General features: G+C 48.4%; 1 protein-coding gene across 2 annotated transcripts; it reads right to left on the reverse strand.

The window, feature by feature from the left end:
• On the reverse strand, positions 21113 to 87925 carry SYT6 (synaptotagmin 6). 2 transcript variants are annotated; one of them, XM_018045941.1, is made up of 8 exons: positions 87250 to 87925; positions 74812 to 75077; positions 72902 to 73457; positions 34765 to 34885; positions 29776 to 29947; positions 28472 to 28601; positions 24608 to 24676; positions 21113 to 22673 (listed from the first exon to the last, which is right to left on the reverse strand). In XM_018045941.1, the coding sequence occupies exons 2-7, from the start codon at positions 75066 to 75068 to the stop codon at positions 24659 to 24661; spliced, it is 1254 nt and encodes a 417-aa protein (XP_017901430.1). In that variant the 5' UTR covers positions 75069 to 75077; positions 87250 to 87925; the 3' UTR covers positions 21113 to 22673; positions 24608 to 24658. The 2 variants fall into 2 exon arrangements, with proteins under 2 accessions (XP_017901430.1, XP_017901429.1); XM_018045940.1 differs by having other exon boundaries at positions 28451 to 28601.

The raw sequence follows: 143745 nt of genomic DNA on the forward strand, positions 1-143745 counted from the left end.
GCGTGCCACTGAAAGGCTTTAAGAGTGGTGCGACCAGATTTGTCTAAAAGCCATCTGCAGAATATTTTGGAAAAAGAGAAGACTGAATGAGAAAGATCAGTTAATAGGCTACAAGGAAAAGCTAGCTAAGAGATTATAACAGCACTATCTAAGACAATGCTGGAAGGCTGAAAAGAAGTAGGTGGATTCAAGAGATCTTTGGGAGGTAAAAGTCAGTAAAATTTGATGCTGAATTAGATATGAGGATTAGAATAGAAGAGATAGTAAAGGGTAGCACCTTTATTTCTAGCTTGAAGAGCTGTATGGATGGTGGTGCCATTCACTCAGGTCAAGATCATAGAAGGAGGACAGCCATATAGAAAAATTATAATTTCAGTTTGGGCTGTGACTCACTTTCAGGGTCTTTGGAGTCCATGTAGAGACAGACATAGTATTTGCATGTTCTGATATGATGCTTGGCTGCTTCTAACTCCAGGAAAGGACAGAATTACAGAGTACATGGTACTTAAATGACTGCTGATGCTGGCTTGACACAAGATTTAGCAAAGACTACACCGGCTGATCCCCGGGAGGAGGAAATGGCAATCCATTCCAGTATTCTTGCCTAGAAAATCCTATGGACAGGAGAGTCTGGCAGGCTACAGCCCATGGGGTCTCAAAGAGTCGGACATGACTGAGCAACTGAGCAGGCATGCGTGCACACTGGCTGACCAGCAGCTCTATGTGTGTGGTCTGGCTCAAACAAATGAGTTATGCCAATCAGATTTTGTCTCTGGAGAGTTTCAACCAAGCCACTGAGCACATAAGGTCAGGAATGGACATTGGTGTTCGAAGGTCTTATGGAATCAGGGGCTATGGTAGCAGCCATGTAAGTTGCTAAGAGGGAAGTGAATTAGCCTCCCATTGGCTTCCTGAAAGGCCTGAAAAGAGAGGATAGAACAGACACAGATTGATGAAAACCTGGGTGTCATGTCACCACCCCTGAGATAGAAATACAGAGACAGAGAAAGAGAAGGTGCCTAGTTTATTTTCTAATTTTTACTTCTAGTTCCCTTGAGCCTGGCTGTCCTTGCACTTTTGCTCCTTTAGTTTCTCTCTTTCTCTGCACACACACACACACACACATGTATATGTATACACGCATGTACACATATATGTACACACATATATGCACACATATACATATATATGATTGTGTTAAATAAACATAGCATGTCCATTGAGTTGGTGATGCTATCTAATCATATCATCCTCTGTCTTCCCCTTCTCCTGCCCTCAACCTTTCCTAGCATCAGAGTCTTTTCCAGTGAGTCGGCTCTTTGCATCAGGTGGCTAAAGTATTGGAACTTCAGCTTCAGTATCAGTCCTTCCATATCCTTGCAGTCCAAGGGACTCTCAAGAGTCTTCTCCAGCACCACAGTTCAAAAGTATCACTTTTTTGGTGCTCAGCTTTCTTTATGGTCCAATTCTCACAGCCATACATGACTACTGGAAAAACCGTACCTGTGATTATATGGACCCTTGTGAACAAAGTGATGTCTCTGCTTTTTAATATGCTGTCTAGGTTTGTCATAGCTTTCCTTCCAAGGAGCAAGTGTTTTTTAATTTCAGAGTGAAGGACAGAGAAGCCTGGTGTGCTGCAGTCCATGGGGTCACAAAAAGTTGGACATGACTTAGTGACTGAACAACAAACAACAAAACAGATTTAAACTTTTTGCTTTAGTTCTTTTAAAAGTGCACAACCAAAAAAGTTGTAATTAGAATGGAAATTGGTACCAGGAATGGCATTTCAAAGTGCTAGAACCTTAAGGCTTAAGGTTTGAAACCAGCTATGGTATCACTGGAATGAGATATAATACACAATTTTTTTTTTTTCATTCAGGATAGGAAGTTTGCAGTCTGTGATTTTTTTTGGTGGAAAAACAGCTAATTAAGTTGTCACCTACTATCGCTTGAGACCCAGACCACGGACACACCAAAGATGAAGTTGGGAGGCTTGATGCCTGAATGTAAGGATAATGAAGCAAATTGTTTACTGTTTGTCACCTTAGATAAGGGCCAGCAGCAAAGAGGTTTATGTCCAGAATGTCTGTCTATGAGCAAACAAGAAAGCAGGGTGATTATGTAATGCTGGTGCAGGGAGCCCATTTTGCCTGTAGCTGGAGCTGTCTGATTACTTAGAGTCAAGTCCAGAATCTAATGGGCCCTGCCAGACTTTGGTCTGGTCCTAATTTTCTGTCTCATTGAGTTTCTAGTGCCAAAGTTAAAAGCTCTGATTGACAAAGATGGATGTTCAGGCCATCGGGGAAGAATTATTTGGGAGGAGAAGGAGTTGCTGGGGAAGATGACACCCTCACAATGCCTCCCCCTAGGCATTTCCCACTCTGCCTTCCCTAGGAAGAACCCTTCCACTAAGAGGCCAGTCTCACAGCCAGAGTTGGAATTTAGCTTAGAAAAGACGTATCTTGTGTTTTTCAGCTACATCCCTTCATGTACCATGTGACATCAGCCATTAAAAGAAGGACGGTCAGACTGAAGAACTAACAACCCCGGGTTCTAAAGAATAGAAGATGTGTGAGCCTGGTCCTTGGGATATTAAGTATAGGCAGAGTCTCGAGGACATTGGCCTTACTGTGCCAGCTACAGGTCCCCGTTGCTTTGGAATCTGATAGGATTTAATATATGCTTGGGTTTCCCAGGTGACTCAGTGGGTGAAGCATCTGCCTGCAGCGCAGAAGATTCAGGAGACACATGTTCAATCCCAGGGTAGGGAAGACCCCCTGGAAGAGAGCATGGCAACCCACTCCAGTATTCTTGCCTGGAGAATCCCATGGACAGAGGAGCCCGGTGGGCTGCAGTCAACAGGGCTGCAAAGACTCAGACGTGACTGAAGCAACCGAGAGCGCACCCACGCGCAGGCACATGTGCTTAGCCCAGGAGTCACAGTGTGATTCTTGCCCTAGAGATTGCTTTCTTCCTGTTTTGCTAAGGGAATAATTCCTTCCCCCGGCTGTCATCCTGTGTTTGCCCCTTTGTTGCATATTAGGGAAATGGCAGAGGTTGCATGTACCATTTAGTTCACGGACTGTGAGAAAGTGAGCAGTCTTATTTGGACATGATCTCACAGAAAAAGAAGAGGAACAGACAGAAGCTGAACATTATAGATTCTAGGGTAAGCAAGCAGTCTTTGAGACAGCCTACTGATACTCACGGACTCTGGATGAGGAGCAGAGAGTGACTTCACCTTGTTTCTGATGAGGAGATGTATGATTTGTAGCCGTAAATGCGATCAAGTTAGATGACAGCAGCTTTGAAACTGTTTGAATAGGGGAAAGATTCTGTGTGCCAGGCAGGCAAGCATGAGGATGAAATTGACAGGCCTTTGTTATTTGTCCTGTCCAGTGATGCTGGAAGGGACAGCTCTATCTGTCCCATGATCTCCTCTCTCTATAGTGTCTCAGCTCCTGGCCCTGTGAGGGACACCTAACCTCGGGCAGCCAGTCCTATGACACGGGATTGAGTGGATACGCTTATTCAACCAGACTCTCCTAACACTTGAACAAGGATTCATGGACTCTATTGCCCTCCAGCATGGGCTCTGGAGTTGGGTCCTGCACTCTTAGGGGTTAATGAGTGGGCAGAGAAAGGTGAGGGGGTATCAGATGATAACAGAATAGACCCTGGAGAGCGGGAGACAGAATTGCTGCTTCTGTTCCTAATGGGTTCCTCCTGACTTCAATTCCAGATCTTCACATTTCTGACAATGTTTTATTTTCTATCATGGGAATTCACTGGCTTTCTGCTTCCTTAAAGTAAATTCTAAACTGTAACAGAAATCTAGAGTTTGGGAGACAGATCTGGGTGGAGATGTGATTTTCAAGCCCTCCACATTTCTGCGGAACCAAGACTTGGTGAGAGATGAAACCATCTAAGAAAGGTATAGAGGGAAACAGAAAATGTTGCTATTTGGATCATTTTAAATACTTTACTTGCTGTTAAAGACACTAGCGCAGAGGTCAAGAATCTCCCTGCCAGTGCAGGAGACGTGAGAGACTCGGGTTCAGGCCCTGGGTTGGGAAGATTCCCTGGAGAAGGGCGTGGCAACCCAGTCCAGTATTTTTGCCTGGAGAATCCCATGGACAGAGGAGCCTGGCAGGCTACAGTCCATGGAGCTGCAAAGAGTTGGACATGACTTTGAGACTGAGCAGGTACACACGCAAGTGCTTGTGTCTATTGCTTTACTTTCTCTTCTAAACAATTCTGAGATAGCTATTAGTATTAACCTAGTTTTGCAAATAAGGAAAGGTGATAATAAGGGTTGAATCACTTTGCCCAGGTCACACAGCCTATAGCAATAGCAGCGGTGGGCCCTGTCTTCTGACTGATCTGATTTTAATCCCCCATTAGGATCAGATAGGGATCCACAGAGCCAAGCTATTTGGTCTGGGCTGGAATCCAGGGGAGTCATTCTCCCTTGAGGTGGGTACCACTGTTCACCTGCTCTTTGCAGAAAAGCTGCTAAGACAGTAAATGAAATAAGGGACGTTTGTCGCTGGAGCCCCTCGTTTCCCTTTGTAGGTTTCCTCCTCCCTGGTCCCCATGAGCAGCCTGCTGCTCTCTAGGGCCTTTGAGGAAGACCACTGATGCCCCATCGTAGCAGGAGGGAGGGGCCTGTGCTCCAAAGTTATCCCTCCCTGGGACCAAAGCCGAGTCTCTGGTGTCTTCTGCACTGGCAGGGAGATTCTTGACCTCTGCGCTAGTGTCTTTAACAGCAAGTAAAGTATTTAAAATGATCCAAATAGCAACATTTTCTGTTTCCCTCTATACCTTTCTTAGTTGCTTAGGACTCCACCCTTTCACTTCAGGGGGTGCAGGTTGGATCCCTGGTTAGGGAACTAAAATCCCACTTGCCCCACAGCCAAAAAAACAAACAAACCCCCCAAACCCAACAAACTTATCCTTCCCAAGGTCAATTCCCAGTCTCTCGGAGCTGTGTTTAATGCCCTCACATTTTACTAGTTGGGGGTAGGTAGTGGGGAGAGGTAGAAAATGGTGTTTTTTGGACAAAGGGTTAGTTTGGGAAATCCTGAGTTAAATAGACACATGGAGATTTCTTAACCACACTTCTCAGAGTGTCAAATGTGTTAATGTGCATCTCCCCAAGGGGCATATTACGGGAAGAATTTCCTAAACCTACTTGACCGCAGAACACTCCAGAAAGTGGTTGTTTTCTAGTGGGAGAGGAGAGAAAGATACTGTGGAGGAATGTGTGTGCTGCGCTCAGTCGATTAGTCATATCCGACTCTTTGCGACCCCATAGACTGCAGCAGGCCAGGCTCCTCTGTCCATGGGATTCTCCAGGCAAGGATACTGGAGTGGATTGCCATTTCCTCCTCCAGGGGATCTTCCTGACCCGGGGATAGAACCCAAGTCTCCTGCATTGGCAGGCAGATTCTTTACCACTGAGCCATGTGGAGAGGGGACACCTCAAATTCTCCTCCAAGGTAAGCAAGCACCGGTCTCTATTTGCAAACTACTGGCCTTGACCAGCAATCTCCCGACTGCAGTGTGGATTTGTGTCTGTACACTCATGCAGGCAGGCAGAATTCCTGATTATCAGCTCAAAGGCAGGAACCGGATTGATTTTTATCGCTTAGCTCTTAAGGTCTTCCATCCCCTAATATTTGCTTGGGTCCCCTTGAGGACTCGGTGTGGACTCTCTATTAAATAAGCCAAAGCCTGCTTCACAGGGTGTGGGTGTGAGCGGTTCTGGCTGGTTGGATTGGAGCAGGGCGGGGCAGAAGGTCTTTTCATTCTAAAAAGGCCTGGAAGGAGACCAGGCAAGGTAAGAGGACACCTTGAGCCTTGCCGCTGGCCCTGACCCCTTGGGGGTCCTTTCTTCGGTCTGCCCTACCTACTGAGGATGAGTCAGGAGGAGCCTTGCAGGAAACTGCTCTCAAACTGACACCCTCTGTTTATTTTTGCACCCCTAATTACCCTTTCAACTTGCTCTGGTTTATTTTTAGAGGTTTCCCATCCACCTCATTAACAGTTGGTAAAAGCTCCTGTCTCATATTTCTACCGTTTATACCCTTAATTAAACACCGTGGCCTTTGTTATCTCTGAATACCGGCCTTGTTAGAATTTAAATGGGATGACTCCTAGCTATGGCCTTACTGATTTTAAGCATTCTCTCCCCTTCCTACAACCCTTTTGTGTGCCCCCTGGGGTTGTCTAGAGCCCTGTCTCCCCAGGGTTCTCTCTGTTCCCTTTGGTTATTCTTTTTCATAATCAAGGACTGACCTTGTAAAAGCAGAAGGCTTGAGATTCTGGATGCTCTGTTTTGTGTTTTCCTTTTGTTAATTTTTTTGTGGGGGCATCCTTAGGCTCCTTCTTCCACCCTCATCTAAATTATGAGGAAAGAGGTTGGTTGGGATTTTTTCAAGCTTTGCCATCCAGTGTGTAAACGAAACAGCCGATGCTTAATTAAATGCACACCAGGACTCAGACCCCTGATCTTACACCTGCTGATCCTCTCATCTCATCAGAAAAGTGCTGCCTAATTACCTTCTCCTGCGGCCTAGTTTACATTCAGACCTTAGTGGGACAGGCCAAAGTATTAAATGCATCTATCATCAGAGGCAGGGCTTCCCAGGTGGTACTAGTGGTTAAGCATCCACCTGCAGGAGACTTCAGAGATGTGGGTTCAATCCCTGGCTGGGGAAGATCCCCTGGAGAAAGAAATGGCAATCCACTGCAGTAATCTTGCCTGGAGAATCCCATGGAAAGAGGGAGCCTGGTGGGCTACAGTCCATGGGGTCACAAAGAGTTGGACACGACTGAAGTGACTCAGCACACACACACTTCATCAGAGGAATCAACCCCAGGGATCACTTTGCAGAGGAAAGAAGGCTGGTGTGGGGCAGAAGGAGCACTTTCAGTCTGGTGGTGGCACGGGTCCAGGTTTCCAGGGAGGAAAGGAAGATGCTTCCTGGGAGGTGCCGGGGGGCCTGTCGAGGAGCTGCACTTTGGGTAGGGCAAGCAGTCGGTAGTCCGTCTTCCATGGCTTAGGCCCAGTTTGCCTTGTGGACCTCACAGCCTCCCCAGCAAGAGATAAACCCGTCATCTGTGTTGAAGGTTCAGGGGTATAGGCTGTGGTGGCCCCCCATTCGCTAGAAGCAGGAGAGAACAGTTAGGGTCAGACTTGTCCAGGTTTTATTTTTATTTTTCTGTTTTTCTGGCTGTGCCGTGTGACATGCAGGATCTTAATTCCTTGACCAGGGTTCGAACCAGCGCCCCCTGCAGTGGAAGTGCAGCATCTTAATCTGGGACCACCAGAGAAGTCCCTTTTCCAGGTTTTATCCTCAGTTACCCTTGGCCTTGGGCAAGTGACTTGACTTCTCTTGTTTCCTCATCTGTATAGAGAGGTAATACTAATAATACCTACCTCATCAGATTGATATAAGATTTAATCAGGAAATGCATGTAAAGTAACTGGCTTGATGACTCATCCATCATAATCAATTAACAGGTAATAACTGCCAGTGTTTGGCCATATGGTCCTAATTGGCCACTCTGGACCATAGGGGTAGTAGGAACACTTAGAGAACCTTCCAAAGATATATTCTCTTTAGCCTGTTTCTCCCAGAGAAGACCCTGTGTTCTGTTGATGGTGTAGAATAATTCTGGGGCATGTTGATGATGCTGATTTCAGTCTGAGGAGAAGTCATCTACTCGTTCACTCACATCCCAACTTTTCCAAGAGACATTTATCAAGCATCTACTATGCAAAGTACAGTGAAGACATCAGCTCTAAAGCAGCCTCTGCTCTGACGGGAAGACCCTAACTATGACGTACATCAGAATGAAATGTGATCTAGGAAGGAGATACACTGGCCTTAGAGGAACAGGAAAAAGGAACTGTTCATTTTGATCTGGGAGGTACAGAACTCAGGGAATATGGGGGAGAGACCTTTGAACAACAACATAAGGGACAAGAAAGGTTTCAAGACAAAGGAAGAATGGAAGAAGACTCCAGGATGAGGGAATAGCATTAACAAAGTCATGGAGAAGTGGAGATCCATGGCGTGCATGGAGAGAGGGGTACACGGTGCTAGACTTGAATGCCCAGGAAGGGAGTCTGAAGGATCAGCGTGGGGGTGTGCAGACAAACAGAAATGACTGTGACAGAATGTGACATTTATTTCGGCGAGATGGCTAGCTGGGTCTGTGTGACAATAGCTTGGGTCCCAGTATTTCACCACCAGGAAACCCCTTTCATTAATTTACCTCCGTATATCTAACAGTTTGATTTCAGCCACTTACCAAATTATATTTATTAATAGTTCATGAGGCTGTATTGAGATAAGTGTGCAGTTTCTAGTAGTTCCTTTAAATACTGAAGACCCATAGATAATCTGAAAGTGCCAGGTTGGGAACCAAGGGCATCAAGAGAGTTCAGAGAACAGAGATCTGCAGACCCCCTGGTAAAGGTCTGCAGTCTCCTGGGCCAGTGTCAGGGCAGGGGGGGCCTGAGCTAAGGCAGGCCTGCAGAAAGATGGCACAGGTGGGAGGCAGTCTGTGGGTACAGTGAACAGGGCGTGTGAGTAATTGGGGCCGAGGGGAGGGAGGAATATAAATTCAGACATTAGAGGCCTGGGCATGAGACTATCAGTGGTGTATTAATCAAGGGAGTGGGCCCAGGAGCCCTAGAGGCTGGGAGGGAGGAGGGTCAGTGGAGAGAGGGAAGCAGACTGTAGGTTCCTAAGTCATCCACATGGAGTTCTCCAGCAGGAAGTTGGGAGCTTGGGAGATATTGCAAGACTTTTTCTCATGGGCAGAAAAACTGGGGCTCTATTGCCCTCCCATCCTCAGGCTCAACGCACAGTACTAGGGGGTGGGACTAGCGCCCTCCTGGACAGACCTCCACCTCATCTCTTGCCGTCTGCTCCAATCAGTCCCTGATCACAGAGTCTACTCCCCCAAATTCTCCTGCATCGTCCCTTGGCATCTGGACCATGCTGCTGACTGTGTGAGTGCGTGCTAAGGCGCTTCAGTCATGTCCAACTCTTTGCTACCCCATGGACTGTAGCCCTCCAGGCTCCTCTGTCCATGGGATTCTCCAGGCAAGAACACTAGAGTAGGTTGCCACGCCCTCCTCCAGGGGATCTTCCTGATCCAGGGATCGAACCTGCATCTCATGTCTCCTGCATTGGCAGGTGGATTCTTTACCACTAGCACCACCTGTGAAACCCATGTTGTTGACTATCAGAAGGCCAAGACTGGGTTAGGAAGCGAGGTGGATGGAGGAGCTCTGGACAGCACTCTGCCACCACTTCTTGTGTCCATGCCCAGCTTGCAGTCAGCCTAGTCTAGTTCTCAGTCATGTCCAGCCTCTGCTTTTGCTCTGCGGTGACAGAGCCGGGGTGTGAAATGGGAAGAGGATAGTTTGCCCTCAGTAGTTATGCCTGAGCTGCAGTATTGGTGGTGGTGGGGATGGTTGGGGGGTGACCTTCAGGGCACAGGGCAGTTTCCAGAGTGGGTGCCTTTGCTGCTAATACCCCTTCCTGGTCAGGTAGCAGTGTGCTGCCCATGGGACTGCCAGATAGATCCTGGGTTGGGGGGGCATAATCCCACCCCAAGACTGTCCATGAACTCAGCGCTCTGTGACTACCTGCCAGGAATCCAGGAATTCAGAGCACAGCCACCCTATGAGCTGCGTCTGGGTCAGGGTTTCCTTGATTAGGAACAACTGTCTGACTTCAGGTAAAGCCAATCTCTAATTCTGAGACCAAATGGTCCTCCAGGCATGGGCCTGGACTTCACTGGCATCAGACCCATCTGCCAGCTTGTTGAAAAACAGATTCCTAGGCTCCACCCCAGGCCTAGTGCATCAGAATCCCTGTGGTAGTGATTTACATTTTAAACAAAGTTTCCAGGTGGCTTGAATGCACAGTAAAGTTTGAGGGTTGTTGCTGGAGACTGTCCTCATTACCATGACTCTTGATTTTTCATAGACCTTTCCTGAAGCACAGGCTTGTGTTCTGATATGGGTACTCGACTCTAGCCTTGGCTCATAAGCCCTCTCGCTCTGGCAGTAGGTGTTTCCTATCTGGCAGGCCTACCATGATGGGGCACCGGGGCATGCCGGGGAGCAGGGGAAGCTGTAGTGACCGCCCTGGTCACCGATGGAGGGAGAGTTGGGAGCCAAGGATTAAACCAATGGGCCAATGCTAGAGTTCACGGAAAGCCAAGGGAGAAGTTTGTTTTGGGAAATACTGGGTTTAGGCTGCAGCTGGACGTCAAAGGCCTTGTCTCTGGCAGGCGGCAGCTTGGGCCTGGTGGGTGTTGGCAGCTGAGACCACCACCCACATCTGCACAGAGACAGTAGGTGGCGTGGAGGTGGTGATGGGTGAAATCGTCCAGGGAGAGGGCAGAGAGCTGGAGAGAGGCCAAGCGCTGGGCCTGGGGGCATTCTTAGTTCTAGGGGTGTAGGTATGGGTCGGGATGGATGCAAAACAGCATCCCGTGAAGGAGACCAGAGTCAGGCAAGGAGAGAACCTCCTCTAGAAGGGAGGGCTGATTACGCAGGAAACACTCCATCCGGGAGCCACAGAGATGGAGTGGGAACATTTACTTTAATAAGCCATTGGCTTTGCGTCCTGGCGAGGAGACAGTGGAGGCGAGTGTTCGTGAGCTTTGGCTCTGCTCTGGGTGGGGGTACGCCTGGGCGGTGGAGCACCTGTGCGTTTGGCTCTCCTTAGGGGCTGGCATGGACTCTCCCACTGCCCGGCTGCAAACTGGATGGTAGCCCCTCCTCTGGCATGTCCCCGTGTTCTCCCTGCGTAGCTGGGCTTGGTCAGGCCCGAGCTGTTCCCCCATGATCATCCTGTGCTGGCTCCCCCTGCCCTGCCCCACAGGAGGCCTAGAACAGCCTGGCCCTTCTCTGCTCTTCCAGCCAGAAGCTGCACTGTGCTAAATGAGCTGGAGTTGCTGGAACTTTCCAGGACTGCCTAGGCCACTTAAACTTCCAGGTAGCTTGAAGACCAGCCAATTTTCCACTTGGATTTGAGTTGCCCCTCCTCCTGCACCTAGGTGCCTGGGGAGGCTGAAGAGACTGGCCACTCAGCTGTGGCTGAAAGCAAGAAGGCTCACTCCAGGGGGCAGGCTTGGAGGTGGGGAGGAAAACCGATCGGTGCAGCTTGGTTTCACGTTTTTTCTCCCCAAAGTGAAAATCCAGCTGGCTCATTCCCCTCCGTTTGCCTCTGAAGCTGTATCTGGTATTTATAGAGGACTGAACCAAGGGCCAATCAGCTCGGAATGGAAATTCCTGAGCCTGGAGTTCTCTGGAGCAAGCGGGCTCTTGGCTTTCTCTCTTCTTGGAGTTCAGCTAAGGTTTTCTCTTGAAAACTTTGAAGTTTGAGAAGTTTGAGGAGGTACGGATGGGGGATGGACATGAAAACACACACTGACTGTCTTTCTCTGGGTGTGGATGCCTGGTGTGTGTTTTTGGAGTTGATTGCCCAAAGGTGGGTGAAGGGCCAGGGGAACAGAGAGTGGATTACTGGGGGCCCCCAGGGAAGCAGCTGTGGCACCTGGCTCTCTGGGGGGTGATGGGCATTGTCTTCTGTTTCAGCCTCTTGAATCTCCCACTTCTGACATTACCTGCCCCTGCGGACCTACTACTGGTCATCAACCAGAATTGGTTGTTGTAAGCATGAGCCTTCTAGAAGCAAGGAAAAAAAAAAAAAAACTGTGAGAGATTTGACATTTAAAAAGACAGCTGGAATGAGTGAGATATTGACTGACACATTCATTAAATGTCACCACTTTTGTTTCTTTTCAACATTCAGTGCTTAACGTATTCTAAATTAATTACATAGCTACTTGATTTATTCCTTACCTCCCCCCTCCCTGCTCCCTCTGACCCTCTCCAGGCTGAAGAGCCACACAGAGGCTTAGGCCTTTTGTTCTCAAGTCACCCAGTTGTGAAAGAAACAGGCCTTCACTGCAATAAGCTCTACTGCCATAAGCTCTTAGGGTGCAGATTTGAGGCCGAGCCTGACCACTGCCATCAAAGCAACTATGCCCAGTTGTATAAATGAGGGAAATGAGGCTCAGAGAGGTTCTGTGATCCACTCAGGGTTGACTGGGGAAGTTTAAGAAGCTTAATACAGGACAATGCAGATCTTTTGCTTCTAGGCTCTTAGGTTTTCCAGATGTATTGGAGTCATAGATGAATCCATCCTCACTTGGCAACTCTGGCAGGAAACAGGTAGCTGCTGGGATTAAAAGACTGGAGAATGTAGTTCTACCCCCACCCCGATTTCATTGCTGGGGAGAGAGCCCCTGGGAGCATCAGGGCCGCTCCAGGTTTGAGACCAGAGGTTACGGGAAGAACTTCTCTGCATAGTAAGTCACTCATATTTGGATCATCTGGGAAAGAAAGTTCCTGGTAATTGAAGGAAGGCAGTGTCTGAAGCTCGTCTGGCTTTTTGATTTCACGGTCCATTTTAACTGCAGTGTGTCATTGTCAGTAATTTCTCCATGGAGATGAAAGACCATGGCACAAAGGGCCATAGCCCTTTCAACCATGATTAGCAAGTCCTCTGTCATCTCAGGGACTCACATTTCTAAAAACACTTAGAATTTCTAGCCACGGGTTTTCTTCCCTTATTGCTCCACAGCTGAAAGTGTCCCCACAAACCTGACTCAGGCACAGACTGCAAGGTGAAGTCACAGAGAAAAGAATCGCTACATGTCTCAGGATGCCTGAGGCTCCTGCCCACACTGGCGTGCTGTGTCTCTCTGGATAATCCCTGATGCATCACCAAACCTCCCCAATCTGTGCAGAAAAAAAGAGGCACCTCAGGGGAAAGAGTCACAGAGCTCCCCACCCCTCCCTCCCCAGTACTAATTTACCGCAAGCTAGTCATCCTCAGCTGAGATCCCTACAGGAGGAGGCTCACTGCTCTGGTTCTGAAAGGAAAGAGATGCCAGAGGACATCTCGCATGCCTGAGTCTGCAGGCTTCCTCTGAATTCTTCATCCTGTAACATGCAGTTCATCATCAGTTTCCCTTTTCATCATTTAATGGCGCGGGCTTTGTTGGGAGCGGCACAGCATAGTGATGAGCCCTTTCCAGCAGAGCTGCTGAAGTACAGCCTTCACTCTTCCTTACATTGTCCTACCTGGAATATGTTTATGGGCTGCCTGGCTGGAGCTGGGTGTGATGGGCAGACTCCCCAGGTCTTTGGCTGTCTCTGGAGGAGTAACTGATATAGGGAATCAGATTAGTATGTGTGACTGGGGGTGCACGAAGAGGCTATTGTAGGGCTCTCTCCAGAGAGGATGAGGCTGAAGTCTCAAAGGGTACATTCTGGGGTGCATCATGAAGGGGATATGCACAAATGGCTGGGTTAGGCAATCCTTCTCTGTCGCTGTTCAGTCACTACGTTGTGTCCGATTCTTCACGACCCCATGGACTGCAGCACGCCAGGCGTCCCTGTCCCTCACCATCTCCCGATCTCTGGTTTATCTCTAGCATTGCCTTGACCAAATGGTAATTTTCTGTCTATCTGTGTCCTCCTCTGAATTGTGAGCTCCTTGAAGAGCTATGTTAGAATGCAGCTTGGCATGATGTTTAAGCATGTGAACTCTGGAATTTAGATATCTTGGTTCAGTTGTGTGACCTTGGGCTAGTTTCTTTTTTTTTTTTAATTTATTTATTTTTTATTGAAGAATAATTGCTTTACAGAATTTTGTTGTTTTCTGTCAAACCTCAACATGAATCAGCCATAGGAATACATATATCCCCTCCCTTTTGAACCTCCCTCCCATCTCAAGTTTCTTAATCGCTTAGGGCTAGAGGAAAGATTAAGTGATATAATGGATATAAAGCCCTTAGAACAGTGTCTGGCATATAGGAAATGCTTCGTGCTTGTTAGCTATTATTAATTGTGTGCCTTCAGCCCTAGTGAGTTACCTGATACATTCTATGTACTCAACATGTGTTCATTGAGCGAATACCTATGTTCATGCAGAAAGAGATGAGTCTTCATTCATGGGAATGAGTCCAGCTGAAGCTCTTGTGTCTTCAGGGACTAAAAAGGGCAGGAAGGAGAAAATTGGGCTATAGGGCTGAAGTGGGTCGGCATGTTGAGAGTTGGGTCAGGGCATTGAGAGTTATGGGAGATGACTTCTACAGAAACTCGTCAAGAATTGAGTTTAGTGTAAAAGGTCTAGTTAGCTGATTTGACCTCCATAACTTGGTCCAGCACCAAGTAGCACAACAGTACCACTTATCACAACTACTGCTTATCAGTTGAAACCCCAGTTGTAAGGATGAATTTGTGGACAGATTGTCAGCAAATGGCACTTGTGGGTGATTATAGTGTCCTTAAGAGTTGGATCCATATCAATACTACTCTAAGCACTCTACAGAGTCAATCAATGTGTAACCCCCATCAAGGTCCCAATGATTTGTTGTTGTTGTTGTTGTTTTCAGAAATAGATTCACCCTAAAATTCATATAGAATCACAAGGGACCCCAAAGAGCTAACAGAATATTAAAAAAAGAACAAACTTGGAGAATTTATACTTCCCGACTTTAAAACTTAGTACTTTAAGCTATAGTAATCAAAATGATGTGATACTGCCTAAAAGACAGAAATAAAGGCCAGTGAAGCAGAACAGAGAGCCCTGAAATAAACCATTACACGTACAGTCAAATGGTCAAGGTTGCCAAGATCATTCAATAGGGAGAAGACAGTCTCGGCAAACAAGGTAAGAAAAACAGGATATTCACACGGCAAAAGAATAAAGTTGGGCCCTTACCTCACAGCCTACACAAGATTTAACTCAAAATGGGTCAAAGACCTAAGAATAAGAACTAAAACTCTAAGACTCTTAGAAGAAAACACTGGAGGAAATCATAGTGGTATTAGATTTGGCAGTGATTTCTTGAATACGACCCCAGAAGCACAGGTAACAGAAGAAAAAATAGACAAGTTGGACATCAAAATTAAAACCTTTTGTTCATCAAAAGGACATGATCAACAGAGTAAAAAGACAGCCCACAGAATGGGAGACAATATTTGCAAATCATAAGCCTGATAAGGGATTAATATATTGAATACATAAAGAACTCTTAAAACTTAGCAATAACAACAGCAAAAATTCAAAAGTAACCAAAGGACTTGAATAGACATTTTTCCAATGAAGAAATACAGCCAGCCAATAAGCACTTGAAAAGACACTCAACATCACTAATCATTAGGAAAATGCAAATCAAAACCACAAGATACCGCTTCATATCTATTAGGATGCCTAACGTCAAAAAAAAAAAATCAAAAGATAACAAGTACTGGTGATGATATAGAGAAATTGGAATCTTTGTGGTTGTATAAAATGGTACAGCTGCTATGGAAAACATTATGATGGTTCCTCAAAATATTAAAAATAGAATTTATCAAGGTTCAGCAATTCCACTTCTGGGTATATGCCTCCTCAAAATTGAAATCATGAAGAGATACTTGTGTACCTGTACTAGCAGCAGCATTATTCCAAGAGCAAATGGTGAAAAGTCCACTATGGATGAATGGAAAACAGAATGTGGTACATACACACAATGGAATATTAGCCTTAAAAAGGAAGGAAATTCTGACACGTAACATGGATGAACCTTCAAGACATTATGCTAAGTGAAATAATCCAGACACAAAAGAATAAACATCATACAGTTCCACTCTTATGAGGTGCCTAGAGTAGTCAAATTTACAAACAGAAATCAGAATTATGACTGCCAGGGGCTGGAGAGAGGAGGAAATGGGGGCTGCTGAATAACGGGTAAAGAGTTTCAGTTTTGCAAGATGAAAAATTTCTATGGGTGGATGCTAGCGATACTGCACAAAAATGTGAATTTCTTTAAAGCCACTAAGATGCATGCTTAAATATGGTTAAAATGGTAAATTTTATGATATGTATATTTTCAGTTCAGTTCAGTCGCTCAGTCGTGTCCGACTCTTTGTGACCCCATGAATCGCAGCACGCCAGGCCTCTCTGTCCATCACCAACTCCCAGAGTTTACCCAAACTCATGTGCATCGAGTCAGTGATGCCATCCAGCCATCTCATCCTCTGTTGTCCCCTTCTCCTCCTGCCCCCAATCCCTCCCAGCATCAGGGTCTTTTCTAATGAGTCAGCATCAGGTGGCCAAAGTATTGGAGTTTCAGCCTCAGCATCAGTCCTTCCAATGAACACCCAGGACTGACTTCACTACAATTTTTTTAAAAAGGCAAGAGCATAGCTGAGGTGGGGAAAAAGGATAGGGTGAAAATAGATGGGTGTCAAGTTACATTAAAGCATTTTGGATTAATTTGTTGTGAAGAATCATTTTATGAAGCCCTTGATTGATGTTTTTGTTCATTAACATTTTCATTGATCAGCTTAGCTTGGGCACACCTCCATTATTATTCACATCTCTTCATTCTCCTTGACCTCTAAATGTTAATGGGTCCTGAAGAACCTCTCTATAAGACTCTCCTTTGCTGCTTGTATCGGTACGGCAGCGTCAGCCTTCTGTTTTCACATCTCATTTTGGTGTGTAAGCTTTCTATAACATCCATGCCTGACCTCTCTGCCAAGCTACATGTTGACTGAAGCTGTCTGCTAGACAGTCCTCCAGCATCTCAAACGCAGGTGGGCTCAAACTGGACTCATCAGTTTATCCCTTGTTCTGCTGAGTTTCTGGTTTCCATGGAAGGCGCCATCATTTTTCTGGTGCCTCAAGTGTAAGACCAACAACTTTGAATCCCGTGTCCCTCTCCCTTCTTTCAGATCTGCTCAGCTATCAGCACCATGGTGTTTTCTATCTGTGAGCATCACATCCTGCACAGGTGCCCTTGTTTCCCTGCACCGCCTATGCTAGCCCAGCCCTAGGCCCACTCGGGAGTCTCTCCCTGTGGGCCTGCCACATCCGTGCTGGCGGTGCAGCCGTGACCTAGCCAGAGGAAAGCCAGGGAGAGGCCAGTCTTGTTCCCTCAGTACAAGATCAGACACTTGGATAGGGCTTACTCCAAACAGGAGCGGAGCAGGACACGGGACAAATTGTGAAGTCCCAAGTGGCTTGTTGGAGAAGGAAACGGCAACTCACTCCAATATTCTTGCCTGGGAAATCGCATGGACAGAAGAGCCTGGTGGGCTATAGTCGGTGGGGTTGCAAAGAGCTGGACATGACTGAGTGACTAAGCTGCATGGCTTGTGGCTGAGTAATAACCTTAGGAGGTGAGGCTGGGGAAGTGGATGAGGTGTGACAGTTAGATGAGGTGAGACAGTTGGATCAAGTCTCAGATTCAGGCGAGTCTTAAAGTTCCAGGTGATCAGCCCTTTTGGGAGCAGAAGTCAAGCCTGAAATGGAGAGGGGAGGGGCAGCAGGTCCATTTCCCAGGGGAGGCGGCTGGCAAGAACTAGGCAAGGGCCAGGGCAGGGGAAAGAAGTACTCCTTGGGAGAGCAGTCTAGCATCCTGCCTGGGCAGACAATGCAAGCAAGGCAGGCGTTGTGTTCGGGGGCTCCTTGTCTCCCCTAGATGCAGGCTGTGTGGCAGTCCTGGGAATTCCACTGCTCTGGGTCTTTACCTGTATAGACCCCTGAGTCTGGAACATGCCTCCTCCTCACAACTTCCACATCTGCCGGTCCTACCCTTCCTAGGTCAAGGGCACCTCATTCCTTGAGCTGTCACTCAATCTGCAGAGCTATGTTATTCCTTTTTGTACTTCCGTAGTCTTTTATTTCACCTCCCTTCCTGTGCTGACCGCTTTCTACTTTGGACTAAGAGTTACTTATGTTATCAACTTACTGGACTAGAAATTTTTTTGTGGGGAAGATTTAAGTCTGAGGCTAGCACAGTTGTGTGGCCCAACATACCTCTGCAAGACTCGAGGTACAGTTCTTGATTTCATGCAAAAATGAATAGACTACAGTTTCCCTTTATTAGTGTCTCTGAATCAGTCCTTCAGTAGCTGTCACCCTTCATGGGTCTGTGAAGTTCACTGTGGTCTTCCCACGTGCTGATGATCAAATATTTCTACTTCCTCTTCCTCTGGTTGCTTGAACCCCTTATGTTTTGGAGGCCACACGAATAGTTCTGGGCAATGAACTGTGAAGGAAAGTGGTGTGTTCCTTTTAAGCCAGAGCACTGAACCCAGGATGAGACCCTTCCGCACGCTCTTTACCCTAAGCCGTGGCATCTGGCACTGTCTAAGGCATTGGCTGCTTTGTTACCCTGAGTTCCCCTGAATCAATCCCATGAACAGAACCTCTGTGATGAACATTAAGCTCGAATGAGAAACAAGCCTTTGTTGTTTGCAGTCGCTGAAATATGAAGGCTGTTCCTATTGCATAACCCAGCCCAGCCAGCCCAACCGGTTTCCCCTGATGGTTGATTTGCTCTAGATGTGACTAGCACATCATCAGATGCCGGTGGCTGGCGGGTGATCTGATGGGGAGGCAGAAGCAAGAGGAAGCTGCCTCTTTGGGCAGCAGAGTGCTTCTCTCAGCAGTTCAGCTCCCTTGGTGGCATCTCACTGTGGAGTGCCAGTAATTTAGATGCAGATGTGCAGGAAGGGAGAGAACTTTCCACTCTATGGGCTGCTTTCTAAATTAATTAAAAGCTGGGGGTGAGCAGAGAGGCTATTCCATTAAGTTTTTTTTTTTTTTTTTTAATTTTGAGTCTGCAACAGGATTTTCTCATCAAGTATTGCCAAGTAGACAAAAGCATCACACTTTCCCCACATGAGTGTGTGATCCACTTCCCTGGAGAAGCTTCAGCATCTGGAGGGGCTGCTTGTTGAGCCAAAGAGCTGAGGAAACAGCAGAGCCCCGTGTACCAAATGCTCTGTGAGCTACAAGTCTGACAGAACTCCAGGTGGATTCCAGCCTTCCGGGGCATGCAGGTATTCCTCGGGCAGAATAAAAAACAAACAAGTCCTTTGCTGTACCTTGATTGAAGGGAAGTGGGTTACCTATGTGAAACAGAGATTAAAAGTAAAAGCTTTGCAGTATCCTGTATGTGTGCTGACTACTAAACCTCAGGAATGTACAATGACAAGAGAAATGGGCAAGAGAGAGAGAGATTTAATTGAGTAAAAACTCCAGGCTGTGACAGGGGTGGGAAGACACAAAGCAGTAATTAACAATAATTTTTTAAATGACGATGCAATTAATTAACATCCTGAGGATAAGGGGAGAGGAGGGGAGAGGCATTCTTCAGCCTGGAAATACTGCTCAATAAAAGGAACTTTGCATTTAAAGGGCTTCCCTGATAGCTCAGTTGGTAAAGAATCTGCTTGCAATGCAGGAGACCCCAGATCGATTCCTGGGTCAGGAAGATCCCCTGGAGAAGGGATAGGCTACCCACTCCAGTGTTCTTCGGCTTCCTTTGTGGCTCAACTGGTAAAGAATTCACCTGCAACTCGGGAGACCTGGATTTGATCCCTAGGTTGGGAAGATCTCCTGGAGAAGGGAAAGGCTACCCACTCCAGTATTCTGGCCTGGAGAATTCCATGGACTGTATAGTTCATGGGGTAAAGAGTCGGACATAACTGACTTTCACTTTCACTTTTGCATTAAAAAAAAATACTGATATGCAAAAGGCCCTGGTTATCGTGACTTTGGGGCTTCCCAGGTAGCACTAGTGGTAAAGAACTGCCTGCCAACGCAGGAGATGAGGGTTCAATCCCTGGGTTGGGAAGATTCCTGGAGGAGGGCATGACAACCCATTCCAGTATTCTTGCCTGATTCACACTGATCACACTCCCTTCTCCAAGAAGGAACTGCTCTAAGGCAGCATCCTCATCTGCCTCCACAGTTGCATGTGCATTTTGAGCTCACTTCTAGAAGGACCCCCTCACATAAATTTCTGGGCTCCTGACCTAGGCAGCCCACTGCCCCCTTCATAGTTGCAGAACTTGCAGCATCTGCCTAATGATTGAAATGGCCATCTTGATGGGATCATTCTAGAGTCAAGAATGATCCCATGGACAGAGGAGCCTGGTGGGCTACAGTCCATGGGGTTGCAAAAGAGCTGGACATGACTGAAGTGACTGAGCATGCGTGCATGCATGCACGCACGTGTCGTGACTTCAGCAAAGCTCACATCACCAACCCAAGAAAGACGTTTCTCCTAGCAGAGGCAGCTGACAAATGAATCAACCTTGTATTTCATGTCATTCTGCAACTTGTAATCATTGTATTCTCATCTGTGAGGGAGAAAGATCAGAGTAGACAGTGAAATTGGCATAAATTCACACTGTGGGTTGAGTACTGGTCTCCCTCGAGGATGCTGGGGATGGAGTTTCAGAGCTGAGAGCCTCCCTGGGGTGGGATTCCCAGCCTACAGACATTTACCAAGACTGCCGGAGCAGGAGTGGTAGCAGCTGGTCAGGGTGGTGTGGAGGCTGACCATAAGCTGCTCAGGGAGCAGCTCCAAAGGCACTGGGAGGCTCACTCATGTGAGACAGTTGCTTGGACATAAAAGGAACATCTAAGAGCAGTAACTCTTCCCTGATTCACACTGATCACACTCCCTTCTTCAAGAAGCAACCACTCTAAGGCAGCATCCTCATCTGCCTTCAGGTTTGAAGGTGATGGATAGTTGCACGTGCATTTCAAGTTCACTTCTAGAAGGACCCCTTCACATTAATTTCTGAAGCCTGCTGCCCCCTTCATTGTTTCAGGACTTGTAGCATCTGCCTAATGATTGAAATGGCCATCTTGATGGGATCATTCTAGAGTCAAGAATGAACCTCATGTTGGAAGTCTTTTCATGACTTTGAGTTTTTCCTCACTGTCAAGAGAATCCAGCCGCAAGATGACTTGACTGAGAAGGCCTATCAATCACAAGACATTTGAGGAGAAAACTTGTCTTTAAATCAGTGCCACATTGGCCCCAGCCTAAAGCTCAGTACAGGGTGAATTCTGGGTTTATCTACATTTTTAAAGCTGAAAACCTCTTTTGCCACAATATCTTGTTACCTCCTGCCCAATTTGGTCATCTTGAGGATTAGAAGACACTACTCAAAGTTATATCAACACAGAAATCCGATAACTTGACTTAAAACAAGGGTAGCTTTATTGAGTTGCTGCTCCTAAAGCATGTGCCACATATAAAGAGTAAGACACAAGGTGTGTGAACAGTTTTTACATTCTTGACCTTCCATGGTTGAAAGAAGCACTTCTTCAGCAGACCTGCCTCTTGCAAGTTACACACACGGCTCTAGAAACTGGCATTTCTGAGCTCTACACAGAAGTGAAGACCCACCCGCGCATTTACCAGACTGATGGAGCAAATCAACCTAGTTCTAGGGGGTTGGTGGGAAGGCCACTAATTAACTCAACAGAAATGTACGATTACAATACAGAATAGTTCAAACATACTTTTTTCCTAAACTGAATTTTACCTACAGTAGAGATTTAAAGAAAAAAAAAAAATCCTTCACTACCACTGAAACAAACAAACAAACACTGAAATACTTAATAATTTCTAGAACTAAAGTTTAAGATGAACATTGTCCCAGAGTCAAGGCGGCTGAAATAGACTTAAGCTGACTTGGTTTCAATCAAGAAGGTACTCTTCATAGAAAGATACACTCCACCTATCACTTGGATTTCAAAACTCCCCATTCAGAAAAGAACATTTTATGTAGGTTTTTCTTTGACCTGTTTAGGCATTTTAAACAGCTGCTTGATATTTCATGGAATTAGAAAGCTATGTATAACGCAGAAATCATTCCACAACATATGTGCTTCCTCTTTTTTTTTTTTTTAACAACAAAGGTTATTTTTGAGAACAAAGATTCTGTTTTCAAACAAATGTGGTCATTAACTGTGGTGCGCCAGAAAACATATGGCATGTTTTGTTTCCGCAGAACCGTTCCTAATGAAAGCGACTCAGCTCCCATGAGGGATCAAGTCATGTTCAATTCAGGAGGAAAGTTCACAAGGACGGGGAGCCAGGAGCCCTGCACGACCAGCCAGTCGAAGGCTCACAGACAGCTCTGAGTGCTCGCGATTTCAACATGGGACCAGGAGTCTGCACCTTGGTTTATGTCACATCAGCAAAGAGCTTCTAAGAGTCATAAGTCACTTTTGTAAAGGCTCTTGGCCAGATCTGCAGCTTCCTGTGGGCCACTGAACAAAGCAGCCATTGCTCATCCTTCTCCTCTGGGGTTATGGAGCTCAGTGGAGACACAAAATTTCAGAAATTCAGACCACCCTCCCACCAAAGACGACTATTTTACATTGTATTTAACAGAACCAACACCTGGGCTCTCCCCTCTTTGTTTTTCTCTTCTTTTCTTCCTGACAGCAGATCCATAAAAAGTGAAAGAACCATGAAAACATCACCTCGAGAGACAGAAAAGACTAAGACAGCTCTGACCACACAAGTGTCTCGGCCTTGACTGACACGGGGCAGCTAAGACTCTGAAGTGAGAGGCGTGCTGCCCCCGCTGCCACTGAGGCACAACACTGTGTTTAGACTGCTGAACAAGTGCAAAAAGAACGCTGCTGAGTCTTGTTTGTGTCGCCTGGCCACCACTGTGCAGCTCATGGTGTCGGAGGTGGTTTCGGAGACGGGCACGAACTCTCGCTGTCGAAGCTGGCGGCTCGGCCTTGCCACTGCGAAGAGGGGGAAAAAGCACTTAGCCAATGCCAAGGGAATGTGCATCTCAACTTGCCAAACTCCTCTGGCCCATGCACTGAATCCACTTTTCTCCAGCTTTTTGTAAGCTTTTGTGAATTTTGCTGTTAGCCATGCAGAAACAAGGAAAACAGCTTTAGGTCAGGGGGATGAATTGGGAGATTGGGATTGACATATACACACTATTGATATTATGTATAAAACAGACAAATAATGAGAACCTATTGTATAGCTCAGGGAACTCTACTGAGTCTTCTGTGGTGACCTAAATGGGAAGGAAATCCAAAAAAGAGATTGTGTATACGTATTGCTGATTCACTCTTCTGTACTTAATACAAAAAGCTACTATACCTCAATTAAAAAAAAAAAGAAAGAAAACGGCCTGGAAGACCTGATTTTTAAAAAGACTTGTTGTAGAGATAATGAAAGCTTTCTTTAGCGTGTGGAGTGTGTGTGTGTGTGTGTGTGTGTGTTTAATGAGGTGCTATGATGGGACCATTTCTGAATGCTTCAGCCATTTCTCACACTGAAAATCAGATTTTGTTAGCAGCAGAAGAGGCCGTCTGCAGAGTGTGCCCTTACTGCCAAGAAGCCGCAATCATGAATTATTAGCAATTTGTCTGGGAGCTGTTAGTACAGCTAAAACTCTGATCTTGTTCAGCGCCGGCCTCTCCTCGTCAGCCTCCGTGCTTCCTGGGGGGCTTTACACTCGACTTGTGAAGGGAGGCAGGAGGAGATGGCGGCTCCCGCCCCTTTCGGGTACCCCCACGTTTTCCCCTCTTACTGTCCTGTCTCACAGGCTGCCGTCCCTCAGCCCAATTCTCACCCCTCTGTGAAGACGGTGATATAATGAGGCGTAATGGAGGGAAGAGAGAACTGAGAGTGGATGACCCACACTCGGTCACTGAACCCTTCTTCACACTTCAAAGCCAGGCAGAGCTGGAGCAATGCTTTCTGGGCGAGGATCTGACCCTGTGAATATTCTAGACCTGCTGCATAACTTCAAAGTGAGTCAGTGTCCACTGCATACTCCATCCTTTCTGGGAGTAGAGGAGACACAGGACAAGGCTCCAGGGAGAGAAGTTAGGCAGGTGGGTGAGATGGGTTTCTGTCTTTCTTTTCTTTCCAGCTGTACCATGTGGCATGCAAGATCTTAGTTCCCTGACTGGGGATTGAACCTGTGGCCCCTGCAGTGGGAGATCAAAGTCTTTAGCACTGGACCACCTGGGAAGTCCTGAGAGGGCCTTTCTGAACCTGAAGCTCAGCCCCTTCTGCTTCTCTCGGGCTTTCTGGGTCTCCATGAGGAGTAACAGGGCTGAGAAGTGGACTATGCCTTTGTGCAGTGTGTAGGGGTGGAATGGAGAAGGACAAGGTCCCGCCTCCAACCCCCACCTCACAACACAGCCTTTCTAGACAGAGTTGAGCCACTTGAGAATCAGACCATCCCAGCCAGCATCTCCCGTGGGAGCCCACAACACGGAGTTGAGACCCAGGCCTATTGATCACCTTCATGTTCCCAGATTGAAGGAAGTCCCCAGGCTCAGTTCTTCATGGTCCTTTGTACCCCTGGACAGGCCAATCTGCAGATCTTTACAACTAACCAAAAAAGGCTGGTCTGGAGGTATTGACGACCACCATTACGTGACCTGAGCCCGAGCTATCTTAGCATGCGGGACCCGGAGACCGGCTGGGAGATGGCCCTGGCTCTATTGTTCTTGCAGATAAGAAAACAAAGATGCAGAGGAAGCTAGCAGAGCCAGTCAGGAGCAGAGCTGGGGTCTGAAATCAGGGCTACACTCAGTGTTCCCTCCACTCCATCCTGCAGCCGCCTTCCCAGCTGGACACACCAGGAGAAGGAGACACACGATGGAATAAGAAGCCTAACCTCTTTCGGTCCACACCAGGTACTTACTCCTAACTCCAGGTGGCAGTCTCTCTGCTTGCAGCATCCACGTGAATGAAATCACAACCGAGGGTTTCCCTGGTGAAATATTTTAGATAAATAAATGCCTGGTTGTTGAGCCCACTGTGACTTCTGACTCAAGAATTCTTAACCAGAAGGTGCCAAAAGATGGTTACCAATGCTTTCATTGAATAGACCTTCATTTTAGAAGTTCTACTTTTTTCTGTTACAACCTTTAACGTCACTTTTAACGTCAGTGAAAGGTACACTGCAATTACTGGCTTCTCCCCTGGGTAAGCATGCCACTTAAACAACCTGACGGATAGGCCAGTCCACAGGAGAAAAAACGAAATGGCCACATAGAGTATTTCTTTTTCCCTTTACATAATAGCTCAAAGAGAAGTCACACAGAGCATAATTGTTTATCCAGAGCAAATGAAGAAGGCACACTGGCTCCCCTGCCAGCCTCTGATTTTTCCTATGAAGATAAACAGGGAGGAGATGGGGTTCACGGACAATGGAAAGGTGAATGATTCCTGGCAGGCTTATTGTGGCGGCTCTGAAATAGCAGAGAACTGGTCCCCAGCACACCAAGGAAGGTGATTAGTCCACGGTGGCTGTGGTCCAGTGAGATCTTTTATTGTTCTGAAATGGGTCAGGTTCCAACAGAGAGGTCCCATCCCTGGCAGGCGGTTTGGATTTGTCCCTTCATAGTAAAACGCCTTGGAGAAGATGGCTGGCCAACCTGGGCTCTGTATGTGGTGACAGCGATGACACGCAGCATTGGGCAGGAGTGCAGCGAGCGGCCACAGTCACTGCAGGGGAAAGGTTGTTCGTTGCGGCTTAATCAATTTTTATTCATGAAAAATAATCCCAGCAGGGAAAAATACCTTTTCAGTTAATTTGTTCCCTCAACCTGATTATAAAACCCCAAACAAGTAAGTAGGGTGCCCTCTGTTCTCGTTAATAAAAAAAGTAATGATCACAGAGCTTGAAACCCCTCTAAGAATGGTGCAATATAAATACAGCGCTTTCTAGATATGATGCCATTCATCTTCCTGGGGGTGGGAGAATAAGATTTTGTGGTTTTTTTTTTTTAATGTATGACACAAACAGGAGAAACAAGTTCCAGGAGCCAGGTTCTTGCTCAACGTCCAGAACAGGACCAAAAAGGAGACAGGATGTAAACTCTAAGGATGATTGAGATGATAAATATTCAAGTACAACGCATCACATGAACACAAAAAAGGCTTGCTTTGTATTATCCTGGTGGGCTTTTAGATGCATCTTTATAAAGGGACTTCAACTATGGGGGCTAAAAGCACAGGCACGCATTTTTATACATTTGTACTGAAGAAATCCTAAGTTGCCAAGATGAATGCCATTCTCAGCTTCTTCATACAGAGACATGATCAGCTGAGCAGAAAACGGAAGGCTGGGGAATTGGGGAGGGGCAGTCTCGGGAACCTGGTGTGTGAGGTCAATGAAAAATTAAACCCAAAGGATATGAATCAATTTATTCTCTTCGTTTTCCATATACTGTTGCTTTCCCTTTGCTGTCTCATCAAATATTCATTTTCAAGGGCTTGGTTCTACTTTATCTTTCTTTTGTAGTCTGGACCAGGGAGTCAGAGTTCTCAAAGAAACAGGACTTGGAATCAATTATTTGGCTTAATTAGGTTGTATTCATTATGGAAAATGATTCTGGGGCTGAGTCCCAGCCCCACTGTACTACTCTGCACCCCAGTTCCAACTCCAGCCACCACTGGCTGGTTATTCCAGTTCGTGTGGACAGACTAACCCAGTAACAGCAGTGGTTTGTTGCATCTTCAAGGTTAGAAACGTGATACAAAATGTGGGTTCACGCTTTGCCCAGTCATTTTAGGTCAGAGTTTCTTAGAAAAGCTGAGATGGGAAAAGCTCACCTCTTCATTTTACCAACCAGGAAACTGAAGACCAGGTGGGGCCGTGAGGTGCCTGAGACCTCTCAGCTCCCGTTCCTTACCCCTGCCTCTATGCCTTCCTGAGCATTTTAGTGTACCTATTCTATCATTAAATATCTCCAAGGGATTTCAAAGGGGGAGGACAGTTGCCACGCTCCCTCCCTAGACTGAATAAGCACTGCAGTCAGTGAGGTGCTGGCTTCCCACTGGAGGCTCACGTGTAGGTGGAGGCTGATTGTGGGTACCTTACCCACACTTTGTAGAGAGGGCCTTCTGGGAAAGCAGGAGGGCCCAAGAGCTGGCCTCCCTCAATAAAGCTCCAGAGCTGTGGTAAGATCCAGGCAACCAGGAGACAGAAATGTGAGGTTTCATGCTGCTGGAGCACCGAAGAATTGAGGCTTTTGAATTGTGGTGCTGGAGAAGACTCTTGAGAGTCCCTTGGAGAGCAATGAGATCAAACTAGTCAATTCTAAAGGAAATCAACCCTGAATATTCATTGGAAGGACTGATGCTGAACCTCTAATACTTTGGCCACCTGATGGAAAGAGCCGACTCATTGGAAAAGACCCTGATGCTGGGAAAGGTTGAGGGCAGGAGCAGAAGGGGTGACAGAGGATGAGATGGTTGGATGGCATCACCGATTCAATGGACATGGGTTTGGGTAGATTCCGGGAGATGGTGAGGGACAGGTAGGCCTGCAGCCCATGGGGTCGAAAAGAGTTGGGCACGACTTGACGACGGAACAACAAGTGCTGCTGGAAGCAGGCTTGACCACCCTGAGCAGGAAAGGGAGCTGGTAGCGTCTCCGGGTTTTCTGCCCACACCTTTTCTGGGTCACAGAACATGCGGAAGGAGTTACTCTGTTTTTAAGGAGACTCTGCTTTTAAGCGGAGGGGCCATGCGGTTTATTTTTTTATTAGTAGATTTTCCAGTTTTTATACAACTCTTGAGACTTCCTGGCTTGAAACCTATCGCTATTTTTTAAAATGAGTGAATGATCACCTAGCTTTCTAGGCTATGGACTCGAGCCTGGAAGACTCAAAATGAGGTTTAAAACTCTCCTCAAAGTTTTAAACTCCTGCCCAGAGGCTTTGGCCACCCCAACCCATGTCCCAGCCCATTTAAGAAAAAAAAAGGCCAAGGGATCATCGAGGTGATAAATGGCAGGATCTTAAACTGGTGGAGTTTGGTGGAGGTGGGGCAGATTGTAGGTGTCACTGGAAGGAATGTTTTCTTTGCAGTCGAGAAAGAAATAACTAGCTCAGGATTATGCAGCAAGTGGAAAAGGGCCAGGCCTGGAGCCCGTTTGGGGACTTTCAGGCAGTGCTATGTCCATTACGTCTCTGTTAGGACCTGGCTGGAAAGTGGGTCCTTGAAGCCTCACTCTCTTCTCCGGCAGTGGGGAGAACCCACATTCATGAGAGCGGAATCCTCTCTCTGGCCAGCTCCATCCACACAGTGAAAACCGCTGCAGGACAGCCTGGCTAGAGCCTCAGGGAACTTACTGCTTGGATGGGGTTGGGATTTTCTGCCAGGTTCTGATCTCACTCTCTTGGGGCTCTCTCCGAAAGGGCTGACTTGGCTCAGGGGCTCTGTGAAAGCATTCCTGGCCTGGCATGGTGAGCAGCTGGCCAGGCTTCCTCCAAGTTTTTATTTTCCATTTAGAACTCAGGGTCACTTTCAATATACTCCACACCAAAGCTTCTTGTCAAGCAGGTTCCCACCGTCTTCCTTCACTTCCTTCTTGCCTGTTATACCCTGGGTGAAAAGCATGTGCCCCCCCACACCCAGCTGCCTCCACCCCCACCAAGGACCCACAAAGGCGAGGTCTCGCAGCAGCCGACTGCCATTCTCCAGCCCGCGCTGCCATGCAGCAAACATGCCAAGGGCCAAGCGCGACCTCACCCACCTCTTTGAAGGATTTCTTTACCTCCACCAAGGAGTGCCAGTGTGCGATGGGCTTCCGTGGGTATGCCAGCATCTCGTTCCAGTGGTCCCTTCCCAGGCCTTCGGCGTTGATCCCCACACGACAGACTCCAATGATCTCGTTGTGACCCACTCTAAGGGAGAAATAGAGGGCCTGGCATCGGTGACCAGACATGCTCTCAGAAAGGGAGGTCCCGCAGTCTGGGCCTCAACCCCGCTGGTCTAATTCAGAGTGCTGAGCTCTTTAAACAGATGCTTGGCAGGGCCTCAGGGTGCCAGCTGTGGTGAGACATTCCCCGGCCTCCTTGGATGGACTTTGGACACAGACAGATGAGCAAAAAGTTCTAACCTTGTTTGGAATCTCAGGAATGGTGGGCAGATGGCTTGACTTTGGGGAGTGGGAGTTTAAGGCTCTTCCTTTATTAGACTCAGCGAGTGCTTGAGACATCAGTGCTACTTGGAAATAAATCAACCTGCTCTGAGTACCATTTCTCCACACCCAGCGGCTATGATATGATTTATTCACTCAGCAAGAGCATCAGTCATCACTCACTTTTGTTCACCAAGCACCTACTATGCCTTGAGAGCTTGTGCTAAGGATCCTGGATTTAGGTTTACTGCATTTTTTTTTTTTTCCTCCTTCAAGCAAAAGTGACAACTGGAGAGAAGGAGGCACAGTGGCTGGAATAGTTGGAGAATCTGTTTGAGCCAGCCTTGACAGGAGAGCAGGATTTGAAAAGTGGAAGAGAAAAAACTCATACCAGGTGAGTGAAGTCAAGTTGGATGGATACCCTGGGTCCCGATCTGGAAGCTCTTGAGAGTTCAGGGGAAGAGCTTAGACAACAAGAGCCACTGATGGTTCTTGAGACGGGCAGGCCCAGGAACAAAGTGATCTTTTAGGAAGGTGTGGCTGGGTTGAGGCAGGGAGTGATGACGGCAGGGGTCAGTTCGGAGGCTGCATAGACACCCCCAAGCGGGAGTGGAAGCAGCATGGGAATGGAGAGGAGAGGGAGGGGTTCTCAAGAACAGATGCCAGAAGGAGGAACAGGAAGAGTCAGGAGTGAATGCAGGGAAACTGATGGGTGGGGAAGCCCCTGATGGCAATGAGCCTGCTGGGAAGTGAAGCTTGAGCTTCTCTGCAAATCCATGATCTTCCTCAAACTCCTGTACCTCCCTGGGTGGAGCCAGATTTGAGGCCATTGAGTGCCTGAGCCACATGAACCACAAGGTCCAAGGTCAAAGAGCCCTGTGCTGTACTGGGGTGGGAGTGAGGGGCAGGGAATCATGGCCCCCTAGGACCTTACCTACCGATCATAATCCATAACGGAGATGAGCAGGCTGACTTGGTCCATGTTCTCCGGGGGAATGTCAAAGATGATGGCCTCGTTGTAGACAGGGTTGAGGGTGTTCTTCTTTATGGTGGTTTTCTTTTTCTTCAGCCTCCGCCCGTCACAGAGCAGAGACACTTTGACATATGGATCTGTGCCCATGGGGGCCGCAGGAAGGGAAGGGAGCATGTTAAGCAGATGTCCTCAAGCACCACATGTGGCAGAGGGCTGGGAGCCCCAGACCTACTGTTGTTCTCAGATGGTATCAGTGGGATGTTAAAATAATTAAACCACCTTGTATTTATGTCGCACACCTGTCTCTGCAGACACTCTTGTGCTTCGTAAACAAAGAGTCTTTAGCGACCTCAGGCTTTCTAGGAGAGTGCTTAATGGACTTTTGCTAATGAGGAAGCTGGCCCCAAATCAGACAGGAAACCTGCCCATGGGTACACAGTTCACGACCCTAAATCTCAGCTCCATGGTGGCTGGCTGGCTCCAAAGGGTGCTGAAGCTGAACAAAGGCACTCTCCTCCTTTCACCTACTTGCAGGCTTTTCTCTAAGGGGTTCTTGTCAGAATTAGTAACCAGAGGATAAAGTGGGTAAAAATAGAATTGATGACACCCAAGGAGTAGCCACAAGACAGAATAAATGAACAGCGACAGTCACAATGCTTGTGGGGTCCTCCCAGCCTGACAACAGGATTAAGGGTCTCATTGCTCCTTCCGGCTCATTTCTACCCGGCGTCCGGGAGGGGAGGAGTGACCCTGCTCTTGGCCTCCCTGGAAACTGTTTCCTGCCCACTCTTGGCAGTGGAGGAGGAGGGGGCCATGGCCGGGGGACTGAGTGCCTCAGCCTTCTGGGACTCGGGGTGGCCGGCTGCCATTTCCTTTCTCAGTGTGATCTTGAAATCTCTCCAGCCCTCAAAGAGATGTCTTTTTACTGACCTGCCGTGCACCTCCCATCCTTGTCTCTTCTTTAGTTTTCTGAATGGGTATTTCACGGTCAGCTTCCTACCCTGAAATTTTCTACTCATCCAAGTGAAGTGACACCTATTGTATCTCACAGTGCAGGTGTCTCGGTCACCATCATAATTGTTATTTATGCCTCACAGCTCAAGACACAGGAGGGCAACTCACAGGTAATAACAGCTTTTGAGACACTGATGTGCTGAGACAACTTCTTGCCCAGAAGCCAGGGCTCATGCGACTCTGCCAGGAGGTGCAGGCCCAGAAGCCTGCTCCCTGGCTCCTCATTCACAGGCATGTGACTCTAACTCCTGGGCACCCAAGAACCCACGGGGACCTTATGCTCCCTGGGGAATTGTTCAGGTGGTGGAAGAGGTGCACAGCTTTGGGGGAGCTACAGAGCACCCTGACACCTGATCAGAAACTCAAGCCTTAAAGGCAGTTCCACAGTCGCCCAGGTGTGCCGCTGACTAACCAACACGATGACAGCAGCTATGCCTTAGCCACGGGGGTGCTTGGGTTTATGGGGGACCTGGGGAGACCATCAGGTGTTTAGCCACCCTGCTGTGTCTGACAACCCATTGGCAAGGTTTCTCTCAGGAGGATGTTCAGTAAAAAGGAAGGAGGAGTTCCTAGAACTACCGTGAAACAGCTTTCTCCTGTCCTCAGGCTCTGTTCTCTATCGATATGCCCTGGACAGTGTTCAGGTCCAAGCAGACAAGTGGGAAAGTTACTTCCAAGACCTGTTGTTGACATGGCAACCTCTGCACTCCTCAAGTGTGAACGTTGCCTTGGAGAGTGTCTTCAGGCTTGAGGCTGCCAAGGACCGCTCATCCCCTCCCATGCCTATGTCTATACACGCCCACAGCAGAGCAAATGCCCATGTGGCCAGACTTAGAAATGTTTGACAAAGCTACCTGTCCCTGGTGCTGCCAAGTCACTTCAGTTGTGTCCTACTCTTGCAACCCCTATGGACTATAGTCTGCCAGGCTCCTCTGTCCATGGGATTCTCCAGGCAAGAATACTGGAGCAGGTTGCCATTTCCTTCTCCAGGGGATCTTCCTGACCCAGAGATAGAATCCTGTCCCCTGGGCCACTAGGCAAATGCCTGATGACTAACTGGGAGATGCTCAGCTTCCTTCCCCACCTCTATTCACTCCTATGAGGCATATCTAATTTATAAAATTCCATGGGTATTTCCCTTGATGGAGAAGGCAATGGCACCCCACTCCAGTACTCTTGCCTGGAGAATCCCGTGGACGGAGGAGCCTGGTGGGCTGCAGTCCATGGGGTTGTGAAGAGTGGTACACGACTGAGCGACTTTATTTTCACTTTCATGCGTTGGAGAAGGGAACACATAATCTCACTGTCGTCCAAGAGGCTAAACAGAGACAAGACTATCCCCTGCGTGATTTGCACTGGGGCAGAAGCTTGAGCTTCCAGCAGAATGCTGGCTCCAAATGACCTTGAGGTCCTTTCCTCTCCAGTAACCTAAGATACAACTGAGGGAGGGGCACAAAGACCAGCAGTGTGTTTCAGCCTCCTTGTCATGAGAGCCATCATAATTCGGCATTTATTATATGCCAGGCGTTGTGCTGAGAGATTTATGTATATCATGTCATTTAAAATGTCAATCCTATAAAATATTTATGATTATCCCCCTTTTATAGATAGAGAATTTGAGATTTGAGAGATTAAGGAACTTGCCTAAGATTTCAATTTAGGTCTGACTCCAAAGTTTACATTTGTAACCACTAGATTCAAAGTAGTGCAGACTAGGTGTGGCAGAGACGGGTGGGTGTACTCACTCACCATCCTTTTTGGGGATACTGATCCTTATGATTATTTTGTACTGTTCTTTATGGTCACGGTTCCAGTGGATAGGCTTAGGGAATTGATCATGACTAGTTTAGATCAAGGAGAACAGAAAAAACCTTGGTTTTGGAGGGCAATGTCATATAAGTCAAGAACAGGCAATTAATGAGCTCCGTGCACCCCTGAGTTTAGTCCAACAGCAAAGCAATCTAGGTTGAAGGCAAACTCAGACTTATCCTCCAAAACAGGAGATCGAGTTTGAGAGTCCCCTGGCATGACTGTCCCAGGTGCATCACCCTTTGACAAAGTTACCCATTCATTCATCATTCAATACATATTTAATGCTTATGATGTTCCATGAACTGTCCCAGACACTTGCTTACATCAGTGAATAGGATGGAAATTCCTAGCGAAAAGAGGACCCCTGAATCTTCTGAATCAAGCTGAGATGTAATACCAGATTCCAAATGAAAACAAACAAAATACCCAGGTCCAAACCCAGGTAGAAAAGAGAGGCAATCGTGAGAGAGAGGTTGGAACTTGGCATGAGAAAAATCTCTCACCCCTAACCCTCTGATGTGCAACAACCCACATGATTATCTTGGTGGCTTCGCTGTAAGCACTCTCTCTAGCACATCAATTTAATTACACCAGAGAAGACAGAGTGGGGACTTGGGCAGCAAAATCCTATTTCCTTCAGCAGTTTTGAGAGGCCTCAGTGAATTTCTGTCCCTGCACACATTTATTTTGTTATTAAAGTGAAATCTATACTGGTTGCATTTTTGGAGGAAGCCAGCTTGCTGATGCCTAAGAGCCTTGTACATGTTGGAAGAGGTTCTTTAAGCTCCCTACCATGTTCTGATGTGTGGTGGTAGCTTCTGTGGAAGGAAAAGCATCAGGGCAGGTGCTTTCCGGGGCAGCTTTCAGCCTGGAAGGCGTGAGTGATGCACAGAGATGTGGGGGCGGCAGTAGTGGGGAGCTCTGGGAGCAGAGGCATTCAAAGCCGCCTCAAATGCACCTGACTTCAGCGTTTCTTGACCACCCTTCCCTGAAACCTCATTTTCCAAAGCCTAATATCTCCTCTTCTTCCAGCTGCACCAGGTTGGGTCTGGGCCCAGATGTGTTCATCTGGATCACCACCTCTTTGCAGCAACTGTGATTATACTAAGGAAATAAAGAATGAAAGGGAAAATCTTCCACATACTCCCAGCCAAGTTCAGAGGCACCTCTGGAGTAGATTTATGTTTGTAATCAGTATCTGGAGAAGAGCCTCTCAGGAGGGAGTTTTAGGGAAACAAACCAAGCATTTGCATCTGAGTGCAGCCCAGACTATTCTACATGCCTGCTCCTTGGAATGCTCCACACGCTTCCACTTCTTGGGCTAATTCGAGTCAACTCGGGGCAGAAGGTTCCTGAGACTCTGCTGTTCTATTACAACCCCAAACCCTGCACAATGACAACAACTTGCAGAATCATGGGAAAGGATCAAACCTCTGACACTGTGTCCAGCCTGCAGGCTCTGAGGCTGCCTCCAAACAAGTATCTCCTCAGTTTCTAGAACAGCACTTGTCTCTCCTGTGGTACCTAGCGGCTCTCCTGGTGCTGAGACAGAGAGGCCCAGAGCCCTGCAGGAAAACCTCAAATACAAACGCACTTTGCTTTTCAGTGACTCTGTTCCTCTGACTCACTACAGGACTGCTGCAGGGCTTCGTGGATCAACAAACACTTAAGACATTCAAACTTGACATAACCCTTGGAAGTCCTGAGGCCTCACACCAACTAGAAAGATTTTTCCTTCTTAGTTTTTCCTCCCATTTATTTGCTTCTTATCCTCTCCATCCTCCAAGAGAAATAATGATTGTAATAGCTAACATCTCCTGACTGCTCCGTCGCAGACTTGGACACGACTGAGCAACTGAACAACAACTGACTGCTTATTAGGTGTCTGGCTCATTTCTAAGCATTTACATGAATTAACTTGTTTATTCTTAAAGCAACCTGTGTAAGGTTTTGTTTTTTTTTCTGTTCAGATCAGGAAACCAAAACATTACACAGCAAGGAAATGGCAGAACCGGTATTCAAAGCCAGGCCATTTGCCTGCAGGTCTGTGCTCCAATTGAAGAATACCAGCAATTCCTCTCGGGACCGTGGGGAGGCCACGTGGCAAGCAGCTGGGTAGGAGAGGTACCTGAGTAGCCTGTGATGTCCATTGCCTTGAGGTTCCGGCATTTGATCACGGTGAGGGTGAGCCTGCCTGCTGTGGGCAGGTAGCAGAGGGAGAACATGATCTCGCCCAAATCCACACTTTCCTGCAAAGAAGCAGACAGGAGGGCAGGTGAGGGCCACTCCGGGGCCCAGGAGAAGCTCTCTGAGGCAGAGTGCTCTAAGGCCAGATGGTCTGGCTTCTGTCCTGGGAGTAACTGGGTATAAAAGGCAGTGATAATGACGCTGGCTCTTCAGCAGACCCTGTCCTCTTCAACTTTCCTCCTCAGCTCTGATCAGACTCTGGTCCTGGTCCTCTCCCTCCTGCTTTGGCCTCACCTGCCCTACCTGTGCCCTTTGGCTGCAGCCCCTCCAGGCCTCCAAGCCCTTGGGGGCCCAACCCTATTTTCCAGTTTACCTTTCTTGGTCACGTGAGCCCTTGACTCCCCACCCTGGGGCCTGTGGTCTTGATAGTATTCTCTACAAGACCCACTCTGGCCAGCAGGGGTCCCCTCTCCCAGCATATCTGATTCTAGCTCTCAGCTCAGTCGATCTTCACGAGGCCCTCTGCCTTGGAAGCGTGTGTGCTAAGCCGCTTCAGTTGTGTCCGGCTCTTTGTGACCCCATGGACTATAGCCCTCCAGGCTCCTCTGTCCGTGGGATTCTCCAGGCAAGAATACTGGAGTGGGCTGCCATGCCCTCCTGCAGGGGATCATCCCGACCCAGGGACTGAACCCTCCTCTCTTGAGTCTCCTGCACTAGCAGGCAGGTTCTTTACGGCTAGGGCCACCTGGGAAGCTCTGGCAGTTTCCTTGCCTCTCCTGAAACACACCTAGCACTTCAACTTCCAGGCTTGCGCGTGAAAGCACTAGGAATCAGGACCTGCTCAGGACATGGTACCGACCACTTGCCATTCCATGTTTGTGCCAGGTCTTGGATCCACTTTGTCCATATGTGTGGTCATGCTTCAGCTATGAACCCAGCCTGGAGCATACACCCTGCTGCCTCTTCTGACCCCAGAAGTATCATGACCAGGGATCCCAGGAAGTTTCTGAGCAACAGGGAATAGGAAAACTTCAAAGACGGTAAGCATGTCCGACTGCTGAATTAAACAGCACTCTGCTGGACTGCCTCCTCTTCCTGTTCCCCAGCTGACAGAGGAGGGTGCTATCACTGCAAAATCTCAGGCTCTGAGGCTGACGTGGGGCTCCAGGATGTAGAGATGTTTCCTTCCTTAAAGCCCCCAGATCCAGGGTGGAAGAGGAAGAGGTCATGCTTTGGGATGGCTCTGATTTCAGGCTGGCTGGGGAGGCCTTCTGGAGGAGGTGACTTCAGAGAAACAGAGCAGGCAAAGATCGCACCAAGGTTTTTGTCTCTTCACAAAGAACCACCTTCTACTGGGGACTCTGGGAGACTCCTGACACTTGGCCCCTCCTGTGGAATAATTCCTCCACCCTTTCCAGAGTACGTGGTCCCAATGCTCTCCTCTAGGTGGCACTATACCCACCCTTTCTCTAGCCCTAGATTTGCCCTTTTTCAACTTGCTCCCAAATCAAATCCCAGGAATAGCAGGTGAATCCACCCAGCTCCCTGGACAAGAGGCAGGTGGGGGTATTGTGGGCGGGGTGAGGGGTGGAAGGGTGGTGTCTGGCTGGGGCAGAGCTGGACACAGTGTAGAGAGAGCTCCCCCCTCCCCAGCCACCCGCCTCCCCCCCCCCCGCAACACCCTAGTACATGGAGCCCAGACCAAAACCCACGAACTGTGCCCTGTGAAGCTCTTCTGTGATGGGCATTTCCACCTTTGAGGCTCACAGTGACTGTGCAAGGCAGAGGGTATTGCCATTATTCCCTCCATCTCACAGACAAGAACTCAGTGGTTAAACTCAGGTGTAATGTCCTGACCAGGCTTGTGCAGCTGGTGGGAGGCACAGCTGGACTCTGACCCTCAGGATAGCAGCCCGCCTAGGGAACATCTCGAGGTAACCCTGGCTCCTCTAGACCTTAGACCACAGCTTCACCTGCTCTTTCCATTTGGATTTGCTGAGATCCTGTTAGAGGCTCCATGTTTTGTGGAGAGTGTGCTGTCCCCCTCGACACGCATGCAGCCTAGAGGGGTGTAACCAGTTAAAGGAAGGTGCCAAGAGGATTTCCTTGGTGGTCCAGTGGCTAAGACTCTGTGCTCCCAATGCAGGGAACCTGGGTTTGATCCCTGGCTGGGAAACTAGATCCCACATGCTGCCACTAAAGATCCCAAATGGCAGAACTAAGACCTGGTGCAGAGGAAGGAAAGGAGGGAGGGAGAGAGAAAAGGAGGAGGGAGAGAAGGGAGGGAGAGGGAAAAGGAGCCAGGATCTCCATCTCGCTCAGGCGCATCTCCTGTCTCCCTCCAGAGTCCCCTAGTCCAGGGAGAGAGAAATAGGAAGTGGCCCATGGCAAGGGGCACAGGGGAGCGTGACTCTCCCCTCAGGCAGCAGGGGTCAGGTCAGCAGTGCACCTGGCTGAACGTTCCATCTCTAGAGGAGGCACCGAGCTACAAGGAGGCCCCCAACTCCCCTGACTTCCTTATAACCCTCCAAGGTGCAATCCTGTCCAGTGTTCAAGAAACCCGTTCAGCCTCAACAATAGCAAGAAGAACCAAGGTTATTGCATGCGTACCATGTGCCAAGTCCTTTGCTAACTTGCCTCCGTGAGTCTCACCGCAGCGCTGAGGGATGGGTGATCTTAGTACCCCCACCATAAGCAGGAGGAAATGACTGGTGAAGTTAAGTGACTTGCTGAGGTCAAATGAGTGCTCTGGGGCCAGACTTTTATAGGCCAGGGCTGCTGCCCGAATGTTCTTGGTAGCGCCCCCTGCATGGCTTCCAGAATCAAGACCCATCCTCCTAGCTTGCATCCCGGACTCTTCACTATTAGTCCTGCCCTACCACCTCACCTGATTATTTTTCTGTATCCCTCCTCGCCAACCCTCTGCTCCAACTGGCCAGAGTATCTTTGGTCCCTTTGGCCAACATGTTTCCTCCTCTTGTCTTTGGATGACAATCCCACGAATCTTGGAGGGCCCAGGGCCACGCCCTTCACAGGGACCCTCACCCAGGGTCCAGCCCATACTGAGCATGTGTCCCCACGTCCCTGCTGCACTTTCTGCCCCTGAGGTGCTCAGAGGGGTGCACGAGTCCCTGCTTTGCTACAGCCAAGCCCTCCTATAGCGTCCAGGGACTAGAGGCCGCTTTGGGGCAGGGCCTTCGCTTTACACCTATCGTGCCTCAGAGATGCTTGATAGCCCAAGAGGAGCCACACAGACGGCTACACTTGAGGCAGAAGAACCCTCGAAAGGAATGGTTCTCCATATCAATGCTACCGTCAGGTTAGGGCCCTGGTGAGCAGTCTAGAAGTTCCCAGGGTCCCTGCGAGCGTGTGCTCAGTCGCTCAGTCGTGTGTGGCTCTTTCCTGCGAGAGGAGTGAGCAGGAGGCTGCTGTCACCTTTGCCCACTCAGCCACCTGGCAGATGCAGAGTGAAGCCTTCAAAGGCAGCCTTTTCGCAGGAGTCTAAGCTGGTTTGTGTGTGAGCTTGGGAGACTTGCCTGGGGCTGTGGGAGAGCCCTCAGGGTGAGCGGAATCCCCTGGGGCTCTGTAGGCCGCCCTCAGAGATGGCTCCCTCCAGGGACAGCACAGAGTCAGCGGGCCCCTCCTTCCTCGGTAGAGCCGCCAGCTGGGGGCACACGAGGCGCTGAGTCCGCAGCCAGATTTGGAACTCCCCACCCCCCTTCTGGTTCCTGCATCCAACAGTGAGCTCCACCCTCCATCACTGGGCCCCAACAGGCAAAGCAAGTGGGTCAAGAGTCCACTACGACTTGGGGGCAGAGAGGAAACTGGGGCCAAGTGGCCCAAAGTTCGATCTTGGACCTTCTGCTCTGGGTGATTGGGCCTGATGGCAAAACAGCTACTCTTGGCTCAGTGGGTCAAAGCGAATATTAATCCCCCTGCACATGTAGACAGCAGTGTGCGATCAGTCGCTTCAGTCACATCCAACTCTTGTGACACCGTGGGCTGTTGCCTGCCAGGCTCCTCTGTCCATGGGGATTCTCCAGGCATGAATGTTGGAGTGGATTGCCATGCCCTCCTCCAGGGGAGCTCCTCTACCCAGGGATCAAACATCTCATGTCTGTTGCATTGACAGGGGGGTTCTTTACCACTAGAGCCCGTGGGAAGCCCTTGTAGACAGCAGAGGACCAGGTTACTTGATAAAGGCAGATAAATAGTTTACTTTTGAGTACATAGACGGGGCTAAGCAGACAGAAAGTCAGCATCTCCTGGAGGCACCTTCCTTTCTGGAAAGCCAGGCCCAGCTTGGCCCCATGGGCAGCCTTGCCGAGTCCTCTCAGCACCACCTGCTTTCTCAGGAGGTTTCAGCCCCAGATCCTGCACACTTGCCAGCCTTTTATCCTCACTGAGGATGTTTGTGGCTTTGGCTTTAATATAACCAGGGGTGACCAGAACAGCCAGCACATTATTGCTTCCATCTTCACCTTCTGTCAAGAGAGGCCACCATAGGGCCCCGGACTGGCAGTGAGCTCCCTGGGGCAGAAGAGGTCACTACTGCCCAGAAAGCAGCAGACTCCAACTTAGCCCTCTGGACTGCTGACCCAAGGGGCTGATAGGGTGGGTCTGAGCCCAGCAGCGGCTGGTGAAAATCTTGGCTATTGCTTGGAGGAGGGCAGGCCTGCAGCCAGGATATTGGCGCTTGGAGAATCCTGTCTTTAATTGCATGAAGCCTGTCTACCTACGTCGTTGCCCATTCTAGTAGCAATCTCCCCTGGCTGCTGCGCCCAGATGTCTGGGCAGTTAAGATTTGTAAAGGCCCATCCACTGCACCGCACTGCCCTTGCTGGTTCCCCAGGAGTCCATCTGCAACAGTTTATTAAAGCACTTTTCTCTCCTTGATGCACTCACCCAGCCCTAGGTGTAGAAAAAAAAATTTCCTACCCATGGACTGCCCAGGAAAGAGAGGGACTTTATTTAGTCCCTCCACCATTAAGTACTCAGGCTTGTCATTTCACGTCTCTGGGCTTTGGTCTATAAAATGAGAGCATTACCCCAGATGCTGTAGCCTTAAGGTCCCTGCCAGCCATAAAAACCAAGCATTCAAACTGGAAAAATTCACCATCAGCCATCACCAATTAAGATGGTCCAAGGATGCCTAAGGGCTTCACTGGTGGCTCAGAGGGTAAAGAATCTGCCTGCAGTCAGGAGACTGGGGTTGGATCCCTGGGTAGGGAAGATGCCTGGAGAAGGAAATGGCAATCCACTCCAGTATTCTTTCCTGGAGAATTCCATGGATAGAGGAGACTGGTGGGCCACAGTCCATGAGGTTGCAGAGAGTCAGACACGACTGAGCGATTAGCACTTTCACTTTCACACTTTCAAGGATGCTTAACTGGTATCGGTCTGTTTACCCACCTCAAGGTATCCAGGAACTTTGTTTTGAATTTCATATGCTCTCATTCCTTCTGTTCCCACTGCCCCCCACCTGTTTTGTTCTTCTCCAGGGCTGGGCTTCTTCCTCTTAAATAGGCAACGAGTGGCGTCAATGCCTCTGCGTCCGTCTGGGGAATCCAGGCTGAGTGAAGCAAGAACGATGCTTCCCCACCTCTTAGAGAACACTTCTAGTCTCTTAATCATTAAGTGGCTTGTCTGAATCACTCAGCATCAGCAGAGAAGTATCCGCTACACTTTCAGAAAAGTCACAAGAGAGTAAAACGATCTTTGAAGCACTGGGCAGGAAGTGCTGTTAGCCTGGGGCTGGGGGGCTGGAAGAGAGATAGGGTGGAAGCCAACTTGGCTTCAACGGGTAAAGAAAGAGCCAGTGAGCAATCCCTCTGTGTAGGCCTGGGGCTTGGAATTGGGGGTAGAGATGAGTCAGATGTGGAGGCTGGATGCCGGGACTGATGTCTACCCCCACGGCCCCCCGGACCTCTTCAGAGCCCACGCCACGACCATAGCTTCTATTTGATTGTGGGGATTTTATGATGAATGCAGTGTTCTCATTAGATGGGGGGGCTCTGAGGGAGCAGGGATATAGACTGGTTTTACTCATCAGTCCCCCATGTCTAGCCCAGGGCCCGATTCACAGTAAGAGCTCAGGAAATAGTGGCTGATGAAGGAATGGTTGAGCCTGTGGACTTGAGGTCGGGCAACTCTGGGCCCAGGGTCCAGCTCCGTTTATGAGGAGTGTGACTTAACTTTAATCCTTTTCTAGTCTTGGTTTTCTAATCTGTGAAATGGGGCTAATAACAGTATCTACCTCCTAAGGTTGTTAAATAAAGATTAAATGAGGTAATTTGTGCCAAGTGCTTAGCACAGTGCCTGGCACACAGTAAGCACTCAGAAAGCATTAGCGGCTATTATAATTTGTTATGACTATCACAACTACTATTATCGAGAGCTCACAGTCTTGGGATAAGGTAGGAGAGAGAAAGGCACATAGGTAAGCAGCAGTGTCTGGCTTGATTAGTGCTGTAAGAGAGCTATGGACAAGATGCGGGCCCTAGAGGAGGAAAGAAGCTCTGCCAGGAATCTTAGGGTAGGCTTCCCAGAGAGGGTGATACTAGGTAGGATGTAGCAAGGTGAATGAAAAGAGCTTACAGGAGAAGAAATAAGCAAGCAGTGCCCAGGCAGGTGTCACTGGGTGCATAAAGACTCAGAGCAGAGGCCTGGAGGTCCAGCGAGGCTCGAGGGCAATGTGGACCACAGGGCAGGCTGAGAGCAGCCCAGACCAGGCTGGCGTGTCTGCCTCAGGGCCCACACCTCACAGTTTGCCCTCGACTCAGCGGGTGACCGAGACCTCTCTACACCTGCTCTTCCATCCCTATGTCCCTCTCATCCACAGCATCACCTTTCACCTAGACACCCACACCAGAGAACGTCTTCGCCTGCGTCATTCATTCGCTGCTGCCTACAAAATGTTTCCAAATACAGGGAGACAGTAGTAATGAGACAGAGTCCCAGCCTTCCGGGAGCTTGTGCTCTGGAGGAGGGAGACAAACTCACGTAAGCAAGAGAGTACTGCAGGGTGCTGAGTGAACGTGGGCAGGGGCAGAGGGAAAAGAGTGCCGGGCAGGGTGGAGGCTGTTTAGACAGAGCGGTCAGGAGGCCAGTCAGACCTGAGAGAGGGGGGAGGTGGACTGCCATGAGGGGACAGCAAGTGATGCCCGCGGCCTGCGGGGAGGGGCGAGGTGGTTGCTGTGCTGGGGAGCAGTGGGAAGGGAGGCAGGGCCAGGTCTCTGAGGTCCTGAGGGTTGTTTGGATTTTCTCCTCTGTGGAAAGCAGGATTTCAGCAGAATTGCAAGAAACAATGGGTGGCCAGGGAAGAGTGGATCCCCGGGTCGGGAAGATCCCTTGGAGGAAGAACTGACAACCCACTCTAGTCCTCTTGCCTGGGAAATCTCATGGACAGTGGAGCCTGGTGGGCTATAGTCCATAGGGTCACAAAGAGTCAGACATGACTGAAGCGACTTAGCACACACGCACGGGGAAGAGAAGTCGATAGGATCCCAGCTTCCTAGCCCTCCTGCGGTCTCCATACCCACTCATTTCCCAGCCAGGCTGTCCTGCCCCGTAAGAGTCTGCAGACTCTGAGGCCTGCTCCTCCCCTCCCCTCCGCACTACCTTAGCTCTGACCCGCACCAGGACCTCCCAGTTTTCTGACTCCCTACTCCAACCCCCTGGTGGCTCACATGGTAAAGACTCTGCCTGCAATGAGGGAGACCTGGGTTCGATCCCTGGGTTGGGAAGATCCCTTGGAGGAGGAAATAGCAACCCACTCCAGTATTCTTGCCTATGGACAGAGGAGCCTGGCAGGCTACAGTCCATAGGGTTGCAAAATGTCAGACACAACTGAGCGACTAAGCATTAAGTACAGCCCCCAGCCCCTTGGATCGCTCCTCCTCACTGTAATCAGAGGGTTCTCTTGCTCCAAACCGTTCAGTGACCCCCATTCCAAACTAGTTCTGTAGCTGGAAAACTCTTCTTCAAATGAAATATACACAATGGATGAAAAGTAGCTTAGAAATGAGGCAACCCTGAATATTCGTTAGAAGGACCGACACTGAAGCTGAAGCTGAAGCTCCAATATTTTGACCACCTGATATGAACAGCTGATTCATTGGAAAAGACCCTGATGCTGGGAAAGATTGAGGGCAGGAGGAGAAGGGGAAAATAGAGAATGAGATCAGTTCAGTTGAGTTGCTCAGACATGTTTGACTCTTTGTGACCCCATGGACTGCAGCATGCCAGGCTTCCCTGTCCATCACCAACTCCTGGAGCTTGCTCAAACTCATGTGCATTGAGTCGGTGATTCCATCCAACCATCTCATCCTCTGTTGTCTCCTTCTCCTGCCTTCAATCTTTCCCAGCATCAGGGTATTTTCCAGTGAGTCAACTCTTTGCATCAGGTGGCCAAAGTATTGGAGCTTCAGCTTCAGCATCAGTCCTTCCAATCAACATTCAGGACTGATTTCCTTTAGGATTGACTAGCTGGATCTCCTTGCAGTCCAAGGGACTCTCAAGAGTCTTCTCCAACACCACAGTTCAAAAGCATCAATTTTTCAGCACTCAGCTTTCTTATAGCAACTCTATCCATACATGACTACTGGAAAAACCATAGCCTTGACTAGACAGACTTTTGTGGCAAAGTAATGTCTCTGCTTTTTAATATGCTGTCTAGGTTGGTCATAGCTTTTCTTCCAAGGAGCAAGCATCTTTTAATTTCATGGCTGCAGTCACCATCTGCAGTGATTTTGAAGCCAAAAAAATAAAAGTCTGTCATTGTTTCCATTGTTTCCCTATCTATCTGGCATGAAGTGATGGGACCGGATGCCATAATCTTAGTTTTCTGAATGTTGAGTTTTAAGCCAACTTTTTCACTCTCCTCTTTCACTTTCATCAAGAGCCTCTTTAGTTCCTTTTCGCTTTCTGCCATAAGGGTGCTCTCATAAGGGTGAGGTTATTGATGTTTCTCCCGGCAACCTTGATTCCAACTTGTGCTTCATCCAGCCTGGCATTTTGCATGATGCTCTCTGCATATAAGTTTAAGCAGGGTGATGATATACAGCCTTGACAAACTCCTTTCTCAATTTGGAACCAGTCTGTTGTTCCATGTTCAGTTCTAACTGTTGCTTCTTGACCTGCATACAGACTTCTCAGGAGGCAGGTCAGGTGGTCTGGTGTTCTCATCTCGTTAAGAATTTTCCACAGTTTGTTTTTATCTACAGTTTGTTGTGATCTCTCTGTGTCGAGGATGAGATGGTTGGATAAAATCACTGACTCGATGGACACAAGTTTGAGCAAACTCTGGGAGATAGTGGAGGACAAGAAAGCCTGGCATGCTGCAGTTCACGGGGTCGCAGAGTGGGGCAAGACTTAACATCTGAACACCACCACCCAGAGTTAACTGTCACCAAGAGCTGGACACAACTACACCACTACCACCACCCAGAATTCCTGCCTTCAATCTCTCAGCCTACTTCCTTGGAGCGTCTAGGAGTCGGCGTGAAAATCACTCACCCACAGCATCCAGCGCACTCAGGCTTCTTCATGATTTGGCCCTTGCCTTTCTTGCCAATCATTCCAGTCCAGGTGCCCATCATGGGCCATCCTGTCCTAAGTGCTCATACATGCCGAGTCATATAAATTTCACAGAAGCCTCATGAGACAGATGCTATGATTATCTGCATTTTCTTCACGGGGACCCTGACGTACCTCGAGGCTGTTCCTCCAGCCCAGCACACAGCTACTCCGTGGCAGAGCTGGGATGTGATCCCAGGCAGCCAGGTTCGAGAGCCCACAGTTTCGGCTACTGCAACATCCTGTCTCTCTACAGCTCCCCCCCCCCCCCCCCGCCAAACCCCAGGTTCTTCCGTACCCTCACACCTTGGCCCTGCTCTTTCCACTGCCTGAAATAACCTCTCCTCCCTCCTGACTGTCCTGGACAACACTTGTCTTGCCAGTCCAGCTGTCCTGATCTCTCCTCTTGGGTCCCTTCTCACTCCTCTGGTTAGGCTTGGGGTGTCTCTCATGGCCTGGGGACAGGGGTTACAAAGGCCTTGAAACAAGGCAAGGCACATCTGAGACACAATCAGCAGGATCTGGTGACCCACTAGACGAGGGGGCTGCAGTGGAGGAGGGCAGAAACCAACATTCCATCCACCCCGTACATCCCCCAAGGCTGGATCAGCTCTCTGCTGGGGGAGAGGAGCCGAGAGGGTGGGTGCTTCTCCTGGAGTGCCGCGAGAGGGGCTCCTGCTGTGAGCACCAGGCTGGCTGATGTGGGCTGTTCCCTGCTCCTCTGGGGGCCTGGGCTTGCAGGGCTGGGGAGAACACCACATGCTGGGGGTGGCCTGGGTGGAAAGGCGGGCTGTGTCTGTTGCGTTGCTCGGGCTCCCTGCTGGGAGCCGGGGCCGCTTCTGTTTGTTCTGACTTTCATGCCTGCTTTTTCTCTCAAGTGCTCTCTGCCCCAAGGGCTTTGCAGCGTTATGAATAAATGATCTAGCAAAATGGAGGCGCCTTAAACGAACTCCATACGCTCTGGCTGCAGCCCATGTCGTGGACACAGAGAGCCTGGGACCGGCCGATGGAGAAGAGAGAGACCCTCAGGCTCTCAGAGGGCGGGGAGGGGAGAGAGGAAGTGGGTGAGATCCTCGAGGTGGGCCCGGTCCCGGGGACACCTCCAGACAAGACAGCACATCAGTGGGTGGCAAGTGCTTCTCTATCTGAGCATCTTCAGGGAAACAGCTGGTTTTATTTAGGAAACTTTTCCACAGCCTCTCCTCCAGGAACCTGCCCTTGAAAAGAGGTTTAGCGTTTGGCATGCACCATTACTTTTGGGCAAATATCCATGAGTCAGAATCACACTGGGAGGTACAGATCTCTTCCTAATGACTTTTTAAAAGGTGGGCGGAGAGGGAGAGGGGCTACGAGGGGGCAGAAGGAGTTTGAGGAGAGCAGAGTTTGGGGAAGTTCCGGAAGAGATAGAGGCCATGCCTGGTCAAGCTGGAGAGTCTGCACCACTCGGGCCTGTCTGGAGAGGCCAGGGCCAAGGACCTCACCTCCGCTCTGGTCCATCCACAGGCATTTTCACTAATGACAGAGAGGAGTAAATGGCACATAAATGAACTTAATGATGAGCATCTGTCTTCATTTCTTGCCTCAAATGGTCCTCCCGCGTGGCTGTCAAACAGCTGTCAGTTTCCCCCAGAGGGGGCGGGTGGCTCAGCAGTGAGTGAGCTGCTCTTTGCCTGGGCAGGGCGGCAGCAGCAGGGCTCTCAGAGGAGGGAAGATAGATGCCTTGGTCCTGGCAGGATGGTCTCCTGGGGCAACGGAGAAATGTTTCTGCAAACAGGTGTCCTGGGGATGCCAATGGGCAGGGGTTCCAGACAAGGGCTCCAGCTTGAACCACGAGTGATGGGGGCTCTAGCTTCTCTATCTCTTTGCTGATCTGAAGGTTTAGGTTTTTACCTGTCTCCTGTTCCAGACGCTTTGACCTCTGGGCCTTGCTGCAATGAGGCTGCTCTCTGAAGATCCTCTTCGCAGCCTTGCGTGGAGGTGCCCAGGCTGTTCTGGAAGCATTCTCTTCTTTCAGTTATTCCCCCACCTCCGCAGCTATTCCTTCCAATTCCTGCTGGACCATCCTTCTGTCCCTGCCTCTAAGCAGTGGATTCTAAACAGTCATTCTCTCCTCACTCACCCGTAATGTCAACGCCCACCTCCATGCGCATGACCCCCGAATTTACGGTGCCTTCACAGACTCTGCCTCTAGACTCTGCACTCATATGTTCCAACATGACATCTCAACCTGGACATCTCACAGAAACTTGAGAAACTCAAACTTGAGATTCTCGGGGAGAACTCCGAGCTTCTGCTTGCATTTTCCTCTTGTTTTCTTCAACTCGGGAAACGGCCCCTCTTGCCTTCCTCTCTCCTCTGCATTCAGTTCATCATGAAGCCCTGTCAGTTCTCATCACTGAGTCCTGTTGATTCTGGTTTCAAATCCAATCTTGAGTCTACCCACCTGTCTCTACCTCCAGTGCCACAGAGAGGACAACATCGCCTTTCACCTGTGCGTGCCGCACCTCCTAAGGGACCCCTTGCTTCCCTTTGTTTTCCTGCTCCACTTTCCACACAGCAGGCAGAAAGGGCTTCCAAGACTGTAAGATGTACCATGTCACTCCTCTATTTAAAACCCTTCGGTGACTTCCTCCTAAAAGCCAAAACCCTACCAAGACCTACAGGGCCCTAGGCGATCAGGGCCCATCCCTCCCTCCACTCGCCCAGGCATCACCACCTTGCGTTAGCCTCAGGCGCTGTCAGCCCCTCAAATGTGCCCCACCCTCCCCCTGCACATTGCGTCCCCTCTGAGTGATCATTCTTTCCCCAGCTCTGCACACACAGCAGGTGTCCTCTCATTGTTCGGGCACTTCCTCCAGAGTCACACCTCCTGCTCTAGACTGCGTGTTCCCAAAGGACAGGGCCGAGCAAACCAGGGGCCCAGGGTACAAAGGCAAAGTTGGTGGAGGCCCTTACTCAGCTTCACTCATAAGTGCCTCGAACATGAATGCCTCCTGAATCCCGCCCCCTTGGTGCCTTCTTACCCTGTTCTCCCTCCCATCCCGTAGTTTACTCACCATTGTATTCCCAGGACTGAGCACAGTGCCTGGTCTGTAACACAGGCTCACCAACATGTGGGGGCTTCCCAGGGGGCGCTAGTGGTAAAGGACCCTCCTGCCAGTGCAGGTAGGTGTAAGAGATGTGGGTTTGATCCCTGGGTTGGGAAGATCCCCTGGAGGAGGGCCTGGCCCCCCATTCCAGGATTCTTGCCTGGAGTATCCCACGGACAGAAGAGCCTGGTGGGCTACTGTCTATAGGGTCACAAAGAGTCAGCCATGACTGAAGCGACTTAGCAATCATGCATGCACCGATATTGGTTGAATTAATGAGCAGCTCGGCTTCATGGAGTAGACCTAGTTAGAAGGTGATGAAAAGGACAGGTGTGGGCCCCTGCCCCTGCTTAACCTCAGCCTCAGGTCTGTCCAGCCTTGTCTCTGTGGCTAACAAGATGTGGCTAACAGCGCAGGGTGGTGCCTCATAAGGTGCTGTCCAGGAAGTGGTCTGGAGCTCTCCTGTTCTGGATTCCCTTGGGAGGTGGGGACTTGACTCCTGAGTTGCATCCCAGGTCTGTGGAGTCAGGATCTCTGAGGCTGGAGCCTGCATGAGTCCATCTGACAGGCTTCCCCAGAGACTCATGTATCCTTCTTTTGCAACATAACACAAACAGATTCCAAGGCTGCCCTGGACAAGACCCTTAGTAGAGTCTCTGTGACCACGAGCAAAGTGATTCAGGATCAGTGCTGCCAAGCAAAAGTTAGCATCACAGAAGGGCCTCTTCTCCTTTGTTAGGTGCAAACAAGGTTGGAATGGATCAAAGTCATGTCAATTCCCCTGGATGGCTTGCTCACTCTTGCCTTCCACCTTTTCCCTTTGCACCTCAGGCACACTGCTTAGCTGAATTTTAGTAAGAAGGTGCCTCACCCAAATTTAGATGGTTTAAGAAAACTGGATAGTGCTTTAAAAACGCATGACACCATTTTGTAAATATTCCTGATCGTGGTAGTTCTCCAAGTGTGGTTCCCTGACTACCACCAGCAGCAGCACTTAGAGCTTGCCAGAAATGCAAATTATTGGGCCCACCCTCATCAGGTGTGGGGTCCAGCACTCCACGTTTTAACAAGTGCTCTTCCTGAAGAATCCCATGGATAGAAGAGCCTGGCAGGTTACAGTCCATAGGGTTGTAAAGAGTCAGACACAACTGAAGTGACTTAGCATGCACTCAGGGAAGGTCTCAGGGGCTGAGAACTTTTGCCACGTGGAGTTAGAAGAAGCAATTGAGCACACATACTCTGATCAGGATTCTGACGTTTCTTCCACTTCATCTGCTTATTTTGGTGATCAAAGCCAAAGTCAAGGGAGAAGGGGACTGAGACATGCAGCAAAAGCTTGTGTGTAGAGACCATGCAACACTGTGGACTTAATTCATTTTGTTCAAACGGCATTCCTGCGAGGACTGATCACTGCCATACTGAGGGTCACAGAGGTTAAGTGATCGCCTAGGGTCTCAGAGTGATCCACCAAGTCTGGAAGTGGACCCCCAACTGCTGACTCTGAGGCCTTGCTCTTCTCCTCCACACCATCCAGCCTCCTTTGGAATTGTGCTCCATGCCACAAATACACAGTAACCTTCAGCCCCTGGTTAATGAGGCTCAGGTGAGCTAAGAACCCGTGTGGGTTTTGAAAGTGAAATTTCTTGGTGTTCCAAAAGCAAGAAGCACTAAAGAGGAAGCCCCTGAGATTGAAAGTTGTGGCTTCCCTCTGCCTGCTCCTGTCTGCTTCCTCTTGAAGGGGAACTAGTACGATATGTAGGGCTCCATCTCCTGCTCACTTCAACTAGCCAACGCCCACATCCTGGCCTCAGTCAGCCGTTCCTCATGAAATACCCCTGTATGTCATCATCTCACCCAGTGCTAAGCTGCTCCAATGGACACTGTCTCGTGCAAGAAGATGGGTGAGGAGGGAGCTGGGCCAGCATGGAAGAACCCTGGGCTCTCTCTGCATGATCTTCCCCACTGAGCTTCTCTGGGGTGCAGACACCATGTCTGGGAGGAGGCAACCCTTCACCAAGATGTTTCGGGCATATAAAGTGTTTCCCTCTGTCTCCTGCAAAGAGTTATGTTCTTCATTTTTGTCTTCTTGCTTCTTTAGGGCTTGAGGCACGGCAAGGGGACAGTCTGCAGTCCTTGTGGGCCTCCTAGGAGAGCTGCAAGTGGATTCACTTCTTTGGTGTGTGATCTTTGTGGATCGGAGCAAGATAGTGCCAATCACATGTCACTAGGCAGCAAGGGACCATGAGCGATTGGTCAACTCATCCAGTCCTAGCTCCCAAGCAGGACCACATTAAATTCAAGAACTGTGGTCTCTTAAAAAAAAAAAAATCGCTACCACCTTTTCCAGTGTTGCATCCTCCTGGAACTCAAAATTCTCCCTGATGTCCCATCCAGTGCCTCCCAGGTCACTTAGCCCTTCCCTCCTAGTCCACACTTGCTATTTCATCATAACACAGCCATTATGCCTTCAGAGTCTTGAAGACAGTATCAGTTTTGACTGCCTTCCCTTCTCGAAATCCAGGGTCCTTGGCCTTCTAAAGTTTCCAGGTATTTCAGCGGCCTTCTTCTAGACCCACAATAGTCATCAACAAAGAACTCTTGATTCTGGGCTGGTGGGAAGTTGAGATCTTGGCTCTTCATCCAACCAGAGGGCAGGGAAATTCTGGTACAAGGGAATGAGCACCAACAACCCCGTGGAGGATGCATGGGATTTGGGGCAGGGTTCAAATCCCTGCTCTACTTCGTTCCAGCTGCATAACTGTGGATGTCATTGAACTTGCTTAACCCTCTCTAACAATGAGCATCAGAGGTGCTTCCCTATGCAGCAGTTGCTCTAAGCCCCTGATCTGGAGGCATACGAGGAAACCACAAGGAAGACTTTGCCAGCTGTTAGTAGAGAAAAATCAAGATTTATGTGCAGTAAGCTTACAAGGGCTGTAAATCTCTCATTCTCCTGCCATATTGGGGCAGGCAATGGCCCCACACCTGGTGGGCTGAGGGGCCAGGTGCGCTCTGTGGATGTCTGAGTCAACAACAGGAGGAGGGGCAGTTGCCTTGGGCACATCCCTGGGTGGAGGGTGGGAACAGGGACATCTTCTAGTCTGGATTTCAGAGGCCACAGCTCCTGGCTTCAAGGCCCATGAGAAGCTGTGCTGGCTGGCAGGCTGCCTCTTTTCCCCTCCTATCCCAGGGTTTCCCCACCCAGCAGCATCTTTAATAAGTGGGGCACTACAGAAGGGCATCTGTGGGTGACTTCTTAGACTCTAGGCTCCAGCTCAGGTGTCCCCAGCAACAGGATAAACTTAGAGGTGAGGCAAAGCACTGACTCATTGGAAAAGACCCTGATACTGGGAAAGACAGGGCAGGAGGAGAAGAGGGCAACAGAGGATCAGATGGTTGGATGGCATCACTGACTCAACGGACAGGAGTTTGAGCAAACTTCAGGAGATAGTGAAGGACAGGGAAGCCTGGCATGGCACAGTCCATGTGGTCACAAAGAGTTGGACACGACTGAGCAACTGAACAACTAACATTGAACTTGGAGCCAAGAGGCCTAGGTTCAAATGCCAGCTTTGATAGCCTACATGCTGTTACTGGGCCTCCCTGAGCTGCAGTTTCCTCGCTGTAAAATGAAAGTATCATACCAGATGACCTCACCTTCTTGTCTGTAAAATGGGCTTAACCATGAAGGTGAACAGATGTGTGCACTTAAACCCCCTGGATGGTGTCTAGTGCAGAGCAGACTCTACACGTGGCTGCTCGCTAAGTTGCTTCAGTCGTGTCCAACTCTGCATGACCCTGTGGACTGTAGCCCGCCAGGCTCCTCTGTCCATGGGATTCTCCAGGCAAGAATACATACTGGAGTGGGCTGCCATGCCCTTCTCCAGGGGATCTTCCTGAGCCAGGGATTGAACCCAGGTCTTCTGCATAGCAGGCTGATTCATTACCATCTGAGCCACCAGGGAAGCCCCAGGCTCTTCATACACCTCCTCCAACCCTCCAACTCTTCCTGCTCTATCCTGCTGCGGACGTGCATCTGGCTGGGGTTTGCCTTGGTGGTCTCCAAACTGCATTCTGACAATCCACCTCTGGAAGGAGAAGCTACTGGTGGGAAAGGAGGGCAAGGGAGGAGGGAGCCTGGCTCCAGGACCCCTAAAGATACCCAAGGAAGCACAGAGCTCTGTGCTAGGAGGTGATGGTGAGGCCCCAGGCCTCCCCTCCCCCGCTGCTCACCCAGGAGCATAATGATGAAACACCAAATTAGCTCCATTATTGTAACTCCTCCAAAAATTACAGGCCGCATGCTCTGCCAGAGAAGCTAATGTCTCCCACTGGTGAGCAGGTGACACTAATGGTTATTTCCTCTTTGCCAGGCACTGAGTCCCAGTGGCAGAAACAAAAAGCAAGGCTTAGGCTGGGAGGCAGCCCCAGGGGTGGGGAGGAGGGGATCATGGAGCCGGGGCTCTTGCCTGCCCCCATTCTAGAGCCACCACTGCTAGGGCCTGAGCTCCATAGGGGAAGTTCTTTCAAATCCTTCCTTCCCTCTCCCAGATGGACTGCCTCTTGACACTGAATGGGCCTGAACAGCCCCCAGGCTCAGGAAGAGGCCAGCCTGGCATCAAGGCAAGGCCATACTCCCCCAAGCCTCAGGGCATCCCCAGGGTTCTCGCTTCTCCTGATGTGGCTCTTGCTGCTGACAAGGGGGCCTGCTGCTCCCTGGACATACTCCCCCCCGCCACCCCAACTCTCAGGCTCCTTATCCAAGTCACCGCCCAGCTTTCCCTGCTTCCCACACAGAGCAGAGCCATCCTCTCACCTCCTCCTCCCACCCCACCCTCATTGGCCTCCCCCTCCTACCAGACAGCTCCATCTCCTGTCTGTGTCAGAGAGGCCACTCTTCCTCGAGGTGGTAGGACATGGCTAGGCCAGCCCAGGCCCCTTTGCTCCAGGCCAGGCCGTGGGAAATCACTGATTCTGGGACCTCCGTTCACTGCCATCCACATGCCCCATGGCTCTGCAGCGCACCCATGACTTGGTTCTAGCCCACCTCTTTCTTAGAGATTAGGGTAGGAACTAGGTCTCTTATGGAATTCCTAGCCAAGCACCTTTTGCAACTACAGCAGTTATCAGTTTGAGAGTAAAGACCTCTGTGATTTAATCAATATAAGAGCTCAAGGGGCCTTGGATATTGCAAAGATCCCTTCTCATTTTACAGATCAGAAAATGGAGGCTTTGAAAGGCTCGGTGGCCAGTTGGTGCTAGCTGGAGTTCTTCAATGCCCCTGTCTCTCACTTTCCGATTTCATTGCACATGTATAAATTAAGCGCCTGCAGGATGAAGGCCATGGTTAAGAGTTACAGCATGTATACTTATTGCATACTCAGTCATGTTTGACTCTGCAGCACTATGGACTGTAGCCTGCCAAGCTCCTCTATCCATGGAATTTTTCAATCAAGAATACTGGAGTGGGTTGCCATTTCCTACTCCAGGGGATCTTCCAGACCCAGGAATCAAACCGGGTCTCCTGCATTAGCAGGCGGATTCTTTACCACTGAGCCACCTGGGAGCCCTAAGGACTACAAGGATGTACGAATAAACAAGACTGAAAGGTGGCAGTGGAAAGTCGAGAACACTGGATTTCAGAGACTGTAGACCTCTACCACAGTAAGGATGATGGCAAAGAAGAGCTTTCAAGATACCACTCAGAGCTCACATTCATCAAGCACTAGCTGCGTGCCGGGTATTTGGCCAAGAACTCTGGGCATATAGATTAGAGGTTAGCCTTACCCACATTTTACAGATGAGGAAGCAAGCAGAGAGATACTCACAAAGATATTAACCAGCTCACTTTGCTAAAGAGAAATGTGGTTCAAACCCACACAGCCAGACCCCAGGGCCCTGCCTCTCATCCACTGTGTCAAACCCTGCTGGTTTGCTGAAAGGTTGTCCTCAGGAATCATATCGTTCCACTCATTACCCGGTGTTCTGGTTTCCTCTAATGCTTCTGGAACCCTGGTTAAGCAGTGCCTGACAGTGCTTTACATCTGTTTTCTCAATTACTTGTTTTTATAAATCTTTTAAAAAGAACCTCATTTAGTGCCCCACAAATTCATGAACTAGGTCTTATGATTACCCCCACTTTGCAGATGAAGAAACTGAAGCCCAGAGGTATTCATAAGGTTTTGGAATTTGGAGACCATGCTCTGAACTGTCCCTGTGATGTTGTTCATTATTCTGTCCTGTCCTAGGAGCAGGGGTAGCTCTGTTTTCCTCAAGCATCTGCTTTATATTTATCTCATGGACACAGAACTCTGTGACCAGGCTTCCTTTCTGACATAGCTGCTAGAATGCTTCCAGGCCAGTGAGAGTCGACTCCGGGCAGTGTCGGGATGGTGGGGTCTGGGTGCTGGGTAGTGGCCTCCTTGGACTCCATTTGACTTTCTTTCTTTTTTTTTTGCCACATTTGAATGATATCTTAAGTTTAATTAGAATCATATCATAGGTCTTATGAGCAAGCTAGATCCTTTTAGAGCAACACAAAATGACAGACACAAATAAAGGAGACTTTATAGAACTTGAGCCACCTTCAGACAGTTCACTCTGCCTCAGCTTGATTTTCTTTATCGGCAGAATTAGGATGACGTCCCTACAAAGACTGGCTGAGGACTGAATGAGACAATGTGTGTAAAAGGGTTCTGTAAATCCAATCGTGCTGTGTCAGGGTCAGGTGGACTTATTGTTAATATTGTTCTTAATATGGTAACAAGATGGGATCCCGGCCCCCGGGGCACCTGACCCGGAGGCTGGTGAGGGGCCCTGGCTGTCTGGGAAGATACTCAGAGCTGCGGATGGGTTTCTCAGAGGGGCCCCAGGCTGCCGTGGTGGGGTTAGAGCTGTGCCAGACCACCCTGCCCTTACCTGGAGGCTGTCCCCGGGTCTCTGGCCACTGGAAGCCAGCTGACCGAAGAAGGACAAAGGATATCGCCAGGGCTACCTCCAGTCCCCAGAAGGTCAAGTGTTCACCTTGAGGTTGTCGGTCTACCCCTGAGGGTCTTCCAGGATGTTCCAATTTCATTAGCTAGGAGGAGGAAACCACTCCTCACCAGGGAGCCCAGGGACTCACTGATAAAGATGAACAGTAGCCATGGTCTGGGAGAAGGCAATGGCACCCCACTCCAGTACTCTTGCCTGGAAAATCCCATGGACGGAGGAGCCTGGTGGGCTGTAGTCCATGCGGTCGCTAAGAGTTGGACACGACTGAGCGACTGCACTTTCACTTTTCACTTTCATGCATTGGAGAAGGAAATGGCAACCCACTCCAGTGTTCTTGCCTGGAGAATCCCAGGGACAGGGGAGCCTGGTGGGCTGCCGTCTACGGGGTCGCACAGAGTCGGACACGACTAAAGCTTCTTAGCAGCAGCAGCCGCAGCAGCAGCCACGGTCCACAGTGAGAAGGCAGGTCTGGAGGTGTGGTAGGGGCACCAGATTCCTGCGTCTGTCAACACCCTCTACTCCTCGACCCTGCTCACATAACAGTCTCCTCCTCCTGATCTCCACACCACATCCTTCCCTTCAGGCCAGCGTTCTTCCAGAATCTTCATCTCCGAAACTTCCAGGCCTAAACCAGATAATGTACCAACCCTCTCTCAGCCTCCACAGTGTTTCTGCCCCTCATTGCATTTATGTGATTTTTCTAAGTAATAGGAAGATTTTGGATTTCATCAAAATGTTAATGGCGGTTATCTCAGGATAATGGGCTTATGGCGAGTTGGATTTCTCTTTTTGTGGCTTTCTGTATTTTCCAGAATATCTAAAACAAGAATATAATGCTTTGCCTTGAGGCAAGGAAGGGTAAAATATATTACAGTCGTGCAGCTTTTAAAGAAAACGATCTCAGTTTTGGTTCTCTGTTCTATCACTTTCAAACTGACTCCAGGGAATCTCCTCAGTGTGCCTCATCTATAAAACTGAAATGCTGATTTCTTACTGTGTTGAGAGGATTAAATGAGATCTATACCTGGAACATGCTTTATAAACATGGTAGGTATTGCTGTTAGACATGGGAACAATAATCTGTGGCAAGAACCTCTGGAGGCCCTTTCTCATGGATAGTTCTCTTCAAGCTTGGGAAATATAGGCTATTTCCCACGTTTTACTAATGAGGAAACAGAGAGGTGATGCGATTTGCTAAGGCCACACGGCAGAGGCAGGATTCACGCCCTGGTTTCCTGACTCCAAGTCCTGCTGACCTGCAGGTTCTTGCGGGCTGGCAGCGTGTTTGCCAATTGCCTTGCAGAAGCCTCTTGGAGCCTGCCTGACGGAACAGAGCTGACCAAGTGGCCTTGAACAGTCCTGCACCTTCATCCATGCCTCGGCTTCCCCAGAAGTGAAGAGATAATCCTTATCCCTGCTTCTCAACAAGTGGGGGACAGCCTAAAGTAGAAGCAGTTGTGGGTTTATTATAGTTATCCATATGGGCGTGTCACAAGCTGAATGATCTTTAGGACACAAGGTCTTCCTGAAATTTTTCTTTCCAAATGCAGTTTCTCAGGGCAACCAAAAGATGTCCCTCCTTGGGGGCCTGGAGTTCTCAGAGGGGAGATGACAAAAGAGCCAATCAAGCAAGGTTGAATGGGTAGAAGCCCCTTGTTGGGTCCCTAGTGTCTGAGGGACACGGTGTGTGTGTGTATGACTGTGTGTGTGTGTGTATGACTGTGTATGTGTGTGTGCAGGGCCGCCCGCGGTCTGGCCCAGGGAAGACCAGGCCAGCTCCAGCCGGCCAGACCCAAGGTGGTCAGGGGCCTCTGTTGAGAGGCTCACTTCCTCTCTCATGCAAGAGTAAACAAGTTGCTCAGCCACAGTTTCTCTGGTAAACACTGCCCAAATTGGGTTGGGGGAATATTTTTCCTTAAGGAACTCTCACTCTCGAAAGAGAGCTGGGTGTCTGCCCAGCCTTGGATAGGATTTACTAACACAAACGACAACAAAAAGAGCCCTGTCGGCAGGAATTGGAATTACAAAGGCAGTCGCTGTCTTGTCTTTTCCTCTGGCCTCTTTTTCTTCCTAGGCCTACCAAAATGGCCCAGAAGCAAGAAGAAAGTTTGTTCCCTGTTTTTCCTCTTAAACGCCACCTCGGAGGGCTAACCCCCTCTTTCAAAACGCCCGTGCAGGGTCTGCCTCCAAGGACAGCACGCGGGTGGCAGAATTCTTGCTAATTACACTGCCCTCCCCCACTGCCCTCCGGTGCTCAAAACTTCACTGTCTGAGTGTTTTCCGGCTGCGCTCTCACTTGCGGGCTGGCTCTCAGCTGGTCTGATGTGCTGGTCTTGGGGAGCCAGGCTTGGGGGGGAGGACCCCAGACTGTCACTCTAGCAGGACCTTGGGGAGTGACTCAGCTGGAGACGGTTTCTGACAGTGTGCGGGAGGCATTCTCAAGCAGGTGCCTCCAGTCACACAGCCAGCCTGTCCCCAACTTCCCGTGTTTTCATGACACACCACCAGAGCTGTTTTTCTCTCTCTGGAATTTGGACTGATCTGACCACATGATCCAATGTGTCACTCCAGGGATGCGAGTCAACCAAAGGCTCTCGGAGAAGGTGGACTCACTGGGCCCCTGAGGGAAGGAGCCCCAGGCCAGTGCTGTTACAGGGCTGGGCTGGGGAACTCCGCTCCCCATTCCTCCCACAAGGGCTCTGGAGAGGGCTAGCCTGACGCAGTACTGCCCTTATTCCCCATCCCAAGCTACCCCATCTTCCTCTTTGGGTTTTCTCTTTGGGACTAGCTGCCCTGTCATGGAGAATGAGTAGACAATTCAGAGTAGAGAATGAGAATCAATTCAGTCCTAAGAGGAAAACACGGCTATAGGGGACGGCTGATGAGGATGAATGAGGGCCAGATGGGCATGGAGTTGGCCAGGGGTTGGCACAGGGGTTGACTGTGGAGTGGGGGGAGGCCTGTTGGAAAGGCCACATTTATCTACATTGTTGCTGCTGCTAAGTCACTTCAGTCATGTCCAACTCTGTGCGACCCCGTAGACCCACCAGGCTCCCCCGCCCCTGGGATTTTCCAGGCAAGAGTACTGGAGTGGGGTGCCATTGCCTTCTCCGTATCTACATTGTTGCTGATACACAGACACCATAAAAACACGCTAACACTTGAACATGGTTGACCCAGACTCTACAGCTAGCTCTGTCTCCTCCCTCGTCCCAGGAAGAAAAACATATGTGTAGGGAGAGGCTCGGAGGTCGGGGGTTAGTTGGCTTGGGGTCCAGGGCACTCTGATCTACAGCTTCTGTCTCCTCTTGGTTTTCCTGCTGACGTTGCTTGTTGCTTTGCCCATTTCCACTCCCAGTAGAGACTGGGAGTCTCCTGCGGGGAAGAGACTAACTGTGGCAGAGAGAGTGTCGTCTTTGCTCTGCGCCCTTTCCTCACTCTCTTTAAAGCTCCAGCCCAAGTGTAGCCCCAGACCTGCTCTACTGCTGGTTCCCACCACACCCCTGAGACAGCCTGGCAATGTGACAAAGAACTTCTCCAAATGCTAACAGTGAACAAAATAGATAACCACAGAGGACACAACGGCACACTAATAGGGTGCTTTCGGGATCTTTTACCACCGAACTCCAGGCCCAAAGGGCTGGGACAACTTCTCAGGCCCTTCCCTGGCAGCTCTCTGCCCATTTCTGCTGCGCGGCACCCTCTCTTTTCTGGATACTCGTCCGTGTACTCCTAACAGCCTGTATCCTTCTCAACTGAAACTTCATCCCATTCTCCTACCACCTGGGGCCTCCCTCTTAGGCCTCACTTTGGTGGGCAGGGTTGTTTCATTCTCAGCCTACTGCAGAACTAGGAGGGCTGAGATGGAGAGTGAGTCCTGCTTCCTATCTCAGGTAGCAATTTCATCTGTACCCCCCCCCCCGCAAGAAGGGCCTCTCATGCATATACAGGGATGGCCCTAGATGCCCCTTTATGAGCTCGCAGAAGGCCAATGGCCATAGTCATTCTTAGGTAACAAGAGGCAACAAACGCTACTTAAAACCACAATTGCTTTCTATGGAGGGTGGAGCCTTCCACACTGCAAAGACAATATACCAATCAGGTCCCACCACTCGTGAGGAAGGTGGTCCATCATTTATTTGAACATCTTCTTGGTTCTGAATGTTTGAAGACGGGGCTGGAACTGAGTCTGGGCTTAGAGGCTAGCGAGAACTAAATTCCCCAGGGCAGTTTAAAGAGGGGCATGGTTTGATTGTGACTGAGGCAGGGAAGTTAGGGAAGGTGGAGAAGAGCCAGCCAGCAGATGGATGCAGGCATTCTATGGGAGGCATGGCAGGAAGAATCTCGGGGAGCAAGTGCCCCCTGAAGCCTCCCCAGGTGGCCATGGATAAGGCAATGGGGCAGAGATATCCAATTCCCGTGAGAACAAACCTCTGATCAGAGCACTGCTATTCACTTTGTGTAACTTGGGGTGGGGTGGAGCCAGGCTTACATCCCATGACCAGGTCAATGAAAGAAGAGGCCAAGAGGGGGACCCTTTAGAAGAGGCAGGAAATTAGAGCCGGGGTACTAGGAGAACAACAGCTGTCCCCATCCCAGGAAGAGGCAGGCTCTCAGGGAGAGAGCCCCCAACACCCACCCCACTCAGAGCCAGCCTTGAGGCAGCAAAGAGGGGAGTTAGGAACACATTCAGTGGAGCCAACACACCCGGTTTGACTCCTGGCTCAGCCTCCCACTGGCTTTGTGACCTTGAGCAGGTTGCCTGAGTTCTCCTGTCTGGAAACCAGATAATAACCGTACCCACCCTGCAGGGTGGCGGTGAGGATTAAATGTAAGCACATAGAGCCTGGCCAGAGAAGGCAATGGCACCCGACTCCAGTACTCTTGCCTGGGAAATCCCATGGATGGAGGAGCCTCGTAGGCTGCAGTCCATGGGGTCGCTAAGAGTTGGATACAACTGCGCGATTTCACTTTCACTTTTCACTTTCATGCATTGGAGAAGGAAATGGCAACCCACTCCAGTGTTCTTGCCTGGAGAATCCCAGGGGCAGGGGAGCCTGGTGGGCTGCCATCTATGGGGTCGCACAGAGTCAGACACGACTGAAGTGACTTAGCAGTAGTAGCAGCAGAGCCTGGCATGTGGAGGCAGAGAGGCCCCAGCTGATGCCCCGCTTCCACCTGCAATTGGAATTCTGCGCGCAGACAGTGATCTTGTGAGTCTAGTTCTCTCATCCGGCCCCATCTCACCTCGACTCCCTCCCACTGGGCACACGCTCAGACTTCTGATCAGATTTCTGATCACAGCAGGAAACAGCTCCTGGAGAAACAAGGTTCATTGTTAAGGATGTTGGTGCCCTCCCTGAACACCAAGCTGCTCTAAGTCCAGAGCATCGGCAGGAAGACAGGGAGTTTTCTGAAGCAGTCTCTGGTGCTTCTCAGGCCTTCAAGACTGGGTGACTCCAGCCATGCTGGCCAGAGGGACGCTTCAGAGAGGGGTGGGCTTTTAAACATCCTGCTCAGTCCGTCCCATCCCAGGTGCTGTCTCTCATATTCTAATTCCCAAGGCCAAGTGGACTCCATGGAAAACACTCTGTCCCAAGTTTTGCTGCAGCCCTAGAGAGACCGTCTTTAGAGATCACCGATGCAATGGAAGTGAACTTGGGCAAACTCCAGGAAAGGGTGAGGGATAGGGAAGCCTGGCGTGCTGCAGTCGATGGGGTCGCAAAGAATTAGACATGACTTGGCGACTGAACAAGAACAACAGACACACCCTCAAGGTCTTGGAGACTTTGTCCAGAAAGGAAGGCATTAAACATTCATGGAGAATGAGTAGGTGTCAATTCAGACCTGAGAGGAAAACACAGCTACAGGGGCGGATTGATGAGGATGAATGAGGGCCAGATGGGCATGGGGTTGGTGGGGGTGGGGGCCGGGGACTGTAGTGGGTGGCTGCCTCCTGGAGAGACCACAGTTATCTACATTGCTGCTGACACGGAAACACCATGAAAATATGCTAACACTTGGGCAAGGCTGACCTAGACTCTACAGCTAGCTCTGTCTCCTTCCTCCACATATGTGCGGTGGGAGACTTGGTGGTCAGGGGTTAGTTGGCTCAGGGTCTGAGGCTCTTTGATCTATAGCTTCCCTTTCCTCCTTGGTTTTCTTGCTGATGTTGCTTGTTGGTTTGCCTATTTCCATTCCCAGTAGAGACTGGGAGTCTCCTGCGTGGAAGAGACTGACTGTGGCAGAGAGAGTGTCGTCTTTGTGCCTTTTGAGTTTCATGCCTTGGGCTCCAAGTCTTGGCTCTTTCCCTTACAGGACAGAGAGGCTCACAGGCACAGAATGAAGATAGGGGGTGGGCAGAGGCCTGGGAGGGAAGGAGAGAGGGAATGAGTGAAATAGCCAGGGGAAGAGAATTCCCTGTAAAAGCCTAGAGACAAGGAAGCCAGTGAGGAGAGCATGAGACTGAGGTTGGGGTCCCTAGCTGCACAGACTCACGGAGCTGCCCCAGACAAGCTCTGTGATTTCTCTGGTCTCATCTTGCTCACCTGTGACAGGAAGACACGGGGCCAGATTATCTCCGAGGCCCTTTCCAGCTGTGACTTTCCCTAAATCCTCGAGAAAACGGAGTCATAACACCAAAGAAATTAGACACCCCTCAGGGACGGCCCCAGTTCTTCCCAGATGGTTGCCATTCTAGCCATGGCTACACCCAGTGACCTGAGTCTCTTTGGATTGCAGCTGATCTAGGGGACTTGCTGTAATCCCTTCCTCTGGAATGAATCCTGTGGTCTGAACGTCCTTGACAGTGTCCAGAGGGGATGTTTGCCTGCTGCTTCCCTGCGTGTCTGTGCTCAGTTGCTTGGTTGCGTCTGACTCTTTGTGACCCCATGGGTTGTAGCCCACCAGGCTCCTCTGTCCATGGGATTTTCCAGGCAAGAACACTGGAGCAGGTTGCTATTTTCTTCTCCAGAGGATCTCCCCAGTCCAGGGACCAAACCCGAGTCTCTTGCATCTCCTGCCCTAGCAGGTGGATTCTTCACCACTGTGCCACCTGGGAAGCTGGTGACCAAATAATATCTCTCCAGGAGAAAATGTCACCGTGGGTTATCAGGCGGTAGCAGCCACAAGACAAGTGTGTGCTCTGCACAGCAAGGTGGGGGGAAGCACATCAAATGCACCAGTGTTGGAGGAATAAATTTTGGTTGATGCATGAGCTTGTTGCCTAATGATTTCCCATTCATTCTCTTGTAACGGGAAGATTAGATATTTATACCATTTAGATGCACAGCATACTAATGAGCAGCACATGGGGCCAGGGCAGGGCAGGGTCGGCTGGCCCAGCCAGCACGGAGCTAGCAGAGGAGGGAGGCAGAACAGGGCTGTGGTCTGGTTGCCCGTGGAAGCTGGGTTCGCAGGCAGCTGACTAGGATGGGCAGTGGGGCTGTCTGGATGCTAGGAATTTATCAAGGGCGAGGAGGGAACTGTCCCCACAGTTCTGAGCCTCTGGCAGCGTCTTAAGGCCATTTCATCTGAAGCTGTAGAGATGGACCTATTGTGAAAGGCTGAGTTTAGAAATGACTTGAAAGAGAACACCCAAGGCCAATGGAGCAGTTACTGAGCAACTCTGCTTATAGCCGGGTCAGAGCCCTGTCTGGACCAATTAGCTTTGTTTTCCAACCCCGCTGGGAAACCTTTAACCCCCTGTACCCAAGAAAGGCTACTGGTCCCAGGTGGCCCAAGTGAGAGGCTGTGGAAGGCTGGTGCAGCCATCACCTCTGCTGAAGGGACAACTTGCTGGTCTGGAGCTCTCGCTAGCAGTTCAGGAACCCTGCGGCAATTCCGGGATTCTGTCCCCTCCCTCTCTGCCCCCAAAAGACTTGTTGCCTGTGGGTTGGAGCTCAGACCCACACCCCGCCTCTCCCCCTTGCTGGGCTCTTGATGGATTTTCAGCAACCCTTGGGTAGAGGAGCCTTGGCCCTTTGAGTAGTTCCCAGAAGAGTCAAGGTCACATTGGCTGCGGAACCTGGGGCCTGGTGGGGACAGTCACATTCTCAGGACCTGAGCTTTGAGCGTGGTGGGACCCCTGGTGCACCCCCTTCCTACTTCTTCCCAAAGTAGAACAAGAGCTTGCAAGGCAGGGCTGCAGGTCTTATTTCTGGAGCAGGGAAAGCACTCCAGGCTTTGACATCCCCATCATCACTTGGCATCCTTGAGGGAGGCAAGCAACCAGGCCCTTCCTCTCCTCCCCTCTCAGAGGAGAAATGCTGGCCGGCTGCATTCTACATTGGCAGGGGCTGAAGGAATCAGCTGTGTGGGATCTGATCTGGACATTTTTGCCCTTATCCCAGGCGAAGAATTGATGCTTTTGAACTGTGGTGCTGGAGAAGACTCTTGAAAGTCCCTTGGACTGCAAGGAGATCAAACCAGTCAGTCCTAAAGGAAATCAACCCTAAATATTCATTGGAAGGACTGATGCTGAAGCGCCAATACTTTGGCCAGCTGATGCAAAGAGCTGACTCATTGGAAAAGACCCTGATGCTGGGAAAGATTGAAGGCAGAAGAAGAGGGTGACAGAGGATGAGATGGTTGGATGGCATCACTGATTCGATGGACATGAGCTTGGGCAAACTCTGGGAGATGATGAGGGACAGGAAGGCCTGGCGTGCTGCAGTCCATGGGGTCGCAAAGAGTAGAACAGGGACACTGAACAACAACAAACAACGGCCTGAGGCTGGAGGTGCAGGAGAGCTCAGCATTCCTGAGAATAAAGAGGACAATGAGGCCAGGCCCCAGGGAGTGTGGGGCTAAGTGAACATTAGCAGAGACAAGCAGTTCCAGCTGAGCAGCAAGTAAACAAGTGAGGCCTGCAGCCCCGAGCCATGCGGGGGCTTCAGACTCAGGCTGGTGTCAGGCTGCCAGGAGGGCACAACCAGGGCTCACAGGGGCCAAGCCACTGAAACAGTGGGCAGGGCTGGCTGGCTTCATGCATTATTCAGAGCAGCTCTGACTGGAGGGCCTGGGGAGCAGTCTTCATGGGTTTGGGCGGCCAGCCTGGGCCCAGGCCCAGCCTTGCTCCTCTCACAGCTCCTGGAGCCTCCATGTGACCCTGATCTGCCCTGTGCACCTCTCTCGGAAGGTTCTATCTCTCGGCTTCTCTCCAGGCTTGGTCCTGCTTGCAAGAGTTGAGTCCAGAATTCAAGGCAGAATTCCAGGGATACCTAGCCTTGCTGCAAATTCCTGATGCAATGCGGTGTCCTGGCCTGATTTGCTCTGAGTGGAATGGGGCCGCTCACCCACTCCCCCCAGCTCCATCCCACTTCTTCCCAAGTGTGGCAGTGTAAACACATGGACACTGCAAAACCAGCCTGCCAAGCCACTGAGAGCTCACTTCCCTAAGCGTCACATAAACGAAAAATAAGAGTTCCCCTAAAATGATACATACAACCACGTCCCAATCCCCCACCAATGACCTCATCTCCAGTGGGGCTCCACCAGCTCTTGGCAAGGCTGATGCTGAGCAAAACGGTCACGTCTCGGTCTGCGTCTAACTTGATCCGTTGCAGGGTCTGATGATGTTGATCCCTCCCTCTCTCGTCCTGGACACACAGTCTTGGTTTCCCAGGAAACTGTACTTTCCTGGGTTTTCCCTCCTAATTAACTGGTTGCTGGTTATCAGCCTCCTTTGCTGACTTTTCCTCATGGTCCCCACGGTCTAAACAGTAGAGTGTCCCATGATTCAGTCTTGGGTCTTTCCTCTTCTCTAAATTTGGGATCTCAACTAACCTCATGGATTTTAACACCATCTACATGCTGATATCCCCTATACTGAGTTGTTCAGCCAAGGCTTCTCTTCTGGTGCATTCTTTATCCAAGTTACTATCCAACACCTCCACTTGAATATCCCAAAAGTATCTCAACTACCACATGTTCAAATCTGAGTTCTTGATCTTCCTCCTCATATGGGTTCTCTCTCCAGAATTCCCCAACTCAGCTGATGGAGATTCCCTCCTGAGTTGCTAAGGCTGACAACCTTGATTCTTCTCTTTCTCTACACCTTAGACCCTGCACCCAATCTGTCAGCAAATACTGCTAATTCTGCTTTTGAAATACATCAAGAATCAAGAACAGCTTACATCTCTACCCTGATCTCTGTCCCAGCCACCACTGTCTCTCACGGCAACAGCTTCCCAATGGATATCCCTGTCTTTGCCCTGGTTGTATAGTCTATTTCCAACCTGTCAGCCCTAGTGATGCTTTTAAACTTTTGACTGTGGAACTCCATGAACTTTTCCTGCCCCTTCCCCCCTCTCATTTCATCTTTTATTCTCTCTCCTCTCCAGCCCCATTTCTGCTTCAGCCACATTGAACCCTTACTTCTTTGAACAAGCCGGGTGTTCTCCCACCTCAGGATCTCTGCATTTGGCATTTTCTCTGTCTGGACCTCTGCATGGCTCTCTCCCCTCTTATCTCTCAGGTCTACTTGGCTGGCCTCCTCTTGGGGATATCTCCCCTGACTAATCTGTTTTACCCTGTGATTGGGCTTCCCAGGTGGTGCCAGTTGTAAAGAACCCACCTGACAATGCAGAAGACACAAGAGACATGGATTTGACCTCTGGGTAGGGAAGATCCTCCGAGGAGGAAATGGCAACCCATTCCAGTATTCTTGCCTGGAGAATTCCATGGACAGAGGAGCCTGGCAAATTACAGTCCCTGGGGTCACAAAGAGTTGGATACGACTGAGCAGCTGAGTACACAAGCGCAGGACCTCTCCTCCAGCCATCCTCCCAACTCAACACACCCCAGCACACTTCCAGGCTTTATTTTCTCCAGGCCACTCATCACTCTCAAACATACTATCTATCTCACTTACTCCTTTGTCTCCCCACACCAGGGTGTAAGCTCCCTGAGAGCAAGGGCTTCCTTTACCATGCGTCTGCAGTGTTTTGTTTTTTTTTTTACTGTTCATGGGGTTCTTGCAGGCAAGAATACCCGAGTGGTTTGCCAGCTGAAGCTCCAATACTTTGGCCACCTGATGTGAACAGCTGACTCATTGGCAAAGACCCTGATGCCAGAAAAGATTGAGGGCAGGAGGAGAAGGGGACAACAAAGGATGAGATGTTTGGATGGTATCACCGACTCAAAGGACATGAACCTGGACAAACTTCAGGAGATAGTAAGAGATGTGGAAGCCTGGCGCACTGAAGTCCACAGGGTCGCAAAGAGTCAGGCACGACTTAGCGACTGAATAGCAACGACCATCCGCAATGTCCAGAACTGTGCTTGGTACCTTGCAGATGCCTGAAGAAATCACCACTGGATGAACAATTCCTGACCCATCCCTCCTTGGCTGTCCTCAGTTCTCTTTTCACTGTGCTCTCCTCCTGCTTGGTATCCTTTGCTGGTCCGTCTCCTCTTTCTTCTTGACTGTGACTGTTCCCCAAACTCAAATCTTATTCTTGAATTCTCTTTTGCCATCTGCATCCCCCATTCCACTCCCTCACTCTTCCAGCTTATCACCTCTGTCATCCCCCATTCCCTTTTCACGCCTAGTTAGTGTTCTTTTGGTTACATTTTTACTTGCTCTGAAACCTCCACCCAACCATCAGCTCCTTGAAAATAAGGACTATGTTTGTCCTTCAATACCCAGCATTCTTGGACCCAAATAAGTTCTTAAAAGGTTACTGAAGACATGTGGGTGAAATTTCATTATGCTTCCCTCTTGCTCCTGCCCTCCCTCCTGGCCAGGGTAGAACTGGGAGCCTAAGATCCAAGGTGGGCACTTTGAAGGTGTTGCATCAAACTGCTAGTCAATGAGTATCTGGGAGGCTTTGTCCCAGGGTGACTGAATGAGTCACAGTGACTCAATTTTGCAGATTCTTTGACTCTAATTGAAAAGGCCTTTTGTAAGCTACCCTTGGATCCTGTTGCACTCAAGCAAATGGGTGTGAGAAAAGGATGCAACTAACTCTTTTCTGGCAAAGAAAGCAATTTCATTCTAGGAGGCCAGTCTTCCACCAACACACTGGGACCTGCATGTCCCCCTGGGACGAGAGAACTGCCTTCCTACCTCCCCCATCAGATTGTGAAGCTTTGAGGACTGGACCGAGTTGAAGTTTTCGTATCCCCCAGGCTAGCCTGGTGTCTGGTACACGGTAATCACACCACAAGTAGTTACTGCACAAAGAGAAGAAACCCACCATATGAGAGGTTCTTTCTAGATCTTTCCCCCAATCCAAAGGAAATAGAGAAACACACTCCCTTCCCTCTGATTCTCTCTCAATACTCTCTTCCTTCACTGCCATCAAAGCCTAGCCTAACATTTTCTTTTTCTAGAAACTTTCCCAAACCAATCTCGTCTGACTCCGATTTCTTTTCTCTCCTCAGCATTTCTGCTTAACGGCTGCAGTACAGCAGCTTGGGTAATTTTGTTTGTGAGCATCTGAATTGGTCTGTCCCCAAGTGTGCACCCTCTGTGTGAGAGGGCTGGGAGGTTGGCAAGGGGAGTCACTGGACACAATTCCCATTAGCCTAAGCTGTAGGAGCTGGGCTCTTTCTTTGTCATCCTTTCCACAGCCCAGCCAGGCTTCTATACACAACATGTGCTCAGTGATCACACTGACGGCACATAGCTGACACCCAGTACGTGTTTGTTGACTGAGAGAGGAATGAATGTCAAACCCAGTGCCCATAGGAAGAACGCTGGGGAGATGGTAACAGAATCGAAGTGTCAGCACAAAAGTCCCGTGGAACAAGAGGAACGAACCAGGTCACGAAGGAAAATCCAAACCAAACACTCTTCTGGATTTCCTGACGAGCTGCACAATTTCAGGGTCTGTCTCTGCCCAAGGAGCAACATAATCGAACTTACTCCCCTCTAGCCCTGCAGGACATGGGCTCTGCTGAAGGCCTGGACTTGCTGAAGACTCTCTACCACTGCCTGTCTGGGTGGCAGTGGGCATTACTGAGCCTGCAACCTTCATTTCTTCACTTACATATAGGGCACAGTAATACGGCTTCTGGAGAGGATGAAATGGGATAAAGTTGCTTGTGCTCTTGGCTCCTGGTAGGAACTCAAGCAATAACCTCCATATTAATAACTGGCAGATGGGGGACCTGAGAGGCGGGGAGGGTGCTGAGCCCAGGTGCAGGACTGAGTCTTAGAGGAAAAGGAGGAAGGCCATTTGCTGACAGGGCCTTGCTTGTGGCAGCAACTCCCTGGAGGACATTTCCCAGGGGCTTGAAGAGAGGACACTGAGGGGAGGGAATTCTGCCCAGTGGCCTATCAACCCAGGGCTTAGGCCTCTACTAGGGAGACCACACTCCCACGCACTGGGTTTTTCTGCTATGAAATCACTTCTTTACAGGAGAAGCTGAGAATCTCAGAATCTCATAACTTTGAAACTGGTTTCTGAGGAAAGTGCAGCCCAGAGAGGGCAAGTCACTTTTCCAAGGTCACACAGAGAACACATGGTAAGACAATACATAAAAGAGAGAAACAAATAAAATAGGAATGAATAATAGCCAACCACCTGTCGGAATAGATGGTCCAGACCAAAGTTGGGGCTCAGACCGGGGGGTGGTATAAATAGTGCCCTGGAGGCTGAGTTAGAAGAGAGGCACTGTCAGCATGGAGCTCAGCAGGCTGCCCTGTGATGGTGCTGCCCTAGGCAGCTTTGCATTTTATTTAAGTGACTACAAATAATACAAGCTAGGTTCCATTATTACCTCCCACTTTCCTGATGAAGAAACTGAGGCATGGTTTAGACAATGTCCCTAGGATCTCAAAGCTAGAGAGTGCAAAAGCTAGAATACAACACAAGTTTGTCTGGTACTGAAGCCTGAGCTCTTTGTACCCAGCTCTGCTCATTCCCAGGCTAGAGAATAGACTGTTCCAGCACACAAGGCCTCCCTTCCCCCCTGCAGGCTGAGTCCAGGCTCCCTGATGGTCTATGGAGTACTGCATTGCCACCAAACACACACATACATGCACGCACGCACACACACACACATGCACACACACATGACCACACACGCTCACTCTGACCTATGGGGAACCCGGTAAGGCAGAAAGATGGCCAAGTCCATTAACACCACCAAGCATGGCACATATTTATGGCCCCAATTACAGCCTCCATGAAGGAGCAGGAATGGGGACAGGAACAGTGCGCTGGGGTCTGAGGCCTCTGTAGCAATAACTACAAGATTACAGAGACGTTAGCAAACCTTGGTGACGGCAGCTCTATTATAATGATAAATCTACAGCTTTATATAGAAATAATGAGACTGGGGGCTGAAGAGGGGAGAGGGAAGAGCAGAATGATCTCCTCCAGTGGAAGTTCTGGGTGGAGAGAAAAATGGCAAACCGCAGGGAACTCCCAGGAGACCTCCAGGGGACCTTAGTCAAGCCAGAGAGAGGGGGAAGCCTCAGTGGCAGCCTGAGTGTCTTGATCCCGGGGAACAATAGAGGGCTCCGGTGGCCCCAACACGGCTGCTGCGCCTGCTCCTCACCCTCCAGTTGAGGGGGCGGGGTAGCTCTGTTACAGCCTAAGCTTCCTCCAGAACAACCTGGGGATGCGGAGGCCAGTGCTCCTTGGGCTTTAAGGGTTTGCGATTAAAAAAGCTTGCCTAATTGGATGCATACCTTCCCTTCACTAGCTTTCAAGCTCCACTTTCAGTGCTCGTAAGGAAATAACACAAATGCTCCAGGCTTTGCTACTCTAAACCACCTTAAGCAGGGTTTGGTCCCGGGGCAGGTCTGGTTCCACCTGCCAGGGCTGCACCCAATCCTCCCGTCTGCGTGTGAGGAGCAACAAGCAGACAGCATTCATAGACTGGTGTGACCTCAGAGCAGCCTCCCCAGCCCGCTTCTCACAGGGCCTCTCCTTCTACCAGGCTGTGAGTCACTGACCCTCCACTTCAGTCCAGACCACCTGATCCGACTGGTTCATTTCTTTGCTACTCCAGACATCAGCCATCTACCCGAACCGTTACTCTGAAGGAGTGCAGAGCCATGCCTAGCTCTGCTCATTTTCAAAATACTACTTGACTTTCTCCTCCAGGAAGGCTTCCCAGGTTAACTGCTTCTTTAATAATCCTTTCCCTGTGCACCAGTATATAGTTTTATTTGAATTAACTAAGCCACCGGTCATTCAGCAAGAAGGTGCTGAGATCTTATGTTTGCATAAAATGACACGCTCAGCCCTGAGGGAAAATAAAAAAGTCAAATGTGGGACACAAACCATTCCTAAGCCACTGGGAGGACTTTGCAAGACAGAATATGATTCGGTGTATAACTGAGGGACCCAGAGAATAAATCCAGCAGTGACTTCTCTGAGAGTGGAAGGACTTTGGGGGAAGCTTTCAAAGGTGGGTTGGTTTGGGTCAGCAAAGTAGGGGAAAGGCCTGGCTGCCAGAGGGAACCTTGGGAGCAAAGTCAAGAGGCAGAAATGGTGGGCGTGTTCAGGGACCAGCCTGCAGGTTGGAGGAGCTGGAGGCCAAAATGCAACTCTAGGAACAGAATCCGGCAGGAATCTGGCACGTGGGAGAGATGGGAGCCGACTGGGCTCATCCACACCGGCCCCCACGGCGCTGGCTACAGGATTTCACATACACGGAGTGCTCAATCATTCCCCGTCACTGCGACTTGGGCCTCTCTGGCCTCAGCATAATTACAATTTTACAGTCAGCTCAAGCCAAAGCACCAGCCCTTTATTTCCTTTTCCCTTCCTTTGCCTGAATCCCCATCCCCCCAGGATAAAGACACCGCCCCTGAGAGCCAGCCTGCTGAGAAGCTGCAGAGAGGAGGGCCCTGGTGGCCTCACTAGACAGAACATTCATCCCACAGACTGCGAGCAAGATGGGTGTATGAGCAAGTCACCCCACCTTCAGCTTCAAAACTCCTGGTCCCAGACTCCTCTTGTCCTTGGCTAGAATGCTTCCCCTTCCTCTTTGCATATCAAGTTATGTATACCAAGCCCTCCCCACACAGCTAAATTCTCTTTCACCCAAGAAACTGTCCCTGACTGTCCTAATTCTCAGATCTTACAACCTCACACATTATTTGCTACTTTGCATCACTAGCTACTGCATGAACATTTCTTGTCTCTATAATTCAAGCTCTGCATTGGGTCAAAGAGGCTGTCTTCTATCCCAGACCCCCCTTGCTCCCCAGTGCTTCGCACAGGGTCCTGCTTAAAAGAAGATGGAGGAGGACTATAATGGTACTGACTGAGGGTGATGAGGATGGTGAGGGTCTGTGCTTTTTCTCAAGCTGGGCTGGGGAAGAGGTGTGGGACAAGGGGAGGGACAGCCACGGAATTCTAGGAAGTTAGCATTCAGGTGAGGGGCGTCCCTGAGCACAGACTGCCTGCTCCAGGATGAGGACGTCCACTGTGCCTGGAGCTAAAGTCACAGGAAAGGGAGGTCTCTGGGGAGGAGAAGGGAGGCTCCTCAGAGGACTGAGTTGAGTCCTGCTCCTCACAGCCCCTGGCCCCCACCCCCCTCTCTCTCTGAGCCCCTGGGCCTCAGCCTCAGTATGGGGAGGACTAAGCTGCTCTTCGCTACCTGTACAGTCACCATAATGAAGCTGTTGCCATCTGAGACCACAAGGGAAGAGCTGTACCAGATGTAAACTTCACAGTGATTGATAGAGCAGAGCTGCTGAGCTTGGGGCTGGTGCACAGCTGCTGTTCCAGCCGGCCCCATCTGCCCGCCCTGTCTGCAAGCCCCCCTGCCTGTGCTATTCTCTGTTCTTGGGGATGACATTTCAGGAAAGCAAAAGTAGTGGAGACTCTGGGACGTCAAACTGGACCAAAGTTAGCACCAGCTAGGAGAATGGGATAGACCTTCCCAGAGCAGAAACAGAGCCCACCAAACTTTCTCTCCTTGAACAAATCAATTCCTTTTCCCATCAGAGTGGGGTTGATTTTCCCAGCCTCTCTCCTTAGAAATTCAATACATAGATATTGAGCATTGATTGTCCACAGGGAGAGTCTAAACCCAGAGAAATAGTGAAAGAAATATCCCAGGGGACACTCAACCACTTGGCGTTCAAGACACCAGACACAAGGCCATTGGCATTTGGTGGCAACACCCCTTCAGGGCTCTCAGCTGCCTGGCTGAACTCAGAGAGAGGTACATCCCACACCTACGTCTGCGGGATGCAATTACATAGCTTCTTCAACAGCCACCCAGGGCCCTGGAGAACACTGTCTACACTGGACCCAAGGGTTTTGGAGATGCCCTCTTAATTCTCTGTGCCAAACCTGCCCCCCTCTTAAAAAGCCAGCTCAAGCCCTACTCATTTTCAAAATAGTGCTTGACTTTCTCCTCCAAGAAGTCTCCCCGGGTTAACCGTATCCAACTCCCATTGCTTCTTTAACAATCCTTTCCTTGTACACCAATACATCACCCTTTCCTTGTGTGCCTTGAAACCTTCCTGGTTAATTCTAATTGATCATGAAGAGCCCAGCATCTGGCTCTGTAGTGTGTGAATTAGCCAGGTCTCCTTCCAGGCTGGCCTCCTCCCCTACCACCTTCCAGATGGCGCAGGCAGGCAGGCAGGGCCTGAGAGCAAGGACTCTGCTGCATGACAATTTCTAGTTCTGGTTGTTAAGTACGTCTAGTCCCTCTTCTGGACATGTGGTAGGATTGCTTTGCCCCATCCCCTTAATATTGGGAGTCACATGTGTCTTGCTTTGGCTAATGAAAGGTGAGTGGAAGTGACCTTTGTCATGTCTGCATGGAAGCTTTAAGAAATAGTGCACAATTTGCCACATCCCCTCCTTCCTGAGGTGGTAACTAAGAGCACAGGGTCAAAACGGAGCCTCTGCAAACTTGGTGACAAGGTAGAATGGAACCCTGGTCAAGCTGCAAAGCACACGTAACATGAACGAGAACTAAATCTTGGCTGCTTTAAGCTACCAAATCCTAGGATTATTCGTTGCTGCGGCATAACCTGGTTTATCCTGATTAATATAGCCTGTCCTTGATCGCCTGTGCCAGGCTTCTAGTACACATCAAAGCCCTTGGCACATGCTGCTGTCTGAGTCAGTCTATAGGCCTGGCCCCATCCTCACCCTTGATTAAAGACAGATTATAGGTGGTAGTCCTGAGGCCTATCAGGTAGAGGCAACCACTACAGAAGATTCATCAGAAGCAATAGATACAAATTCCCTTTCCTTCCCTTCCCAACCACTTGAGAGCTCTGCTGTCACCCTCCCTCCCTGCCCACCCCCTAATCTGGGGCCCGGCGCAAGGATTTCCCCTAGGGTGGGCTGGGCTATGAGTTGAGCTCCCCTTTCACATCCTGAAGGGCAGAGGTCCATTTGTCTCTAGGGGTTCGTGGGTTCCCGGACACATCCACTCAAATCCAGAACTATAAACCCTCAAGAGGCCCCCGGAGCCGGTGGTACTCACACTCGTGGCGTACTGGATGTCCTTCCAGATGGAGGTTTCCCGGGACAGGTCGGAGGCCTCAAAGAGGTTGTCCAGGATCACCTCCCCGATCATGTCGTGGCGGGAGAAGCGGTCAAAGTCGAAGACGCTGAGATGCAGCTTGCGGTCGGCCAGCTCCTCGTAGGGCACCGGGAAGTGGAAGTTCTCGTCGAAGGTGGGGTTCAGGGTTTTGCGGTGCACCCGGGTCTGCAGCTTGCACTTGCGATCGGGCAGGAGGTAGATCTTGACGTAAGGGTCGGAGCTGCCGCAGAAGTCCTTGGCTGGGAGGTCGAAGGCCTTCAGGATGCGCACAATCAGGGTCTCATTCTCGTAGTCGTAGCGCAGGCTGAAGTTGATCTTCCCGCAGCTCTTGGCCTCGGATTTGGCATCGTCCCCATCCACCGACTTCTGCTTATAGAGTTCGGGCTTGATGCGGCCGATGCTGGTGGGCTGCTCCGCCGCTGGGGGCAGCTCGTTGCCGTAGTCCACGCTGGACACGTGCATCTGCCGCGGCAGGTGGCGCTTGAAGGACGTGTGCCTGGAGGAGGGGCGGAGGGGTGAGAGAGTGAGGGGACGGGAGAGCGGGGTGCAGGCCGACATGGCTCAGGACTCCGGCTCATCCTACCCCGTGTGAGGCCCCCTTTACTTCCTGCTGGTTGACCGCCTTATCTGCCGCACTTTGTGCGCATGTCTTAATTCACGTAAAGTAGTTGGAAGGGGGCCTGGTACATAACAAGCTTTAGTAAACGTTAGCCATTGTGATCTTTTCCCCTGCTTTTCTGCTTCTGACTTTCTAGGTTTCCTTCCTGGTAGACGTGACTCTGGTTCACCTATTTAAAAAGCTCCCCTATTTAGAAGGACCATCCTTTCCCACCCTCCATACAGCACTCCTTCACCACTACCTTGATCATCACCCCCTTTCCCTCTGCCACTTTCTAGCTACATGAACTGGGACACATTATTTAATCTCTCTGTACTATAAGATACGAAAAAATAGAAGTAGCAATTGCATAGGATTGCTGTGGGGTGAAATGAATGCGCACAAAGTACTTAGAACAGAGCCAGGTATATAATAAGCTCTTATTATCTCATGGATTCTTACATTGGCTCCTCACAGCAACCTTATGAGCATCATTAGCCCTATTTCACAGTTGGGAAAACTGAGGCTTAGGAAAATGAGCAATTTGCCTGATGTCAAAAAACAAACTCCATAAATGTGACCCAGCACTTGCACCATTTCTGGCTTTCAATCTGAAGACCAGCCCTGCTTCCCTTTGGCCGGTCTGCTGGGATCCTGGACCCAGGAATCCATAAGAGCCCAAAATTTTTAATAAATACAACGCCTTATGCATGCATGTTTCACATCTTTTAAACGTTTCTGAATTCAGAGTAGGTTTTTGTCATTACATGGTGAGGTTTTTTTTTTGTCATTTTGTTTGTTCAGATAAAGAATGTTGTATACAATTTCTGTAAGGCAGGGAACTCTGTCAAAGGCTATTCTCCTTCTCAAAATGTTAGGAATCTCTTACTTCTCTCCCACACACTGCAGACTCCATCTCAGAGGCGGTGTGGACACAGACACATCATTAACTTTTATGCCTCTGCACCTTTGCATATTCCTTTCCCTCTGGACAAGCCAACACCTCCCACCCACGCACATCTCAGGGTTGACCAGCTGCACAGCACCCCACCTCCAAGGTTCCCCTCTGCTGCAGTCACTTCTGGTGCCCACCTCCGAGCCGATCACCCACCACGGAGGACATCATCTGACATATTCTCCAACCACAATAAGCATATGATTATTTCCGGTCTCTGATCCTCACAGGCTGGAATCTCATTCATGTATTGGATCCAGCAATGTGGAGGTAAGGAAGGGAGGGGTCCACCCTCACCTGGTGGACGATGCTGGCTCTGTGGTCTGTCGCTGCAGCCGTGTGTGACGCTTGATGTGCTCTTTGACGGACATCTGCACCTCGGCCGGGATATCTGGGGACGTGTGGCTGATCTTCACAGCCGCCTCTAGGAAGCCCAGGGTGTGGGGGTCCTTGAGCTTGTCCGCCATGTTGCCTCTGGAGCTGGGGCTCTGGAGGGCCTCCGGGGAGGGGTTAGCAGAGGAGGGGCTGGAGGCCTCCTTGTTCCTCCAGGGCATCCAGCACAGCTTCCAAAAGAGAAAGAGAAAAACTGCCACCAGGGCCACGCCACACACAATAACTACCACTGCGAGGAGGCTGACAGAGGTGCCTGCCCTCAGCCAGGCAGGGAGGCACAGAGACAGACAGAGGTGGGGAGAAGCCGGGAAGGGTTGTCAAAGAGGGGCCACACACAAGGGACAGAGACGGAAGAAGAGAAAAGAGTGGTCATGAGAAGGCTGCCCAGGCAGAGGAGGGGTGGTTGTAGGGTCAGTGCTCCACATCCAACTTGTGAAATATCTGCAGCCTCGTGTTCACCTCAGGCTGATTTATCCAGCTTCGCCCCTCCCCCCACCGCCAGCTTGGGGAGCACCTGGGCTGCCTCCTCGACTCCCTATTGGCGTGTGCCCGGGGAAAGGAAAGTAATTTAAATAGCAGCCTAAGCAAATGTGCAAATTCGTGAGGCGTTCACATTTGGATGCTGTTTGAATTTCTATTAGAACTGTTACTATGGCCAGACTTATAGCAGAGTAGTTTTTTGCAGACAGCTCTCTTCCTCCACAGGTTGTGAGGTATCAGGGGCCCCAGGCTGAGATACTTCATTCTCTTCACTCACCCCAAGCCCGCCAAGCCCACAGCAGGAGCTAATATATAGTGAGTAGGTTGACTTGAAGAGAATGAGATCAAGCATAATCTCCTTGAGGGTGGGGATTAGATCCAATGCTTCTTCTGTTTCCCAGAAGTGTGCACATAGTAGGCTCAACAAATACTTGTATGAAGTTGGAATCTCCCTGGAGAAGGAAATGGCAACCCTTTCCAGTATTCTTGCTTGGAAAATTCCATGGACAGAGGAGCCTGAAGGGCAACAGTCCATAGGGTTGCACAGAGTTGGGCATGACTGAGCCCGCACACACCACACCAAGCTGGAATCTGATCCACATAGTTTACTTCAGAGCTAAATACAAACAATTCTGATAGCTGTCCTTTGCCCGCATTCCTGTGGCTGTGTGAGAGCTCTGCTGTAACACTGGTATTTTTGAAAGTCATGATTGATTCAGAGGCAGGCACTCACTCTCCCACCCTGTGCCCCAAGTAGGATGTCCATTACCCTAGGAGATGGATGAAGGATGCCTCTCTCTGGGAGAAGTTACTAAGCACACCCCCCACCCCCACCCCACCTTTAGGAATGAACCTTTGAGCTCAAGGCCTCTTCTTACTCTGAGACATCAGGAAGACTTGAACCAATGGGTTTGCACAAAGGTCACTTGTAGACAAGCCAGAAGAGAAGGCTTATTTGGCTTGCATATGACTGAAAAATCAAGCAGTTCCATCATCACCATTGTCATCATCACACAAGATTCCTGGCTTCTCTGGAAATGGCCTGAGGGTTTGGTGACTGGACCTGTGCTCCCACATGCTGAGAACTGGCGATGCCCTTCAGAAGGCTGTGTGCTCACCAGCTCCTCCCTATTACTTGCCTGCCACTGCAGGCCTATGAGCTTGCAGCCTCTGAATTGTCCTGTCCCAAGCCTTAAGAATCTTGGGATTTAAGGTGAGGAATGACCCTACAAGTACCGAGGTCAGGCTGTGCTTCTGCAGGTGGGAGCAGTGTTCCAGACGAGGGACTCGGCTGCGGTCAGAGATCACAGAGCCTAGACCAGGGTCCAGATGTCCACTGCCCACCCAGCCTGGGGCTCATTCCACTGTCTCAGACTGTTGTCCTGGATGAAACTGTAGGTTACTATAACCCTGTGTTATTTTTTATTTGTCTGACTCAGGGCTCAGCATAGAAACTGACACATGAGAATGAATGAATGAATCAGTCGATCAATGTCAAATAAAACAGCTGTCATTATCGCTCAACCAATATTTACTGAGCACTTGCCATATTCCTGGTACTAAACTAGGCTGGGAGATGCTTGGTCCCTCTTCGGGGGATCAAGAGAACTCTCACAGCAGAGGCCCCAGGGAAAGCTCTCTTCCTTCCAGAGGGACCTGAGGAAGAGGCCAAAACATCAGTCATCCTCTCTGGGGAGGTAGCACTGCCTCCCGACTCCCTGGCTGTAGGGTATTGGCCTTGATCAGCTATCACCTTCAGGACTAAGGAATAAGAACATAGGACCCTCATGCCTTTTGCCACCTTCTCCAGCCCCCAGGCCCCTGCACAGAGACCTGGGAGCCTTTCCCCAGCATAGGAGCTGAGGTTAGCCCACTAGAGACTGCTAGGGGCCAAACTGATTCTAAGTGAACTTCTAGACTAAAGGTCTCCAATTACGGTGTGCATGCATCCTGGGAGTGTAAGAGAAAAAAATATCAGATTTCTTGAATACTTATTCATTTTCTGAAAAATTTAAAAAATCAGAATTATAATATATAAATTGTAGTAATGAATTTTGTTATTGAATTTAGTCAAGTTATGAACAATTAAAATGTCCAAGGCACAAAGTGCTTTTTATGTATTCACTCATTTAAGACTCTCCAGTGAAATAGGTGAAGATTATTATCCTCATTTTGCAGATGAGAAAACTAAGGCACAGAAGGTTAAATAGATTGCCCAGGGTCACACAACTGCCAAGTGTTTGGAGAGTCAGCTTTATAATACCCCTTTTGTACATGTGTATAGAACATGGGAGCAAATAAACACATGTTGGAAGTATTAAACAAAAATAAATTTTGCTGTTATGATTTCATGATCTAAATAGTTTGGAGACTGTTTCCTTAAGCCCTGATACCCCTGGGGTTCACAGGAATGCTACCACAGATATAGCTAAGTATATACTACAGATATGTGTGTGTGTGTGTGTGTGTGTGTGTGTGTGTGTGTGTGTATTTAAAAGTATCTGGCCATCTCTGAGCCCTCCAAATCTGTTATTTGTTACAGCGGTTCTGGGTGCATTCTCTGCAATATGAGTCACCTTAAAACAAAAGGTATTTCTAGGGTTTTGCTTTCCTTTGATCATACATCTTTCCTGCTCTGGTAATAATTAGAATTTTAATGAGAAAGGGGGAGAAATGGGGGGAATCAAGAGAGCAGAGAGTGTATTTAAATGTTCAGTCTGACAAAAAAAAAAAAAAACAACAAAACTGAATTCATAAATGAAAAGAGAGGTGGAGGAATCAATTTTTCCTCAGCATGGTTGCTATTTGGAATGTGTCTCCACATGACCCTTAGCTGTTGTTCCCTCAGCGCTGTGAGATTATTGGGAATTGGCACCTGGTGCTCAATACTGGTTATGTAAGGCCAGGAGGCCCTTCCTCTGCCTGGAGACTCTTCTTCCAGGATACCTCACAGGCGGGCCATGCAAAGAGAATTAGGTCCCGATGCTGAGTGGGTTCACACCACAGGGGAACAAGGTGGTGAGCAAGGCTGGTAAGACCAGAATTAGGCCACCGTGGGTATGACTGCAGAGGATTTAGCTCCTTTAAAATCACTGCATGTGGCCTGGAATTCAGCCTGCCCGCAGAGCCTGGCTGAAAATGTGTCACAAAGGGCTGTCCAAAGGCCCAGGTGACCTAAGATACTTGCCTTCCTACCCCGGGCCTGCTGGGACCAACCCACCAGGATGCATTGCCTCTAGTAAATTGCAGGTGCATATACAGCCTTCAAAGCCGTTTCCCCACTCAAGTCTTGTTTGAACCTCAACCCTGTGAGGCAGATAGCATTTTGATGGGCAGTTTAGCCACCTTTTGAGTTCTGACCCAGTGCTCTTCATATTATACTATACCCTGGGTTCATGGTAAGAGAGGAGAAGGACACAGTGGGGGAAGGAGAGGGTAGGACAGATTGAGAAAGCAGCACTGACACGTACACACCGTCATGTGAAGCAGAGAGAACTAGCGGGAAGCCGCTGTGCAACGCAGGGAGCCCGGCCTGGCGCTCTGTGACGGCCTGGGGAGCGGGCAAGGGGGTGGGGAGGGAGGCTAAAGAAGGAGGAAATGTGTATATGTAACTGTGACTGAGTCGTGTTGACGTACAGCAGAGACCGCCACAGCACTGTAAAGCAATTATCCTCCAATAAAAGAAAGAGAGGTAAGCCTCAGGTAAGGGAGAAAGTCCTACACTTTGAAAAAGAGGACGAACTTCCTAAGTGTTTGTATTCCTATTCTTTCTTCCTCTCCTTTTCCTTCTTTATTTCCCCTTCATCCTGGAGAGAAAGAAGCACTGTCCTGGAGTCAGACTGGGCTCATTCAATGTCCATCTCTACTGGTTATCAACTGTGACTCTTAATCTCTCTCAGACTCTGTTTCATCATCTGTAAAATGGGTAGAGTAATAGTATCTACCTGATAGGGTCATTGTGAGATTTAAATGGGATCAAGTGTATCAAAAGTGCAAAGGACAGTGCCTAGAATGTAGTAAGCCATATAATATATATTTTGCTATTTTTATTAGAATTATCTAATTCTGCCCAGTCTGATTCTGAACATCTTTTAATTTTATAATTTGTTTAGTGGGAAGAACACATGCAAACCATGAACACTAATAAGAGAGATAGCTTTAACTTTATCATTACAAACTAGGAACAATTTACCAGTGGCAATAATACAATTATTCTATTATATAATATATATATTAAGATAACACAATTATTCTATTCTGTCTCTATATATTGTAATATGTATTATAATACATATATACTATAGCTAGATCTCCCTGTATCTCAAGATGTAATACATCCTTTGTGAAAGATCTCACATCTCCAAGTTTTTCTGTCAACACTCATTGTTCAGTTGTTTTGCCATTACTGCCACCAACCAGCTGGTGAACAGAAGCAAGCTCCAAAGGAATAAGAAGAAATTCATTGAAGAAAAGTGTACAATTCAGAACGTACCATGCTTTTGCAAAGTTTGCTTGGAAACTGGGGAAAAGAAGTCCATTGCTCAGTATTAGGTATCAGAGGAGACCAGTATTTTATGGGCACCTGGTTTGGGGAACCATATTGACCAATTACCCAGCAGCCTCTGGGAGAGCAGAGAGCGATGGGACTTGGCTTCGGAAACACACCCAGCGATCTGGTGCTGTGCAGGGCACGTGGGTTCTAGCCTGGACTGGGGAAGTGCTCAGAGACACGAGGCAGTCATCTCCACTGAGCACCAGTGCCAGAATGACCACAGAGCATGCTCATCAACTGTGTGACCTTGAACAAGTTATTTAACTTCTCCAAACAGTGGGCTCCTCTTTTACGTCAAAGAATCACTGTAAATATTAGATAAAGTAAGGCCTTGAGCACAATGCTGGATACATGGGGGGGTGGGGGTGTGTGTGCTTAGTTGCTCAGTCAGTCCGACTATTTGCAGTCCTTTGGACTGTAGGCTCCCACCAGGCTCCTCTGTCCACGGGATTTTTCAGGCAAGAATACTGGAGTGGGGTGCATTTCCTCCTCCAGGGGATCTTCCCAACCCAGGGACTGAACCGTGCCTCCTGTGTCTCCTGCATTGCCAGGTGGATTCTTTGCCCACTGAGCCATCTGGGAAGCCCAATATGTGGTGAAAGTTCCCGAAGGTAAGTTGCTGTTACTTCTTCCTGGTTTTTGTTTTTGTGGTGGGTAACAGTTCACTGGGTACAGAATGGACCCAAAGCTTGGGCATTGAGGCAGGGAAGGGGGACATGGGACCAGGGGGCAAACATGTGAGAGACTTTAAGACCCTTCTTTCCTGGTGATGATGATCAGGCCCCTTCTCTCCTGATGACTCCCTGAAGGCCATCAGGGCAGGACCTGCCTGTCACCTTAAGTGAGACTGTGTCTGACGGGGGGATGGCTCATGGCCTCCCTCTCTCTCTGGAAAACGGTAGGCTATTAATTAGCAACCCAGGTGTTTCTTATCTCCCCACTGACACTTCTTTCTTCAGAGACAGAGCCCTGATACTTCAGTGCCCCCTCCTCTTCTCTCCACCCATAGTGTTAGGATTTATCAGCTTTTCTCATCGCTTGCCATTGTTCCCATGTTTCTAATGGGCTTCCATGTCAGGAAGATCCATTTTGTAACAGTAACAGACATTCTTGCTAACAGACTGTAATTGAAAAGATAAACTGGAGAGAAGAAGTGAAAAGAAAGGACCATTTCCTCTGCTCCCCTCAAAGCTGGAGAAAGCTGGCTGCAGGGTCTGGGGTCGCTGATGGACCCTCAGAAATGGGCAATGTCAGGCTCTGCAGAGCGAAAGCTGCCTCGGTGAAGGAGCTCCCAGCAAACACAGCTGGAGGCACAGACCCACACAACTCAGGGAGCAGCCAGCAAGAAACTCAGAGGCCCCAAACCCTGGAAGGTGCAGTGTCTAATCTAGGAAGGGAAAAGAGTCTGGTCAGAACCATTAATACAAACACTAGTAATGAAAGTGTTAGTTGCTCAGATGCATCTGACTCTTTGTGACCCCCATGGACTACCGTAGCCCACTAGGCTCCTCTGCCCATGGGATTCTCCAGGCAAGAACACTGGAGTGGATTGCCATTTCCTTCTCCAATGCATGAAAGTGAAAATGAAGTCGCTCAGTCATGTCCGACTCTTAGAGACCCCATGGACTGCAGCCCACCAGGCTCCTCCATCCATGGGATTTTCCAGGCAAGAGTACTGGAGTGGGGTGCCATTGCCTTCTCCAAAGGAAGCCCTAGTAACAGCATTTATTATTTATTTCTATATAGTAAGTGCTGTGCCCCTTATAAGATCTCTTAATCTTTACCTCCTACCTAAGAAATTAATATTCACCTCTCAAAGAAGGGCTTCCCCGGTGGCTCAGAGGGTAAAGTGTCTGCCTGCAATGTGGAAGACCCAGGTTCGATCTCTGGGTCGGGAAGATCACCTGGAGAAGGAAATGGCAACCCACTCCAGTATTCTTGCCTGGAGAATCCTATGGACAGAGGAGCCTTGTGGGCTACAGTCCACGGGGTCACAAAGAGTCGGACACAACTGAGCGACTTCACTTTCACTTTCTCAAAGATAAAGTAACTAAGTTGAGAGATGTTAAGGTAGTAACTTGTACAAAGTGTACCTAAGCAGAAGAGTTGGGATTTGAACTGGGGACTTTCTGATGTCAAAGCCCAGGGTCTGAGGGGTTTGGAGGCAGAGCTAAAGTGTCCAGAGGCAAAGTCTGGGCAAAGAAGCTGGGGAGGCATTTCTTCACTATAATTAGGAGAGGGTGGGGAGCATCTTCAGGTTTTTGGCCTGACCCTCTGAACGTGGGCAGAATTCTGGGGGCCAGCCTCCTCATCCCCCGTCTCTTTCTCCTTCCCTGGAAGATGCAGAAACTATAGCCATCAGGCAAATAATCAATGACCCCTGGAAAAGTCCCATCTGGAAATGTACCTGAGAAATCCCTGAGAGAGAGAGAGAGAGTGTGTGTGTGTGTTGGGACAATGAAGGCTATTTTCTTCTGAGGCTCACAGACATCTTCCATTAATAATAAGCTCTGCTTGTAAATTTATTAGGAGAACCTGGTATAATTAAAATTCAGAGTTAGGGGGGAGGGGAAGCAGGAAGCCTTTGCTTCCTTTCCTTCTTTCAGAGATCCAGGCTGAACTACCGATGGGGATAATTAGTGGAGTCCAAACAGAGAAGGAATTAATGCTCTTGGAAAAGCTGTGATGAGGAGAGACAATGCTGGACTAATTACAGCCGCACCAAGCTTTATGACTGGGTGCCTGTTTCCACCATCATTAGAGGATTCAGGGATAAATCGGAGACTAATATGAAGTGTCATAGCTAACAGAGCATTGGCATTAATTTATGGATTATTTTAGTATTATTATTTTGGTGGATGGTAACTGTACCTTTCTGCCTGGTGGTCAGGACATGTGGCCCCTCTGAATGGAGCAGTCAAGGCTGGGATGATGGGGAGAGGGGCAAACAGAATGTTGGATTCTTTTTCCTCCACCTCCGTCTCCCTGTTTATACCTGTAACCAGTGATAAAAGAGGTCTGCCTGGTCCTCATGGAGCAAGAAAAACAGTTCAGCCCCCGCATAGAGAGAAGGGAGGGATAAGGTAGTATCATATACCTGGAGAATCCAGAGCTGGATGTACTGCTCACTTCCACTTTTCAGTCCCTCTGCTTTCAGTTCCTAGCTGTGGCTGTGTCCTTCTGTTTTTATTTTTAAATCTCCCTCCCTTTTTTCTCCACCTTCTGTTTTTAGGCGTCTTTTCCTAAGTTGGTCTAGCAGGGGTGCCACTTAGCTGGGTCAGGACTTTTCTCTTACCCTATGTTCCCCCCACCCCACTCCAGACAGTTCTGTGGGAAAGTGAAAGTGTTACTCACTTAGTCGTGTTCGACTCTTTGCAACCCCATGGACTGTAGCCCACCAGGCTCCACTGTCCTTGGAATTCTCCAGGCAAGAATACTGGAGTGGGTTGCCATTTCCCTCTCCAGGGGATCTTCCTGACTCAGGGGTTGAACCTGGGTCTCCTGCATTGCTGGCAGACTCTTTACCATCTGAGTCACCAGGGAAGCCCTACACAGACCTAAAAAAACTGGCCTGATCCGCACGCTTCAATCCTAGTCCTCATTATTCCCAGTCACACCTCATGCCCCAACTCTGTGGACAGGGAGGACCCAGTCATGCTAGAGCAATTAGAAAAGAACATACCTTTTGTGCAGAGCTTGGGAGGATGGAACATTCTGTATCTACCATCCCCACTCTTGAAGTGCCCACACAGAGAGAAGGTACTTCTAGAACTGTAAATCCAAGGGCTCTACAACGCCTAGATCCTTGATCCTGGTTCTAGAGTCTTAAAGCCCAGGACGCACCATAGTCTGAATCTCATCACCATGGGTTCTAAAGGATTCTGTATTGCACTCTTCCCCAGAGAGGGCAAAATCTGCAGAATTCCTTCCTTCCATCAAGGAGTGAGGGACTGACTCAGTTACAGAAACAGAACTGTTTTGTGTGCTTGGATGAAATGCTGTGCATTTAATTTGGCATCACAAGCAGGAGAAATATTATCTGTGCTGCAAAAGGCCAACTTCAAAGCCAGGTGGCTGAATCACAGAACATCTCCAGAGTCATTAGAAAAGTGAACAAACATCACACACATCTCATGGCCATAAGTGCACCAGAGAATAATCATTCCTGCCTGCCAACCCAGGAGGGGCAGGGCCGCTCAGGCTCTCTCAAAAGATCCTTGCATTTTCTGGAACAACTCTGTACTTGTTACTACCTTGAGAATGCTATCAGAACCCAAGCTACCCACACCTAACACTCTGCAACTTGGCTTATGAAAAAAAAGTTTATTCACCTCCATAAGGCAAAGGACACAAAGAAAGGTGAAGAACTGCCTGCTAGTATCCCTGGGCTGGGGGTGGGGGGGGTGGTGGTGAGGGCAGGTGGATAGTAAGAAGGAAAGCAGACCCTTCACCTTTAATGTTTTTAAAGAAAAGATGGGACTTGCTTTTAGCTCCGAGAGCTGTGTACAAAATGTTTCCAATTCAGGGTCTGATTGAGATTTCTTGTGCAATTCGTATCACAGACCTTGGCATATAAGAGGGTCCCTGAAAATGATAGTAGAGTCTGAATCTCAGTTGTTGAATCTCAGGGTGTTACTTAAAATCGCATAAGCTGGAGACTTACAGGAGTAGAAATGCAGAGGAAAACATTCAATGGCAAAGGGATCTGGGAACACTCTCATCACTTGCATTTTTCATGAAACTGCAAATGAAAAGATGCAGCATTTCTCTGAATGGAGAATCTGGACCCAGACAGTTCTGGAATGCAGTTGTTCTGGGATGCCTGGGAGGTGGGAAACCTCAGGGCCTGATCCCAAATTCCACAGCATCACCCTAGACTCCATGCACACCTAAGCCTGCAAGATCCCAAAGCCACACTTAACCATTTTTCTTTTTCCTGCTCTGATCAAGGGTCTTCTTCTGCCTCTCCCATCCCTTTCAGACCCCTCCCCCCACAGCTTGGCCCCAGGGCTTGTGACTCAGCAGCCAAAGTTAAAGTTCCCCAGGGCTGACAACTCAACCTTGCTTTCTGAAGCAGCCTGCAGAGAAGGCATACTGATTCATCTGGGCCTGCTGGCTCTTACTCCTCAGCCTTCCCTCATCCCCAGCCTGGCCATCCAGGTACCTGTCATTGCAGACTATGGGGTGTCCCTCTGGAGTCAGAACACCAATGCCTCCCTGTATCAGGATGTGTACATACGTATGCCAGCTGCCCCCCACCCTTAGCATTTCTTCTCTAAACAGACAGGAGGAACAGTCTCCATCCAGAACTCGACAGGTGTGTTCTCACCTTGAATTAGCCCCTTTAGGGTCTGAGGGGGGTCAGAGCAAGCATTAAGAAACCCATTGGAGAAGGATCACTGGAGCAAAGAAGGGAAGGGGGCTGGGGAGGCAGGCAAGAAAAGACTCCCTGACTTGGGGAAAATTGTGTGTCTGACAGGCATATGGAGTTGGGTACTGCAGGAGGTGATGGCACCTGAGAACCAAAATCTGTTAATACTTACTGGGCCTAATTTGTTCAGAGATTCTTCAAGAAGAATCAACCTCCACTACCGTACCACCCTCTAAAAGTTCTTCTGCATATCTAACCTCAGTCCTTTCTGCTGCAGTAATCAGCTCATTGATTAAACACTGCCAGGACCAGAGTTGGGGGGAGCAGTGCCCCCTACAACCCACACAGAGCCGAAGTGGGCTCCACCCGCCCCACGGTTGGACACAGCCCCCTGACGCACACAAGCCTCCCCCAGGCCCACTACTCCCCTCCCTCTCCCCTACTCCCCAGCAGCCCTGTTCCTAACCTAGGACCTAGCTACATCTCCGACCTTTAACCTCAAGTGAAAACAGGGCCTGGAACCTACGGCCTCTGGAGCGCTTACCCCACCTGTATCTCCTCCCAGAACCGCGGCTCCAGTCCCCGCTTCTGGTCCCAGGAGAAGAGCGTGGAGATAAAATTCCCGCCTCTCGGGGCCCCCTCCTCGCTCTCCCGCGCGGATGATGCGCCGCCGCGGGGCGACCCCAGCGAACCTCTAGGCCCAGCGCCACGGGGGTCAGGGTTTGGGTACAAGGAGGGGTGGAGTCTGTGGAGCCAAAGGAACCCCGGAGCCCGGGTCCCTGCAGGACCTCCCCACCCCCTCCGTATTCTCTCTCGGGGTTTCACACTGCTCCCAGCCTCTCCCCACCGCCCGTTCCTCCCTCCCGCCCAGGACCCTCCAGACACCGGGATCCGGACAAAGAAGCCCGGCTGCCGGGGGCGAGCGCGGCCGCGCGGCGCGGGCGAGGCAGGTAAATACCCGCGGCGGGCCGGCCGCCGCGCCGCCCACCCTCCGGCGGTTCCCGCCGCCAGGGCGCGACACGCCATTCCCGCTGTCGCGACTCCCGGGAGACGCCGCAGTTGCGCGCCAGGCCCGGGCCCCGCGGGGCTCGCGCTCCGGACTCACCGGCTCCGGCGAGCTCGACCCGGCTCGGGCTCCCTCCTGGGCTCGGCAGCCGCCTGGGACTGCGTCCGGCGCAGGGTCCGCGCCGTTCGGGCAGGAGGCGCCCGCTTGGCGAAGTCGGCAAGAGACACCGGCTCCGTCGCTCATCGGCCCCGAGTCCGAGTGAGTCAGAGAGAGACCGAGGGAGCGAGTTATAGGGGTGGGGAGTGGGGGGTGCGGCGGGGAGGATGCCGAGACACCCTCCCCCACCCCGCCCCCCGCCCCCCAGCGGAGACGCAGAAAGCCACTCGCAGTCGGAGACACCCGGACACAAAGACCTCGTGCCAGGCGCAGACCCAAGTTTCTCCCTGAGAGAACCAGGGGGCTGGGGCCGCCTTCCCCGAGAGATCAGATGAACTGACGGGACAGACCGACAGACGCGCCCGGGACCTTGACAGCCTCCGAAGAGACGAGTTACTTCCTCAGCCGGGATGTCCCTGGTCTCCTGCTTGCTCCACGGACCCCCTCCCCGGGAAGATCGCCCGCGGGGCAAGCAGAGAGAGCAAAAGGGAAACTGAGGCCCCTCGGGGAGCCGCATCCTGGGAACCCGGCTTTCCGCGGGGCCCCGCAGAGTCGCACAGGCTTGAGCAGCGGGTATTCTCTCCCTCCCGGATCCCCTTCGCGTCTCTATGTCCTGCGAGCGATGGCCAGTGCGCTAGCCGGGGCTGGATCCGAATCCAGAATCCTGAGCTAGAGTTCTCCACCTAAGCTCCGGGGTTCCCGAAGCTGGGGCTTTGAGGAGCAGGGACAGCCAGGGCGAGACTCCAGGAAGGGAAGGGGCCTCTGCTTTCCTGTTACCTGAGTCGGCAGCGCTCGGACTCCGCTCTGGGGGCTCTAGCTCGAAGCTCCGACAAGTCTCCACGTCCAGCCCGAAAGGGGGCGGCCGGGCCCGGCACAGAGAGGCCAGGACCTCGAGCGCCGCCTGGCACCGAGGCTCCCCGGTCCCCCGCACCCCACTCATGCCCCGGACACCGCAGCCCTCCAAGCAGCCGCCGGAACCCGCGCCGCGGCCGGACTGGGGCGGGGCAAGGCGGCCCCAAGAAGACCCTCCCCGCAGCGGCCCCCTCCGGCTCCGTTCGGCTTTTAATCACTTCCCCGCAGGGTCTCCGCCCCTCACGTGGCATCCCGCGGCAGCTGGCAAGTCTGGCGCCTCACGGCCGCCCCCTCTACACTCAGCGACCGGTCTGAGTCCGGGCGGTTCAAGGCGGAGGGACCGAGTTGTCCCGCATCCTGGAGGGTTCAAGACCTGGGAAAGAGCCTAGGATCCGGCTCCGCATTCACGGCCTGGTGTGACCTTGGGCCTCCCAGAACCTCAATTTTTCCTCTCTGTGAAAGGGGTAGAAATGAAAACGAGTGCTTCACGGGCTGCGGGGAGATATAAAGACAGTGGTTGTGAAAACACTGAGTAAATTGCCGCATGCCACACAAGTGGCAACGAAATGGAGAAACCTATTCTAGAAAGATGGATGACCCTGCTAGGAGTGGGAGGACCTTGGCCAGGGTTCCTAATCGGGGAAGTTAGTCAGACTTGCCCCCTGTCCCAGCTTCGAAGGCAGAAGACCCCAAGACTGTGGGGCGATGTGAACTGCAAAAAGACTTTCTGAGCCCCGCATTCCTGCTGTCCGCGGTACCCGCACGTTGCTATGGCAACGGGAGGCAGCGGCCGTCTCTCTCCATGGCAACCGGAGGGGAAAGTTTCTGGCGAATAAGAACGGGGGGCGTTTCAAGAGGGCCCTCGGTTCCCGCCAGACCCATCTCCCCGCTTCGGTGTAACACTGCCGATGTTACGCTTGCTGTTAAGCATAACAAGAGCCAAAAAGACCGAAAATTAAACGGAAGGATTGAGGCTAGACTGGGCAGAACTCGCCTCTCGGAACTGTGGCGTAAGGTCCAGAAGCAGGTTGACTGAGGGGGCTCTTAGGTGCCCCTTTCAACCTGAAGGTCTGTGGACAGCCGCCAGGCCCCAGCGGGGCCTCTCACAAAAATCTTGCATTCTCGGCTGGTCGGCGGGTGGGCCTCTTCCTCTGTGGGGTTCACCCGAAACTCCAGGTTCAAGTCTCTTTGCCTTCCCGGAGCTGAGAAGGAAAATTTAGCTGCAGTCTCTGAAAGCCAGGGGACTGGTGTGTATCCGGGTGGCGGGTGGAGGAGGAAGGTCTTTCCTCCTAATTAACACGCTAATTGGAAGTGGCTCCGGGGGTGACTCACTTCCCGGAGAGAGGAGATTCGGAGCCCCAGCTCCTGGCGGTCTCCATCGTGCGCCATCTGAGCTAGCCGGCCCTTGACAGCCCTGGGCAGCTAGTGTCCCAGGTACGGAGGGTCAAGACGATGCTTGAGAGGACCCTGGCAAACGGCCTGCGCTCCCTAGCTCTGTCCATGGTGCTGAAGGCTCCGTTGATGCAACTGGTGGCATGGGCACCCCATTAGGAGAGGGAGGTAGGCCGGGCAATTGCGGCGGGTTCGAAGCTTTCACTCTGGCTTCAGGAGCTTGCGACACGGGAGGACTTGGAAGGCAGGCGGGAGTTACTGAGAAGACACTATCCCGGCCACACAATGCAACCCAGGCCACCTTCCTGTGAGAGGTGCTCAGCTGCAGTGCCGAGAACGAGTGAGGCTGTGGAGTCCCCATTCTCCTCCCAGTGCTTTAAGGACCCACCTGAGGAGCCCAGGGGTCCCATCGGTTTTCCCTCCACCACCTGGAGAGACTGGAGCTCAGAGGCCCCTTGTCACACACTCATTAGCGATTTCTGAGGGGGCAGGTTTGTATTTATATAAAATAACAAGTGGAGACTAACAGCTCTTTGCTCCTGTTTATGGCAGCTCTGTTACTCAGCAGCAAGTTCTCCCTCCCCTTCTCCAGTTCCTGGGGAAATTTGCAGAACAAAGCGCCTTGTTTTGCCTTTGCAGAGAATGAAAAAAAAACACTGGTCCGTTCCAAGGGCCCAGGCCTGTGATGCAGGGAAATCAATATTTTGCTTTACAACGAGTGGGGGAATTTGCATCTAAACTGAAGGCAAAGGAGCCTGTTCGGAGCAGAGCAGGTGGCAGAAACCGAGAATTAACAGATAATTTCTCATTGTTCCCGGATTCTGCCTCCACACTCGGCAGGCAGCTCTGCAGCGTCTCTGGCGCCCCGGCAGCAGCTCCGGACCTGGCATTTCTCAACCACACGGGGAGAAAAAGGTTCGCTCTGACAGGGCTGTGGGCAGGGGGCTCAGGCTCCCTGTTCAGTCAATAACTATTGAATCTGGACTGTGTAAGTGACCGTGTGTGTGTATGAGAGTGATAAGAGAGACAGATAAGAGAAAGAGAGTCACATGGAGAGGCAGAGGATGAGAGGGACATGTAGCGAGACAAATATAAGAGAGAGACGAAGAGAGCAGAGAGACACAGAACTGGCATGTATATAAAGGGGCCCATAAAGAAACGCTGATTCAGAAAGAGAGATAAAAGGAAAAGTAGTTATTTAATAATTCTTACATTAAGAGAAAAGCTCTGCCCTAGTTGTCATCTTCCTGCCCTCTCCCCACAGTTAACTGCTGATACATTTGTTCACATAACCAGCCACAAAGCAGAAAGAAAAAATCCTCATGTAAAAATGGGACTCTTTCCTCTTGAGAATACTTTTAGACTGCAAGCCCACTCCCAAAACACATCTAGGTTTCTTTCCATATGAAAAGACTAAATTCAGACTCCAGAGTCCTATTCAGACCTGGGTAGGGAAGGAGAGAAAGAAGTGAAATTGTTATCCCTCAACTTTTTTTTTTTAATTTTTATATTTACTTTATTTTACTTTACAATACTGTATTGGTTTTGCCATACATTGACATGAATCTGCCGCGAGTGTACATGAGTTCCCAATCCTGAACCCCCCTACCAACTCCCACCCCATATCATCTCTCTGGATCATCCCCGTGTATCCCTCAACTTTTATCTCTCAGAAGAAGATTATTCTTTGTCCTCTCTTTGGCTTGCAGGATCTTCTTTCCCCGACCAGGGATCCAACCCACACCCCCTGCAGTGGAAGTTCAGAGTCTTAACCATGGACTGCCAGGGAAGTCCCAGGAAGACATTCTAAGTTTTTGTGTTAAAGATGGGAAAGTGAAGGAGGCACAGAGCCAGCAAGGCATAGGCAAATAAGGGCACAGAGTTGTGCCCCAGGGAGCTGGGTCCCAGGGCTGGTGCACCAAACCAGCCTCGGGGCAGTCATGCTCCCGTAAGAGCCTTGGTTTCTTTATTGACAAGATGACTAAGTGGGATGAGAAGCTCTTTGAGGCTTCTTCCAGCAACCACACTCTAGGATTTTGCAGGAGAGGAAAGGAGAAAGCTGAGCAGGGAAAAGAAGGAGGGAGTGAGGTTTTGCTGGCTCTGAAGAAGAGGGTGAGTTTAAAATGTCCAGACTCGCTTTGGGCTTCTCCTCCCTCGTTACTCTCATTCCTGTACAGTCGTGGCTGGAGCGTTGTAAACCGGATTCCCCCCACTCCATAGGCCAGACTGCTCAGAAGCAGGAGAAGCGGGTGGAGGTGAGGCAAGAGGCAAAGTGAGAGGAGGTTTGAGGCAAAAGCCAGCGGCCTCCCACTCCTATGCTCTACTCTGATCAGAAATAACCAAAGTACACTTCCCCTGCCCCCCACCCCAAGTCTCTTAGGCAGTGGCCTGACTGCCCTTGGAAACTTCCCACCCTGCTCTGAGCTGCAGTGTCCTGTTGAGTTATGCTACAAATAAAATAAATTAAAACAAAATAATAATTTCTAAAAAATTAAACCTCAGTAGGAAATTGCTAATGCTGTAGGCGGGAAGAATGAGCTCTTTTGACATGAGCCGATGTGTCATATTGTCTTCCCATCTCAATGCAATTTCTAAATAGGGAACCTTTCCCCATTCCCTCCTCCCCTCCATACCCCCAGCAGAGATGTAAAGGGAGCAGTCTGACATTCATGGATACAAAGAAATAGACACAAGCAGACCCACCGCTTTGCCAAGCAGATTGGAGCCGAGAGGACTCTGACCCAACCTGGAGGACCACTGATCTCCTCTCTCCACCTCTCCCATCTCCTGCTTACTGAAGCATCTGGCCACTTTTGTGAAGGTTTTCAATCTTCTCTAAGAAAACAGACATCAGCTCAACCTGTTCCGCTGGTGAAGAATTAAGTTGATGTCCTGAGTTGGGGGGTGGGAGTAACTTTATACCATTATTTGGAACACACTCATCCATGGAATCCCAAGGGGGTTCCTGACAAAACAGCTTTATCAGTATTTCCAGCAGATGTCACCCTGTACCCCTCACCCCCACACCAACATAGTAACTCTAGGCAAAGCTCTGTGACTTCTGCAAAGCTTGCCCTTCCAAGCCATTATAAGAGTTTCCAGGAATTCCCCCTTGCCTGAAAGATAGAGAAGAATTTGCAGAGCTCTAACTCAATGCCCAGGTGTTTTTGAGAGTCCAGTCTTGCTTTTATTTTAAGAAAGGTCCTCAACAATTCAAGCTATCTAAAGTGAAAGTGAAAGTCACTCAGTTGTGTCTGACTTTTTGCAACTCCATGGGCTATACAGTCCACGGAATTCTCCAGGCCAGAAAACTGGAGTGGGTAGCCTTTCCTTTCTCCAGGGGATTGTCCCAACCCAGGGATCAAACCCAGGTCTCCTGCATTGCAGGTGGATTCTTTACTAGCTGAGCCACAAGAGAAACCCAAGCCTACTGGAGTGGGTAGCCTATCCCTTTTCCAGTGGCTCTTCCCAACCCAGGAATCGAACCAGGGTCTCCTGTATTGAAGGCAGATTTGTTTCCAACTGAGCTATGAGGGAAGCTGCCTCAAACTACCTAAACCAAGGGTATATTTGCCCCTCTCTCATTCCTTCCTAGGTGCTGCTAATGGTAAAGAACCTGCCTGCCAATGCAGGAGACAGAGACATGAGTTCAATCCCTGGGTTGGGAAGATCCCCTAAAGAAGGGTATGGCAACCCACTCCAGTATTCTTGCCTGGAGAATCCCATGGACAGAGGAACCTGGCAGGCTGTATATAGTCCATAGGGTTGCACAGAGTCGGACACAACTGTGCAACTAACACTTGTAGGCCAAAGCAGTCTGGGAACCAGGAAAGCAGATACAGGTTCAAGGTCAGAAATCATCATCTGTAATCCAGACCACCTGACCTGCCTCTTGAGAAATCTGTATGCAGGTCAGGAAGCAACAATTAGAACTGGGCATGGAACAACAGACTAGTTTCAAATAGGAAAAGGAGTACGTCAAGGCTGTATATTGTCACCCTGCTTATTTAACTTATATGCAGAATACATCACGAGAAATGCTGGGCTGGATGAAGCACCAGCTGGAATCAAGATTGCCGGGAGAAATATCAATAACTTCAGATATGCAGATGACACCACCCTTATGGCAGAAAGTGAAGAAGAACTAAAGAGCCTCTTGATGAAAGTCAAAGAGGAGAGTGAAAAAGTTGACTTAAAGCTGAACGTTTGGAAAACGAAGATCATGGCATCTGGTCCCATCACTTCATGGGAAATAGATGGGGAAACAGTGGAAACAGTTGCTGACTTTATTTTGGAGGGCTCCGAAATCACTGCAGATGGTGACTGCAGCCATGAAATTTAAAGACGCTTGCTCCTTGGAAAGAAAGTTATGACCAACCTAGATGGCATATTCAAAAGCAGAGACATTACTTTGCCAACAAAGGCCCATTTAGTCAAAACTATGGTTTTTCCAGTAGTCATGTATGGATGTGAGAGTTGGACTATAAAGAAAGCTGAGCACCGAAGAATTCATGCTTGAGCTGTGCTGTTGGAGAAGACTCTTGAGAGTCCCTTGGACTGTAAGGAGATCCACCCAGTCCATCCTAAATTCCTGGGTGTTCATTGGAAGGACTGATGCTGAAGCTGAAACTCCAATACTTTGGCCACCTGATGCGAAGAGCTGACTCATTGGAAAAGACCCTGATGCTGGGAAAGATTGAGGGCAGGAAAAGAAGGGGACTACAGAGGATGAGATGGTTGGATGGCATCACTGACTCAATGGACATGAGTTTGGGTAGGCTCCGGGAGTTGGTGATGGACAGGGAGGCCTGGTGTGCTGCAGTTCATGGGGTCCCAAAGAGTCGGACACAACTGAGCGACTGAACTGAACTGAACTGAAAGCAGTTTTAGACCTGGACCTAACCATCGTGAGCCTAGGGCGCTCTCTGCATTACCTGAGAAGTGAGAACGATGTTGGAGGGGAAGGGCTAGGAAAGAAGCCAAGTTCACACTGACTTTGCGTAGAAGAAAGAGCATGGGTTTTGGAGCCAGACAGACCTGGGTTCAGCTCTTGGCTCTGTCACTTACCAACTGTATCACTTGAGGCACTGTATCTTAGCTCTCTGAACCTCAACTTTTTCATCTGTAGATTGGGAAATATAAGGTCTGCTTTATAGTATACAAGGATTAAATGCCTGGAGTTAAATGCTTATTTTTTTTATGGCTGATCAAAACATATTTCTGCTTTATTGACTATGCCAAAGCCTTTGACTGTGTGGATCACAATAAACTGTGGAAAATTCTGAAAGAGATGGGAATCCCAGACCACCTTACCTGCCTCCTGAGAAACCTGTATGCAGGTCAAGAAGCAACTGTTAGAACTGGACATGGAACAACAGACTGGTTCCAAATAGGAAAAGGAGTACATCAAGGCTGTATATTGTCACCCTGCTTATTTAACTTCTATGCAGAGTACATCATGAGAAACACTGGACTGGAGGAAGCACAAGCTGGAATCAAGATTGCCGGGAGAAATATCGATAACCTCAGATATGCAGATGACACCACCCTTATGGCAGAAAGTGAAGAGGAGCTAAAAAGCCTCTTGATGAAAGTGAAAGAGGAGAGCGAAAAATTTGGCTTAAAGCTCAACATTCAGAAAATGAAGATCATGGCATCCGGTCCCATCACTTCATGGGAAATAGATGGGGAAACAGTGGAAACAGTGTCAGACTTTATTTTTAGGGGCTCTACAATCACCGGAGATGGTGACTGCAGCCATGAAATTAAAAGACGCTTACTCCTTGGAAGAAAAGTTATGACCAACCTAGATAGTATATTCAAAAGCAGAGACATTACTTTGCCGACTAAGGTCCGTCTAGTCAAGGCTATGGTTTTTCCTGTGGTCATGTATGGATGTGAGAGTTGGACTGTGAAGAAGGCTGAGCACTGAAGAATTGATGCTTTTGAACTGTGGTGTTGGAGAAGACTCTTGAGGGTCCCTTGGACTGCAAGGAGATCCAACCAATCCATTCTGAAGGAGATCAGCCCTGGGATTTCTTTGGAAGGAATGATGCTAAAGCTGAAGCTCCAGTATTTTGGCCACCTCATGTGAAGAGCTGACTCATTGGAAAAGACTCTGATTCTGGGAGGGATTGGGGGCAGGAGGAGAAGGGGATGACCGAGGATGAGATGGCTGGATGGCATCACTGACTCGATGGACGTGAGTCTGAGTGAACTCCGGGAGTTGGTGATGGACAGGGAGGCCTGGTGTGCTGCGATTCATGGGGTCGCAAAGAGTCGGATACGACTGAGCGACTGAACTGAACTGAACATGGCAAGTGTTCAAACAAACAACAGTTCCTACCCCTTCTTCTTTCTGTCAGACCACAGAGGGAAAGCCAGCAGGCACACTGGCTAGAGACTAACCCATAAACTGAAGATTGCCAAGAGGAAATTTCTCTCAATTAATTTTTTTTTTTTTCTGGCTATGCCAGATCTTCATTGTGGTGTGCGGGATCTTTTCCCTGACCAGGGATTGAACCCAGGCCCTCTGCATTGGGAACACAGACTCTTAACCATTGAACTACCAGGGAAGTCCCCTCTCTCATTTAATTTTATAACAGCCCTAAGGCTAGAATGTAAGGGTGCTAGTAGTTCATTTGGTGAATGAGGAAATTAAGGAACTGGTCCCTGGTCACACAAGCTAAGAAGTAGCAGATAACTGGAATCTGGGCCTTCTGATCCCTGGTGAGGGTATGAATAATTTTTTCTTTTACAAAAAAGATTATAATATTGTAAAATTGACTTCATAATAAAGAAAAAGTACTTGGAAAGAAATTGCAGAGCTGTGAAAGATTCACTCCTGTCTCTTTGCAAAGGTCTTGGTCCTCTGACCTGAGTCATCCAATTACCCCTTGGACCCAGTTGCTGGTCTAGAGAAAACAGTATCATTGATGAAACACAGGGCTGGGGCCAGACAGCTTCACGGCTAGGGACATGCTTGGCTGCTCCACTCTTGACAGAGACAAGACTCCTCTGAGGGCAGCTTAGGGAGTCTCTGCTGCAGCTGGCTTCTGTCCTGTGGTCATAGTTCAGCTTCCAGGAAGAGCCAAGTCAAGATTCTTGTAAGACCAGGACCCCAAAGACTGGAATCATCCCCCAGGAGCCTGGAGGGGGTTTGTAATCTCAGGACTCTGGCTGTTCCACTAATGAAAAGAAACCAGATAAACTGCCAAAACTAATTAAAGTGACAAATTCACAAAAGGTCCTGTCAAAACTAGAAAGTCTTAATCCTTGATTTCAACAGAACCCAAGCAGGAGGACTCAACAGAGTGAGTTTTGGGTCAGGGGCCCACCACCCCCTGTGCAATTGAAGGGTTGTACCCCCTGGAGAGAACAAATCTGTTTCCTAAATTGTAGCCTCCATCCATTCAGTAAAATAAAAATCCTTTTTTTATCCCAGCTCCCAAGCCTCATCTCTGTGTCTCTGTTTGCTAGAAGTGCCATGAATGACTTTACTGACTCAGCCCCCACCTTCATGCCTACTCCTGTACATTTGTAACGTGGTACGGTTTACACAACACGCTCTTGTATGTTGTCTCACTTCATACCTGCAAGAGCCCTAAGAAGTGGATATAATTGTCTTTCTTTTACAAGGTGAGTTCTCAAGAGAAGCTAAAAATAGCTGTCTTGGGATCACACTAGCAAGCGGCAGCGCCAGAACTTGGCCTGTGTTTTCACATCATTCATTGATTCGGCATTTATTGAGATCCTACTAAGATCCAGTTCTGTGCCAGGCACCTGAGATACAGTCCCATGTTGTTTCCCGTAAGCGCTGGCCTCCAACCACACACAGCGTGCAGAGCCCTCAGCCCGTGATGGGCTCTGTCCTGGGAGAATGCCCATAATCACCGTGGAGAGAGGCCACACGTGAAATTGGTTTAAAATGAGTTCTTTGACCTCTTTGCTGCAGAGGTGCCCAGGCCCACATCGACTGTGAAATTCTCTTCTGTGGCGTGATTCCCTCTGGATCGCCTTCCTCTCCTGATTCTCTCACTCATCTGCCTCCTCCCAACCCTTCCTTTTTCTCCAGGGTTCAACTCTCATCCATCCGTTCTTCTGTCCCTGCATATTTTCTTGAGTGATCTCATCTACTCTGAGGGCTTTAAGTACTAAATAATACTAACAGTATCAAACACTAAGATTTATTGTGTTTCAAAATCTATGTTGCTTGCTTAATATGTGCTGTGCTGTGCTTAGTCGCTCAGTCATATCCGACTCTTTGCCACCCCATGGACTGTAGTCTGCCAGGCTCCTCTGTCCATGGGGATTTTCCAGGCAAGAATACTGGACCGGGCTGCCCTGCCCTCCTCCAGGGGATCTTACCAACCCAGAGATTGACCCCAGGTCTCCCGCATTGCAGGCGGATTCTTTACCATCTGAGCCACCAGGGAAGCTGCTTAATATGGATTGCATCATTTAATTCTTACAACAACCCTATTATTATCTGCAGTTTATAGGTATCAAGTGATAGAGCCAGAATTTGAACCCAGGAAGTCTCACTCCAGAGCCCATACTGTAGGGACTCCCAATTCTGAATCTGACTCCTCGCTCTCTCCTTGGTGCTAGGCTTGCATTCCCAAATTCTTCTTGCGAACGCTTTTACCCCAGGCCTCCAGAATCAAACCTGTTCAAGGTAGAATTCATATTTTTCTTCACAAACCTGCTCTGCTTCCTTGAAGAAGGACATAACTAAACCAAACTAGACCCTAAAACTCAGGGCCCTCCTTGACTCTTGCCTCTTCCATATCCACCCACATTCAGTCTCTCACCAAATCATCTCGTTTTAATCTTTAAAATGGTGAGCCCCAGTCCTCCTCACCACTGTCACTACTCCAGCATAGACACTCAACATCCTTCTTCTGGATCATGGAAGTCACGTTATGGGGTACTCTAATTATGTCACCCTCTCACTTAAAACCCTTTACTGACTTCCCAGGGCCTTCAGGATGAGGCTGACACTCTCTAGCACACCACTCTGGTGCTGTACACTCTAGCACAGTCCCTTCCAGACCTGGCCTCGTCCACTTTTTTAGCCTCCTCTCCCAGAGACCCCTTCTACCTCTACAGGCTGCTTGTGCGAGGGTCACAGAGTGATAATCCCTGTTTCTCATCCTCACATCCCACCCAAGCTCCGTGCTTTTGCTGATGGTTCCTGCAGATCCTCTCTTCTCTGCCACAGCCCTCTTTAGATTCTGGAACTTCACAATTGCTTGTCCCTCTGCCCTGAACAACTTTCCTCTTTTCCTTATCATCCAGCTGGTTCCTAGAGGACATAGTGGGGCATAGAGGTTAAGACTGTGGGTTTGGGAGCTAGGCTTTACACTGTATTCTATTCACATATCTACCTGCCTTCAGAGCAGTAGTGAGTGTGGATTAGGTTTAGATCTGCCATGTCGTAGCTGTGCGACCTTGAGCAAGTTACTAAACCTCTCTGTGCCTCAGTTTTCCTGTCCTTAAAATGGAGATGATAATAGTAGTATCAGAGTACACTCTCTTGTCAGTATACCAGTGTACCAAGAGGTTTAAATGAACTGAAATACATGAAGCACTCAAAACAGCCCCTTCCCTAAGTTCCAAAGCTTTCTCAGGTGTTCCCTTTCTCATCAGCCCAATGCTCACTTTTTCCACAGAGTTTAGCAACAGTCTATCATTGACTTGTCAGCAGGTTGTGAGCTCACTGAGCTGGGGTCTCTGTCTCATTAATCTTCATCTCCTCAGTACCTTAAACCTAATTCACACTCAGTGAGTGACTACTGCTCTGAAGGCAGGTAGATATGTGAATATAATACAGTGTAAAGCAAGGGTGTGAGCGCTGAAGGAATTCCAAAGTAGAATTAAACTAGCCAAATCAGGGAAGGCTTCCTGGAGGAGGAGAGTTTTGAGTTTTTTAGGCAGGTGAGACTGGAAGGAATAGGGGAACAGGAGCACCTTCCAGGCACACCCTGGGACAAGGTTTTCAGGCAAAAATAAGTGCTCCAAGTGAAGGGGGAGTGAGCAGCTTTCCTCAGTTGGAGCATAGTTGAGGACAGGTGGGAGAGAGGACCATCAGCCCTCATGCATCCTCACATTCATGGTTGGAAGCTCAGTCTCACTTGCCCGGATTTTTACCAAGAGCCCAGGTTGTTCCAGCCAGTCAGGAGGCCAGCTAAGGAAGACCAGAACCTGGCCCTCAGAAGGAGTATGATGAATCTACAGGAAGTTGGGCAGGACAAGATCCAAGCCCCTCTGTGAACACGCCATAGTCTAGGTCCTGAAAAGTTTCTTTGTGAGAGGAAATTGCTCATTTTTCCAAGTATCGAGGCGTCACTGGAAAGCAAGTGTGTCTGCTGGGGCAGCTAACTGTTTTCGAGGATGTTTTTGATGATTACACCAATTACTGCCCAATTAGTGCTGCTAATGGGGACTGCTAATGGAGAATGAGAAGTCAAGTGGGCCTTAGGAAGCATCACTACCAACAAAGCTAGTGGAGGTGACAGAATTCCAAATCCTAAAAGATGATGCTGTTAGAGCGCTGCACTCAATATGCCAGCAAATTTGGAAAACTCAGCAGTGGCCACAAGACTGGAAAAGGTCAGTTTTCTTTCCAATCCCAAAGAAAGGAAAGGCCAAAGAATGCTCAAACTATCTCACAGTTGTGCTCATCTCACACACTAGTAAAGTAATCCTCAAAATTCTCCAAACTAGGCTTCAACAGTATGTGAACCATGAGCTTCCAGATGTTCAAGCTGGATTTAGAAAAGGCAGAGGAATGAGAGATCAAATTCCCAACATCGCTGGATCAGCAAAAAAGCAAGAGAGTTCCAGAAAAACATCTATTTCTGCTTTATTGACTATGCCAAAGCCTTTGACTGTGTGGATCACAACAAACTCTGGAAAATTCTGGAAGAGATGGGAATCCCAGACCACCTGACCTGCCTCTTGAGAAACCTGTATGCAGGTCAGGAAGCAACAGTTAGAACTGGACATGGAACAACAGACTGGTTCCAAATAGGAAAAGGAGTACGTCAAGGCTGTATACTGTCACCCTGCTTATTTAACTTCGCTGCAGAGTACATCATGAGAAACGCTGGGCTGGAAGAAGCACCAGCTGGAATCAAGATTGCCAGGAGAAATATCAATAACCTCAGATATGCAGATGACACCACCCTTATGGCAGAAAGTGAAGAGGAACTAAAGAGCTTATTGATGAAAGTGAAAGAGGAGAGTGAAAAAGTTGGCTTAAAGCTCAATATTCAGTAAACTAAGATCATGGCATCCAGTCCCATCACTTCATGGGAAATAGATGGGGAAACAGTGGGAACAGTGTCAGACTTTATTTCGGGGGGCTCCAAAATCACTGGAGATGGTGACTGCAGCCATGAAATTAAGAGACACTTGCTCCTTGGAAGAAAAGCTATGACCAACCTAGACAGCATATTAAAAAGCAGGGACATTACTTTGCCAACAAATGTCTGTTTAGTCAAGACTATGATTTTTCCAGTGGTCATGTATGGATGTGAGAGCTGGACTATAAAGAAAGCTGAGTGCTGAAGAATTGATGCTTTTGAACTGTGCTGTTGGAGAAGACTGTTGAGAGTCCCTTGGACTGCAAGGAGATCCACCCAGTCCATCCTAAAAGAAATCAGTCCTGGATGTTGATTGGAAGGACTGACGCTGAAACTGAAACTCCAATACTTTGGCCACCTGATGTGAAGAACTGACTCACTGGAAAAGACCCTGACACTGGGAATGATTGAAGGTGGGAGGAGAAGGGGAGGACAGAGGATGAGATGGCTGGATGGCATCACCGACTTGATGGGCATGAGTCTGAGTGAACTCCGGGAGTTTGCGATGGACAGGGCGGCCTGGCGTGCTGCAGTCCATGGAGTCCCAAAGAGTCAGACACGGCTGAGCAACTGAACTGAACTGAACTGAATGGGGACTGTGAAGTCCACTCCCCTAATACCCACACACTTTCTGTGGCCTCCCTCCCTTTCTACTTCGTACACTTTCTCATTCCTGCACACGTATTCTCTTTCCATCTCTCCCTCCAACCGCTGAGCTGGCTGTGGGAGAAGAGAGGGCCAAGGGTGGGGCTCTCGGGCCTCCCAAATTAGAAAAGTGCACCAGAGCTAGGAGCGGGGGCAGAGAACAAAGGGTGGAGGATGGGGAGGGCGGTAGAGGATGGCCTCAGGGAGAATATCTGTGAAGTTCATAAGGGAGGGGCTGGTAGCCTGTGAGGGCTACCTGCCCCTCAGGGTATGTAATGACTGTTTGCCACCCCCACCCAAGGAACCTGTTGTGCCAGAGCCCTGGTACTAAAGGGGTTCGCCCCAGCAGTGTGGATATGGCCTAGTGCTGAAACCAGGTGATGCATTGTCTAGGCTGCTGGTAGGAACATCAGCTAAGCTTGATAGGAACATGTTTTGTTTCATTCTGAGTAATTCTTTCACACACACACGCACACGCGCAGTCTACCACACAGACATACACACAGAGGCCACATTCAGACACATATACTCAGGGGGATTTTTCAGCCCTGCTCCTGAAAGCACTGACTGTTTCTCTGACTTGCTCTCCCTCTGGAAGGCTTTGAGCTTTTAGGAAACCTCAGCGGTTTTTGTACAATGGATGAAGTGGGAAGTTATGGAGGTGTGGCCCAGAGCCCAATGAAGTCTTGGTTCCTGAGTGGGCTTCTTCATGGGGGTTTGCGGGGAGGTGGAGAACCACCCACTGACCCACCCCAATGAGCAGAAACCAACAGTGGCTGATGGAGCCCAACACTGGAGCCCCGGGGAGAGACAAGGCAGGAAGAGGAAATGTTAAGCCTAGGGCTAGAAGGAGGAACCAGGAACAGGAGGTTGCTGAAGTGTGGCCTGGATGCAGAGGAAACTTCCAGATGGAGAAGACATGGGGATGGCAGCGGGGCCACGGCTCTGCAACCCCGGGGGAAAGCGCAGACTGAGAGAGAGCCTGGGGCCCCGGAAGGAGGGGTGCGCAGCCTGGCTTGTCTCACCAATTGCTTTCCTCACAACCGTGGTCACCTGGGGTAGAAGGTGGCTGAGAGAGGGTGGGTGGGAGGGAGGGGACTTTCTGTTATTCATTGGACTAATTGTTAGAGCAGCCAAATGGCCCAACAAAGGGAAGTCAGTTCCCCTCCCTGAAAGCCATCCTGATCATCCTGGAGGCTGCCTTGGGGTTTGTGACAGAACGCGGTTCCGCTTTCCTCAGTCCCTTCTGGCTACCCCCATGCCCCTCTCTCCCCCACTTTCCCCACAAAGCCCTTGAGTCTTTCCTCATTTTGAGCTTCTGCATTAGGAGAAGGGTGCCATTTTCCTATCTTGGTTAGACTCCTGAGGGCCCTTTATAGACCCTATATTCCTGCTGCCTTACCTGCCCTCAGACTTCACGGGAATGATGTACTTAGTGATCCATCTCTTAGACCAGAGAGGGACTAGACCATCTGTGATGCAAAGGCAAGGCATGCATCTGTTTTCCCAGACCTTGCTTAGTGTCTGTTGCATAGTAGGTGCTCAATCAATTTTAATCAGGTGGATTAACTGACATAAGAGTTTCAAAACTGGTGGTGGTCATAGGGGGAGTTGTTTTTAACTTGATCAATTCCTCCTTGCCAGGAAAGGAAAGAATAGCCATGAGGTGTCTAAAGGCAATTGATAGGTTTGTGGACCACAGGATGGGAGAAGGGTGTGTCCACAACCTGAAATTCCTAAAATAGGCTGCACAGTGACAGCAACTGCTGTGAAGATTTAACAGCTAAAGCTTTGAGATCTTCTCAGAAGCTCTTAGACAAGAACCAGGGGCAACCCTCCTAGGAGGCCTTTGCCTCCCTCCCCTGATCTCACTGGCTCTGATGCTAGGTGCCTCCAGAGATGTAACTCAGGGCAGGTGCTGCCTGACTGGCTCCACACTCAGCCCTTACTCAGTTCAGTTCAGTCGCTCAGTTGTGTCCGACTCCCTGCGACACCATGAATTGCAGCACGCCAGGCCTCCCTGTCCATCACCAACTCCCGGAGTTCACTCAGACTCACGTCCATCGAGACAGTGATGCCATCCAGCCATCTCATCCTGGGTCATCCCCTTCTCTTCCTGCCCCCAATCCCTCCCAGAATCAGAGTCTTTTCCAATGAGTCAACTCTTCACATGAGGTGGCCAAAGTACTGGAGTTTCAGCTTTAGCATCATTCCTTTCAAAGAAATCCCAGGGCTGATCTCCTTCAGAATGGACTGGTTGGATCTCCTTGCAGTCCAAGGGACTCTCAAGAGTCTTCTCCAACACCACAATTCAAAAGCATCAATTCTTCGGTGCTCAGACTTCTTCACAGTCCAACTCTCACATCCATACATGACCACTGGGAAAACCATAGCCTTGACTAGACCGACCTTTGTCGGCAAAGTAATGTCTCTGCTTTTGAATATACTATCTAGGTTGGTCATAACTTTTCTTCCAAGGAGTAAGCGTCTTTTAATTTCATGGCTGCAGTCACCATCTACAGTGATTTTGGAGCCCCCCCAAATGAAGTCTGATACTGTTTCCACTGTTTCCCCATCTATTTGCCATGAAGTGATGGGACCGGATGCCATGATCTTAGTTTTCTAATGTTGAGCTTTAAGCCAAATTTTTCACTCTCCACTTTCACTTTCATCAAGAGGCTTTTTAGTTCCTCTTCACTTTCTGCCATGAGGGTGGTGTCATCTGCATATCTGAGGTTATCGATATTTATCCTGGCAATCTTGATTCCAGCTTGTGTTTCTTCCAGTCCAGCATTTCTCATGATGTACTCTGCATAGAAGTTAAATAAGCAAGGTGACAATATGCAGCCTTGATGTACTCCTTTTCCTATTTGGAACTAGTCTGTTGTTCCATGTCCAGTTCTAACTGTTGCTTCCTGACCTGCATACAGATTTCTCAAGAGGCAGGTCAGGTGGTCTGGGATTCCCATCTCTTTCAGAATTTTCCACAGTTTATTGTGATCCACACAGTCAAAGGCTTTGGCATAGTCAATAAAGCAGAAATAGATGTTTTTCTGGAACTCTCTTGCTTTTTCCATGATCCAGCTGATGTTGGCAATTTGATCTCTGGTCCCTCTGCCTTTTCTAAAACCAGCTTGAACATCTGGAAGTTCATGGTTCACATATTGCTGAAGCCTGGCTTGGAGAATTTTGAGCATTACTTTACTAGCATGTGAGATGAGTGCAATTGTGTGGTACTTTGAGCATTCTTTGGCATTGCCTTTCTTTGGGATTGGAATGAAAACTGACCTTTTCCAGTCCTGTGGCCACTGCTGAGTTTTCCAAATTTGCTAGCATATTGAGTGCAGCACTTTCACAGCATTATCTTTCAGGATTTGAAACAGCTCAACTGGAATTCCATTACCTCCACTAGCTTTGTTCGTAGTGATGCTTTCTAAGGCCCACATTCCAGGATGTCTGGCTCTAGATTAGAGATCACACCATCATGATTATCTGGGTCGTGAAGATGTTTTTTGTACAGTTCTTCTGTGTATTCTTGCCACCTCTTCTTAATATCTTCTGCTTCTGTTAGATCCATACCATTTCTGTCTTTTATCAAGCCCATCTTTGCACGAAATGTTCCCTTGGTATCTCTTATTTTCTCGAAGAGATCTCTAGTCTTTCTCATTCTGTTCTTTTCCTCTATTTCTTTGCATTGATCGCTGAAGAAGGCTTCTTATCTCTTCTTGCTATTCTCTGGAACTCTGCATTCAGATGCTTATATCTTTGCTTTTCTCCTTGGCTTTTCACCTCTCTTCTTTTCACAGCTATTTGTAAGGCCTCCCTAGACAGCCATTTTGCTTTTTTGCATTTCTTTTCCATGGGGATGGTCTTGATCCCTGTCTTCTGTACAATGTCACGAACCTCATTCCATAGTTCATCAGGCACTCTATCTATCAGATCTAGGCCCTTAAATCTATTTCTCACTTCCACTGTATAATTATAAGGGATTTGATTTAGGTCATACCTGAATGGTCTAACGGTTTTCCCTACTTTCTTCAATTTGAGTCTGAATTTGGTAATAAGGAGTTCATGATCTGAGCCACAGTCAGCTCCTGGTCTTGTTTTTGTTGACTGTATAGAGCTTCTCCATCTTTGGCTGCAAAGAATATAATCAATCTGATTTCGGTGTTGACCATCTCGTGATGTCCATGTGTAGAAGAAGCTGAAGTTGAACGGTTCTATGAAGACCTACAAGACCTTTTAGAACTAACACCCAAAAAAGATGTCCTTTTCATTATAGGGGACTGGAATGCAAAAGTAAGAAGTGAAGAAACAGCTGGAGTAACAGGCAAATTTGGCCTTGGAATGCAGAATGAAGCAGGGCAAAGACTAAGAGAGTTTTGCCAAGAAAATGCACTGCTCATAGCAAACACCCTCTTCCAACAACACAAGAGAAGCCCTTACTCACTCAGTGATATCTGATATCTTGGCAACCCCAGGGACTGTAGCCTGCCAGGCTCCTCTGTCCATGGGGATTCTCCAGGCAAGATCACTGGAGTGGGTTGCCATGCTTCCTCCCAGGGGATCTTCACAACCCAAGGACTGAACCCAGGTCTCCCGCTCTGCAGGCAGATTCTCTACCATCTGAGCTACCAGGGAACCCTGGCTCCACATTCTGGAAATCCTGTTCTTGGACCAGGAGCCTGATCTCTTCTGCCCGGTTTCTCCTGGGAGCTGTTGCAGATTCCTACTATCACTCTATGCTGTGCTTCTAAGAGGAATGTCTCCATCCCTTAATGGCCCTACCCAAATGACAGAATTTTATTTCTTTTCTCTATTTTAGATGATATAAAAAGTTTTGTGTAGTTAGATTCTCAAAGCAGAGCCTCTGATCAGAGTTACCACACTTAAGCCAGAAAGAGCACGTGCATGGCACTGATGCTCACAGAGGTCCTGGGCTTGTGGGGTTGAGCCAGTAGGGCTGGGGTCTCAGGGGTCATCAGCATAATGGCAGGAATGCGTCCTTTCCATACAGTGAATGCTTCCTGACATTCACTGTAGACTCTGCAGTGGCTGTTCATGGGTTGCTTGTGCAGTAACCAACCAGAGAGTCCAAAGCTAAAGGCCACCAGGACCAGAGCAGGAGCCAAGGCCCTCACTGTAGACCAAGAATGCCAGAGGCCAACAGGGGTAGGGTCAACACATAGCAGGCTGGGCCCCAGGCAAGTGCCACAGACAGTTACGAATGTTCACAACTTGCCTTTGCGGGGAGGTGGTGTTGAGCTATGTGGTTGAGTGGTTTAAGCAAGATGAGAATTTAGGGCCGAGCAGAAAGCTTCCTTTCCTTCCAGCCACTGCCCATCTTTGGATGAACTGATCAGGCTACACTGACCTCTCTAATCAAAACATGAAATAAGTAGGACCACAGTAAACTTTCACCTGCTTCCCAAGTGGCTCAGTGGTAAAGAATTTGCCAGCAATGCAGGAGACGCAGGAAACATGGGTTCAATTCTCGGGTCAGGAAGATCCCCAGGAGAAGGAAATGGCAACCCACTCCAGTGCTCTCACCTGGAGAATTCCATGGACAGAGGAGCCTAGAAGTCTACAGTCCATGGGGTCACAAAAGAGCTGGACATGACTTAGTGACTAAACAACAATAAACTGTCACCCAGAGAATTGGATGACCTCCATTTCAGCCTAAGACAGTTGTCACTGGGCAAGACCCAGCAGAAGTTAAGAGCAGGGGCCTTGGAGTTAGTCAGAGATGGTTATAAATTCTGGGGATCTGGTTAATTCAATGTATATAAACCACCTCACCCCCCATTTAACCTCCTTTTCCTCTTCTACAAGAGGGGATAATATGGCCACGTGCTAGAACTATCAGAAGGATTGAATGTGGTAATACCTGGGAAAGACTTATCATACAGTAAGCGGTTATTAAATGGTAGCTCTCTGAAGATTATTCAGACTTGGTAAGTGATTACTGAGTGAGCTCAAATATAAGGGGATGGCCTTGATAAAGTGCCTTATTCCAGATGCCCAACTGAACACATTAACTGCATAGGAACAGTCATGCACACTTCTGCCCTGGCCCCAGATTGTCCTCAGGTCCAGCAGGAGTATTCTGCCCCCAGCTAATGCAGGCAGATGTCTTTGCAGGACTGGAAATCTTCAGATGGTCCCTTTCCCTCAACATTGAGATAGGCACTAGTGGAGGAGGGGGCTACTGGTTAAATCAAGCCATTTGACATGAATTATGAATCGGTGACCTTTCCCAGCTTAATTACTCCCTCTGCTGGGTGGTCCAGGCTCCAGTGCTACGTCCACGGGGGGCAAATTTTGCTCACAGTCAGCAAAGCCCAGAGCATAGAGCTTCTGCTTTCATCCACTCTGGTCTGTGCAGCTATTTCTGTGGGAGGAAAGTTCTCTCACTGTGATGAAGGTCACACCCTAGGTCAGTAGCTGGCCCCCTTTGGGCTCTCCTAATCCCTTGACCTTTGCAGAATCAGCTTATCATTCTTTTAAGCTTGATATCATTGCCAGTTCATTTTTTAAAAGTTGAACCTGAAGGTTATTAATGAAGCTGAGATACTAATAGATCTGTGGGTTCTTGAATTGCTGCATAGAAACAAGCACATTCAGACAAAAAATTCACAGGGCACTCCATGGCCCTCTGGGACCTGAGGGGGATTCTGTTAGTTTGCAGCTTTGAGAGGAAAGAACCAAGATGTTGAATTTTTTTTTTAACTAGAAAAGTTCAAATATATGTGAGAATAAAATGAAATTCCATGCACCTTTCCCCTAGCCTCAAAGATTATCAACATCCTCCCAATCTTGTTTCATCTATTCCCCCAACTGTTAACTTTCCTAAAGTATTTTGAAGCAAATTACAGATATTATGTCATTTCACCTGTAAACCAATTCTTCTGCATGTACTTCTAATAAAACCATATATATTAAGCATACATAATGAAACTAACAAAATAATGATTTTTAGTATTACTCAAGCCATGTTCAAATTACCCTGTGGTCTGAAAAATAATGTCTTTTTATAGTTGCCTTGTTTCAATTAGGATCCAAATTGGTTGGTTTTCAATGACTTTCTCTATTTAAAGCTGATGATCTGATAGAATGACCTAGAGAAAAGTCCAGTCGTCATTAACATAGGGTAGGGCTGGAGACATGGGGGAAAATTTGCATTTTTCAAAGACAAGTCTTGAGCCCCAGAAAATTGTTTTATGGTTAGGCTGTTGGTGAGTGTGCTCTGGAGCCTTGGGAGCAGAGATACTCCTTTGGCATAGTATCAGTTTAATAGCCATCTTCTGGGGTAAGTATCACATGATTACTGCAAACTGGGCTGGGGGCTTTGCCAGAGCCTTTGTGCTGCTCCTGTCTCACAAGTTGCATCTGTGTCATCCATTCGTGGATTTAAGAGATGGTTATGAGCATGTGTTCTGAGCTGAGAGCTGAGGGAACAGACAAGAAGCAGACACAGACTGGGTGCTACAGGAGCTCACCACAAGAAATGTCTTAAGCCCTTTGGCAAGTGTGTGCAAAGAGCAGAGGGAGCCACTGTGTCTGCTGAGAGTCGGAAGATTTCCCAGAAGGGGCCACACTGTGAACTGATTCTGGAGGTTTTGAAGTTTCCAAGAGGATCAATAAGTCAAATCTCCAGATCTTAAATCAGAAACCGACTTGGAAATCAGAAAATCAAATATCTACTTTATTACAGGTGAAGCTGAATTGGGGTTCTCAATAAAGAAGGCTTAGCACTGAAGAATCAATGATTTTGAATTGCAGTCCTGGAGAAAACTCTTGAGAGTCCCTTGGACTGTCAGGAGATCAAACCAGTCGATCCTAAAGGAAATCAACCCTGAATATTCATTGGAAGGACTGATGCTGAAGCTTAAGCTCCAATACTTTGGCCACCTGATGGGAAGAGCCATCTCATTGGAAAAGATCCTGATGCTGGGAAAGATTGAGGACAGGAGGAGAAGAGGTAACAGAGGATGAGATGGCTGAATGGCATCACCAACTCAATGGATATGAGTTTGAGCAAACCCCAGGAGATAGTGAAGGACGGGGAAGCCTGGTATGCTGCAGTCTATGGGGCTGCAAAGAGTTGAACACGACTTAGTGACTGAACAAGAACAATAAACTGAATTAGAGAAAACAGCTTAGATCCAAGTCCTGAAGGGCTACCTGCTCCTTATCCTGAGTGATTTCAGGCTAAATGCAATAGGGAAGCGTTGAGGATGTAGAGAACAGAATGCAACATTGAAGAAACAACAGGCAGTTTGTAAAATGCTATTGTAAACAGGTCAGAGCTTCATTAGAGTGGACCCTGGAAAGTGACATTGGGGAGTTTATCTTAGCATGGGCTGGGAGCAGCTATGGGTCCTCAGTTCAGAGAGGTCTCACAGGTAAGGAGAGAGGAAGGCTTCCAGCTCAGTCTGTGGCCTCAGTGTCCTTGCTCAAGGTGCTAGCCTGGCTTAGGGACCCTGCCTAAAACCTTCCAACCATGTCCTGCCCCTCACACACTCTTCTTTATGATGATGCATCATCTTTTGCTCATCATCTTTTGCATCATCGTCTTGCATCATGTTTTGCTCTCCATGTTAATCTGTGCAGAACCTCCCACCTACACTGCGCTCAGTGATTACAGTGGAGGGCCTAGCACTTCCCACAGGACCTTCCACATTATACAAGTACTTGTTGCCAGTGATGTTATCTCCCACAGACTTCTGGATGTAAGTGATTAGGTTAAGAGGAGGTCATGGGAGTGGGGCCCCTGAGATGGGATTAGTGCCCTTATAAGAAGAAGAAAGCACCAGAGCATGCTCGCTCTCCGTCTACAATATGAGGATACAGCAAGAAGGCCACTGCCTATAAGCCAGGAATAAAGCCTTTACCAGGAACTGAGTCACCCAGCACCTCAATCGTGGACATTGTAGCTTCTGGACCTTTGAGAAATGAACGTTTGCTTTTAAGTCGCCCAGCCTCTGGCATTTTTAAAGCAGCAGCCTGAGCTGAGACAAGCAGGGGCTTAACAATGACTCCATGGGTGGAGCGGTTGGAAGAAAACATGATTGGGGGCATATAAGAGTGAGTAGTTGTGCGGTTGTGGAAATTACGAATATGGTCATTTTTCAAGGAGCTTTGCTATAGAGGGGCACAGAGAAAGGAGGCAAAGATTGTGGTATCAAGGGATAACTTTATTCTAAGATGAGAGGTATTCCAGCATGTTTGTGTGCTGATAAGGATGAGCCAGGAGGGAGGGGAAAGTGACGATGCAGCAGAAAGAGGAGTCTGTGCAGGAATGATGACCTTGAGCGGGAGTGGAAGAGGTCCAGTGCTCAGGGAGAGGGCTTGGCCTCTCATGGCAGCATGGCCTCTCCGTACCTGGTAACAGGAAGGAGACAGGAGGGAGATGGACTCCACGCATTCACTGTGAAGGCTGGTAGATGGACATAGCCATGGGAATTTCTATTCTTTAATGATGCCAAGTGATTAACTGAGAGTGAGGATGAGGTCATGGGAAAAGCGGGGTTTGAGGAGGTGGAGAAAGTATTAAAAAGTCCTCTTGAAGCATATAAGCAAACTAGGTGAACATAGGAGCACTTCCCAGAGGCACTGAGGGCCCACTTGACGTTTATGGTCATGAATTTAAAATGAGACAAATCAATATGGGTTGCAGGGTTGGGGGGGAGGTTTAGCCATGATTGCAGGGAGGAGTAGGCAGAGTTGGATTTAATCAGGATTGGAATTTTGCCAGCCAAATACTAAGAAAGAGATAGGGGCAAGAGAGTTTATTATAAGGATGCAAGGTGACACCTCTATAGATGGACCTGAGACTCTAAGCCAGGTAAGGCATGAGGCAGGCACAAGCTGGGGAGTGGAGAGTGAGGAGGGATAGAGTCAGAGTGGCATTATAGGTAAAGATGAATGGGAGCAGGTGGTTAAGGAGGAGGACGGGACTGGGGCAGTAAACAAGCCGATGAGCTGAAAGGCCAGAGACTTTGATAGGGCTGTGGAAGTCACCAGGAATCATGACAGGTAGAGAGGGCAAGTAAGCCAGGTGATAAATAGTCAGTGAACAGGAGAGGTCTTTAGGAGGGACTGTGCATTCGTGCCTAGACGCTTCAGTCGTGTCCGACTCTGCCACCCCATGGAGCATAGCCCACCAGACTCCTCCGTCCATGAGGTTCTCCAGGCAAGAAGGCTGGAGTGGACTGCCATTCCCTCCTCCAGGGGGTCTTCCCGACCCAGGGATGGAACCTGTGCCTCCCGCATTGCAGGTGGGTCCTTTACCCACTGAGCTACCTGGGAGGCCCAGCAGGGACAGCGACAGTTGCAAAAAGGGAGGAACCTGAGTAGTGCCGCCCGACGGCCTGTGCTCCAAAGCAGCTGAGAATTCCAAGGGAAGAGGGAAAACCGTCTGAAAGTGGCAAAAAGGAGTGAGGGCAGTGACCCTGGGTCTGGGTCATGGGAGGGTACGTGGTGTTGAGCTCCTGGTGTTGGGCACGTGCTGTGAACTGGACTGGCATGGATTTTTATGGAGATTAAATTTCAACCGAGGAAGACAGATAATATACAAGTACATAAATAAATATACAAAATAATGTAAGAAAATGAGAAGTGTTTTGATATAAAAGAAAAGGGTGTTGTTATTGACGGTGTCTGGCCCTTGGGAGTGGAGGGAGCTGGCTTCTAGTTAGAGTGGTCTCAGTGAATTGGCCATAGGGATCAGATGTCCCAGGAAGAGGAAAAAGCAAATGCAAAGACAAGTTCAAAAGCATGGTATGCTTGAAGCAAGATCAGAAAAGATCAGGATCTTTCAGAATTAAGAGGCTAGGCTCTAAGTCTGAAAGAGGAACTTAGCCAAACAGAGCCCCCAAGAAGCAAGGATCTGAGCTGGAGTTGTTTGCCCACAATGCTTCAGGATATATTACATTCTAGTTGAATTTCTGTGTGGCTCTGAAAAGTTACAGTATTCCCTATCCCTGCTTTTTATAAAGTTCCACCTTTTTTTTTTTGTTTTTTTTTTTTGCCCTTAACCAAATCCTTCTCTCTTTGTCTAAAATTGAAGAACATTTTTATTCTCTTTGCATTGTGGGCTGAACATTGTGTCATTGGTCTTCTCTCTCACGTGTTCTCATTTTTTATTTTATTGGTATTCAGTGCAAAACAAAAAGCTGTGATCATTAAAAGGCAATAGAGGGATGGCTGGAGGAAGCTTGTCAAAATAACCTCCTGGCTAGTAGTTTTGCTTCTGCTCATCCCTGTGACTTTCACATGCATAGAAAAGCCAAAAATTTTTCACAAATGGTGGAAAATTACGTTCTATTAATTTCAGAGACTGGCTCTGACAGCTCATTCTTCAAAAGTGGGTGCTTTTAGGGTGTTCAAGAAAACAGCACATCGAAATAAAAGCTACTTTGCTTATCTGTTTCATAGTTTAGAAAAATATATTTCAGTACATTTTCCAGAGAGATTTTGCTCAGAATCTTATCAGTTTATTTGGAGTCAGCTTGCCTGCACAAGCCCTTGACTTCAACTTGAAGACAAAAGCTTAGAAACTGTGGGTGAGGCTGGTGAAAGAGAATCTCTTACAGAGACCAAATTAAGAAAAATGAAATGCTTTTCAAAGTGAATAGAATTACTTGAGAAGCAGAGACTGAAGGGAAAACTCAGAGCCTTAGAATTAATACCCCTTCCCACTGTATTCCTGATATTTGTTCATTCACCCTCTGCTTGAATTTCTCTGACAAGGAACTCACTACCTGAGAAGACAGACCATTCTGTTATTAAGCAGTTTTAACTAGGAGAAGGTTCTTCTTCTGTAGAGACAGAAATGAACTTTCTGCCACATCCACCTCTGGATCCCAGTTTTATCCTCCAGAGCCTTCCCCACACAGCAATTCTTCATGGATCACAAGGCAACTTTTCCATCTCCCCTGGGTCCGGCCTTTCTGATTACTTCTCTTTGCCATTTTCTAAGGTCTCTTCTGCTGCCCATGGCCTTCTAAAATCCAAAATGGTAAACTGCAAGATTGCAACTCCATTTTAGACCTGTGTTGCTCTCATTGTGTTAAGGAGGAAGACACCCTGGGCAGAGTGACACATGCTCTGAGAGGATAAGGGCCTGAGAGCGACTGTCTGCCACTCAGTATCGCCCGCAGACGGCTGGTGCTGCCCTGCAGAGCAGAACTCATTCCCGTCCCTCCTCCTCCACAAGGGTCAAGGCCAAAGATTACATAAGCACATGAATTTCTTATGCTTTTTGTGTGTGTGGTCATGAATCATTTTGAAAAGCTGATAAAAAGCTCTGAGCACCTTCTCTAAAAAAAAAATGAGCATATACATAAAATACTATATTCAACTTCATCAAATTTATCTAATTCCCCCTGAATCCCATGCATGAACCACACCCCCTCCCTTGGGGTACCAAGAGTCCTGCTCTAAACAAAACCTACACAGCCCAGCATTAGGTCCTCCACGGCATCTCAAAAGAGTTTTCAACTGAGGGCTTGAACTGAGTCACCCCATCTACCCATCCTTTCAATCAAATACATCAGCTGTGTGTCATGTGTCACACCCCAGGGGATAGCACTGAATAGGATGCAATCTCCCTTCTCAGGGAGTTTATAGTCCAGTGGGCAGAGAACAAGTAAGCAATCATGCCTACACAATTATGCTATTATAACAACAGCACTATAGTAGGTATGAGGGTGTAGCACACACAGCAACAAGGCTTATAACCTTGTCTGGGTATTTCCAGGAGGATTTTTTAATTTTTTGAAGTATAGTTAATTTACAATGCTGTGTTTAATTTCTGCTATGTAGCAAAGTGACTCAATTTATACATGCACACATACACATATATATATTCTTTTCCACTATGGTTTATCACAGGATATTGAATGTAATTCTCTGTGCTATACAGTAGGACCTTGTTTATCCATCCTGTATACAGCAGTTTGCATCTGCTGATTCCAAACTCCTAATCCTTCCATCCCCCACCACCTCCCCTTGGCAACCACAAGTCTGTTTTATGTCTGTGAATCTGTTTTTGTTTTATGTTCCACGTATAAGTGATATTGTATGGTATGTTTCTCTTTCTGACTCACTTTGCTTAATATGATAATTTCTAGGTCCATCCATGTTGCTACAGATGGTATTATTTCATTCATTTTAATGGCTGAGTAATATTTTATTGTATCTATCTAACACATCTGCTTGATCCATTCATCTATCAATAAACATTTAGGTTGTTTACATGTGTGTGTGTGTGTGTGTGTGTGTGTGTTAGCAGCTCAGTCCAACTCTTTGTGACTCCATGAACTGTGGCCCGTCAGGCTCCTCTGTCCATGGATTCTCCAGGCAAGAATGCTGGAGTGGGTAGCCATTCCCTTCTCCAGGGGATCTTCCCAACCCAGGGATCAAGCTCCGGTCTCCTGCATTGCAGGCAGATTCTTAAACATCTGATCCATCAGAGAAGTGCACTTACATGTCCTGGCTATTGCAAATAGTGCTACTATGAGCACAGGGATGCACATATCTTTTTGAATTATCGTATCGTCTGGGGATATGCCCTGGAGTGGGGTTTCAGGATCATATGGCAACTCAGGTTTTTAATGTTTTGTGGAGCTTCCATGCTGTTTTCCACAGTGGCTGCACCCACTTACATTCCCTTTCCTCTACACTCTTTTCAGCATTTATTATTTGTAGACTTTTTCGTGATGGCCCTTCTGACTATTGTGCAGTGGTACCTCATTGCTGTTTCAGTTTGCATTTCTCTAATTGTTGGTGATGTTGAGCATCTTTTCATGTGCCTCCTGGCCATCTGTATGTCTTCTTTGGAGAAATTTCTATTTAGGTCTTCTGCCCACTTTTCAATTGGGTTGCTTATTTTTCTGTTATTGAATTGTAGGAGCTATTTGTATATTTTGGAAATTAAGCCCTTGTTGGTCACATCATTTGCAAATATTTTCTCCCAATCCGTAGATTGTCTTTTTGTTTTGTTTATGGCTTCCTTTGCTTTGTAAAAGCTTATAAATCTGATTAGGTCCCAGTTGTTTATTTTAGCTTTCATTTCTATGGCCTGGGAGATGGCCTAAGAAAACCTTGGTACAATTTATGTCAGAGAGTGTTCTGTGCACATTTTATGGTGTCATGTCTTATATTTAAGTCTTCAAGCAATTTTGAGTTTATTTTTGTGTATAGCGTGAGGGTGTGTTCTAGCTTTATTGATTTATGTATGGCTGTGCCACTTTCCCAACATCACTTGCTGAAGAGGCTGTCTTTTCCCCAATGTATATTCTTGCCACTTTGTCAAAGATTAATTGTCCGTAGGTGTGTGGGTTTATTTCTGGGCTCTCCATTCTGTTCCATTGATCTGTATGTCTGCTTTTGTGCCAGGACCACACTGGTTTGACTACTGTAGTTTTGGGGGTTTTGTCTGAAGTTTGGAAAGATGCCTCCTGTTTTGTTCTTTTTGTGCAGGACTGCTTTGGCAATTCTGGGTCTCCATATAAATTTTAGAGTTACTTGTTCTAGTTCTGTGAAAATGTCATGGGTATCAGAAGGACTTTTAAGAAGAGACTGCTAAGTCCTCCAAAAGTTTCATGTTCAGATAAATGTCTTTATCTTTTTTAACTTTTTATTTTGTATTGGGGTATAGACGATCAACAATGTGTTGGTTTCAAGTGGACAGCAAAGGGACTCAGCCATACCTATGCATGCATGCATCCTTCCCCAAACTGCGTTCTCATCCAGACTGCCACATAATGCTGAGTAGTTTCCTGTGTTATGCAGTAGACCCTTATTGATTATCCATTTTACATACAGCAGTGTGTACATGTCTATCTCAAACTCCTTAACTATCCCTTCCCCCGTCATCCCTCCCCCGGACAACCATAAGTTCATTCTCTAAGTCTGTGAGTCCCTTTCTGCTTTGTAAATATAGATAAATGTCTTTAAATCGCAGCTTTGGTACTAATTCAATAGGCCAAACTGGTCATACTCTTGGCCCAACACAACTCCTCAAAGCAAAGTCTTGCTTATTCATCTGCTCATGAGGTTGCCAGCCCCCAGCATCACTGTAGATACTGCAAGAGCTGCTATTCCTTGCCCATCATGCTGTCTCCTCCCTGAGGAGCAGCTGCTGCTTCTTCCAAACATCACTGGCCCCCAGGCAGGTAAAACTGGGACACGACTCCGGTTGCTAATGAAGAGATGATGTTCCTCTAATGAACACAATGGCGCTGAGATCCCACTGTGGATGAATAATTACCTCCTAATTAAACATTGCCTTTTGTTTCCCACTCATTTATTCAGTATTAAATGTGAATGAAATTTGCTTCATGTAAAACTCAGCTCTGACACCTTCCAATGGCATCACCAAGAAGTTTTTTCTCTTGTGATGCTTATCATACCTCCTGGTGCTCTTAAAAATCAGAAGGCATATATAAAATGTATATACAAAAATGTATAATCTTTGTAGGTGGAAAACTTTCCCTTGTAACTCTAGATTCTCTTTGGACAGATGATCTGCACTGGGATATCTTTTTTTCCATGCCTCCAGGTTCTGCTTGACATGATCCTCTTCGCTGATTAAATCCATTCTTCAGTGTGATATTGACCACATCTGTTTACTCTTCATGCCACTGGAGCCAGGAAGGGAAGGGTAAGGAAAGATCTCTTTTTAGCTCAGGTTTTGGTGTAGGCTAAGGGGAATGCAGTCATTTTCCGGCACAGAACAGTGCTGACTTGGGAGACAGGCAAGTTTTGAAAGCCTTGTAGGTTGTCTTCATGATTTAACTGTATCATCTGTTCCCTGGTAGCTTGGACGGTTAAGTGTCTGTCTACAAGGCAGGAGACCCAGATTCAATCCCTGGGTGGGGAACATCCCCTGGAGAAGGAAATGGCAACCCACTCCAGTATTCATGCCTGGAAAATCCCATAGATCAAGGAGCCTGGTGGGCTACAGTCCATGGGGTCGCAAAGAGTAGGACACGACTGAGCGACTTCTCTTCTTCTGTTCAGAAACTTTGCAGTTTCTCCAAACATTAGACATCTTCATGCTCAAATACCTTTAGAAGCCCAGGCAGGATTTTTTCTGAGCTATACAGGTTTATCTGGGCAGCTTTCTCTGACAGAGAGCATTTGTCAGTATTTTGCAATGATTGTGACCTCATAGACGCAGGAGACAGCACAACGGGAGAAGAATGAGGAATCAGGAACCAGGGCAGTTAGTGGTCCCATCTGCCAGGATGGCATTTCCAGCTCTCCTTGTGTTTGGGCTCACGTGGTGGTTTAGGCCAATGAGTTGGAAACCAAAGAAACATGTAACACTTTCACACCAGGGCAATTAATTGCGGGTGTGAGAGCCTCCAGAGCTCTGAGCTGGCGGCAGCTCCATCAGTGAGGGTCCTCAGGCTCCTGCAATGAGCAGACCCACCCTTCCTAGTGTGAATTATGCACACGCATCACCGTAACTAACAAACACTCCCAGTTCCCAGGGGTGGGATTCATCCCTAGTGAAGCTGAATGTGAACCCACGTTTCAGAGTGTTCCTGATCGTTTCTCTCTTTTTTCTTCTTTTGGTTTTTGGCAATGTCTTGTCAGACCTGATTAGATCATCACTGTTTTAGTGGAATGTGGCAGATGCAGAATGCGTATCAGGAGCAGAAATGTCAGTTCTGCCTTTCTTATTGCTCATTCAGGCTTCTATTATTGGTGTTAACTTCTAACCGCAGGAATCCTTTTAAACCATTTGTCTGTTTTATGAGGGCTCTTTTGGCTAAAACTAGGTATCATAATCTCTAACTCAATAAAAACTAAATATTATGGGAAAACAAAAAAGTACATTGACAGGTGAGGATACCACTTCTGTGGGGACCCTCGGGTGTGGGGCCCCCACTTTTGCTTCTGAGTCTTTCTGGACCATTCAAGATTCAGAACCGTCCAACATGTAGGCCATGTGAGGGCTCTTAAAATGTAAATGTCATTAAAATATTAAATAATGCTAAGTGTAATATCTTACTTTTTAACAATAAAATACAAACAGTGCATTTTATTGATTCAAAGATGATTTTTTTTTGCATTTTAATGTATCAGAAATTAGGATGTGTCCTACAACTGATAGCATCTCATGGTTTAATTGGTATAGCTTTAAAAATTTTCTTCCCACTGTACACAAAATAATGGCTTCTTTGGTAAATAAAATATAAGAAATAGAAATTTTAGAATCATCTTCTCTAGATCCAAATGGAATGTTTTGTGATCACTTTTGGAGACCACTTTTCAGGAATCTTGTTACTCAAAGTATACTTATGTTTTAGGACCAGCATTATGGACATTACCTAGGAGTTTGTTAGAAAAGCAGAATCTCAGGCTCCATCCCAGACCTCCTAAATCAGGTCTAACAGGATCCCCAGGTAATCTCTGTGCATGTTAAGGTTTGAGAACCCCTACTCTAGAGGCATGGAAATTTGTGATTTGTCCAGTGGGAGCTTTTACTGTATTTGATGAGAGCAGATATACTTCAAAGGCAAGTGCTTTATCTACCTTGATGGTTGATGTCTACTCATTTAAGCCTCTGGGGCACCTCCTCAGTGGAGTGCTGTTAAATGTTTAACAACTGGATCTCTGGAAAAGAAATTTGTAATATTTGCCAGTGGGGCTTCCCTGCTAGCTCAGATGGTAAAGAATCTGCCTGCAATGCAGAAGACCCAAGTGCAATCTCTGGGTAGGGAAGATTCCCCTGGAGGAGGGCATGGCTACCCACTCCAGTATTCTTGCCTGGAGAATTCCATGGACAGAGGAGCCTGACAGGCTATAGTCCATTGGGTCACAAAGAGTCAGACACGACTAAATGACTAACACTTTCATGGTGTAAATATTCTTCTGTGACTGATTTCAAGCTACCAAGGGTTGTTTGGGGTACCACTTCTGGAAATTTGACAATCAGCTCTCAAGAGCCAGCCTGAGTCAACTGCAGTACTTTCCTTCAGAAAGTCCTTCCCGACTCCTCCTCCTCTTGTCCCTTTTCCAAGATTGAGTAAGAACCACCTGACCAGTGTACATCTCCTTCAAGGCAGAACCAGACTTTACCTTATTCAGTATCGCTGTGGTAGACAGAATACGGCTCCCTCAAAGGCGTCCATGTCCTAATCCCCAGAATTTGTTAATAAATTATGCTGTATTGCTAATACCTGGCCTTGAGACAGGATGATTATCCTGGATTATCTGTGTGTATTGAGTAGAATCCCAAGAGTCCTTATAAATTAGAGAGAAAGGCAGGAGAGTCGGAGTGATACAAGGTGAGAGAGACTCCATCAGAGCTGACTGGAGGAACCTCAAGCCAAGGAATGTGCCAGCCGGCACAAGCTAGAAAAAGCAAGAAAACAGGTTCTCCCTGAAAGTTTCTAGAAAAAAATACTTACCAGCAAACACCTTGATTTTAGTGAGACCCATTTTAAATTTGATTCCCCAAACTGTAAGATAATAAATTTGTGTTGCTTTAAATAACTAAGCTTGTGGCAGTTTGTTACAGCAGATATAGGAAACCAATAATCTGTCTTTCCCTATAGATCAGTGGTTTAAGAACCATTTAGCTACACATTAAAATCATTAAGAATATTTAAAAACTACAGATGTTGATTTAATGATGGCCTACATAGTATTTATTTATTTGGCTGTGCCAGGTCTTAGTAGTGGCACGTGGGATCTAGTTCCCCAACTAGGGATCGAACCCAGGCCTCCTTCATTGGAAGTGTAGTCTTAGCCATTGGCCCACCGTGGAGGTCCCACATTAGGATTTGTAAAAGCCTTCCAGGTCTGCCTGCCAATGCAGAGGACACAGGTTTGATCCCTGGTTTAGGAAGATCCCATTGAATCCATGTGCCACAACTAGTGAAGCCCGGACACCTAGAGCCTGTCCTCCTTTACAAGAGAAGACACCGCTGTGAGAAGCCCGTGCACTGCAACCAGAGAGTAGCCCCTGCTCTCTGCAGCTAGGGAAAGCCTACAGGTAGCAAGAGACTCAGCACAGCCGAAAGTAAGTAAATAAATAAAGCAGTGTGCACATATAGATAGATAGATAGATAGATAGATAGATAGATAGATAGATAGATAGATAGATAGATAGAAAAGAATGTTAAAAGCATCCCAGAGGGCAAGAAGGAGCACTGGGTTCCTGATTCCATCATCTGAGAACCGATTAGAAAGGCAGAATTTCAGGCCCAACTCAGATCTACAGAATCAAAATCTGCATTTTAAAAGATCCCCAGGTGATTTGTGTGAACATTAAACTTGAGGAGCATTACTCTAGCTCATGGAGGCTTTCCAGGTGGTGCTAGTGGAAGAGAAAGTTCTCCAGCCAATGCAGGAGACATAGGGTTGGGAAGATCCTCTGGAGGAGGGCATGGCAACCCACTCGAGTATTCTTGCCTGGAGAATCCCATGGACAGAGGAACCTGGCGGGCTCTAGTTTATAGAGTCACAAAGAGTCAGACGTGACTGAAGCAACTCAGCACGCAAACAGTATGTACTCTCACTCACCAGCATTTTGAGGACTGAGGCTCTTTCCTCACCTGGTTTCCAAGCAGCCAGCACAGCACCTTGCACAGAGTAGGCACTAAGAACATATCAAATGAATGGTTAACTGAGTTCTGAGCAAATGGAAAGCTTGAATGCTAGAACAACAGGCAGAAATAAGCTGATGGCTTCAGAAAGATCTAGGATAATGGTCTGCAAACTTTTTTTATTTTAATAAGTAGAGGGTTTTTTCTTTTAACTGAAGTCTTAAGTAAAACTTGAATATATAAGACAGATGAAAGTGGCACCAGTAGATTTCCCACTCAGCCTCTCCCCTGGTCTCTGCTCCACCATCCCCACCCTGGGATGGTACCCTGAAGCTCAGTGAACACAGCAAGAAACTCTGGCTGCAGGAGAGGGCAGGGAGGGCCTGAACAGGATGCTGGGTAAGAACCTGTCCAGAGCAAGAATAAGCCAGGTGGCAGTGTGACCCATAGCAAGTGTACGGATAGGATGCTGTTGTTTGTTGTTTAGCTGCTAAGTCATGTCTGACTCTCTTGCAACCCCAGGGACTGTAGACCGTCAGGCTTCTCTGTTCATGGGGTTTCCCAGGCAAGATTACTGGAGCGGCTTGCCTTTTCCTTCTCCAGGGGATCTTCTCAAACCAGGGATTGAACCCGTGTCTGCTGCATTGGCAGGTGGATTCTTTACCCCTGAGCCAGCAGGGAAGTCCACAGATAGGATAGTTGTACAGATAAAAAGTAGTGCAAGCTCACTGGAGCCCAAGGTGTCAGGCCTAGCCAGACCAAATAGACTCAAGTGCAAAATAAGCCAAGGTCAAGGTGCAGAGGTGACGACTGGGGATGGGGAGGAAGGCAGGTGCAGAGTGCAAACATCCAGATGGGGCTCAGACAAGGCAAGAGGGAGCAGGCAGGCCTGCACTCCACTGGTGCTTCCATTCATGTGCTGCTGCTGCTGCTGCTAAGTCGCTTCAGTCGCGTCTGACTCTGTGCAACCCCATAGATGGCAGCCCACCAGGCTCTGCCGTCCCTGGGATTCTCCAGGCAAGAACACTGGAGTGGGTTCATTCTTTCTCCAATGCATGAAAGTGAAAAGTGAAAGTGAAGTCGCTCGGTCGTGCCTGACTCTTCGTGACCCCATGGACTGCAGCCTGCCAGGCTTCTCCACCCGTGGGGTTTTCCAGGCAAGAGTGCTGGAGTGGGGTGCCACTGCATGTGCTACTTTATTCCAAATTCAAAGTCCAGGGAAACAGAGTGCAGCTGGCCTAACTTGGGGTCCATGCCCTCCCTGGCTGTAGGAGGACAAGTCACCTCCTTTTACAATCCTGCCAATCTGTTACCCAGCAGGAAACAGGTAATTTCCCCAAAGGAAATCAATGTGCTGATAGGAACGAGCTGTTAAAACCAACAAAATTCCTTTTGGGCAGGAAGCATTGACTCTGTTTTTGGAGCCCCCTTCTTGGCACCAGGAGAAAATTACTGGCTGATATATACTTCTGCTTGACTCAAGGCAGGACTGTTGGTACACTGGGCATGTTATTCCCTAAAGTTTTTGGAGCATCTACTGTATATCTGGTAGTGAATTCCAGTTCCAATTGAACTCACAGGCTGGTGAGGGAGAAAAGATCTGTAAAGAGACTATTCTACAAGGCATTTGATGGCATGTACACACAGTTTAACAGAGTGGTTCAGAGCCCAGATTCTGCAACCATATTGCATTTTAACTCTGACCCTGCCATTTACATGCTCTGTGACCTTCAGCATATTGTTCAGTCTTTCTATGTCTTCCCCCTCCCCCGATCTATAAAAGAGGCATCATATTAGTAACTACATTCTTGGTTGTTATGAAAATTCAATGAGTGTGTGAGTGCTAAGTCATTTCTGTTGTGTTTTGTGTCTGACTCTGCGACCCTATGGGCTGTAGCCTGCCAGGCTCCTCTGTCCAAAGGATTCTCTAGGTAAGACTACTGGAGTGGGTTGCCATGTCCTCCTCCAGGGGATCTTCCCAACCCAGGGATCGAACCAATGTCTCTTTAAGTCTTCTGCATTGGCAGGCTCGTTCTTTACCACTAGAGCCGCCTGGGATCCCCCCATTCAATGAATTCTGTTCAGTTCAGTCACTCAGTCATGTCCAAGTTTTTGTGACCCCATGGTCTGCAGCATGCCGGGCTTCCCTGCCCATCGCCAACTCCCAGAGTTTCCTCAAACTCATGTCCATTGGGTCAGTGATGCCATCCAACCATCTCATCCTCTGTCATCTCCTTCTCCTCCCGCCTTCAATCTTCAATGAGTAAATCATCAATCATTCAATGAGTAAATATTCCTAAAAATGCTTTGCAAGTATTTTGTGTTTGTAAAATAAAGCCATTAAAAGTGAGCCTGGAGTGGCAAGGAAGCACAGAGGAGAGATACCTAACCCTAACCTAGAAGTTTGAGGGACAGTCATAATGCTTCCTGGAGTCAGGCAGCTGGGACTTGATGTCGGCTGCTGAGGACAAAGGGCCCGGGTTCTCTTGGGGCCATCTGTGAGCTGTCATTACAGGAGGTGGCAGTGATGAGGTAGGGGCTTTGGCTCCCCTGAAATGTGCCCCCCTTTCTCCAGGCACAGTGGGGGAGGCTGAGCCAACTCAGCCACAGTGGGTTCTTGGAAAGGAAAATGGCAACAGAAAAAACTCATCCCAGTCTGAGGCCTTGTGAAGCCTCCATACTGCCTGGAAGGAGGAGGGGCCTGTCTCCTGTTAAAGCACGGGTCAACTTCAAGATTTTAATCCAAGTCCAGCTCTCTGTGGTTACCAAGGGTATCTTTGGTAACTAGGAGTCTGTGCATCTGAGGGATTAAATAATCAACAAGCTAAGAATGCTTACAGGACTTCCCTGGTGGCCCAGAGGTTGAGAATCTGCTTTCCAATGAAGAGGATGCAGGTTCCATTCTTGGTTGGGGAACCAAGGTCTCACATGCTGCGGGGCAACTAAACCCACTACCTCAACCAGACAGCCTGTGTGCCACAAGCTACAGAGCCCACACACTCTGAAGCCCGCGTGCCACAACTAGACAGAAGCCCATACACCTTAGCAAAGACCCTGCGTGCCACAGCTAAGACCCAGTGCAGCCAAAAGGAAACAAATAAACATTAAAAAAAAATGCTTAGAAACCCAGCTTTTCTTAACGTGATTCCCACCACCTACATTACTGTAATCATCTCACAGGCCTTCCACGGCTATTCAGTCCTGTCCTGATAAACTGCAGTTGAAAAAATCATCCATGCCCCAAGGACCCCGCCTCTGAGGACGTGGATAATCAAAGCAACCTGATGCTTACAAATTTTGATGAGAGCCACCTTTGATGTGAGCTTGCAAGCCCTAATGAGCTTCTTGGCTGACAGGTGGAGAGAGGACCACGGACATGGAGTCAGAGCACTGTCTGTGAGGTGGGGGTGGGGGAGTGGATGCTGCTGATAAATGCCTCTCTGGGGTCGGCTCTCAGAAATGGAAGCTGGGGCTCTCATCTGACCAGGCCACTCCTGAATCTCTTGGTCCAAGCAGAGCCATGGGTCATCTCTCTCTTCGCAAGTGCTCTGAGGAATATCGATCTGGTATGGAGATGTCTCATTATATCCGTTTCTCAGCTTGTTTAGAATGTGTTTCTTCGTTGTGCAGTGAGTGAAATTGGGGAGCACGTTAGTAGGGATGGGGGCCCCCATAGGACCTCCACCCATGATGACGAGAAGGTGACACACTGAGAAAAAGGTTCTTTGCTCTTGAGATGTCACAAGTACTGCAGGCCTTAATGAGGCTGATGTGTAGTGAATATGTTTCTTGCTGCTTGACATTACTGGTGAACACTCATCCATCAATACATTGAAACTACAAGAGAGCAGTCCTTTAAGCATCTCAGATCAGGGGTAAGTGCTCTCTGGAGTAAGGTGGGGGCAGAGGGAGGGGTGGTGGGGGAGAGTTTGAGTAGGAATCAGATTTGCCCGCCCGCTGGAATCCCCGCATGTGCCGCTCCCTGCTGTCTCCTTGCCAGGCAGGAGCTGGCGATGGAGCAGAGTACGAAGTGGAATTGCATTAAAGCAAAGATTTAAGACATGATTGGGCTTAGCGTTCCTTCTCCCTTTTGCTGGAAGCTTCTGAAGAGTCAGAGGTGTGTCTTTTATTTCTTCCAAAGCCAGCCTCCCACCAGATGCCCTGCCCACCTCTGTTCTCACCAAAGCAGATTCAGAGCTGGACAGACATTTCCATGATGGAAGAGGAGAAGGAAGAGGACCCCAGCTTCAGTCACAGTCACAGGAGCAATAGAGGGAAGGCGAGAGGGGGAGAGATGGCCGTGACCGGGCTAATATTATCTCTTCCGTTTGTTAAACCTTACTCAATACAAGCACAGCCCCCTGTAAGCACCGTTCTTCAAGAATTCCAGTCACAATGCTCTTTCTCCTCTGAATGGGGAAGGTCAACAAGCCAGGTGGCAATGCCAGAGGCCCTGCTGCAGGCTGCAGGGAGCCATGCGCCCTCCCCCACGCCCCCGCCCTGTGCCTTCATTTTATCCATACACGCACATTAGGATGTTTTTGTTTAATCTTCACAGCCACTCTTGGGGGTAGGAACTACTATTCCCAGTTTGCACAGGAGGAAACTGACTAAGGTCAAGGGGTTTTATGGATGGCTGGTAAATGGTACAATGTAGATTCAAATCCAGCTCCGTCTCTCTCCAAAGCTGGTACATTCATCCCTCCCGACACATCGAGGGGAGGCCCAAACCCAGTTAGAGGGTCTGGTCACGCAGTGTGGAAAAACACAGGCTCAGGACACGTGCCTGCCACAAAGGAGCAGCAGGAGCAGCACCACAGTAACTTTCTCTGCTGGTCAAGGAAGCTGATTATTATTGCAAGTGTATGAGAGCTGTGCTATTGTATCTGTTCTTCTCAGAAAGAAAATAATGCCCCCAAATTGAGAGCTTTAAGTATTATTAGTAACAAATTATTTGCAACACCCTCCGCAACTGATTGTAACACATGCCTTCAGTTGTTCTCAAAGGAAGCGGTGCATCAGAAGCAGATTCCTGGTCCCCACCCCACGGATTAGGATCCAGTCGATCTGGGATGGGCCTCAGAAAGCTGCACTTTCAAAAAGTTTCCCCAGGGCCATTCTGAAGCTGATTGGTCCTTAGGCCCCACTCAGAGGAGCCCACTTAGAGTATACTGGGTTTTCATGCCCAAGTTGTTGGTCAGGAGGGAAGGGCGCTGAGGCTGGGGTCAAGGGGCCTCAGTTCTGACCTCAGCCAGCGGCTCCCCAGTGGTGTGGCCTTAGTCTGGTCCCTCTGGCCAGTTTCCTCCTGGGGCACTGACTGGATGAACTCCGAGGGTCCCTCCAGTTCTAGGAGGAAAGCTTTTGAGGCAGGGCCCAGTCCAGCCCAGCCCATGAGGAGTGGAACTCTGTGCTTTCTTTTTATATTACTTTTTTATTGAAATGTAGTGGATTTACAGTGTTTCAGGTATACAGCAAACTGACTCAGTTGTATACGTGTGTGTGTGTGTGCGTGTGTGTGTGTATTCTTTTGAGATTCTTTTCCCATATAGGTTACTATAGAATATTGAGCAGAGTTCCCTGTGCTATGCAGTACGTCTTTGTTGATTATCTGTTATATATATAGTAGTGTGTGTCTGTTAATCTCAAACTCCTAATTTATCCTTCCCCCAACTCTTTCTCCTTTGGTGACATAAATTTGTTTTCTATGTCTGTGAGTCTATTTCTGTTTTGTAAATAAGTTAATTTGTACCATTTTTTTTATATCCCACAAAGAAGTGACATCATGTGATATTTGTCTAATGAAAGTGAAAGAGGAGAGTGAAAAAGCTGGCTTAAAACTCAACATTCAGAAAACTAAGATCATGGCATCTGGTCCCATCACTTTATGGCAAATAGATGGGGAAACAGTGTCAGACTTTATTTTTGGGGGCTCCAAAATCACTGCAGATGATGATTGCAGCCATGAAATTAAAAGACGCTTACTCCTTGGAAGGAAAGTTATGACCAACCTAGACAGCATATTAAAAAGCAGAGACATTACTTTGTCAACAAAGGTCTAGTCAAGGCTATGGTTTTTCCAGTGATCATATATGGATGTGAGAGTTGGACTATAAAGAAGGCTGAGCACCAAAGAATTGATGCTTTTGAACTGTGGTGTTGGAGAAGATTCTCGAGAGTCCCTTAGACTGCAGGAATATCCACCCAGTCCATTCTGAAGGAGATCAGCCCTGGGTGTTCATTGGAAGGACTGATGTTGAAGCTGAAACTCCAATACTTTGGCCACCTGATGCAAAGAGCTGACTCATTGGAAAAGACCCTGATGCTGGGAAAGATTGAGGGCAGGAGGAGAAGGGGAGGACAGAGGATGAGATGGTTGGATGGCATCACTGACTCAAGGACACGGGTTTGGGTGGACTCCAGGAGTTGGTGATGAACAGGGAGGTCTGGTGTGCTGCAGTTCATGGGGTCGCAAAGAGTCGGACATGACTGAGTGACTGAACTGAACTGAACTGAACTTTTCTCACTTAGTATGATCATCTCTGGGTCCATACATGTTGCTGCAAATGGCACTATTTCACACTTTTTTACGGCTGAGTAATATTCCATTATATATATTACCACATCTTTTTTATCCATTCCTCTGTTGATAGACATTTAGGTTGCGTCTTTGTCTTGGCTGTTATAAATAGTGCTGCCATGAACATTGAAATGCATGTGTCTTTTTGAATTAAGAGTTTTTTTTAACTTCTATTTACCGTTTGATTTATTAGTTACAATTTCTGTCCTTTGCATTTTGAATTAGAGTTATTTGTCTTTTCTGGATATATGCCCAGGAGTGGGATTGCTGGATTATAGGATAATCCTATTTTTTAGTTTTTTAAAGAATGTCCACTATTATTCTCCATAGTGTGTGGTTTCTTCAAGGCAGATAGGATGGGAGCTGGAGGGGTAGGTGAGGAAGGAGGAGGCTTAGTGGGCTGATATGGTCCTGCCATTCAGTGAGTGGGGCCCCATGGACAGGACTGTCCTAAGATGCTTCAGAGTAGCTGAGTCACCTGTACCTGGATTCCTGAATGCTCGGGACTGCCCAGCCCTAGACAAAGCTGACCTACTGAAGTCTGGTCCCCTCTGCAGACACAGAAAAGGATCCTAGACGGTACAGGTCTTTGGAAAGGATTCTATGCAAGTGGAAGAAGCCCTGGGTTCTCCTTGCTCTGGCATAAACCCTGTGTCCTTTCCCAATTTCTTTCACCTCTTTGGCCTTCAGGGTCAGTCACATCATAAAACAAGGCTTGGGGATTAGACCTTATCAGAGGCCCCTTCTCCATCTCTGATCTGATGATTCTGAGGCATCTTTTCCACCCCATGGAGCCCTGTATCTCATAGATTCTGTACGAGCTCCAAGCTGTTGAGGACAGCCCCGCACTGCTCCACAAACCGAAGTGAATGAAGACTGACAGTGGGTGGAAGCTGTCACAGCCTTAATTCTATACGAATAAAATGTCTACGCTCAGAAGTGCCACTTGTACCTCTCTGTACACGCTCAGAATTAATGTGCTGCTAATGCTCGACAGCCTGTTCCTAACATTGCAGCCGAAATCACTTTGCTCCTGAAGCCACATTGGGAGGGGCTGAGCACAGCACCAGCTGTGCCTGTGAAAATGGCTGTGTGTTGGGAGCAAGAGTCCCTTCAAACTGACAACTGTTAATCTCAGCTGCAAAGAAATCAAAGGGACAGAGACCCTGCAAGGAGTGAGGTGGGTGGCGATGGGCAGGGAGGAGGGCAGAAGCAGCCCACACACCTTGCTCAATGTTCTCCTTGCCCAGGCTCCTTATCCAGCAGTGCAGGGAGTGGAGGGGACAGGAGGAGCTGTATCTTGCAGCAGCCCATGTCTTGTCCAGTGGGAAAAGCCTTGCAGCCCTGGGGACAAGAGCCACGAGGAAGCAGGAGATGCTTCTGTCCCTGCAATACCATCTCAGTGAGGAGCTACAGAAGGGCCACACCCTGTGCTAAATATAAAGGGTCCAAAATGAATCAGGCGCCCATTCCTCTGAACATCAGCCTTGAACCACACCTCAGTCCAGTTCCTGCCACCAGGAGCTGCCCTTGAGGTCCGGCTGGAGGAAACCAGGCCCATGGGACTCCCGTCCCCTGCAGGGTAGGCAGTCAGGGTAGTTTGATGGGCAGGCTCATTCCATGTGATTAGGGGTAGCTCTCCTTGCTCCCCCACTTCTGACACTGCCCAAATTCGGGTCCTTTTACATCCTCATCTAGAGATCCAATGGGCTCCGTGCAGTGGTGGAGCTGTGTTCTAACAGCAAGATAGAGACCTGGGGCTTGTGCTGTTAGCTGATGGCTCAGTGTTTCAGAGTCTTGCATACACTCCAGAAGTCTCCACTGTTGTCGCGATTGTTTTTATCACAGTCCTAAGAGTAGCCTTGTTTTGTTTTTCTGTTTTTTAGCTTTAATTGGAGGACAGTTGCTTTACACGGTTTGTTAGTGTCTGCTGTACATCAGTGTGAATCCGCTATCAGTATACATGTATCCCTTCCCTCTTAAGCCTCACTCCTACCCCTCTAGGTCACTGCAGAGCAAAGAGCAGCCTTGTTAACACATTTCTTCCAATTGTGGAAGAGGCTCCAGCCTGAGGACCTGTGTTGGGAGGGATGACAGTCCCCCTGCTCCCCCGTTCTTCCTCCAGCTGCTCTCCTGACTTCCAGACCCTGCTCCCCATTTGTGCTCCTCAGCTCTGCCAGGTAAACCTCTCCCAAGCCCACTAGGATGGGTTACTCTGCTGCCCACAGACCTCTCAGATTCAGACAGACTCATGACAGTGCTTACAAGGACAATATCACTCCCTCTACTGACTTTCAGCTACATTCCAGAAGCTGGGATGCTTCTTGTACATGAACTCATGTGATCTTCACTCCTTCCTATCACATCAGTATTATTACAAATCTCATTTTACAGATGGGAAAACTGAGCTTCAAAGACAGTGTGAAAGTGGCAGAGCCAGGATTAGAACCCTCAGCCCATGCCTTGCCCCTGCACTTATGTGTGTCTCTGTCCTTCCAGGTGTCCACAGAATAATGCCATAAACTGGTCCATGCTGGCAGGAACCGTGAATGGCTAATGCCTAATACAGAATTTCCCCAGGTGTGTTCTGTGGACTATTTCTTGAGATGTTAGAGAGAGGAGTCCCAGGTCAAATGCACATAGAAGAGGTTGTGCTTCTGCCTCCTGAGACATTGCTGAGAAGGGACTGGTCTTTCTACGTGACCAGGCAATTTATCAAGATGCGTGTGTGTGCAGGTTCAGTTGCTTCAGTCATGTTTGACTCTTCGCAGCCCCATGGACTGTAGCCTGCCAGGTTCCTCTGCCCATGGGATTCTCCAGGCAAGAATACTGCAGTGGGTTGCCATGCCCTTCTCCAGGGGATCTTCCTGATAGGGACTGAACCCGTCTCCTACATTGCAAGCAGATTCTTTACCTGCTGAGCTATGTGGGAAACCATTTATCAAGATAATATTTTGCATTTTGTTCTCACTCTTTTTTTCCTTCTCCAACCCCGTCTCCCTGAGAAAGTAACCAGCCTTTTGTTCCTGTCAACAGAGGGGAGATTGATGCTGTACAATTTCAGTAGCCACTTGTTGACTCACCCTTTTCTGCTTTTGGAGGAAATTTTGCTAGATTCTCCCAGTTGTTGTTTAATTGCTAAGTTGTGTCCAACTCTTTGACACAATGGACTCTAGGCTGCCGGGCCTCTCTGTCCATGGGATTTCCCAGGCAAAGATTACTGGAATGGATTGCCATCTCCTTCTCCAGGGGATATTCCCCACCCAGGGATAGAACCCATGTGTTTTGCATTGGCAGGCGAACTCTTTACCACCGAGCCACCAGGAAGTTAGATTCTCCCAGAGTGGAATACGGGGCAAGTGTTATTTTTATTTTATTGCAGTATAGTTGCTTTATAGTGTTGTGTTAATCTCTGCTCTCTAGCAAAGTGACTCAGTTATACAAATATATATTCTTTTTCATATTCTTTTCTATTATGGTTTATCATAGGATATTGAATATGGTATCGTTTCCTGTGCTATATAGTAGGACCTGGTTGTTTATCCAAAGTGAAAGTGGAAAGTTGCTCAGTCATGTCTGACTCTTTGCGACCCCATGGACTGTAGCCTGCCAGGCTTCTCCGCCCATGTGATTCTCCAGGCAAGAATACTAGAGTGGGTAGCCATTTGCTTCTCCAGAGGATCTTCCCAACCCAGGTATCGAACCCAGGTCTCCCACATTGCAGGTGGATTCTTTACTGTCTGATCTACCAGTTTATCCAAAGGCAAGTGCTTTTGCCTGGTGGAGAGTGGGGTGGGGAGGCAAAAGTAGAGAGAGGTGCTAGACATTCTTTAAGATGAAAAGGATCAGAGGCTGGGGGCTTCTGGGAGAAGCTGGCATCAGGGCCCAGTAGGAGTAGTCAGGACATGATGGGAGTCTGTCGGGATGCCAGGCTCTGTGCCCTGAGGCTCCGCCATGCCCAGTCCTGGCGCAGGCACAGCAGGGCCACCCCATCACGTGGCCATGCGGCTTGCACCAAGAGCCCTTTGATAATGCTACTCCACCCAAGGGTCCTGCCTTGTGTCAAACCCCAGGATATTGTCATAACCCTGGAGGGGGCAGGTGGGATCAAGGGGTGAATTTTCCATTAGCCTACTGGGTTGGAGACTCAGGTTGCGTCAAAGCTGCTTTTAAGAAAATGAGATCCTATGACAGTTCTTACACAGCCAAGTTTGAATTTAATCCTTAAATGTGATAACTCTTCATTTGTCCACAGAAATCTTTGGAAACACATAAAAGTCTATATTAACAGCTGTTGAAATTATTGGTCATTGGATCGTTTGGGGGGAAATCCTGACTTTAGAACATTAGCCGTCATACCTGGAACTTAACCTCCCAGGAATAACAGGCCAACCAAGACCAGACAAGAAAGCAGAGGTGGGCAGAGAGAAGGGGGGGTGGGGGTGGAGTGTGGGAGAGGGAGAAGGAAAGAGGAAGCAAGCAGGGGAGTCAAGGGTAGGTAGCAAGGGCTTGAGCTAGAGAACTATTGGGGAGCAAAAGACAAAGAGGAGATGGGCTGGGGACTGGATGGGGGAGGTCGGGGAAGGAGAGTCCATTGCAAGCAGGTGGGGACTTGGTCCTGCTGCTTAGGGCACCTGGGCTGGGGTGGTACCCCACCTTACCTGTGAGTCAAGCAGACCCTAGTGGGTTGTAACACCAGATGGGTGCTCTGCGAGAGGAAAGACTGGCTGAATGTGTTTTGAAGGCAGAATCCTTTGAGGGAACTGAGGATCAGCAAACTAGATATAGGCCTGCTTTGGCCAGTGGGCTAGAGGAAGGGGCTGACCATGGACCCAGTGCTTCCCCTTCTGTCCACAGGGGGTGTTCAATTTCTCCCATAGGGTACCTCCCAGCTATAACATTCTGGAAGTTCCATAAATGGCATTTAATGTAAAAGTCAAGTAAAACTTACAACCAAATCAACCCCATACAGGTATAGGATGGCCACTGTTGATACTGAGCTACAGAAAACAAATGGTCAGCAGTTCATTCAAAGAGTTATACTTGGTGGTACTTCTCCCTCCAGAACAACTCTTTCTGGGGTCATGTCCATAGTGACGGAGCAAAGAAAAGGGAAGGGAGTCTGGGCTCTGCCCTGCCATACACACGCAGAAGGAGGAGCTCTCTTGGCTTCTACCTGCCTGAGGGCTGATGACGGAGGCCCAGCCTTGTCCTGGGGAGGAAGGTGTGATGCCATGACCCTGCTTTAAATCTCTTTACTGACATTATCCGGCAATACCCTTCAAATCATGTACTGGTCAAGACTTCTGGTGATGGACACCATAAACCTAGCTCGGAGTAGTTTAAACACAAAAGGGAATTTACTGACTCAGAGATTTAGGAACCCTAGCGGAGATTTCAAACATAGCTGGACCCAGAAATTAAATTATTTCGTTAGGGTTCTCTCTTTTCTAACCTCTGCTATTTCTACTTGGTTACATTCTTTGGACAGCCTATTCCCCACAGAGTAGGAGAATTTGCCTTCTGCACTGCATACTCCATCCTCCCACTTAGCAGCTCCAGCAGGAAAAAAAAAAAAGAAATCTCACTAACCCCACCAGAAAAATCTGGTTGACCAGCTTGAGTCACTTGCTACTCCCGGAATTAAACTCTGCAGCCAAGGGATGAAGTTCTGTGAGTGGACAGACCTGGGTGACATGCCTCCCTGTGACTTGGAGGATGAAGTGGGTGAGGGTCATACCAACTTGAACCCCAGGGCACATATTACCTACAAGAAAGAAGTGTGTAAAGAAGAGATTCTCGACAGATGAAGGAGCCAGATTTCCTCAGAGAGACTTTTTTAAAAACCCATTTTGCAGGTGAGAAAACTGAGGCTCAGACTGGTAAAATAATTCGCCTAAGGTTGCAAAACTGGGAAGCTGCAGAGCTTGGACTTGAAGCCACATTTGTCTGCCTCCAAAATGTATGCTTAAATCATGAAACTCTACTATCAAAACTGTCCCAGTATCCCCAGGAGTTAAATGACCTCACCTCCAAATACTTGGGGCTTGTCATTCAGGGCTCCCAAAATAATCAAAGTTGCAGGGAACCTGACAGTAAGTTTGAGACTCCTGGACCCTCAAGGAATGTGCTGCTCTGCTCGGTTCCTCTTCCTCTGCCTTTTCCTAGTTGGAAGGAAAGAAGTAGGGAACCACAAGCACACCCTTCATTATCTCTTTCAAGGCTGAATACACAATATGCAGAATTAAGGCAAAAGTTCTCAACCACGATGTGTTCACACCAGTGTGGTGACTCACTCATAAGGTGCCTTGCAAATGTCCTATTTTATTAATAGTTAAAACACTGGAGTTCACAAATGATTTACTCTTAAATAAATAAACCAGAGAAAATTCAAGGCTACCCATATAACAACACCCATTGTATTCACTTGTATGTATGCTTTCTTGAGTGAGATAGAGGTGATGTTAAAGCCAGCAGGCATGACCTCATCATCACCCTGGCATTGGTTACAGAGGATTTTCTTGCTTGGGTGCCCTATAGGAGAAAGGGTTGGGAATTATGGATTTAAGGAAAAATTTCTACCCACAAATACCTTCTCCATACCTACTTTCTATTCCACTAAGTAAAGGTATATTGGTTTTAAAAGCTAAAACTGAATAAAAACAAAAATAAACAAATGGAACCTAATAAAATGTAAACATTTTTGCACAGCAAAGGAAACCTAAACAAGATGTAAAGACAACTCACAGAATCACAGAAAATATTTGCAAACAAAGCAGCTGATAAAGGATTAATCTTCAAAGAAAAAAAAAACAATTAAAAAATGAGTGGAAGACCTAAATAGACATTTTTCCAAAGAAGACATACAGATGGCAACAAATAAATGAAAATATGCTCAACATCACTAATTATCAGAGAAAGGCAAATCAAAACTACAACGAGATGTCACCGCACACCAGTCAAAATGGCCATCATAAAAAAAACCTACAAACAATAAATGCTGGAGAGGGTGTGGAAAAAAGAAGCCTCTTCCACTGTTAGTGGGAATGTAAAATGTTATAGCCACTATGGAGAACAGTATGAAAGTTCCTTAAGAAACTAAAAATAGAACAACCATATGACCCAGCAATCCTATTACCAGGCATATACCCAGAGAAAACATAATTCAAAAAGACACATGCACCCCAATGTTCATTGCAGCATTGTTTACAATAACCAGGACATGCCAGCAGGCTAAATGTCCATTAATGGAGGAATGGATAAAAAAGATGCGGTTCATATATACAACAGAATATTACTCAGCCATAAAAACGAACGAATTTGGGTCATCTGTAGAGTCATGGATGGACTTAGAGACTGTCACACAGAGTGAAGTAAGTCAGGAAGAGAAAAAATATATTATATATATTAATGTATATATGTGGAATCTAGGAAAATGGCATAGGTGATCTTGTTTGCAAAGCAGAAGTAGAGACACAGACAGAGAACAAATGTATGGATGTCAAGGGGGAAGAGGGTGGGAGGAATTGGGAGATTGGGGTTGATATATATATATGTGCATATATACACACATATATATACTATATATACAATAAGTAGCTAATGAGAAGCAACTGTACAGCACAGGGAACTCTTCTCAATGCTCTACGATGACCTAAATGGGAAAGAAATCCAAAAAAGCAGATACGTGTGTGTGTGTGTGTGTTTAAAAAAAATAATATATATACATATATATAGCTGATTCACTTTGCTGTGCAGTAGAAACTAATACAACATTGTAAAGCAATTAACTCCAATAAAAATTAATAAAAGTAAGTAAATAAAAGCTAAAACTGGGTTGGGAGACTGTTCAACATTCACTGGTATATCACTGTGAATTATTGGACACCCTTGTTCTAGAATAAGGTATTCTAGAGCTCCCAGATGAATGGAGACAATTCTGAACACTTTCAGATAATAAAACCTTCTGAAGGGCTAAAAAAAAAAAAAGTCAAACTTTAAAGTGGAGCTTTAAATAGAACTGAAAGCTTTGAGTTAATAATTTTATGCAAAATAACTTTCACACTAGAAAGCAGCTTCCAGAGTGAGTAACAAAGCAGGCAGCAGACTTTTTTTTTTCTTTTTTTGCCATTGTGTTAAGGTGGAGCTTTATTCTTTCAGTTCTTTTTTGCTTTCTGGATATTTTTCATGTACTTACAGTATAAAAGAGAACCAGATCACACACCCCTGTTCAGTGCAACGTTATTCATAAGAGCTAAGCGGTAGAAACAACCCCAATGTCCAATAATAGATGAATGGATAAAGAAAAGTTGTTTGTATGTACAGTGGAATATTATTCAGCCTTAAAAAGGAAGGATACTCTGACACGTTACAACATGGTTGTAATGTCCATGTAATGTTACGTTATACTGTAATATCCTCAAGTGTAATGTTCTTGAAGACATGATACCAAGTGAAAGTATTAGTATTTCATCACAGAAAGACAAATACTGTATGATTCCACTTGTTGCTTAGTTACTAAGTCATGTCCGACTCTTTTGTGACCCCATGGACTATAACTTACCAGGCTTCTCTGTCCATGGGATTTATCAGGCAAGAAGACTGGAGTGGGTTGCCATTTCCTTCTCCAGGGGATCTTCCTGATCCAGGGACTGAACCCATATCACCTGCTTCGTAGGCAGATTCTTTACCACTGAGCCACCTGGGAAGCCCATGATTCCACTTGCGTGGGCATGCTATGTCACTTCAGTCGTGCCCAACTCTTTGCGACCCTGTGGTCTGTAGCCCATCAGGCTCCTCTGTCCATGGGGATTCTCCAGAAAGGAATACTGGAGTGGGTTGTCATGCCCTTCTCCAGGGGATCTTCCCAACCCAGGGATTAAACCTGTGTCTCTTACGTCTCCTGTATTGGCAGGAAGGTTCCTTACCACTAGCGCCACCTGGGAAGCACCTTGATTCCACTTCAAAAGCAAAGTGAAAGTGAAAGTTGCTCAGATGTGTCCAACTCTGTGCAACCCGATGGACTGTACCGTCCATGGAATTCTCCAAGCCAGAATACTGGAGTGAGTAGCTGTTCCCTTCTCCAGGGAATCTTCCCAACCTGCTTACATGAGGTCAAGCTCATAGAAACAGAAAGTGGAATGAGAGCTGCAGGGATTGGAGGGAGGGGAACAGGGAATGAAATACAGAGTTTCGATGCTATAAGATGGAAAAGTTAACAGAGAACATAACGTGAATATAGTTGACAGTGGTGAACTGTATATTTAAAAATGGTTAAGACAGTAAATTTTATGTTATGCATTTTCTACACCATTTTAAAATTTTTTTAAAAAAAGAAAGAGACAAAACTAGGGCTGAGTAGTTCAGTCATTTGAAACAAACAAACAAACAAAAGCAAGGATGAGGAGGCAGTAATTGGTCCCAGAATCAAATCCCAGTAACCTTTGGAAGTCAAAAGTGACAGTGATCCCTTCTTGGGCAGAATAAATGTCAAAAGAAAAATCTACATGGAGAAATTAATTTCAAAAACAGCACATTCAGAAGTAGGAAGAAGAGGGGAGAGGAAGGGAAGGAGTGGTGAGAGCCAAGCTGCAGTTGTCGTCTATAAAAGGATTATTTTCAATAATACACAAAAACACCCAGAATAATGCAGCAGTGTCATATACAGCATTGTACAAAGCATTAAAGTGTTGCCACAGCTGTCACAAAAGCCCTTCATGCTGCTGGCAGGGGAAGAGTGCCTATGACTAATTAAAATAAAACCTCACCAATCAGTGGTGTGTGTTTTAGAGTTAATCAGATTGCTTTGCCCACATCTAGCGAAAGAAAATGGAATGGAGATAAAGAATAGTTTGAAAGCATAGAAGCCGATGATGGTAACTAGGCCAAGGCCTTGAGTTCTGAGTTGTCAAGAGGTAGTTTGTGGAGATGAAGGCTAACTGGAGGAGGTAGGCGCAAGGCATTGAAAGAAGGGTGAGAAGACAGAGACAAATCTTACCAGTAAAATTGCGGCATGTACGCTGGTTCTGCCTTAAGCTTGTTCTATTTACTCATTTTTTTTTTCAATTGAAGTGTGGTAGATTTACAGTGTTGTGTTAGCCTCTGTGTGCAGCAAAGTGATTCAGTTGTACACATATTCGCATATTCTTTTTCGTATTCTTTTCCACCATGGTTTATTATAGGACATTGTATTTGGTTCCCTGTTCTCTACAGCAGGACCTTGCTGTTTATCTAGTTTACATACAGTAGCTTGTATCTGCTAATCCCAACTCCCACCCCCTTTCCCCTTTGGTAACAGCAGGTTTGTTTTCTAGGTCTGTGAGTCTGTTTCTGTTTTGAAAATAAGCTCAGCTGTGTCATATTTTAGATTCCACATATAAGTGATATCACATAGTATTTGTCTTTCTCTTTTGGACATTTCACTTATATAATAATCTCTAGACCCATCCCTGTTACTACCACTGGCATTATTTCATTCTTGAAACAAATTAGTTCTTACTTCAATTTTATTAGTCACTGCCCTCTTCCAACCCTAACGCCCACAGCTCCCAGAGGGTCGAGACAGGCAAAGACAGACCTGCCAGGCGGAGCAGGCTCATAGCAACACTGGAGCTCCCGGGGATCCCTCTAGGCTAGCCACAAGGCTCGTGCAGGAATGTGCTGGGTTATTGATGCCGTGAGGTGATGTGCACAGAGGCAGCTTGGTGGAAACTTTGTCACACAGATGGCTACATGAAAGCCAGCCTGGCCAGCAGCCAGGCATCATGTCACTTCAACGTGCAGCCCTTTCTGACTGGGCGAGGGCTGACTGAAGCGGCATCCCCTGAGGGGAGCTGTGTCCCCTGCCCTGCCTGCTCGGGACACCGGGATCCTGTCAGCAGTGGTTACCTGGGGCTCTTCTCCCAGATGGATTCCATCTAGGGAAATACTTGGAGGTGTTCTTTAATTTAGACCTCAATAAAGATTAAACCAAAGATAATTGAGAATGGCTGAGTCTCACATTCTGTAATAAGCGCTACCTAAAATTTAGTGTACTGTTAACTTGGGGAAAACTGCAATGGGGTTCTGACTTTTGCTCCTACCAAAGTAAGGAATTGGTGAGTCCACTGATGTTATGGAATCTAGGTCTAGCTGATCTGCTTCTTCTATTCCACTTAATTCTTGACCATAATGGCCCAGGTTCAGGGAATTGTTTCTTACATCAAAGCTCTTGTTATTAATTGGAGAGAACTCTCAATATTCATATCTATAATCTCTCAAAGCTCAGATTTTAAATAACAAAAGCTATATCAATTGATATCCAGGGAAAGTGCCTTTTCCACTGTATTCTGCCAAATGCCTACTTTCAGTTATTTATAACCCAAAAATGACTCCTTTCTCCACTTGCAGCGTGCCCTTTGGCTCCATCATCAGCATCGGCTTGTCTCTGCTCAGCTTCTTCTATGGTGCACCGGGCTGGGAACTGGAATTCTTGATATCAAGGATTACTTCTAGACTGGTTCCGACTGATTCTCCCCATTGGGAAAGAAATAGAGATTCTAGGTCACTTCTCGAACAATCCTATTCAACATCCTCCCTTGGCTTCAGATGGTTTAGAGTTTACTCGTTAAGCGTTTCACATTTATAGATGAGGGCAGGAAGGAACTTAAGACTGAGCCACTGCATATGGATATGAGTGTATACACTGTGCCAAGGTACCCAGCCGAGGAGGCAAGGAGGGCTGAATTCCAGTCCTGCAGGAAGGGATGTCTTTGTACAAAAGGGGCATCTTTCCACTAAACCATATGCTGGTGGAGTATGTCCACACAGAAGGGTTATCCATTTAGAATTTGCATACTTTATAGGCTGGCAAGAGCCCATCCTGAGGCAGATGCTGTGGGATGGGGAAAGAAGGTTTCAAAGGAGCCTAAAGAAAAGTTTACCGGGATTGTGAATGTTGGAAATTCTGTATGATCCTGCCTGCAAATGTAATGGTGTTCAGTCTATAGATCAAAGATCAAGGGTCTGAACCTCTGTGTCCCAGATTCACCATGGGGACATGCATTACTTTCCCCATCTAACTCCTTTCCCTTCTCTCTGAACACTACTTCAGAAAAGTAAGAGCTGGTTTTTGCTATGTAAAACTGGGAGAAAGAGAGCTTACATAATGTACAAATACCACAGAGCAGAGTAGACAGTTCAGAGCTGCATTAGATGCTGCAACCCGACATACACACTCACTCAGCCAGCGGAGTAACTCTTGGGTCTGATTACACTCATCTGCAGGGGACGTGGTCTGGGGGCCCGAGGTGCCACGACAGCTTGCAGCAAAGGGGAGCTTTGTTCAGCGTGGCGAGTTCTGCCCTCAAATCTTGCTTCTCCAGACTTCCCTTTCCTCCCTCATCTCTCACATATCTTCGCTCGCTGTGCATGTTCTGTGTTCTGGAATTCTCACTGCCTCCCAGTCACCGTGTTTGCTTTGATTGATTCTCTTTGTTCTTCGTGTAAGCAGAGTTCTGCTGAACAGAATACGAGAGTCTCCAGCCGACTCAAGTCATTCCTTTCATGCCTACCTTCCCTGCTCAGGCAGCTGTAAACGTGGAGACAGGGATTTTGGAGCACCTGCTAGGCTCTAGGCATGATATGCGCTTCTAGTCACTGGGAATACAGTGGTGATTCAAATAGCTGAAAATTCCCACTCGTGTGGAACCTACACTCTTGGGGCTGGTGGGGTATGGGAGAGACAGGTAATAAAATGAGCAAGTGAAATGTGTTCTGTGTCAGTGACAAGAGTGCAGAGGACTGTGGAGGTGGGGGTGCCACTTTCTGAAGGTGCTTGAGAAGACGACATTTGACTGAAGAGATGAGTGAGCTGTGACGTAGTCGAGAGGAGAACTCATCCAGGGATTTCCTGGTGGTCCAGTGGTTAGGAATCCATCTTTCAGTGCAGGGGATGCGGGCTCAATCCTGGCTGGGGAGCTAAGATCCCATATGCCACACAGCAACTGAATCTGCCTGCCACAACTAAAGAGAAGCCCGCACCTCCCCCAAGGGAGAGCTCACGCACCTCAGCAAAGATCCTGCATGCTGCAACTAAGACCCAACACGGTCAACAAATAAATAAATAATTTAAATAAATAAAATAATAATAATGAAAGAATTCATCATGATTCTTTTGCAGCTCTCACACTTCTGATTAGCTATGTGTGGGCCTGCGTGCTCAGTCGCATCCGACTCTTTTTGACCACATGGACTTCTGCCTGTTAGGCTCTTCTGCCCATGGGATTTCCCAGACAAGAATAGTGGAGCGAGTTGCCATTTCCTCCTCCAGGGAATCTCCCTGAGCCGGGCATCAAACCCAAATCTCCTGTGTCTCCCGCAGTGGCAGGTGGATACTTTAACACTGAACCACCTGGGAAGCCCAGGAGCCATGAAAGCGGGGACTTTTGTCTGTTTTGTTCATTACTATATTCCCAGTGCCTTGGATTTAAAGGATTCTCAGTAAATGTTGCCAGAATAAATGAATGAATGCTATTTAAATGTATGTGAAGATGAAATAGTTTCTGACACAGTAATAGTAATATTTTCCATTTTGGAGTTATTATATTCTTGAAAATTTACAAACGTAATTTTATTTAATCTGCATATCATCATTACCCTTGTTTTACAGAGGAGGAGACTTACCAGTAGTTACACAGTAAAAAGAAGAGCTGAGATCTGAACCTAGGGCTATTTGACTCCACAGCCCACACTCACCACTGAGGTGTACTCTCTCCCCAGCAACAAGGCAGCAGCTGCCAAGGGTACCTGCAGGACCAGTCATTGGAAAAGACCTTGATGCTGGGAAAGATTGAAGGCAGGAGGAGAAGGGGATGACAGAGGATGAGATGTTTGGATGGCATCACCGACTCAATGGACATGAGTTTGAGCAAAGTCCAGGCCCTGTATTAATAGGACCACAGTCACTATGAGACTGTTTCTACACCTTTTCCCTGGGAAATCCTGGTGAATAGCCTGGGATAAGAACCTGTGCTAAAGCATCCTATCTTATACGTCAAGATCCAGTGAAAAACATTAATGCAGTGCCTACCCCATTCTATACTTTAATAGAACATTTATTTACTCTCAAGCCAGTTTGGGACAAAACTGTGACATTTAGCTTGGAGCGACCCAGAGTCCCAGCTGAGACTTGTGCAGCGCAGGGTCTCTGCCCTCCTCATCCGCATTTACCCATGTATGGCCTCTTTCCTCATGGCTCTGTGCTGTCCGCCCGGGACAGGGAGAGGACAAGCCGAGGACTTTCCCCCAGTGCAGAGTGCTCAGCCTCCACTGCTGCTGCTGGCTGCAGCCTTATGAACAAGCAAGGCTCCCGCCCCTCCATTTCCACCCCACTTCTCGAGTACCTGCCTCCCATCATTTCCTGGTCCTACCACACGAATTCCTTTCATTTCCTGAGGTTGTCATGTTGTCTCACCTACTGGCTCAAGTCATGTTTGTGCCTCTACCTAGACCAATCTTACCCTCTTATCGCCTGATTGAAGCCCATTCATGCTTCTGGTCTCAGTGTAAATGCCGCTCCTTCCAGGAGGGCTTCTTTAACCACCTTACGCCCTGCCTGGATATCTTTCTGCCCTACTGGCAACCAAGATTGCCTCTACAGTAGGGGTCTACCACCTTGAATTCACAATTACCTGGTATTTCTGCAAAGGCTCACTGAGATCAATGACCGCACCTCTTGGGAATCTCTTTGCAGCCTACCATTTATTTACTCTCCTCCAAGAAACAGTGTATCAAATTTTTCTTTGGGAAATGTGCTTCCTCCCCATTTCAGCCATGTGCTTCGTGTGAGATTGATACCAATGCCCAGCGCCAGTTGTGGAGCTTAAATTAACCAGCCTCCTCTATCTCCATTCTCCCTATCACAGTGATTGACTTGGGGTGACATGTGATTTAGGTCCAATCAGGTTGAACCTCAGGGCTTCCCCTGGAAATGATGTACCTGTGCTTTCTCCCCTACTGCACATGTAGACTCCTCAGATACTGGAAGTCACCCAGGACTGGTGGGGGTGAGGCTTGGGGTGGGCAAGGATGGCCAACAACGGAGCCAAGCAGAGCTAGGAAATGGAGAGAAAAAGACAAAGTCCTGGTCATGTTATTTGAGCCCCTGGATCAAGCATTGCCTGAACCTAGAGTTATCTTGAGACTTGTCAGTTACACAGACCCATAAATTCCTGTAGTACTTAAACTACCTCAAAAGTGAAAGTGAAAATGTTAGTCATGCCCGACTCTTTGCGACCCCATGGACTGTAGTCTGCCTCCTCTGTCCATGGGATTCTCCAGGCAAGAACACTGGAGCGGGTTGCCATTTCCTTCTCCAGGGAATCTTCCTGACCTAGGGATCAAACCTGGGTCTCCCGCATTGCAGGCAGGTTCTTTACTGTCTGAGCCACAGGGAAGCCTAAACTAGCTGAGGGTTGTTTACTTCTTGTTGCTACTTGCAACTAAGGAACATGCTGATTTCAGATTCTGCCTTATGACCACCATCTCACATCTGGTCCTCTGATTACTTACCCAGATCAAAGAGCTGGGTAATCAGAGGACCAGCAGTTCTATGTCCCCAGCTTGGTACAGGCAGGTCCTGGAAGCACTCAACCCTCTATACTCTGGTAGCTGGAAAGTTTGGATATACCTCTTTCTCCCCTATTCCTACTCAAGGGCTGGTCAGACATCTCTCCCTCAGCCTCCCAGGCCCTGGCAGATGCAGCAGTTTTCTGTCTGACTAAGACACAATCCCTAACTCCTGGTCCCACTTACAGAATCATCCCTGATTAGCTTCATTCAAGCACCCAACTTGGCTTAGCAGGTCTAATACCTCGGAGCTGGTTAGGGACCATGGGCCACTCAAAGCGCAGATTTATGGTACAGTCTACTTGCCTTGAAGAAAAAAAAAAATCCAGGCTGTGATTGGTTCTTCTACTCACACTCCGAATGAATTCTGTGCCCTGTCAGTGTCAGCAGTCTATTTCTACTCCTGTTGTTGGAATCACAGAATTTGAGAAAGAAACATAGAGGTCATTTATTTCAACCCCCTCCCAGGGTAGGGGTCTGGCATGCCTTGGCTTGAACACATCAGGGACCGGCTGCTCCATCCTTTCCAAAGCAGGCATGTTGTCAGACAGCTCAGATTGTTAGAAAGTTCTTCCTGAAATTGAGCTGGAATCTGTTTTCTTGTCATTCCACCTAGTCCTGGATCTGCCATCTGGAGTCACTGGCGTCAGCCTGTTCCCTTCCACACATGGCAGCCACTGGGATATATGAGGACAGCGTGCAGGCCCTGGCATCTGCTTGACTCCAGGCGCAGCATCCCTTGTGGCCTCACCCAGTCCCCCTGTGATTTAGCCTCCTGAAACTGTACTAGCACATCATCCTCTGAATGTGCTCCAGTGTGTGGTTGGCTCTGCAAAAATACAGCTCCTTGAAGAGATCTCAACACTCTAGATATGGCCTGTCCAGCACCAAGTACAATAGAACCATCCTGTAGCTTCTTCTGGGGCTTCCCACGTGGCGCTAGTGGTAAGGAGCCCACTTGCCAATGCACAAGACATAAGACACCTGGGTTTGATCCCTGGGTCGGGAAGATACCCTGGAGGAGAGCATAGCAACCCACTCCAGCGGTCTTGCCTGGAGAATCCCATGGACAAAAAAGCCTGGCAGGCTACAGTCTTTAGGGCTGCAAAGAGTTGGACATGACTGAAGCAACTTAGCATACACACACACACCATCTTCTGGACTCACCACATTTATTAATAATGACATTAAGTTTCCAGTGTCATTTTGATAGCCTCATTGTACTATTGGTTCAATATTATATCATCAGGAAAAAAAAATC

This window comes from Capra hircus, chromosome 3, assembly GCF_001704415.2.
Source record: "Capra hircus breed San Clemente chromosome 3, ASM170441v1, whole genome shotgun sequence".
Taxonomy (NCBI): Eukaryota; Metazoa; Chordata; class Mammalia; order Artiodactyla; family Bovidae; genus Capra; species Capra hircus.

What these genes read in the sequence shown, in the direction of transcription:
- SYT6 (XM_018045940.1), bottom strand. Translation starts at nt 75,068, where the DNA reads ATGCCCTGGAGGAACAAGGAGGCCTCCAGCCCCTCCTCTGCTAACCCC. An exon ending in GAGCCAGCATCGTCCACCAG is followed by an intron (nt 73,458 to 74,811) that starts GTGAGGGTGGAC and finishes CCCCTCCTCCAG; the next exon opens with GCACACGTCCTTCAAGCGCC. An exon ending in TCCGTTATGGATTATGATCG is followed by an intron (nt 28,602 to 29,775) that starts GTAGGTAAGGTC and finishes TTTCTCCCTTAG; the next exon opens with AGTGGGTCACAACGAGATCA.